At 48.3% G+C, this 105,607-nt stretch overlaps 4 protein-coding genes across 5 annotated transcripts; 3 read left to right on the top strand and 1 right to left on the bottom strand.

Annotated features, from left to right (window-relative positions):
• The first annotated feature begins 4,661 nt into the window (after positions 1-4,661).
• Positions 4,662-40,109, top strand: MFSD6 (major facilitator superfamily domain containing 6). The gene is made up of 7 exons (XM_066577091.1): positions 4,662-4,773; positions 11,746-13,299; positions 22,603-22,700; positions 29,116-29,277; positions 31,744-31,842; positions 33,097-33,377; positions 38,173-40,109. Exons 2-7 carry the CDS (start codon positions 11,801-11,803, stop codon positions 38,359-38,361), a joined length of 2,328 nt encoding a protein of 775 aa, XP_066433188.1. The 5' UTR covers positions 4,662-4,773; positions 11,746-11,800; the 3' UTR covers positions 38,362-40,109.
• Positions 40,110-44,337: 4,228 nt separating this feature from the next.
• Positions 44,338-66,607, bottom strand: NEMP2 (nuclear envelope integral membrane protein 2). Of its 2 annotated transcripts, XM_066577089.1 has the most exons (9): positions 66,065-66,607; positions 63,642-63,751; positions 63,073-63,283; positions 59,803-59,872; positions 57,687-57,780; positions 56,018-56,132; positions 52,510-52,735; positions 50,218-50,382; positions 44,338-46,066 (listed from the first exon to the last, which is right to left on the bottom strand). In XM_066577089.1, exons 1-9 carry the CDS (start codon positions 66,153-66,155, stop codon positions 45,865-45,867), a joined length of 1,284 nt encoding a protein of 427 aa, XP_066433186.1. In that variant the 5' UTR covers positions 66,156-66,607; the 3' UTR covers positions 44,338-45,864. The 2 variants fall into 2 exon arrangements, with proteins under 2 accessions (XP_066433186.1, XP_066433187.1); XM_066577090.1 differs by lacking the exon at positions 59,803-59,872 and having other exon boundaries at positions 66,065-66,165.
• A 12,330-nt stretch (positions 66,608-78,937) lies between these two features.
• Positions 78,938-82,040, top strand: LOC136578068 (uncharacterized PE-PGRS family protein PE_PGRS44-like). Its single transcript, XM_066577977.1, has 4 exons — positions 78,938-79,826; positions 79,936-80,472; positions 80,958-81,668; positions 81,778-82,040. The coding sequence occupies exons 1-4, from the start codon at positions 78,938-78,940 to the stop codon at positions 82,038-82,040; spliced, it is 2,400 nt and encodes a 799-aa protein (XP_066434074.1).
• Positions 82,041-82,070: 30 nt separating this feature from the next.
• On the top strand, positions 82,071-86,060 carry LOC136578067 (WAG22 antigen-like). The gene is made up of 5 exons (XM_066577976.1): positions 82,071-82,314; positions 82,800-83,558; positions 83,668-84,012; positions 84,114-85,688; positions 85,798-86,060. The coding sequence occupies exons 1-5, from the start codon at positions 82,071-82,073 to the stop codon at positions 86,058-86,060; spliced, it is 3,186 nt and encodes a 1,061-aa protein (XP_066434073.1).
• The last annotated feature ends 19,547 nt before the right edge of the window (positions 86,061-105,607 follow it).

The following is a 105,607-nucleotide window of genomic DNA, read 5'->3' as shown; positions in this document are numbered from 1 at the left end:
TCTATGTGTGTGTACTGAGGAGAATCTACCTCACCAAAATTGTGTATATACTGAGGAGAATCTACCTCACCTCTATGTATATATACTGAGGAGAATCTACCTCACCTCTATGTGTATATAGTGAGGAGAATCAACCTCACCTCTATGTGTATATAGTGAGGAGAATCTAGCTCACCTCTATGTGTATATACTGAGGAGAATCTACCTCACCAATATGTGTATATACTGAGGAGAATCTACCTCACCCCTATATGTATATACTGCGGAGAATCTACCTCACCTCTATGTGTATATAGTGAGGAGAATCTACCTCACCTCTCTGTGTATATACTGAGGAGAATCTACCTCACCTCTCTGTGTATATACTGAGGAGAATCTACCTCACCTCTATGTGTATATACTGAGGAGAATCTATCTCACCAATATGTGTATATACTGAGAAGAATCTACCTCACCTCTATGTGTATATACTGAGGAGAATCTACCTCAACTCTATGTGTATATACTGGGCAGAATCTACCTCAACTCTACGTGTATATACTGGGGGGAATCTACCTCACCTCTATGTGTATATACTGAGGAGAATCTACCTCACCTCTATGTGTATATACTGAGGAGAATCTACCTCACTTCTATGTGAATATACTGAGGAGAATCTACCTCACCTCTATGTGTATATACTGGGGAGAATCTACCTCACCTCTATGCGTATATACTGAGGAGAATCTACTTCACCTCTATGCATATATACTGAGGAGAATGTACCTCACCTCTATGTATATACTGAGGAGAATTTACCTCACCAATATGTGTATATACTGAGGGAGAATCTACCTCTCCTCTATGCATATATACTGAGGAGAATGTACCTCACCTCTATGTATATACTGAGGAGAATTTTCCTCACCAATATGTGTATATACTGCGGAGAATCTACCTCACCTCTATGTGTATATAATGAGGAGAATCTACCTCACCTCTCTGTGTATATACTGAGAAGAATCTACCTCACATCTATGTGTATATACTGAGAAGAATCTACCTCACCTCTATGTGTATATATTGGGGAGAATCTACCTCCCCTATATATGTATATACTGAGGAGAATCTACCTCACCTCTATGTATATACTGAGAATCTACCTCACCTCTATGTATATACTGAGGAGAATCTACCTCACCTCTATGTATATACTGAGGAGAATCTCCCTCTCCTCTATGTGTATATACTGAGGAGTATCTACCTCACCTCTATGTGTATATAGTGCGGAGAATCTACCTCACCAATATGTGTATATACTGAGGAGAATCTACCTCACCAATATGTGTATATACTGAGGAGAATCTACCTCACCCCTATGTGTATATACTGAGGAGAATTTACCTCACCAATATGTGTATATACTGAGGAGAATCTACCTCACCTCTATGTATATATACTGAGGAGAATCTCCCTCACCTCTATGTGTATATACTGAGGAGAATCTACCTCACCTCTATGTGTGTGTACTGAGGAGAATCTACCTCACCAATATGTGTATATACTGAGGAGAATCTACCTCACCTCTATGTATATATACTGAGGAGAATCTACCTCACCTCTATGTGTATATAGTGAGGAGAATCAACCTCACCTCTATGTGTATATAGTGAGGAGAATCTATCTCACCTCTATGTGTATATACTGAGGAGAATCTACCTCACCTCTATGCATATATACTGAGGAGAATCTACCTCACCAATATGTGTACATACTGAGGAGAATCTACCTCACCAATATGTGTATATACTGAGGAGAATCTACCTCACCCCTATATGTATATACTGAGGAGAATCTACCTCACCTCTATGTGTATATACTGAGGAGTATCTACCTCACCTTTATGTGTATATACTGAGGAGAATCTACCTCACCAATATGTGTATATACTGAGGAGAATCTACCTCACCAATATGTGTATATACTGAGGAGAATCTACCTCACCTCTATGTATATATACTGAGGAGAATCTACCTCACCTCTATGTGTATATAGTGAGGAGAATCAACCTCACCTCTGTGTGTATATAGTGAGGAGAATCTATCTCACCTCTATGTGTATATACTGAGGAGAATCTACCTCACCTCTATGCATATATACTGAGGAGAATCTACCTCACCAATATGTGTATATACTGAGGAGAATCTACCTCACCAATATGTGTATATACTGAGGAGAATCTACCTCACCCCTATATGTATATACTGAGGAGAATCTACCTCACCTCTATGTGTATATACTGAGAAGTATCTACCTCACCTCTATGTGTATATACTGCGGAGAATCTACCTCACCAATATGTGTATATACTGAGGAGAGTCTACCTCACCTCTATGTGTATATACTGAGGAGAATCTACCTCACCAATATGTGTATATACTGAGGAGAATCTACCTCACCTCTATGTATATATACTGAGGAGAATCTACCTCACCTCTATGTGTATATAGTGAGAAGAATCAACCTCACCTCTATGTGTATATAGTGAGGAGAATCTATCTCACCTCTATGTGTATCTACTGAGGAGAATCTACCTCACCTCTATGTATATAATGAGGAGAATCTACCTCACCTCTCTGTGTATATACTGAGGAGAATCTACCTCACCTCTCTGTGTATATACTGAGGAGAATCTACCTCACCTCTCTGTGTATATACTGAGGAGAATCTACCTCACCTCTATGTGTATATACTGAGGAGAATCTACCTCACCTCTATGTGTATATACTGAGGAGAATCTACCTCACATCTGTGTGTATATACAGAGGAGAATCTACCTCACCTCTATGTGTATATACTGAGGAGAATCTACCTCACCTCTAGGTGTATATACTGAGGAGAATCTTCCTCACCTCTGTGTATATACTGAGGAGAATCTACCTCACCTCTCTGTGTATATACTGAGGAGAATCTACCTCACCTCTATGTGTATATACTGAGGAGAATCTACCTCACCTCTATGTGTATATACTGAGGAGAATCTATCTCACCAATATGTGTATATACTGAGAGGAATCTACCTCACCTCTAAGTGTATATACTGAGAAGAATCTACATCACCTCTATGTGTATATATTGGGGAGAATCTACCTCCCCCATATATATATGCTGAGAATCTACCTCACCTCTATGTATATACTGAGGAGAATCTACCTCACTTCTAAGTGTATATACTGAGAAGAATCTACCTCACCTCTATTTGTATATACTGAGAAGAATCTACCTCACCTCTGTGTATATATTGGGAAGAATCTAGCTCCCCTATATATGTATATACTGAGGAGAATCTACCTCACCTCTATGTATATACTGAGGAGAATTTCCCTCACCTCTATGTGTATATACTGAGGAGAATCTCCCTCACCTCTATGTATATACTGAGGAGAATCTACCTCACCTCTATGTATATACTGAGGAGAATCTACCTCACCTCTATGTATATACTGAGGAGAATCTACCTCACCTCTATGTATATACTGAGGAGAATCTACCTCACCAATATGTGTATATACTGAGGAGAATCTACCTCACTTCTATATATATGAGAAAGCCCTCACTCACTGACTAACTTGCCACTAATTCTCTAACTTCCAGGCGTTGTACAAACGTGACATTTGGGATGACCATTCTGTAGGTTTTTAATATGAAAAGTAAAAAGCGTCACAATTTGATTATTCAATTTGAAGCGTGAGAACCTCCTGGTCGCCTCCACGTGGCGTTTCCTGGGTGACGTGAAGAACTGTGCAAAATGTTGACCATATATTATTCTTTGGTTCCTCTGAACTAACAACCACTTCATAACATTTTCCGTGTGAACAACTCGTAAACACCTGCACCGTTACCTCGAGCGAAGCCGGGTGTACCAGCTAGTAGATGTACAAAAAACTGGTGCCAATATGATGGGTGACATCACGGGTGATAGCAGTGCCATGGGTGACATCACGGGTGATAGCAGCGACAAGGTGACATGGGTGATAGCAGCGACAAGGTGACATGGGTGATAGCAGTGCCATGGGTGACATCACGGGTGATAGCAGCGACAAGGTGACATCACGGGTGACATGGGTGATAGCAGCGACATGGTGACATCACGGGTGATAGCAGCGACAAGGTGACATGGGTGATAGCAGCGACATGGTGACATCACGGGTGACAACATGGGTGATAGCAGCGACATGGTGACATCACGGGTGATAGCAGCGACAAGGTGACATGGGTGATAGCAGCGACAAGGTGACATGGGTGATAGCAGCGACATGGTGACATCACGGGTGACAACATGGGTGATAGCAGCGACATGGTGACATGATGGGTGATAGCAATGACATGACGGGTGATAGCAGTGACATGGGCGACATCACGGGGGACAACATGGGTGATAGCAGCGACATGGTGACATCACGGGTGACATGGGTGATAGCAGCGACATGGTGACATGACGGGTGATAGCAGTGACATGGGTGACATCACGGGTGATAGCAGGGACATGACGGGTGATAGCAGTGACATGGGTGACATCACGGGTGATAGCAGGGACATGGGTGACAGCAGTGCCACGGGTGACACAGAGCTCCTCCGGCTGGCAGGCTGCGGGGCGGTGTCACCAGCAGGGGGCGGTGAGGAGGAGGCGGCCACAGCCGGGTTGGGCTTCACCTGCTGGGCTGCCGTGTCTGCAGGGTGGTGACTGCTGCCATGAAACACGTCCGACCGGTAGAGCAGAGCGCCGCAGTACAGGTGAGACCGGAGCGGGGGCTGGGAGGAGGGGAGCGCGGCGGCCGGTGATGCCCGCCGGGTTATGTGGTGATGCCCGCCCTGCCCGCCGCTCAGGTGCTCTCGGCTTGTGTAACATTCGGCGGCTGCAGTCAGTAGCGCCCCCCGCCCGCTGGGACTTCCGCACGGCGGAACAGGGTCAGGGAGCCCCGGGAGGAGCCACCATGTTGTCCCCGCTGTCTCCAGCTGTACGCGGTGGTTGTGGCTCAGTGACCGCGAACAAGTCCGGCCGGCAGGCGGCGCCACAAACGGCAGTCCTTCCGGGCAGCGGCAGGCGGCGCACTGTGTATACTGGCGGCAGCGGGCTGATGGATCCGGGGTGCGGCAGGACTTGTGTGTATAGCTGGAGTCCAGTGGGCGGAGCTTGCAGTGACTGACAGCTGTGGCCAGAGCTGGTGACTGGGTGCCCTCCTTGTGCTCTACCCAACCTATGCCTGTAGGGGGCAGCACCCGGCCCATCCAGCATGGCCCTCTCTACCTGCCCCCTGCCGTGATCTCTGACCCCTCCTCCCGCCACCTGCCTTGCGCACAGGACATAGACAGTAGAGAGAGTGCCCTGCTGGATGGGCGGGGTGCTGCCCCCTACAGGTGCTGTCAGCTGGTGCAGCGTGAACTGTCGGTTAGGGCGGCTGTCGTACAACTAGTCAGCGGCTGTCAGTGCGCCCGGCTTCGGGGTGACGGGGAGGAGCCACTTGTTTCTAGTCGCTTCACGTCTTCAGCTCACCTGAAAATAGTCCCTGGTTACCCAACTGTCGCCCGCTGTAAGCATGTGATGGGCTTCCCGTGACGATCCGGTGACCCAGCGGGGGGCGAGCTGCAGTCACCGATACGGCAACAACCGCTGCAGCGACGTTCACAAGCAACTAGTCACATGATGGTCGGCCCGCCCCTGCAGAGCGCAGGACGGAGCCTGCAGTGACATCTGGGGGCCCGGGGCCCCCGTGGGATAAAACAAGCTCCGGGCCCCAACTCACATAACAAGTGAAGGTGTCCTCAGCTGACAGGCGGGCGGGTGGAAGCATGTGACCGCTGTGGCCAATCAGGTGCCTCAGTGTTACCATCAGCGCTCATATCCTGGCCGCCATGTGATACTGTGGCCTCTGATTGCCCAGCCCGCCTACCTGGAAGTCACTGCTGATGGCTGTCAGCTGCGCCCCGGGGCCCCTGGACAGGTGAGCACACCCCCATCTGCTATGTGGGGCGGGGCCCAGCTGGGGGCGGAGTTTTGGCGCCTACCTGCACCACATAGACCAAGTTATGGTGCTGTCAGGGGGTGCTGGGCAGCCGGGCGATGTAACTCCTATAGCCACCCGCTCCCTGGTTCCAGCGCTGTCCCCTGGGGAGCATCGCGCGGTGCGCGGCCGGCTGACTGTCACCCACTCTTCCACAGACTTGTGCAGATATAGTAATACGTTTTTGGGATCGTACCACCCACAGAATGAAGTCATTGCGCCCGTTTACGGAACCGCGCCCGCCGTGTAAACCAAGCAGCGGCACAATAGCATTTTTTTTGTCTTTCAGCCTATTTAAACATTTATTAGTTATCCAATATCCGGTACGTTAACTCTTAGTGCTCCAGGAGGGACAGGTAAATGTCTGATCAAAGATTGATGGTCCTGGAGCCGGTGGAATGTGGGTACCATGGCAACCGGGGACCTTGTGAAAGCCCCCAGGGCTGGCATTGCTGGTTGCCTATTAAAGGAGATGTCCCGAGGCAGCAAGTGGGGTTATACACTTCTGTATGGCCATAATAATGCACTTTGTAATATACATTGTGCATTAATTATGAGCCATACAGAAGTTATAAAAAGTTTTTTACTTACCTGCTCCGTTGCTGGCGTCCTGGTCTCCATGGTGCCGACTAATTTTTGGCCTCCGATGGCCAAATTAGCCGCGCTTGCGCAGTCCGGGTCTTCTGCTGTTCTCTATGGGGCTCCGTGTAGCTCCGTGTAGCTCCGCCCCGTCACGTGCCGATTCCAGCCAATCAGGAGGCTGGAATCGGCAGTGGACCGCACAGAAGAGCTGCGGTCCACGGAGGAAGAGGCCATCTTCAGCGGTGAGTAGAGAAGTCACCGGAGCGCCGGGATTCAGGTAAGCGCTGTGCGGGTGGTTTTTTTAACCCCTGCATCGGGGTTGTCTCGCGCCGAACGGGGGGGGGGTTTAAAAAAAAAAAAACCCGTTTCGGCGCGGGACATCTCCTTTAAGCCATGCCTGTGGTGTGGCTTCATAGACTGCTGGTAAGATCACGGTATAATGTAAGCCTATACTATTACATTACACCATCACAAGTTCAAATCCCCTGTGGGGACTAAAAATAACGTAAAAATCAGTTTAAAAAAAGTTTTATTAATTATTTAAAAAAACTGTAATAGAAGTTTAAAAAAAACCTTTTTAAAGAAAAAATGTAATAAAATGCGATAAAAAAAGTCATATATGATCCAAAATAGAGGTGATCTGTTCTGATAATTTACAGCATACATTAACCCCTTAATGACATGGCCTATTTTGGCGTTGAGGACCAAGCGATTTTTTTTTTTGGGGGTATTTTTCCATCTCCATTTTTCAAAAGCCATAACTTTTTTATTTTTCCGTAGATGCGGCCCTATAAGGGCTTGTTTTTTGCGTGGTGAACTGTAGTTTTTATCGGTGCCACTTTCGGGTACATAGACAATATCGTAAAACTTTTTTTTTTTTATGATAACAGGGAGAGAAAACGCATCAATTCTGCCATAGATTTCTTTTTTCTTTTTTTTACAGCGTTAATCATGCAGCATAAACGACACACTAAATTTTTTCTGCGGGTCTGTACGGTAACAACGATACCAAAATTGTTATATTTTTTTTAGGTTTTTACACTTTTTTGCAATTAAACCCCCTTTTTTGGAAATCTTTTTTTTTTTCTCTGTAGCTGCATTCAAAGTCCTATAACTTTTTTTTATTTTTCTATGTACGGAGCTCTGTGAGGGCTTTTTTTTTTGCGAGACGAGCTGTAGTTTTTATTGGTACCATTTTGGGGAATGTGCGGCTTTTTTGATCACTTTTATTGCATTTTTTGGGAGGCAAAATGCTAAAAATTAGCATTTTGCCTCTGTTTTTTAGCGTTTTTTTAAACACTTTTTGTCGTACAAAATAAAAAGCGTGTTCAACTTTTTGTATACGTCGTTATGGATGCGTCAATACCCAATATGTGGGGTTTTAAATTTTTTTCCCATTTTTTATGCTAATATTAGAAAAAGCATAAAAAAAGGTTTTTTTTTACATTTTTCTTTTTTTTACACTTTTCTTTCCTTTTTTTTATACTATTTGAGTCCCTCTGAGGGACTTACATCACTGTACCGATGATCGCTGTTATAAGGCATGGCAGAGCTACTGCTCTGCCATGCCTTATCGCTTGTACAGCGATTATAGGCACAGGCAATACAGGACGCCAGTGTCTGGCGTCCTGTTGCCATGGTGACAGGCCGAGCTCTCGCGATGACATCGCGAGAGCCGGCCGGAGACACAGAGGGAGCGCGATCCCTCTGTGAACTCTTTCCCTGCCGCAAACTACTTAGATCGCGGCAGGGAAGGGGTTAACAGCGGGGGGGGGGGGGGGGCGCATCTCCGATGCCCCCCCGCTGTTGCAGCGGGACGCCGGCTGTGACTGACAGCCGGCTCCCGCTGCGGGATAGCGCGGGATCTTATGTGATCTCGCGCTATCCCCAGGACGTACCGGTACGTCCTGTTGCGGGAAGTACCAGGCTCCCAGGACGTACTGGTACGTCCTGGAGCGGGAAGGGGTTAAAGAACCAACGGGTTTACGATCCGCGCCACAGACAAATCTACGCTGCGCATTTTTTCCAGAGCTGGTGGATAAGAGTTTTTGAAATCCTCTGCAGAAAATTGTTGAAAATCGTCCGAGTGTCCTCTGTGTAGACAGGGCCTCATGGCATGAGCCCCAATTTATGAGGAACCTCTATGGCTACTCACTTTTCAAACAACTCGTGCCTAAATGATATCCAGCGTGATAACGAGTAGAATTGTTATTTACTGGAGTGATTTCTGCTCACTGCAGTCTATGAGTGCAGAGGGGAGGGGGGTGGACAGACATCCAGAATGTTCTGCTGGAGCAACTGACAAGTTATCTGGTGTTATTTGGTCACATCTCCACTGCTCAGTACTGCTGTGCACTGTCCTACATGATGTTGTTTCTCTGTGTGTGTTACAGACTGTTAGAGACCAGAATCTGCAGTCCTGCGCACAGTATATAGCACACAGCACTGCAGCAGCTCCTCCCAGAGGGGAAGATACAGATACAAGTCATCTAATGACCGCAGAGTGTTATTCTTCTTGTACGGCCACGGCAGCTTGTGCTAAACAGTTAGTGATGCTTTACGTATGCCGTGGTTTACTCATACGCAACACTCCATGGTCCGCAGCTGTCTCTTCATATATGGCTAGCTTCCCTATAGCTAGAGCAGTCAGTACTGGCCCGCTGGTCTCTCCCTGTCTAGTGATATAGTGCAGTTAATCATTAGCTCTCTGGGGCAGAGTTCTGTGTGATGGCGAGGTGTGGTGGCTGATGACATCACACGCCTTTTCATGTAGACTTTTCGAAGCACTGAGTCATAAAGCCAAACTTTCCTGGCATAAAAATGTCAATTTAACCACTTTAGGAACATCTCTGTCATTATAGGTCCATGCTTGTGTGACATTTTACAGAACTGGTGATTGTGTCCCCCCTCCGGCAGCACCAAATGCTGATCTTACTGATCTCTGCTCCTGGTGACATCATCCGGACCTTATTGGTGTGGGTCTCAATTCTGATATTAAAGGGCTTTTCTGAGCGCGAACTATTGATAACCTGTCCTCAGGATAGCTCACCAATAGTCAATCTCAGGATTGCTGGCAATCAGATGATCAGACGGCCCGCTGTCAGTGCCACAGGTCAGATGTGTGTCATAGGAGATGGGAGCAGAAGTGCCCAATGGGCGTTGACGCCAACTACTGTATTAAACTTTTGGCACTTCTTCCAGATGGTGGCTGAAGTTTGATATTTGACTAAGCTGTAATAGCGGACAGCTGAGGATAGCCTGTGAGTGGTGGGGTCACCCTTGTCAGGGCGGTAGCTCTACTGGTAGGTAGAAAGGAATAGGAAGGCGATAGGGATAGACTAACTGACTCTGCGTTTAACCTCTAATTTCTGTGGAAGACGTGGCTGCCCCTTAGAGGTACTGAGTGATTCATCAAGTGAGTTAAACATATCTGAGAGCTTGTATATTGGTTGAGGGGCCGCTGAGCTGCATGTGGGGTTGGTCGGCTTTATGGGTTTTTATGTCTCATGTTCATAAGGGATTCTAATAAATGTTCATTTTTAAACCCTTTTTTTTCGTTCTGGCTGTGATTAAAGACATTGATAGACTAAAAGTATGGCGGCTATGACACAGTAAAGCTGCGCTGATTGGGTCCGGTGCCAGGATCGGTCATGTTGTTGGAGTTGAGGAGTCCAGGTTCCGGCTGCCATCAGCATTTCTCCGCCTGAATTTTGCAGACGTTAGACCCGCCATGTAATAAGATCTGAAGACACCGAGGCAGTGGTTGTTTGTAGGAGACGGCGCTGAGTGACGTTCACTTACTAAATGCCACGTGAGGTGTGATATTTACCTAGAAGCGGTCGGCATACATCCCAGTGTCCTCAGGTACTCCTCATCAGTTTATCATCCGAGTCACGGGTTGTGGCGACACCCTGCAGGATCCACCGCTCGTCCATGGGAGTCCAGACGCTCATATGGTTGCATTAAAAAGTACAATTTTCGTAACACATTTTGCTTTGTTATAGTACATTTTGGGTGATCTGTATTGTTTATTTAAAAAAAAATCCCAAATTTACCAAAAATTTTGCAGTTCAAAATGTGATCTCTTCTGCTTGTAGACAGATGCTCATCCCACACAGAATAGTTAACAAATAACCTTTACCATATGTCTACTTTGGTGGCATCATTTTTTTAAGCGTCCTTTTTGTTTTCTATGGCAGGCTTATAAGTCTACAGACAATTTTTGAAATTTTGAACAAAAAATGGCCAAATCACATGTTTAACCTCTTCCTGACTGCATAGAATAAATATGTCATGCAGTCGCACACGGTGTATGAAGCAACCATTAAGGGGGTTGTCCAGTTGTATACTATTGATGGCCTATCCTCATGAGAGGTCACCAATAGTAGATTGGCAGAGGTCCATTGCCTGGGACCCCTGACGATCAGCTGTTCTCCAGGCCAGGAAAGCAGACAGCTCTGTTCTTACTGTAGTGGCCAGGTTTAGTAATGCAGGCAAAGTTTCCATTCATTTGAATGAGAACTTGGCCTGCAATTCCAAGTCTGGCCACTGCAGTGGGAATAGAGCTGTTTGCTTCCTGCAGAAATCGCCTCAGTACATGAGTGCAGCAGCCCAGCAAACTGCTGATTGTTGGGGGTCTGTCACATTGGACTCCGGACGATTTACTATTGATGGTCTATCCGGAGGACAGGCTATCAAAAGTTTACAACTGGACAACCCCTTGAACCGCTTAGATATCATCACCAAAGCTGATTACGGTGCCTATCCACCCCCTCTTCCACAACGCTATCGCCAGGGGCTGATGGATTGCCACTGCAGCCTGCGACCCACGGAAAAACAGGCCCTCATACAGCTATTTGAGTGGAAAAGTAAAAAAGTTATGGCGCTCAGAAGGCAACAAAGCAAAAGCATCAATGTTTTTGCTGGCTTGAAGGACAGAAATAGTCCCAGCATGGAAGGGGTTAACTTTTACTTTGGTGACGACCATCATCATCTTCACGAACGCTCCCTTGTGGTTTGTCGCCCAACTATTCGAGGCTCTACTTATTAGATGATGCCCCCTATAATTGATTTGTACAGTATATCCAGGGTGCCTCATTTTTCGCTGTCTTGTTTCTTGTAGGGCTGCTGTATGATTACATTGGAGTCTAGTGGAAATTAACTACTTCTGGGAGGACATGGCTACAGGAGACAAGGTTGCCATATTATCTGAGGATGAGGAGGAAGAAAAGAGAAAATATGTCCTTGCCGATCCTTTCAACGGTGTCGCTACAGAGGAAAATCCTCCGGGTGGAAACTCCAGGGCGGTGGACAATACCTCCACGGAAGAGCAGGACATGGACTGGCTGGAGAAGCACTGCGTCAAGATTAACAACGACCTTCTGATATCTAAAGTCTTCTACTTCTTCTTTTACTCTGCGTACGGCTCGCTCTACCCCTTGTTGGCGGTGTACTACAAACAGTTAGGGATGTCTCCCACCCAGAGCGGTCTACTAGTAGGCGTTCGATACTTCATTGAGTTCTGCAGCGCTCCTTTCTGGGGAGTGATAGCCGACCGATTCAGAAAGGGAAAGATAGTCTTACTGTTTTCGGTACTCTGTTGGGTGTTATTCAATCTAGGGATCGGTTTTGTGAAACCAGCGGCTTTACTCTGTGTGCCTAATACGCCTATACCCGTTAAACCTACAAACTCAAGTCCACTGCTTACCACCCCGTTGCCGCTTACCCAATCTACCGCAAAAAGTAGTACAGTAGCCAAAGAAAGGCGGAAGAGGGGATTTCTGGACAATCCTCTTAAATGGGAAGTCTTAAGTTCTGACAAGATGTTTGACCAAGAATCTTCCATCCTTTCACATCGGATAATTAGGGAAGCTGCAAACGGCACTCACGCACCAACACTGCCTACTGGAAACTTGACAACGACCACCATGACCACCACCACGAAGAGTCCCAATGCCGTGTTGCAGTATAACCAGGAGGACGTGGGAACAGTATTCATGATCATTCTGTTGGTGGTTATCATTGGTGAGTTTTTTAGTGCTCCGGCTGTTACGATTGTTGATACGGTGACCCTCCAATATTTAGGCAAACACCGGGACCGCTACGGGTTGCAGAGAATGTGGGGATCTCTCGGCTGGGGGCTGGCCATGTTGTCTATAGGAATAGGCATCGATCACACTCACATCACGGTGATCATTCAAGGAGATGGCTGTACTGAGCCCGATTATAAGAACTACCGAATTGCCTTTATCGTCTTCGGGGTCCTGATGTCGGTGGCGCTCATTGTCTCAACACAATTTCATTTTCATTACCACCACTTAAAACCGAGTGAAGAACAGCGAGAAGATGTGGAGATCTCTCCGGTGGAAACAAGTACTCAGCCGGAATCTCCGGCACAAAGTCAAAACGAAGAAAGGAGTCAAGAAGAGACCGCCCAACATTTCAGATTTTGGGACCTAATCAAGATCATCTGCACGGTGCAGTACGGATCTGTCCTCTTTGTAGCCTGGTTCATGGGGTTCGGTTATGGATATGTCTTCACCTTCCTCTTCTGGCATCTCGAGGACCTTAAAGGAACCACAACATTGTTCGGAGTCTGCTCTGTCCTCAGCCACATCTCTGAGCTGACGGCTTATTTTTTCAGCCACAAGTTGATTGAACTAGTTGGCCACATCAGGTAAGTGCTCGCGCGAGTACATACCGTAGCCGAGGAATTCGGAATGTTTATTAGTATAAAACATCACAATGATTAAGAGAAAAGCACTTAAGAACCGTCACATGATCATTTTGAAAATTGGAAGTTTAAAAGAAATAATTAAGTTACTTTTTCGATTTACAGTGGTAAAAAAAAACAATAAAAACTTAATTTGCATAAAAGAGGTTGATAATGTTCTGCCTGCATTGACACCATGTCTTAGATTAGAGCTCTTGGCACCCTCCAAAGATGTAATCTTCTCTGCTGTACTACCATGTTTCTCTGAAAATAGGTCCTACTCCGATAGTAAGAGCTATCGGGCTTTCGGGGAAGTCTTAAAATATAAGGCCTCCCCCCCAAAATAGGACCTAGCTCAGGTGCCCGAAGTGTCCTCTCCGTCTGTCTGTTCAGTTGACAGAAAGAAGATGAGCAGGCAGACAGGGAGGACACTTATAAGCCCCCCCCCCCCCCTAAAATAAAGGCACTGTGCCCTTTTGGGGGCAAAAAATAATATAGTTCAGTGTCTTATTTTGGGGGAAACACGGTATAGATAGAAAAGACCAAGTGCTACTAGACCTTTAGTAAAGTCTATGGTATTGTGCTGACTCAGGCCACATCCTGCATTATCTGATCCATCAGGAACTTACAGTTGCTATCAAAATTATTTAACACCCCCCTCCCCCACCACCCACTGCAAATTAGGCTTATTTGCAAAATTTGCAAACTTTCAGCTGTTTAAAGAAAAACAGACACGGACAATTTAAGTAGCTTAACACAACTTATATAAGAAGAGGTTTTTCCAGATCACCACAAACTGCCACTTTTAATGACTCAGGATTATTCACCCCCTGAAGAGAATCCCTAATAATGGCACACATTTACCAATCAGGTGTTGTCTCAAGCACACCTGATGTAACTAATGGCCACTTTTGCACTGGATGACTGTTGGGTGCAAAAGTGTCCAACAGCCAATCTAGCGACTGTTTGCTCTTGTGCATTACACAGGGGTGATAATCGTTCAAGTGAATGGAGGTGGAGTGGGTCAGGATCGTTCCAGGCATTGAGCGACTCCTGTTTACACTGAGAGAGTGACTTCTTGCTCCGGTGCCCTGTCTGCGGCCTTGTGTACGCGGGCCGATAGTTACCTGAAATCGCTCATTTTAGTGATTATTCAGGTGCATATTGGCCCATGTAAAGGTACCCTAATCAAAAGCTTCATTAGTTGCACCAGGTGTGCTTGAGATAAAACACTTAACATACCTCCACTGATGAGGGCTTTGTTGTTTGATGTTTGATTGCATGTAGAAATATGGATCAGTCCAGAGAGAAGGGAAGGGTCCAAAAAGTTACAGAAGAGGTCATTTCCTTCTACAAACAAGGAATAGGATACAAATGGATAGTAAAGGCGCTGAATGTTCCTACAGATACAGCTGGAAGCACTTTAAGTTGGAAGGAACACTGGCTGGGTACTGGGGTATCCTGTTTCCACCAGAGGAATGGGTGGAGACAAAATGCACGCCAACAACCAATGCCCACAACTTGATTGGCTGGGCAGGAGAATGGGTGCCCATCATCTCCCCAGCTGCGACATCCCATCTCCAACGGTGCCAACCCTGTCGCACTCTCCCCGCCGGGGTGCCATGTGCGCTCTCGCTGCTGGCAACCCTGTAAGTGACTTTTCTTGCTGCTCTCCCATTATTCCCTTGCCGGCTTCAGCTCTCCCGTGCACTCTGCCATCTCCCCTCCCGCTTCCGGCACTGTCATTCTCCCCCCACACCACCCTCGCCATTCCATGTCCGCTGCTGTAACAACATTTTCCCTCCTGAAAGTTGTCACCTATCGGCTCTGGTGCAGTGCGTCCCAGTGGAGACTCTCCCCGCCAGCCTTCCATCAGCGCTGCAATGTGTCCGCCGCTTACAGACTTCCATCCCCTCACCTGTCACTGGCCTGGTGCTCTGCTCCAGCGCAGTCGGTCAGCCGCTGTTTCAGTCTCCTCACCGGCCGACCTCGCATAATTGCTGCAATATGTGACGGCAGCGAGGAAACTGACAGTGCAGGAGCCGGGAAGGGGACAAGGGAGAGCGGTGGAGGGGTGAGTGACACGAGGCGGGAGGGGAGATGTTGTGGGCAATCAAGTTGTGGGTATTGTAGGCATTGGTTGTGCGTGTGCATTTTGTCTCCACCCATTCTTCTGGTGGAGACAAGATACCCCAGTACCCACTGGCTGCACTACCTGGAAGTGGCAAAAAGAGGGTGCTATCACCGGCTGCCAGTTCCAGAGGAGCCAGGTGGTTAAATTCCCTCCACTGACTGCAAAAGACCTACAGCGAGATGTGATGGCGGCAGCACTGAGGATAAGCTGTCGATCTACAGACGCTTGTCATGAAGGGGGATAATTCTGAGGCTGCAGGAAGCAGTAAAAGTGACAGTTTGTGGTGAACTTTGAGAAACTTCTCGTATTAGTTGTGTTGAGTGATTTAAATTGTTCTTGTTTGTTTCTGCAAACGGCTGAAAGTTTGTAAATTTGGCAAATAAAGTAATTTATGTGACAAGTCTATTCAGTAAGGCCTCATGTCCACGGGCAAATTCGGATTTTAAATCTGCAGCGTTTTTCCTGCACACGGATCCGCGCCCCATAGGGATGCATTAGACACCTGCAGGTAGTTAAATACCTGCGGATGTCATTTTTCCCTGCAGGCGCGGGTCCCGTGTGCAGGAAAAAATCCGGACATGCTCCATTCAGGCGCGGGTCTCCCGCAGGCTTCTATTGAAGCCTATGGAAGCAGTCCAGATCCGCGGGAGACACGCGCCTGAATTAAACTCACCTGCTCCGGACGATGCAGATCTTCCTTCCTTCGCGGCCGGAAATTTCTTTTTTTTGGCCTGGCGGATGTGCCCGGCGCATGTGCGTGGCACGCAGCCGACCCGCCGAGCACATCCGCCGGGCCGCAGAAAGAAGATCCGGCCTCGACGGAAGGAAGACACACATGGACCACTGCGGGTAAGTTTAATCTGATTTTTTAGCATCATGTCGGCAGGAGGGACCCGCTGTGGATTATCCATGGAGAATCCGTAGTGGGCCTGATTTTCCACGTGGACATGAGGCCTAAATGAGGAGACGTAGAAAGGGGAATCAGAAATTGTGTAGTAATGCAGAGGAGGCGGGGAGTGCTGCCTCTCTCTTTCATCCTCCGTCCTGCACCGCGCTCTAAGGGCACAGTCAGACGATTGCGTATTTTTGCGCGCCATGAAACTTTGTCCGTTCACTGGAGCAGCTGCTCCACGAAGAGAGAGAAGAAGCCCTGCAGGGCTTTGGGATTTCCCCAGAGCAGGGACAGTGAGCGGAGCTATAGAGGGTTTCCCCAGAGCAGGGAGAGACTGAGCAAGGCTATGGAGAAACCCCTTGTAGTGCCGCTCACTGTCCCTGCTCAGGGGAAATCCCCCCCTAGCAGTGCTGTTTCTCTCTGCTATAGAAAAACCCGAAGGGCTTCCCCTGCGAGCATGGGAGGAGTGGGCGGGTCTAGAGGGATCTGCCCCCTAATTGCTCCCAAAGCCACGCCCCCTCCAATGGGGATTCTAGCCTCGCCCCTCCTCCTACGCCTTTGGGGGAAGCCCTGAAACCCTGCTCTTCTGCTATAGGGAATTCCCTTGAGGAGAGAGGTGGGGAGAGTCCCCTACTGCCCTCCACTGCTGGGGAATTGCCCAACAGGGCGGCAGTAGGATACCCTGCTGCTTACAGCAGGACATTTAAAAGGTGCTGCCCAGATGCACCTTTTAAATGTCCGATTGTAAAATCCTGTCAGTCCCCGCAGGGATTAACAGAACCTCCGGGGAGTCCCCTCATCCCCACGAGGACTAACAGGAGTTAATAGCGGGACATTTTAAAAGGTGCTTGTGGCCAGAAGCTCCTTGTAAATACCCTCCTGTAAGCAGGGGGGAAGCTATTCCACCGCAGGAGTCTCCATAAACTCCTGCTCCCATAGGAGTCAACGGAAACTCCAGCCAGCGGCACCGATCATTCTGCATGTTCCATCTTTTGCGCGGTGTTTTGCGCTGCTGATTCCTTCCGTAGGAATCGGTTGGTTCTTTTAGAAGCGTTCATTTCCAGCGCACATAAAACACGCTCGTCTGACCGCGCTATAAGTGTGCACCGCTCTGTGTGTGACTACTGAAGTACCCTGCGGCCTCCAGGATGCTGTTAGTTTACCAGCTGTTGCTGTTACTGGGGGTTTTGTGGTGGTTCGTTGTGTTGGGTGGTCTCGGGGGCGTCGCTGTAATGGTGTATTTACATGGGTGATCGGAGGGATCGCAGCATTTCCTATGTTCGTGCGGGTCTGGCAGGAGAGTAGAACCTGCAGATGTGTCGTCTCCTGATCCCCCACATACAAACAATGAATGCACAGGATGTAAGTGTATGTTGTGTGTCATTAAGGGGTTAAAGATGTCACAAGTATATCATATGTTGATACATGTGCCTCATCCTTAAACATATGTAGGGCTGTGGGGTCGCTTTGCCCGTCACACGACTACTGGAGCAACATTACAACAAAGTCACATGTCATAAAGTTTCTGAAAACCTCGCTGCACTTTAACTCCGCCCACTTTTCTGGACACTTTCGATTGGCGCAAATCAATAGTAACTTTTGTCTTAATTGATTTGTGCCAAAAGAGGGCAGAGCTTGCACCAGGATCCTGGCTCGGTTATAAATGTGCCCGCCGGGTCGGCTATTAAGCAGGTTGCGGTGTGATAATTGGCTCGTTGGGCCGTAGAAGCCTGCCTGACTCGTAGCTGGTGCCGCCGTCTGGTGGTCGCGCCTTCTACACTCAGTACACGCTCTCTCATGGGTGTGTTGTGTTGACTCGGCCACAATGTTTGCAGGAAACTCCTTGAGTCGCACCCAGTCACTAGGAAAGTTTGGTGAGTATTTCAAGCAGGACGGGATTTCCTATGTTTAACCCCGTAGTGACCAGACTCATTATATTCCTTAATGACTGAGTGATTTTCTTTGGGGTTTTTTCCATCATTGTGTTAGAAAAGCAAAAACTTTATTAACTTTTGCCAGCACAGTATATTTTAATTTTGCAGTCACGCTAAACTCCCTCCCACCTCCCCCCTCCGACCACTGGTATTGGCTCTCATAGAAGTCTATGGCAGCAGTTGTAGTCCGGCCAGGAAGATAGTTCCAGGGTGAATATTTGTCTTTTTTTTCTCATGTTTTGGTATTTTTTCAAATTTAAAGTGTTTGCGTGTGAAAAAAAAAAGTTTTTTTTGCTTTTTTTTACTCCCCAACTTTACCTAAAGTTTTATTTTGCCGCTATTTAGTCCTTCAAGGGGATTTTAAGATGCAATTCTTTGATTGCTAGTACAGTGCACTGCGTTAAGTACTGCAGTGTATAATGCCTATCACAGCAGCCTATTGGGACCCTTTTACACTGGCCAATAAATCGATCAGATTCAGGCTGCATGCAGAAAACTGAACCCCCCTATCGGCCCGTGTGAACAGGCAGTTACTCATCTATGAGCAGCGACCTGTCGGGCATCCGTACCTGACGAGTCGTCCCGTGTAAAAGGGCCCTTAGACTCTGCCATTGACACCTCACAATTGAAAAACACATGAAAACGTCTGCCTGCATGTTACCGTACGCATAACGTATATGTTTGTTTTTCTGATCAGGGGAAAAAAATGTTGAGCTACAAAACTTTATTAGCAAAAAACAATTGACAATGAAAAACGTTTACGTTTTTCTAATAAAGCAGATGACAATCTATACGGCGCGTGTGATTTTCAAAACATAAGCGTATACTTACCATGCCCGTGTGTTACATGTTGTTTCCATGTATATTTCTTGTATACATGGAACGTACATGAAGGTGGCAGCCTGGATGGGCAGTAAGTCCAGAGAATCCGGCATCGGTCAGCACGCGGTGAAACGAGTGCCGAGGATCAGAGTTTCAGAGAAGTGACAATGGCGATATTGGGCCGGGTCTCTCAGCCCGCTATCACGCTCGGCGTGTCAAGGGAGCCCAACACAGAAAGTCGCACGCAGGAATGAAGAAAGGAAAACGCACCGCCGCCGTGACTGTCCCCGTAGAGGAGTGCTATCCCGGATGCCGTTCATGGAAGCTGCTGCCGTCTAACAAATGAACGTACTGCCCGTCGTACGTCTGCCCGCCATCGCCTGGATGTCCCACAAGGCTTCTGGGAAATGTTCTATGGAATGTTCTAGCACAAATGCACAACACAATGTATGGAGGAAAAACCATCACCCAGCAGTAGCAGGGCTGAGGGGGCGTCCTGGTTTGGGGAGCCTTTCCTCCTCGCCATCCTTGAGGGAATGAAGAATTCTAAATATTTTACAGGAGGACATGAGTGCAGCCGCCCGGGACCTCCAGAGCTAAGTATTGGCTGATACAAGACAATGACCAAAGTGCACACGTCATTTAACTAAACAAAAAAAAAATAATTGAAATGTTCATCAAAGTCTTGGCTTTTAACCCCATTTTTGTTGTCGTCCTTACCCATAATTGTTTTATTTTCCATCACAGTCGCTGTCTGAGGGCTTGTTGTATCTTTCAGCGGTACTATTTAATGTAACGTATAATGCACTGAGGTCACTGCTGTAGAAATCACGTAACCGTATCCTGGGGGTCGGTGCGATTACAATAATACCAAATTTATATAGGTTTTTTTTAAATAAAAAATTTGTTCTACTTTTTAAAATTTAATTATCTTTTTAAAAAAAATAATTTTCAGTTTCTTCTGACCGCCATAACTTTTTAACATTTTTGCTATTTCTCCATCCATGCAGCAGTGTGAGGGCTTGTTTTTTGCAGGGCGACGTGCTTTTTACTGATGGTATTTCCTTTTTTTTTTTTATGTCTTTATATTCCATTATTTCTTGGAGGCATGGCAACAAAAAGAGCGATTCTGTCTGTGTATCTTTTTCTGCTGGCGCTCGCAGTGCGGGATAAATGTGGTTATTTATTAGACTATTATGGAGGTGCGGATAACTATTTTATTTCATTGGACTTATAAGAATATGATGATTGGAGTCATTCCAGCACGGATCGCCCGCGGGGTCACACCCCACCAGCTCCTATTTTTATGAAACTTGGCTCATTTCTTTGTTAATAGAATTCATTCAAAAATCTCAATTTTCAGACCTATCGGGTCACGGGGTCAAGAAATTCAGGAGGGTCAATCTTCTGAAGGTCGCCGAGAACCATCATTTTGACCATGATGTGCACGGTCTCATGTCCTAATAACACACTCCGTGTAGTAACAAACAAATGGGCAAAGTTTCAAAAATAAATCCGAGCTGGTTGGGTGTTAGCCCCTAGAGTGACTTTGTCCCGGAATGACCCATATGGCTGTCTGTATAAAGATGTCAACCCCAAGGCCATTGATAGGCAACTCATTTCCTTCCTGTATCGTGGAGACCCGCTTCCTCCGTCAGCCTCTTAGATGCTGCGGTTGCTTTCACCGTAGCATCTAAAGGGTTAAGCTAGCTCCAGCCCTGACTGAGGGGAAGGTATGGCAGGAGCCCAGCTGACTTTGACAGCTCTGTTCCTGGCTGCAGCGCATACGGGCCCGTATACACGTGTGACTGCTGTAGCCACGTCCGCTGCAGGCCTCATCCACCACATGACGCCTGGTGACATCTCCGTCACATTGCTTCTACCGTAAGATGCTGGGGATTTCCTACACGCAGAAAACACGCAGCAATTACACAGCATGTGAACAGGTGTAAGGGGGTCACCGGTCAGTGATGGGAAGCAGAGGGGGTTAGAAATGGTACATACTGTGATTGGGTCAACATAACTAGTGGGCTACCACAGGGGGCAGCATTGGAGGGGTTACTAGTGGGGTACCACAGGGGGCAGCATTGGAGGGGTTACTAGTGGGCTACCACAGGGGGCAGCATTGGAGGGGTTACTAGTGGGCTACCACAGGGGGCAGCATTGGAGGGGTTACTAGTGGGCTACCACAGGGGGCAGCATTGGAGGGGTTACTAGTGGGCTACCACAGGGGGCAGCATTGGAGGGGTTACTAGTGGGCTACCACGGGGCAGCATTGGAGGGGTTACTAGTGGGCTACCATAGGGGGCAGCATTGGAGGGGTTACTAGTGGGCTACCATAGGGGGCAGCATTGGAGGGGTTACTAGTGGGCTACCATAGGGGGCAGCATTGGAGGGGTTACTAGTGGGCTACCACAGGGGGCAGCATTGGAGGGGTTACTAGTGGGCTACCACAGGGGGCAGCATTGGAGGGGTTACTAGTGGGCTACCACAGGGGGCAGCATTGGAGGGGTTACTAGTGGGCTACCACAGGGGGCAGCATTGGAGGGGTTACTAGTGGGCTACCACAGGGGGCAGCATTGGAGGGGTTACTAGTGGGCTACCACAGGGGGCAGCATTGGAGGGGTTACTAGTGGGCTACCACAGGGGGCAGCATTGGAGGGGTTACTAGTGGGGTACCACAAGGGGCAGTATTGGATGGGTTACTAGTGGGCTACCATAGGGGGCAGCATTGGAGGGGTTACTAGTGGAGTACCACAAGCGGCAGTATTGGAGAGGTTACTAGTGGGGGGACCACAAGGGGCAGTATCGGACCCTCTTCATTTTAATATATGTATTAAGGACATTGTGGAGGGGTTGTGCAGTTAATTATCAGTTTTCAGGTGATACAAAACGATGTAACTGTGCATTTAAAGCATCGATACACAAGATCCATAACACGTTTGACCCATTGAGACTTGTCTGAAGTGAGAGAGTGATAGTGGCCCCAATAGTAATAGTGGCCCCAATAGTAATAGCAACCTCTGTAGTGGCTCCAGCCGTTATGTGATCCTCTTAGTGTCCCCAGTAGTAGTGACCTCTGGTGGACAGCAGCAGGCATTGACTCAGTCCACAGCTCCGGTCCAGTGGCAGCTGCTGCTGAGTCTGTGACTCCTGACCTCTCCCCTGGCATCAGGGCTGCCTACAGGCCGGTGTCTGCATGCAGGAACACAAACACCAGGGGAGAGGACAGCGGGCACAGACTCGGCAGCGGCTGCCACCGGACTGCAGCCATGGACAAGTGAGTGAAATGCCTTCCGGGTTGCTGCGCATTAATATGTTCTGTAAAAATCATTGCCAGCTGGATGGCAACCCGCCGCCCCTCTAAGATCCTGCAGACTGCCACCTCAGGTCGCCTCGTGGTAGGGTGTGCCCTGGCTTTTAACAAGTAGGGATTGTACAGTATCGGTCACCCCTGTTTACCTGTAATCTGTGTTTTATCATAGGGTGCTATATATCGGCCTAGCGTGTAATACCGCACGGTACCTCTATATTTCCTACATGGAGAATGCCTGGACTGTCCTCCCCATGGAGGTGTTACAAGGTAAGGAGGCTTCTGGATATCAGATTATGTGTCAGTCAGAAATCTGAAAATGTGACGCGCCGTAAATTGTGCTGTCCTCGCATAACAGACTAGCGGCACAACACTGCATTCTGCTTCTTCCAAACAGTTTTTTTTTGTTTGCTGCCTCATCACATTGTTTTTTTAACTCCTTGGCGACATCGTACGTACACAGCGGATGGGCACAGAGTTTGTATGGAGCGGGCTTGGGAGTTGGGCCATAACTCTGAGCACGGCTGTTAACCATTTAAAGGCTGCTGTCAATTCTGATAGCGGCATTTAAATGTTCCAATGGCCCCCCTACCCCATGATGAGATGATGGGGGGCTTGTTCAGATGCCCAGGCAGCCTGGGCCTTGTAGTGCAGTATATTGTAAAAGCGATCAGATGATCACAAGTTCAGGTTCCCTTAGAGCGCAGTCAGATGAGCGTGTTTTAGGTCCGTCTAAAATGAACGCTTCTAAAAGAATCAATGGGTTCCTATGGAAGCGTTCATGTGCACAAAACAGCGCGCACCTAAAAAAGATGGGACCTAGGTGCGCGTACTGCAGGAGCTTCCATTAACTTCTATGGGAGTAGGCATTAAAGGGGTTCTGACACGAATAATGTTTTTATGCTTTAGCAGCCATTGTTCCCTGGTCTGCCTAATGGACCCAGGGAACCCATGGTTTAATGGCTGCTAAAGCATAAAAAGATAATACTTACCTGTTCTTCTGTTGTTGTTGACATCGGGGGGTCATCTCCCGGCAGCATATTAGCACTTTCTGCTTAGGTTAAGCAGCCTGACTAGAGCCACCTGATTGGTGCACGCTGTGCAGTCACGTGGTGCCGAAGAGCCAATCAGGTGGCTCTAATCAGCAGCGCTGCTTAACCTAAGCAGAAAGTGCTAGTATGCCTCCCGGCAGGCAGTCTTCTTCCTCCAGCAGCCGCGCCACTCCGGGATCGCGCGCATGCGCAGTGGAGAGGTGCCCTCTGACAGGAGTCAGGACGGGCCGCGTCTCCACTGCGCATGCTCAGCACTCCGGAGTTCAGCCAAAACGGACGGGCCGCCCACAGCAAGCACTGCTTGTGACGTGCTTGCTGTGGCGGTCCGTCCGTTGACCTCGGAAGTGCCTGACGGACGGACCAGAGCAGGAAGAGGTCTTATTGACCGCTCCTGCTCTGCTTTAAAGGCACAGAAGAAGATGCCGGCTGGAGGGGACATGCCTGGCGATCGGGCCAGGCCAGGCAAGGTGAGTACAAATTTTTTTTTTTCATGTCAGAACCCCTTTAATGGAAACTCTTGCGCTGGGAATAGATTCTCCGCTGCTTACAGGAGGGCATTTAAAAGGGGTTTCTGGCCACAAGCACCTTTAAATGTCCCGCTGTTTACTCCTGTTAGTCCCGACGGGGATGAGGGGACTCCCCGAAGGTTCTGTTAATCCCTGCAGGGACTGACAGGATTTCACAACGGGACATTTAAAAGGTGCTTCTGGGCTATAAAGGCGCAATTTCCAAAGCCGTCTATAGGAACAGTAAAGGACCGCTGGTCCCCGAAATAACGTCACTGTTTCTAGAGGTATTGTCAGACTTGTTAGAGGGCAACAAAACAACCTTTTGTAAAGAACCACTGTAAGCCCTACAACAAAGAATGCAATCGGTAGGCTTCACTATCAGTACGCTATTGGGGCGCTACTAACGATTTCTGGTTTTGTTTTTTTTTTTTTTAGTAATAAGCCGCAGTTATCGGCACATAATGGCGTAATGCGGCTGAACAGTGTTACAATTAAACAACAACATAGTGAAGAGGGGGGTGCCTGACTTTGTGGGTGATCAGGGGGTTCAGATAGTTTTTGAGCTCCCTGATGCTTTAGAGCCCCGGATCAGCAGCTCTTTCTCCTCAGCCGCACCGATCCTGTGCTGTATATACTGATCAATGAGATGGATCCCAGTGACGGGTGTCTCCGCCGTCCCGAACGTTGAACGTTGCTCACAGAGTAAGGACCCTTTTACACGGAATGATTATCGTTCAAAAATCGTTGGATCATACAAATTTGAACGATAATCGGCCGACGATTGAACGATGAACGAGAATTGGTTCACTTCTCATTGGCCGTTCATTTATGCAGGTAGAAAAATAATGGTTTAGTCATGCGCATGTCGTTGCGCAGCGATCAGTTGGTCGTTCACTGGGACAGTGAATGTGAAGGACTGATTTAAGAATTATTTATCTGCCTGTATAAACAGGCCGCATGAGTGAACGAGCAAACTGTGTGTAAAAGTACCACTAGTCCCAGCCAGCAAGTCCTCATCAGGCGTCTGATAGTACCCATAGCCACTGGGCGTCTCACAAACAGTACAGAGGGGAGTTTTCCAAGTTACAAATAAAGGATGGGTAAAGGAGAAGACATGTCATCTGCCAATAAGGATGTTGGTGCCAGTACCAGTACTCTCAGCACCAGCCATGTGCCCAGGACCAGTACTAGTGGCTGCAGCCGTGTGCCTGGTAGTAGCAGCATCAGCAAGCCAGGGTTGTCCATGTCCTGCAGTAGCGTGTGAGCTGGAAGGATACTACAGCCATTGTAGACTGGTTGGCTCGCTCGTCACCATCTCGGCAGGAAGACTCTATAAGTCCATTACTTTGAGCCAGGAGATTCAATGGAATCCTATACTGTAGCTACTTGGCAGACTGATGGACATTAGCCTTTCCCTTCTGTCATCTGTCTTCACTGCCCCCTCCAATTCGGGTGCCACCGTTTCTCTTATGAGACAGCACCCTGGGTATAAGGATATGGCCAAAAATATATTAGTGATGATAAGGCGTTGTGTGAGGACAGTCATGTTTTGAAGTGTGTTGCAGATGTGGAAGCGGTGACTGAGATGCATAGCTGTGGTAGTAGGGTGGCGGTAGTGGCAGTAAAGGTGGATATGGTGATGGGAGGGCAAGGAGCCCACAAGATATCAGAGCAGACTGAGAGACATGGCAGGGATGATGAGGAGTTTGATTATGATGATATGGTTTTGAACAGAATGTGGGACCCAGGTGATGAGGTGAGCTTAGCCTAGGTGGTGGATACCTAATCGCCATTACTTCTCTGAGAAAGCCATCCCTGCCTTGCAGTCACAAAGAGGAGGGGATAGGCCAGTCCTTGTGATTGTCATGTTGGCAAGGTACACGCTACCATCGACACGTGAAACAGCAACTATTGCCAGGGACAGTAGATATTTTTAACGGCCCACTGGATCAATATTTTGCAGTACGATGTGCAGCGCCCGAGGAGTGGGCCCACAGTCGAGGAGACAGTGGGGTAGAGAAAGGCCTTGTCATGGGGCTCTACCATCTACTCCACTGGGGGTAGCTCAGAACTCGACCACATTACTGCTGAGGGAGATCACAGGGGCAGTAGCCAGGGGTTACCTTAAGTACAATTGTCACTCGTGACGCCACCGTTCCGTCCTCTGCGGCGGATCCTTCAGACGTAATAAAGTAGTAGACACACAGGGAACGGTCTGTTCCGCTTGTTAACTGTAAACTCTTGAACTCAAATCCACATATACAATCTTGGTACAGAAACAACAAGCCAGAGTGCTGCAACAAGGGGGATTCTCAGGGTATCCGGATAATCCACAGTCCAAGTTATCTGTGAAATTCGTCTCCCGGCAAACTCTCTCCCTACTGCTCAACACTCACTCTGATTCTTTCTTCTTCTCGCCATGAAGTGGTTTGTCCTTCTCAGCAGCAGCACCAAGGTCTCCTGGGTAGAATGGGCCAGGCTGAGTGTAAAGAAGTCACTCGGCTTCCTCCATACTTCTCCACACACCCGCCGATCTCATGGACTGAACTACTGGACTGACTGGCATTGCATTCTTGCAAACACATATACATAGCTTGATCACATGAACACAAACGATACATTTACCAGACAGGACTAGACATTAACCCTCTCAGTCCTGCAACCATCCAATACGCAGAAATCAAATGCATGCCACAGACAAGACATTGACACGAAACAGACATAAAACATTATGGAGGGGCCCCACTAACTCTGGGCCACTACAGATGCAGCACTGCAACAAGGTAAGGCATTGCTGACACTTCCACGGTTGTGGTGGTCAGGGTCGCCTATTGTCCTTCACGTCCTCCTCAACAGACGCACGTAGCTTGCGCTCCTCTTGCCTCCTTTCATAGGTGCAAGATGAAGTGCTGCCACACTGCATTACACCTGCTGAGCTCTGGGCAAGAAAAGCCAGGTGGGTCTGGCATGAAGGAGGCAATCTCACGCCAACCCCCATGTAGATGGAAAAGTAAAAAAGTTATGTCTTTTGAAAAGTGAAGACGAAAATCCCCCAAAATGGTTGTGTCCTTAGGTCCAAAATAGGCCGCGTCACTAAGGGGTTAAAGCACAAAATCGGCTGGTCACTAAGGGGTTAACAAGAGAACTGAAGATTACTGTTTGCCCAAAGAAGCACTTTCTTTAGACCAGTGAATTAGTTGGTGTGAATGGACATTGCTGCGACTATGGGGTCATTCAAGGTCATTCAACAGCAGCTAGCAGAGTGGGAGCTGCAAGCAGAGGGGCGGCTCAGGTGGGACCTGGAACAGTCTAAGGGGGCTGCAAGGGACGCCTCAGGCTGCTTCCGATTGATGTGCAATCTGTTGAAAGGGCGGGCCGTCATATGACAATCCGACATCTGGGGGCACTGTGTTCTAACTGTAGCAGTTCCTGCCTCCTCATTCGGCAGTTGCCCTGGCGGTCTTTCTTCCCCGCCCCCCCCTCAAAAAGTTTAAAAAAAAATACATGCAATGATGAGCAGCTGACCCCACTGCCATGACATGACTGGTACTCTTTAACTCTTAACGCCTTAATGCCACAGGACGTATGTTTTAGGTCCTGGCAGGGTGGTAGTTAACGAAACGGGACATAAACTTCTGAGCCCGCACCATCCCACATGTAAGGCAGCGTAAATAATTCAGGGCGGTGAGTGCAACAATACACTGGAGACAGAAGAGAGCCGCGTGCCTGAACAGATGTGCTAGAGAACACAATGCCGGTGGGCAGGATGATGGCGGTGAGGCCGAAGCAAGCATGACGCCATCTCTCTACACATACGTGATACAGACACCATCACACAGGACTGTATTAAATAGCAGTCGCTGACATAAATGGTGATGTGGTGCCGTGCGGTGACTGCCCATAGCCATGCCAATACTGGTCATAACGCTTAAACAAAAGTAGCATTGCACTGTCTCTGTCCAGTCAGCAGGGAGGCTGTATGTGAATGCCCATCTCTGCTTCCCAGGATGATCGGGCTTTCAGAGACCTTCTGGCCAAATGGTGAGAAACCCTACTTTAATGTGTGCACTCTCTTACACACCCAGATGCCGTAACAGCAGGTGAGGCAGAGACTGTAGAGAGATTGCAAGCCCTGTGTCTGCAGTCCTGTCAGCCTGTGAAGATAGCGCCCTTCCTACGTCCTAGAGTCTCAGCTACTACAGAAGCTTGCCACCTAACAACGGGCAGTGGATTGCAGAAGGTCTGGAAGGGAGACCCCTTGTGGTAGCCACTTTAAACTTGTGGAAAAACAACAACATGTTTAATGAAAGTATATTACAAGATTACATGAGCGGAAGTTGTCTGAATAGTTAGTGCGCCTTTTAAAGTACATGCCAACATAAGAGAAAACAAATCCCCTCCCCGCCAGTAGCAGGGACTCAGTGTGAGAAACATCTGGATGGATCGCTCTTACTAGATGGGCGCTTATATTTGTACATGTGATCTAGAATCTCTAATGAAATGTTGAGATTTAGGGACAGACGATACGGACAGTGTGGGTACGAAGAACCCACACTGACAAGGAGGAGGGGCTACGGAACCACTGTTCCATCACGTGCCCTTTGTGTAGCTGATAAGTCTATTCTGTAGAGTCCAGGAACCCAACACGCCACGCTGCAGCCTGAGGAACGCTGCAGCCTGATCTTTTATGGGGGCACTAAAAAAAAGGGCAAAGGGCATGGAACAAAATCTGTTGCTGCATGCATGCTATATGCTGCAGGGGGGTAATTATTTTATAGTCACCGTGTCATGCAGACCCCCAGTATTATGACCCCTGCACTCATGGACTCCACACACTCGGTGTTGCTGTAGTTATTACGCCCATAGCGCTAAGCTGACCTGATGGATGGAGTCCAAGGGGCGCTGGGCGCTTGTACCCGGCTGCAGGGGTCTGTGCAGCAGGACACAGACCAATCTCTGATTGTGGTGATCATAATCAGGGTGCCTGTGGTGGTGCAACACTGGGTGGTATTTGCTTGGTTATAACCGTATGGGGCAGCAGGGACTGACGGGGGCTCGGGCTGGACAAACAACTGCGTGGCTGCCGGGCTCCAGTAATGATGACATTGTTGATGCCCCTAACAGGTGTGACCCACGCCGCTATATGGGCAGCTTGCATCTCCTATCTGAGTGCCGCCGTTCCACCGGCATTACGGACCTCCGCCCAGGGCATCCTGCAGGGGCTTCATCTGGGACTTGGCAGAGGATGTGGTGCCATGGTTGGAGGCATACTGGTCAACTTCTTTGGTAAGACTTTACTTTTTCAATTAAGACTTTTCTTACTTCATTCACTGCTGAAGGGTCTAAAATAACACATTTTGAATTCGCTAAGAAATTGGATTTGCAATAAAATTTCAGATTTTTAAATAATTACAATAAATTGCCAAATTGTCTTATGTTTACATTCATTAACCCCCTAACAGTCACATTCAAATTGGAAAAGCCCTCCTGGAAATGGCATGTTGTACACACTGGGACACACCTGTTAAACTGGAGTAATACTGAGAAAATTGACTTTCAATGTGTGAAAGTATTAATTGGGAGGGAAGTTGCAGATTTTAGTGGAGGAGATTTTTTTTGGTGGCCATTTTGAACTCCGACATATTAAATTCTTCTCAGATTTTACAAATGGGAAGGAGATCATGTGATACATCAGTCATGGCTAGAATTTACTCAGAAACACTCTGGAAGGGTCAGTTTTGCCTGATCTTTGCTTGTTTAGGAGTTAAGCGAGGGCAATGTTTCACAAGGTGCTCTACGTGATGTGTTCGATGAGTCCACCATTCTGCCGGCTGCATGCGGGGTGACGTGTAATCCAGGCTTCATGAACGCGCTGAGGAACTGCAGGTGATATTTCTTCACAGCACTATAGGATTTCCCGTTTCAGGTGAACCATGTTGTGTATTTTTCCACATGCACAAGGGGCTTCAAATGGCCCCAGAGATAAAAGCCCAGAGGCGTTAAAGTGACCCTCAGGGCTGGAGCAGCAGCTTCTCTGACTACCTGATGTGCACTGTGCACTAATATCCATCATTAGTCTAAGACCCTACATGCTGCCCACCTGAGCAGCGCTGGCCAGTCGGATCACTATGTAGGGTCCATACTATGTAATATTACTATATAACATTGTGCATCAGGTAGTCAGAGAAGCGGTTCAGCCATCTTTGTTTCTCCAGGCCTGGAGGGTCGCTTTAACTCGGCCACCTTGGTGGACTTTTACCGGCCCTCTATGCCCAAGTAATTATACATCCAGTCATCTGCATACACCCACAGCAAAGTGCGGGAACCAATCACCCGCCTAAACCGCCATAAACCAACTTATGGCGCTGTTTGGATCCAGCTCTGCCATCTGCCCTAATTTCTCCCCCCCCTCCACTCCACGCCCCTCTTCCTGACTCCCCTACCTGTGAAGTCTGTGCGCCAGTGAAAAATCCAGAGACTTGTGTAGGAGAGCGCGCACGGGACTCTGAAAAGCGTCACGTTTTTGGCTGGTGCACAGACTTCACAGGGGAAAAGCGGATGAGTATGAAAAATCCAGCCCCCCGACTCCCTCTCGCTTGCCCTAACAGGACCACAAGTAAGTTTAGGGTGCTTTAGGCCTCATGCCCACGGCCGTGTTGGAAATATCACAGCAGATCAGATCCGGTGCCCCCCAGAGACTCTATACTCACCTGTCCAGATCTGCCTCGAGTGTCTTGGCGAGTGAGCCGGCACGCATGTGCAGTGTTCACATGACGCGCTGTTCTATGCCGCAGATTCCTGCGATACTTCTGCAGTGCTCACTGTGGAGGTATTGCGGGACGGATGGCTTCCATTGACTGCAATAGAAGCCGTCTGTGCGATTTTTTTTTTTTTTTTTCCGCTCAAAATAGACCATGTTACGATTCTTCCCCGCGAGCAGAAAGTCTCAGTTGATTTCCGCTCATGGGCAGGGGAGAATCTTTTTGACATAGCTTGTCTATGGACGGTCATTGCGGCAGAATTCGCGGTGGGCGTCTTCCGCAGCGATAATCCGTCCTTGGGCATTGGGCCTTAGGCACATGACAGGTTCCTTTTAAATGATCTCTTAATGAAAAAAGCCCCGGATGTCAGACACCATTTACCACTTTGCCCTTACTTAGCTCCTAAACAAGGTAAGATAGGGCAACTCTGACACTTTCAGTGTGTTTCTGAGTAAATTCTAGCCAAGACAGATATATCACACGACCCTTTCCCATTTGAAAAACCTGAACTAAATTCAGTATGGCGGAGTTCAAAATGGCTGCCGAAAACATCTCCAGAACCTAAATATGCAGCCTGCTTGCCAATTAATACTTTCACACATTGGAAGTCAATTTTCCCATTATTACGCCCGAGCAATTTATTTTTTCACGCATCGCGAGGAAATATCGCGGCATGTCCTCTCTTTGGGTGTTCCCTCAGAACGCCTCACATCACCCATTGCTTTCAATGGGGCCGGCACAGCATTGCACGGGGCATGAGGCGGACGTGGGTGCGATGCGAAGTTTGCTTATTGAAAACAATGAGAAACACTCTGCAATCTTCTGCTGCGGCCTTTAGTGTTTGTGTGGATTTCCAAAAACATGAAAGGTGAATTTGTAATTTAGGTTGTAAGCCTCAGCGGGGTCAGGAACTCGCGGCCGATGCCGATATCTGTACAGCGCTGCGAGGCATGTTGGCTCCATATAACTGAATCCAATGGTTGCTCTCCAGGTGCTGCAGAAACGTTCCGGGGGATCGGCATGGCCTCCTTGGTCATCCTCCTTCTCTTCGCTCTCATCCAGTGGGTAGCGGTTCCTCAGAAGGAAGAAGGTAAGCTGCCACTTGTGTCTTCGTCCCGATTGTAAGAGTGACCATCTCAGCTTTTCTCCTTTGGGTAGGGTTCCATGCGCAGCACCCGTGCAGAAAACGGCGAATCTGAGATGTGCCAACGTCGCGGCCAACAGCTCTTGCTTGGTGAGGCTCACAAATTATGCAAGTGGCTACTGACTGTTTATTGTCAATGGCCCACGGTTGTAGGCAAGGCGCATAGTGGCAGCAATAAGCAGTCCGTAACCGCAGAAAGAATTTGTGAGCTGCACTGAGCAGGAGCTTTTGGCGCATCTGTAACAGGTGAGACCGTACGTGGACCCTACCTACGGAGCACCAGCTGTGATTAGAGCGCCCCCGCGCTGCTTGGCAGCTGTGCTGTCCGTTTCATAGATTCCACTCTGACCAGAAAAGTAGAGATGGAAGGGACCTCCAGGGTCATCTGGTCCGACCAGCTGGGATGTTGTAGGTTTGTGAGGACTACAGGGCTACCGGGTTACAGGGCTTTCTTATGGCTTCAAGTGGTGGCCTAACACTTGGATATCAGGGCTGGCGAGTCGCTGAGTGAGACTTCTGACTCTTTCAGAAATGGCGCATGTACAACGATTAGTAATAATAGACTTGCTAGTAATAAAGTGGTAACGGCAGGCTTTACTAGATTATAGTTTAACCCTTTCATCACCAGGGGTCATTGATGCTCCTGCGTCCAGGTCACATTCTGCAGTTCCGGTATCCCTATTTTCAAAACCTCATTTATTTTCCGGGTGACATATCTACATGAGAGCTCGTTGTTTTTGGCGAGACGACTTGTATTTTTCATTGCTACCATTTAATGTATTGGGAGACTTTTGCAAATTTCTAAGTGAGCAAAAATGTATACTTCTACTGTATAATGCAGTACTATGGTATTGCATTCTACTCTATTTTAGCAGGCTGCCTATTAAAGACAGGCCACAGGCACGACTTTATTAAAGAAGACTATCATGGCTGCCCCGGAGGCCTTCAGAAGTCCCCAGGCCGCCATGATACGCTGACAGTAGCCCCACGATCTTGCACACAGCTCGGGGCTGTAGAGGTGTTAAGGAGGAGTTACATTTACAGTCTTAAAAGTGCAAACGGCCCATTAAAGGTAACCGTAAAGCTGATGTGGCCCTCGGTGAAATGCCTTAGACACCCCCGATCTAGAGCGATTGACTATATTGCCGTACGCCTATTCCAGAGGTGTTTTTTCTTACCAACGCTGTGCCTTTACTGCAGATGCATCTATGTTGGCGGAAAGGATTCCGGTGCCCTCCAGCCTGGTGCCCATTGCCACCATTGATCTGGTATCGCAGCACCCGGAGAACGTCATGCCAACTGTTCAGGTCAAACTGCCACCCAAGAAGACCAGACACCAAGAGGAACAAGAGGATGTCAACAGACCGGCCTGGGGGATAAGTTCGTCTCCTTGGGTCACCCTCGCTTATGCCTTTTATCAGATAAAGGAAATGCTGGCACTTACCCGAGCTAGCCCCGCCTCCGAGACCCAACCACTCCAGGTACCGTCCATAGACAGACTGAAATAACCTGATTTCTGGGGTCGCCTTTTCTGTTCTTCTTCACCTGTTTCTTATTTTGCAAAGTATTATTTGTTATTGGCTCAATGGCCAAAAGAAGCTCTTGTAACATGGCAGAAAGCAAAGCACTCTGGGAGTTGGCAGATCTACATAGCGCAGCTTGATCTGCAGTGTAGCGGCCCTTCGATCACCTAACCAAAGTTGTTTCTTAGCCTAATTTACTTATATGGAGAGAAGTTGCAATGCCAGATACTGACATGAGAGGCGCTGTTTCTGCCATGTTTTTCTCATCTCCTCACCCTTTGGGGGGTTGTTTTTATTCATCCTCCCCTTTCAGGAGCCCTAACTTTATTTTTCCGTTGACCTAGTTACATGAGGGCTTGCTTTTTGCAGGAAGAGTTATAGTTTTTACCGCTACAATATAATGTATTGGAAAACACTTAAAAAAATTTTAAGTGGTGCGAAATGAAAGAAAAAAAGCAACTGCGTGGTTTTTCAGGTGGGTTTGCTTTGGCGACACTTATTGGGCAGTAAAATTGGCGTTAACTTTTGTTGTAGGAGTCTGGACCTTTTATAGGACTGTTGTTAAAAAACAAACCCTTTTTGTTATTTAAAATAAATAAATGTTGCCTTATTCAGAGCCCCGTACATTTTCTTGGATATTTCCATGGGTGGCGCTGTGAGGCCTCGGTTTTAATGGGGCGAGCTGTAGATTTACTGCTATCATTTTTGAGTACATAGGACTTCTTGATCACTTTTAACTCCATTTTTATGAGGCGACGGGTGACCAAAAAAGTTGCAATCCTGGCATTATTATGTTTTTTTTCCAGCTTTCACAATGTGAAATAAATAATGCAACGCTTTGTTTTTTGGACACGGCAATACCAATTATGCATAGATAGAGGTTTTTTTTGTTTAGATTTTTTCATAATACAAAGTCTTTATTTCTTATATTGTACAACTTTTTTTATTTTTACTAAATTTTATTGGACATTTATATTTTTATTTAGTCTCCTTAGGGGACTTGAACTTGCAATCGTTTGATCAGTTCTACAACATAATGCAATACTTCAGTAATGCCATTTTAAAATGTCATTTTAATGATCACATATTGAGCCCTGCCACAGGCCGCAGACAGGGCTTACTATGGTTAAATACATGGCAGCCTTCACTAGGTCCAGGGCCACCATGGCGACCATCAGCAGCGCATGATTGCATCACTGGGGGCCAATGGTGAGTGAGAGGGGGAATCCCTCTCCAGCTGACAGCTTACATGCCGTGGTCAGAATTGACAGTGTATGCAGGCTGTAAAACAGCCGCTTGCGGTAGGTGACAGCTGTTTCAGACAGCCGACACCAGCAGAGTATGCAGCCCACTTCGGACCCTACTTCATATCTAACTGCGGCTCTGTGACCTATGTATGGGGAAGGGGTAAAATAATCTGTTCAAATGTAAACCCTGATCAGCCATAACATTAACGCCATGACTGAAGTGGCGCCCATCATAGAGTGAGATATAGTTACCAGTATGTGACCATCGAAGCAGATGGGATGAAATCAGGAAAAATAGGCGAGCGTGAGGATCTGAGCGACTTTCATAAGGGCCAAATTTAATGACTAGTGTTATAATGTGCCGCCACTGCTCACCCCGCCCACCCGCTGCTGGGCCTGCCGTCCTGCGTTGCTGTCATTCTCGATCTGCATGCCTTTTTTCTGCTTGTGCACGTTCCTGCTTCTCCTTTTAAAGGACCAGCATGCGCCACCCTAACGTGTCCCTGCTATATTAGGCATCCAACCCTTTGTAGGATGCCTAAGCAATTGGTCTCCTACCATTGTGGCAAAGCCCCGATTCAGTGTATTCCTGGTTCTGACCCTTGCTGGTTCTGACTCTCTCCTGACCTCGGCTCTGGACTCTGCTTTGTCTGCTGCCTGCCCTGACCCCAGCCGGTCTCTCCATTACCGCCCCTGAGCCCAGTGCATTGTCAGCAGCCACATTACCGGGACTATCTGTGGGTGTAATGGCTTGTGGACCCCACAGCAAAGCCTGTGTCCCTCTTGGAGAGGTTAAGTGTGAAAACCAAGGAACCCCAGGTGCTGCCACCTCAGCCTGCAGCGAAACCGGTGTCTGGCAAGGCAGATCCACCTGCCTGGCAGTTAGCCAACTGGGTCAGAACATCTCCTTAACAGCAGATCTTGTGCGATGTCCCTGTATGTAGTGATTAGTAACTAGCAAACATAGTCCAAGAATGGACAGTTGGTGAACCAGTGATGGGCTCTTGGGTGCCCAAGGCTCATTGATGCACAAAGGCTAGCCATGCTAGAAAGGAGTCAGAACACGCAGTGCATCGCTGCAGACTAGTCAGATTGCCAGGCTGACCCCTGTCTACTGCTGAAAGTACCTACAGTCGGCATATGAAGATCAGAACTTTGACCATGGAGCAATGGATGAAGGTGGCCTGTTCTGATGACTCAGTGGTCTTTTACATGAAGTGGACAGCTGGGAGCGTGTGTGTCGCTTACCTGAGGATGCCCTATGGGAAGAAGAGCGTGATGCTCTGAGCAATGTTCTGCTACAAGTCTTGGATCCTGGCATTCATATGGATACTAGTTTTGTACATGCAACTTACCTAAACATTGTTGTAGACCACATCCACCACTTCATGGCAGCTTATTCTATAAATGGTTTGAGGAACATGGCAAATAGATAAAGAGGATGACTTGGCCTCCAAATTCTCTACATCTCAACCAGATCAAGCACGTGTGGGTGCTGGGAAAAAGAAGTCCAATCCCTGGAGGCTCAACCTCACAATTTACAAGGCTGAAAGGATCTGCTGCGAACGTCTTGGTGCCAAATATCACAGGACGCCTTCAGATGTCTTGTGGGATTTCTCCTTGATGAGTCAGAGTTGTTGTGGTAATGTTAGACTGGTGGCTTTGATGATATGGCTGATCAGCGTATTTGTAAGCTGTACCGCTCCTAGACGGCATCAGTAGTCTTGTCTATTATATACTCTACGTTGTGTTGTAACTTGTGTAGCATCTAAAGGGTGTATAAAGTATTGTCTTTCCATTGCTGCTGATGGGATAACAGTTAGGAAAGAAGAACTGAAGGTAAGGCCTTCACACTCTTTTATTTGTCCTATCCATGACTTTGTACCAGTTGGTGATTGTAAATGTCCCGTCGTGTTCTGTATAAAACATCTTCTGATTACAGCAGCCACGTACCTGATACCACTAAACCACTTACCAAAGGGTTTTCCAGGATCAAAACTATTGGTGACCTATCCTCATGGTCCATCACTCTAGACACCCGCCAATCAACTGATGAGAAGTTGCCACGGACAGCTGGAACTATCAAAACATTGTCTGTAGCGCAGTAGTTTAGTTTGGTATTGCAGCCTTCTCCGTCATCTCAGTAGGGTAGAGTCACAATCCAAACCGGGCTACTGCACGACGGACAATGTTTCGACAGTTACGGCTGTCCTCAGCTTCTCATCAGCTTATTGACAGATGTCCCGAGCGGTGAACCCGTCGATCTACTATTGTTGACCAACCCAAGCCGGGCTGTTTTAGAACACTACCAGACATGAGAAACTTCTGGAACCACACCTTCAAGGTAACCCGTCTTGTACTTTACACTGTCCTCCCTGAGGGCAGCATAAAGTAGTGACAGTCATGCTGATTTCAGCGGTCTGTCACTTACGGGATATTGTGCAGTGGCTTTAAGAACTCCCAGCTTCTTCTGAAGCTCCCAAAAGAGTTCAGTCCAGAAGATAGGTGAGAAAAGCCTGATTGATGGGGGTCTCAACACTGATCCTGAGAACAGGGGTCCCGTGTCCCCCTCTGCTCCTCACTGCACCCCCACACTAAGGAGGAGCTTAAATGGAGCTGTGGTCGCACATGTGCAGTGCCACTTCATTCATTCTCAGTGGGGCTGATGGAGTTACAGTAGCTTAGCTCTTGTACTCAGCTATTCCTGTCAGCCCCGTTGAACTGAATGGAGCGGCACCGCATGTGTGAAACCTCCAGTGACAAGAGGGGGACATGGGAGCCCCATTCTTGGGATTGGTTGGGTTTCAGCAGGGAGACTGCCACCGATCAGACTTTACTTTTCTTGCCTCGCCATAGGATAGGTGATTAATTTGTGAGACAACCCCTTTAAATCTCATGTTTGCATGAGTAGCAGCCATGCGCCCTCGCGCCTCTCACGCCGTTTATATACCTGTACAGACTGCGGTAAAGGCCTCATCTGTGTGTCTTATGTTTTCTGCCCGCTGTGTACTGGACTGATATCTTCTGTGAAGGTGCGGACTGAGAGGGGTTTTCCAGGCAGCGCCCGCTGGTGTCCACCATGGTCGGAGTGGAAGTCGCTGCTCTGCCCCTGTGTAGTGGCCGGAGCTTGTAATTGCAGGTGCAGTTCTTAATGAATCAATGGAATCCCAGCCTGCAATTACAATTTCAATGAGCGCTGCTCTTGCAATTTTGAGTGCCGGCCACTACACATGGGGCGGAGCAGCAGCTTCCACTACGAACCCGATGGACCCCAGCGAGCACTGCCTTGAAAACCCCTTTAATTAGCATTCTCTTATCTGTAGAACGTATCTATCCGTCTCTTCGGTCGCCTTCCCGGGAGTCACATTAGTCTTCACTCTTTCATAGTCCCGCTGGCATGAATCAGCATCCACACGTTCCGCTTCCTCACTACTCTTGTGACGTAAAGTGAAATGCAGCTGAGAAATGTCGTATTTTTAAGTTCTACCTTTTTTTTCTTTCTCCAGAGAAATAATGAAAACCACTCGGCTACACCGTCTCCGCAACTGGCGAGGGGCGAAGACGCTACTACTGAAGCAGCCGCCCTGGCCCGTGATATCCCAGAGACTAGCGACCATGCACAGGGAAATGCCGCGGTCCCGTCGCAGGATAATTCTCAGGCTCCGCCCTTTCTGCCAGGCGACAGCGGGAATTAGTAATGTCTGGATGAAAAACTACTGGTTCTACACTGGAGGTTGGCTGTAAGGAGAGGAACGCTGTTGGAGAATCACGCAGCGTTTTATTGAGATGATTAGTAGAAGGAGTTTGAATGGTGCGGTTCTCGCTATTTAAAAAGACGTTTTTAGTCACATTGGCTGGAAGAGACCGCACGGTCGTGTAGTTGTATTCCAGCGTGTGACGCCTGATGTGCTTCATGTAATTTCACCAGCGTTCTTAATGTAGCAACATGCAGTATAGGAGCGCCTGGGCTTTGTCACGTGCAGCGGTTATACATACGCTACATCCTGCACACCCACAAACCCCATAAGGTTATATGCCCACAGTGCTGGGGCGCTGGGTCAACGGATGTCACTTGCCTTCTCGCTCACTCACTGCCTATTTGTAAGGTTGGCGCTCGGCACATTGGGCACACAACGTCACCCCATAACCTTAGTTCATGAGACTCCTAGAGCGCAAAAGGTTCTTTTCAAGAAGCCAAAGAGTTTTTCTGCACTAGCTTCAATTTTTTACATAGGCGTTTAGAGGGTTGTACCACGATAAGACTGATCAGTGGCTCTCACCGCTGAGATCCCCACGATCCCGAGAACAGGGTCTTGAGTCCCCCTCTCCTCCTTACTGCAAGTTTGCTGCACCCTCTGCAGTGACATGGGTCTTGAATTGACTGGCTGTTGTGCCTGCGGGGTGCTGCTACATTCATCTTCAATGGGGCTGATGGAAAGAACCAGGTGTTCTGTTATTTCCGTCAGCCCCATTGAATTGAATGGAGTATCGCCATGCATGTGTTACCACCACTCCATTCATTGCTGGGGCTGCAATGGTGAGAAGAGGGGGACATGAGACTCCAGGACTCATGATCATCGTTGAGACCCCAATAATCAACTTACAATCAACTTACATCACCTCTCCTATGGATAGATAAGTCTATTCTGCTATGACACCTTTAGAGGGGTTTTCTGGGACTTAATGAATAAAAGTTAAAAGAGGACTTAAAATTAAAAAAAAACCTGAATACTCCCCTATGCCGGCTGCCACTAGGTACTCAGAAGGAGCGGAGGGTGGTAACGCGCCATTCATTGTGCACATGACCTCTCATTCACTCACAGGCTTCAGTGGCCATATAAGAATCCCTGCTGAAGTCTGTGATTGGCATAATGAACGGCACATGACTGCCCATCGTTGGTTCCGTGCGTCAGCCATAGGGGCTGCAGTGCTGCATGGGGAGCCGCTGGAGTAGGGGACTAATCCATATTTATTTTTAGTATTTTTTTTTTTTTAAAGGGCTTAAAATTAAGCTTTAGTCCTGGAAAACCCCTTTAATGGAAGCCGCCATGACTACGTTGTTTAGTTTATAGTGGTTGCTGTACGGTATGCGGCACTTATGCTGTATAGCGGCCTTTTATTTGCTTTGACTGGTTTGCTGCTCCTTCTGTCTTTTACTTTCATTGTTTGGATTTTGGAAATGTTTACTTTGTAGATTGAAAACTTTTTGTTTCTTTTCTGTTTTTGTCGGATGTTTGCTAGTAATGCCTTGTACTATTTATGTCCCACCGATATGGCCTCTGTGGACTCTGCGGTCGCTGCTGTTGCCTTGGGCGGATGGAGGCGCTAATAGAGACTTTTATTGATTGTAGTGAATTCTATATATTGTCTCCAAAAAGAAATTGCACATTTTGGCAACCCGGCTTCTAATGTGTCCAGTACTAATATATTTATTACAACATCACTGTGGATCTCCTGTGTTCTTTCTTATCAGCTCCTTTATAATGTCCTGTTGGAGAGCAGCACAAGACTAGAACTGGTCCTCGGGACCTGCTGCTGGAAATAAGGAACCAGGGAACCTGATGGGATTCCAGGCGGGCAGGAAACAAGTCCATCCGCCAGCAGAGAGCATACTGGTTAAGGGCCCTCTTACACGGGACTACTTGTTGGGCACAGATACCCTACAGGTCGTCCCAGCGATGATTGTTCTTGTGATTTTACACAGGAATGAGCATCACTAATGAATGGGCCGGCGATCCGTCCAGCCACCTGCCTTTAATCACAGTAAACAGGCCATCATTCATAACTGAACGACTGCCTGTTTACACAGCTGATCCGTCATTCCATTTTCTGCATGCAGGAATTGAACGACGAACAATAGGTGAATGAATTCTCATTCGTCATTCAGTCGGGGCGTGCCTTTACACTGAGTGATAAGCTTTCAGATTCCACTAGTAGAAATAGACACTGTGCCAGGAACACAATCCAGAACACTTTAAAAGTGGGGCAACTGATTCAGAGTCACCCAGAATCCATGGATCCAATCTAGAATCATAGAAGGAAGACGTGACTGCATTCAAGGTACATTTTAAAACCTCTATCCCTCCGAGGACATAATAGCAGGAAGGTTTTGACCAGAAGATCTTTGTCGAGCAGATGCATACAAATGTCATATATAATATATATATATAGTAACTCGGTCATACAGGCTCCTTCCAGGAAAAAGATCCAACACACTTACTTACATCATCTCTCATCAGCCCTAATCACCGTGTACAAATCTGTCATGGCGCCATCTATATCATTCATCATCAAGGCAATTTAGCTGCGCCGCTGTGGGAACATAGTCACCAAATCCCCCGTGACAACGTTCATAGGATGTCGTATATATGCATCGATCTATCACACAGTATATAAGAGTTAAGATTATATTCGCCCAAGTAACTATTCACACTGCGTGAATCCTCCAAGGTATAATGGAAATAGAACTACCGTATATACTCGAGGATTAGCCGACCCGAGTATAAGCCAAGTCAATAAGTTTTACCACAAAAAACTGGTAAAACTTATTGACTCGAGTATAAGCCGAGCTATACTCAAGTATATACTAGGTAAAGAAAAAATGCAATACTCGCCTCCCAGCCGGCATCTGTGTCACCGGCGCGATGGTTTCCCCGGCAGTGCAGCAAGCTGCTTGAGAATTCTCCCCGCTGTCATCTCCCTGCTCGGCTTTGAATTCCCCCACCGTCAGTGCTGTGTAAGTAAGCGCTGTGATTGGATCGAGCGCCAGCCAATCACAGCCGGCGCTCGATAAAGCAATCACAGCCATTCAGTGATGTCATCCACTGAATGGCTGTGAATGATCGAGCGTCGGTTGTGATTGGCTGGCCCTCGATCCAATCACAGCGCTTACCTACACTGCTCTGACGGTGGGGGAATTCAAAGCGGAGTATGGAGATAATAGCGGGGAGAATTCTCAAGCAGGATACTACGAGGATGACAACTCAGAAAATAGCCTGTTGGTGTATCAATCAGTTGTTTTACAAATAAGTCAGTAATCCAGATCATTGTCTTTTAGTTTCACGTCAACATCCAAAAATTGGATGCTATCAGGAGAACGTGTGAAGGTAAACTATAACTCAGGGTAAATACCATTGATCTCTGTTTGAAATGCTAAGAGATTAGACATAGAACCTTCCCAAATGATAACTAACCTCACACCATTAGGAAGAAATGTACACAAATTTATCCTAGATGTTAGCATAAGTGGGGTCACATTGGACCCCATGGTGGTTCCCTGTTACTGTCTGTAGAAACATCCCCAAAGCCAAAATAATTGCTTGAGGATGAACTCCAGAAGCCTGTGGGTGACTCGTGTAGACCCCAGGAGAGGTCCGAGCCTGCCAACCTTCACTGTACGGTCTCAAGCCCTTCATCATGTGCAATTGAAGTGTATAAAGATACTTCCTCAAAAGAGGCCAAAATAGTCCCTCTGTTACCTTCAACCCACTGATTTTAGTAGGAAAATCACCAGTATCACGTGTATATGATCTCACATTCACCACACAATTGTGAAGCACTCGATCTAAACATCTAGCAACACCCTTGAATAAAGACCCACGTCTTGAAACAATAGGTCGGCCGGGTGGATTCTCCAAGTTTCTATGAATTTTTAGAAGTGTTTATAGCACCGGCACCAAAGGAGAGGACACACTCAAAAAACAAAACCATCTCTGATCTATGACGCCATCAGTGAGGGCCTTGTCTAGTAAAATCTTGCGACTGGTCTGAAAACGTTCCGTAGCGTCACCCCTCAAACGCTCATAGATATTACCATCATGAAGTTTACAGAAAATCCCCTGGTGTTTGACGGAGTCCATCACCACCACTGCACTGCCCTTATCAGCCAGGTTAATGGTGATGGACTCATCCTGAGCGAGTTGTAACGGGGCATCCTATTCTCCTCCCTTCAGCTTGCCACATATAGGATGAAAATGTACATTATTTCAGAATTTTTCACTGTCCTTTTGTACCAGTTTGATATACGATTCCACTAAATGGTTAGGTGGTGGAGGGTGAAAATCAATGTTATGCAGACCAACACCAACCACAGATAAACCCTCATGGGTGCTGGTCTACAACAGCTTCAGATTTGGACATTGGAGACCTTTTTCACTGGACCAATCCGATCAAGGTCCAGCTGGAACCAAGAGGTTTAGCTTTTCTTTTTTATTGTTTTTTTTCCATCCCCACCTCCTAAAAGCCAAAACTTTTTAAATCTCCAATTGGGATAGCTGAATGAGGTCTTGTTTTAGCGAGACAAGTTATCTTTTTTTAACCCCTTAAGGACCAGACGCTTTTTAGGAATTTTACCCACATGGTGATTACTGCCCTATTTTTGTTCTTCAGCTACCAAAATTATTTTTGCTGTTTTTTCTCAGTGACATATAGGGCTATTTATTATTTATTTTTTCAATGCCTTTTTTCAGATTTATTTGGGGTACAATGCTAGAAAAAAATATTTTTGTCTTTTAATTTATAGTTTATTTTTGTGCCGTACTTCTACCAAGCACCAAATATTTATCATGGTTGGTCCTTAAGGGGTTAAAGATACCAATGACAGTACCACATAATGTACAGAGAAACTTTTAAATGTTTTAAAGTGGGGAGAAATTTTAAAAATTGCAATTTGGCTTTTTTTTTGGGGGGGTGGGGGGGGGAGTCTCTCTCTCACTCTCTCCCCCCCGCAACTCACCGCTCTCCCCCGCCAGCACCCGAATCTTTTGAGACGAGCGGGCAGGTACTCTAATACGGCACTACTCGCGTGAGTAGTTTGCCTTAGCAAGTATGCTCGCTCATCTCTAGTGGCCAGTTCACACGGAACTGTTGCTTTAATACGCTCTAGAAAGCGACTATTTGGACGACTGTTGTTCCCGTGTGAAGCCAACCGAAGGGCTCTTTCACACGAGCGTATTTTGGCCGCCATTTTCACAGGCGGCTGATATATGCTATCATCTGAGGCGTAAAAACTCGTGAACAGGAAACAAATTGAACGTTCGTGCGCCCGTTCTGATGGCATGGGCCCCGGCGCATATATGCTGAGGCCACCATGCTGTTGCCCCTTCCCCTCGCCGGCTCACCACCTCTCTGGCTGTTTGCGATGGGAGGGGGCAGGGGCGGAGCTATGCTCCCGCCCCTTGTCCGCAGCCAGCAATGGGAGGAGACGGAACAGGGCGGCGCTTAGCTCTGCCCCCGTCCCGCCCCTTCCCATTGGAATCAGCCAGAGGGGAGGAGAAAAGAGGGAGGGAGTTAAGCAGTCACACTGCTAAACTCCCTCCCACCTCCCTTCTCTGACTGCTGTCATTGGCTCCCGTAGGAGCCCATGCCGCAGCCGACGTATTCTAGCCCAAAAGATAGTCCTGGAAATCTTTTCAGCTCGGCACTATATTGGCCGGCCGGGCACTTTTACGTTGTGGGAATATGGCCATATGATCTAATGCATTGGAATCCAATGCATCAGATCGTAGCGTATATCAGCCAGCCGTGAAAGTGGCAGCCGATATACGCTTGTGTGAAAAAGCCCTAAGACTGTTACTACAGAGAAGTAAAGCCGTGCAGGTATGACCACCTTGAAACAGAAATACTCTTCAACATAAAACAGCAGGGGGCACTATTCTAACATCAGTCCTGGAGTAACATTTTTTTAATAGTATAAATACAAAACTGTTTAATTATGGTCTGGATTTAACAATAAGCAATATTTTTCGATGGACTTCCCTTTCTGGTGTTTAGATTCAACATGTCTGGCAGTAATTGGCCCTGGGTGGGTCTAGTGAAGCTGAACCCAACTGAATTTGGTTAACTCTTTAGTAGGTAAGGGGGAGATTGCTTTTTCACGTAGGGCCGAGTAATGGTCCTTTTATACGGGACGACAGTCGGGTAACGACTGCACAAGTGCTGATGTCATTGCTAAGGTCATTAGCACTCTTGCAGATCGTTTAGACAAACAGACTTCACCGCTGGATTGCGAGCTCCTCACTCCGCTCTCCGCCTTTTATGTGAAGCGCTGAGCATTTACATGCAACGAAAAGCCTGTGATCCAGTGATGGTTTTTATGCTGATGGCAAGTCAGTGATAACAACTTGCGCAAAAATAGTGAGCGATTCCTTTGCATGTACACTGCACCATTATCGCTCAAATTTTGAGCAATAATGGTTGTGTGTAAATGGGCCATAAGGTTGAATTGCATTTTTCCTTAAAGGAGCTGTGCAGTTGCTTATCTTGCTGATAGACTATCAGTAATCTATAATAGCTGATGGGTGGAGGTCCCATGTGACAGCCCCCATCTGTTTGCTGGGTATGTGTATTCATACAAGGAGCTGATTTCTGCAGGAAGTAGACAGTTCTATTGCCACTGCAGTGGCAAAGTTTGGTATTGCAGGCCAAGTTCCCATTCACTCCAATGCGAGTGGAGTGAATATTGATCTGTCTGCTCCTGCAGAAATCAGTTCAGTGCACAAACACACCAGCCCAGAGACCAGCTAACTAGCAGGGGTCCACGGCAATAGAACTACTTGATCTACTATTGATGACCAATCTTGCTGATAGGCCATCAGTCGTTTACAACTGGACAACCCCTTTTAAATAAATGAAATCATCATTTAAATCCAGCCTCGTGTTTACTTGGCTCATCTTTGTCTACTTCTGAAAGTAGTTTGATGATGTGAAACATTCAAAGTGTCACAAGCATGTAAAGAGAAGAAATTGGGAAGAGGGTGAGAACTTCTTCACGGCACTGTAGATGGATGTTGCAGCGTGGAGCGCTCGTGGAGTGAAGGCTGTCAGCTGTGGGTAGAGGAGAGGCGGGCACAGGAGTGCGACGGGGGTTGATTGAGTTTCCATACGGGAAGAGCGCAGCTGCAAACGCCAAGGTTTCATGTTGAGACAAATGTATCAATCAGTGAATAGATCTCCGATCCAGATTCCTCTTCCAGTTACTAGAGACTGAATACACGATTGTCCTGTTTACTTCCAGATGTTTAGCGCTTCAGAATCCCCAAATACTGTCAGAGGGAGTCTCTCATATAATTAATATTTGTTGGTAGTAAAATAGTGATAAAAATTATCCAGCGGTACAATCTGTAGTGGTCAGACGTCATTCACAGGCCCGGGAACAGTGTGGTGGAGCAGGAACATACAGACCCCTCCATGAGGTTACACTACGCAGAGTGCTGGTCCATCTCTAGGTCCTCCGTATAGTCATTCTCGTTCTGCCCCACCGTCACCTGCAGGTTGTGTTCCACCTCCCGGTCTTGGACAATAAGGTCTTCCATAAACAGGCTACCAAGCCCGTACTGCTGCTCGTGGGCCGTCACCTCCTCACAAGACACATGGCTGGATCCCAAGACAAATTCGGCAAACCTGTTAACAACAAACACAAGTAATTATCTTACTATGTATGTAAATGTAACAACTAAATCGTAAAGACTGGTTTATTAAGGGGTAGTCCGGGGCTTTACAACCTCTAAAAAGGATGTCAGGAACAGGAAGAGTAATAGTAGGGCAGCGCTCCAACTGATTTCAATGGGAGTTAGCTGGTGCCCCCACTGTCTGCTGATGCCAACATCTGGCCCGCTGGACTGGAAGGCAGGCCAGGAAATCAGCTGATGGACGGGGATCCCGAGTGGCACACCCCCATCCATCAACTACTGACGGCCAATTAAAAGGATAGGTCATCAGTTGAAAAGACCCCAAACTACCCCTTTAAGGTTTAGGCTAGGACTAGTGTTACAATTTGCAGCCGCAGACACACCCTGCTCACCTGTCCGCATTGAAGGCTGTGGCGCACGTTCTCCTGTCTGTGGCAGATGCCCTACACTAACCTCCTGTCAGTTTGCACTGCTGCCTGAAGGGTGTAACCCCTGAATGTACCTGTGGTCTTAAAGGGCCAGGGTACACCCTGAAATCAGTCCCTCACAATCACTTAGGACCTCTGGTTATACCTGGCACCTTCTCTCTAAGGCCAGGCTCAAACGACCAGATGATAAAACCCTGAGTAAAAAACGCCTCTCGCCATGTTTGTGATCAGGCATGCCTACGCAGGAAGGTGTATCTCACGCACGCCACCATCTACCAGCTTCCTTTATATAACTTTCCTTCTCTTGTCTCTAAGCAATGTTGAATAAATAAGACGCACATATGCAGTGTAATTGCGTATGTACAGCGTTTTCTTACACAACCGACAGAGAACAATAGGGCTTTATCGCATGTAATATACGGTACAATAGAGCATACTGCCATCTTTTTTATTATATGCAATGAATATTCGCAAGTGTGAATGGATCAATGAAAATCAATGTACTTTCATTGACTCCATCACTGTGTATTATGCACATGCAATACGCCCTTTAACCCCTTCCCGCTCCAGGACGTAAGGGTATGTCATGGAGTGTCGGAGTATGTATGAAGAGAGGTCGCAGGGAGACCTCTCTTCATACAGCGCGGGCGTCAGCTGTTTATTACAGCTGACACCCGCGGGCAATAGCCGCAATCGGCCGTTCGCGGCTATTAACCCTTTAAATGCCACGGTGAGATCGGGGAGCCGTGCAGGTGTCATGGCAGCCGGGGGCCTTCTGAAAGGCCCCAGGGCTGCCTTAGCAGACTGCCTATCAAGCCATCCCCGAACACTATTCTGGTGTTTTCTGAAGCCATTTACAATGCAGTATAAATGTCAGGTTACTATCTTCTGTGGGTTGGTAGCCTGCAGTAATACCAAATTTATGCATTAACCCCTTCATGACTGCTTACAGTAAATTTCGGTCGCTGCTGTCTGGGCACTGAGCAGCAGGAACATAAATTTGTCAACCAATTCCGCAAGTGAACACGGCACCCACAGGGGGTAAAACACCCAAAACAGACTGTTAAAACCCCATATTAACCCCTTCTATTACAATCATCTATACTACTTACTTAGTACAAGTGAATGTACAGTGTAGGGTTCATTTACTAGTAATTATCTAGAAATAAATTAAATTCCAAATGGTACGTTCACATGCAGCAGATGTGCACCAAAATCTGTGTCACAATCCATACCATTTGTCACAGATCTACAGCAGATTTCACCAATTCAAGTGTGAGCGTGAAGTTTGCTGATGCTAGCGGACCACAACTTGTGATGCTTTGATCGCTCCTGCAGTGTGATATAATGTCATATCATTACATCATACTTTGATTGGGCAGGCAGTCTATCAAGCCACGCCACGGGCATAGCTCAATAGGCATTCTGCCAAGACAGCCCTGGGGCCTTTCAGAAGGTCCCCGGCTGCCATAATACCTGCACAAGTCCTCGCGATCTCATTGGAAGGGGGGCCATACAAGACCCCCGAACATCATTTGGGGGCTTTAAATGCCTCTGTCAGAATTGACAGCGGCATTTAAAGAGTTAACAGCTCTGATAAGCCATGCAGCTTATTGGAGCTGTTGCCGGCTGTAACAAACAACCATGGCCTGGGTTGTATGGGGGGAGATCTCTATTCATGCATACCCAGTTGCTGCAGGCTGTCAAAAGGAGGATAGGCGATCGTTAAGGGGTTAAAAATTTTCAAATGTGCTTCCAAAATAAACTAAAAAAAGGGAAATATACAAATAAATAATTATTACAGCATGCACCCAGTTTCCCTGAAAATAAGCCCTACCATGATTTTTCAGGATTTTTGAGGATGTTTGAAATATAAGCTCTAGTTACAGTTATTAATAAAAAAAGGCAGTTTAAATATTGTTCTGGCAGCTATACATGTATAAAAGGGAAAGCTTTTGGAGCAAAAATTAACATAAGACCGGGATTTATTTTCAGGAAAACGGGGTCTGTACAGATTTGATATTCTGCAATTGAAAAAAAATGAACACACACAAATTTAAAAAAAAAATGTTCCTCACTTTTGGCGTTTTACCACCTAAATAAAGTAAAAAATGTGACGAAAAAAAACAGTGTTAGGCCGCACACACGCGCACGCTTTTTACCGCAGTGTCCCAAGGGCCTCGCTAACTGTGGTAAAATGCTCCCATTGATTTTAATGGGGCTCCTCAGAACTGCACTCAAGCGCAGCATTTTTCGAGTGCTGGCTGTTCTATATTTTAGTGTTTTTGTGTTTAACGCACCCCATCACCCAGCACTATGATGGGGTGTGCTAAAAAGTGCTATCGAATGTGTTAAAAAATTCTGTTCAAAGTCGCAGTAAAATGCCGCAGTTAACTGAACGGATGTGTGAGAGCGGCCTCAGGACCACCCTTTAGAGCGTTATTGTCTGTTACAGTGGCACTTGCCAGATTTCCCAAATTTAGCCTGGTCATTAAGGCACAAACAGGCGTGGACTTGAAGGGGTTAAATGTTCTTGTGTCACTGCATTTAAAGATCCAAAGCTGTATGAGGTCTTGTTTTTTGTGGGAAAAGCGGATTAAATGACAGACTTTATTGCTCGTATTGTTATGGACGAGGCAAGTTCAATTGTATGCAGTTTATTATTGTTTACTTTTTTAAATAAAATAAAGCAGGAAAGGGGGTTCTGGTTTTTATAACATTTTAGTAAATTTCTTTTTGAAGGCTCACTGAGACAAGCGGGTTTTTTTTGCGAGAAAAAATGCGATGACCATGGATTTGTGCTCATTGCTTTCAATGGGGCCAGCGCTACAGCAGCTGGCCCCATTGAAAGCAATGGGATGCAGGCAACCCCCGCAGTGAATATAAAATATAAGCCCTTCCCGGAAAATTATCCCTAGCTGGTGTAAAAAAATATATACTCACCTCCCCGCCGCTGTCAGGGCTCTGCGTGTCTTGTTGCTTGGTCCCCGGCACTGTTCTGAAGGTCTTTCAGCGGGTGGGGATTTAAAAATCCTCACCTCCTGAAAGGACTGTGCCTGATTAGCTGAGCGCTCAGCCATTCATTGATTGACAGCTGAGCGCTGACTGTGATTGGTCACAGCGCTCAGACAATCAGACGCAGTGCTCAGCGCCGCCCCATTAAAAGCAATGGGTGATCACAATCCTCTGCCACAGCTGAGGTGGGGGATTCCTTCATTCCCGCGGGGAGTCCCCTTGTCACTGAATACTGTGACAGTGCTGTCACAGTGTTCAGTGATGAGGGGACTCCCCGCGGGCATATTTTATGCGCAGCACGGACCTTCCCGGCGCACGCATGTCCTTTCTTTTGCAGGTGCGAGTATTGCGCCTGTAAAAGATGGACATCTGAACACTACATAAGGAACCAATGGTTCTAATAGACGCGCTTTTTTTGCGCTCATAGGCACGTGCAAAGAAACGCTCATCTGACTTCGCCCTTAAGGGGGACTTGAACAGGCAATTGTTTTTATAATACATTGAAATTCTTCAATATTTCAGTGTATAAATGTGCCTGTTACTATGCACCCAATTAGCAAGGGGCAGCGTCTAATAGGTGTACTAAGATGGAAGATTTTTTTGCTTTTTTTAATGGGAAAAAAAAAATTAAGGCACAAAAAATGTCCGTTTCCTTGAGTGGTTAACTTTCCATGTAGTTCACCCTGTTGAAGCTGTATACCTCTTAGGTGAAGACAGCCTGGATACTGTAAGCCAAGAGTTGAAGTCAGGACTGCTGCAGAAGTCACGGAGATCCTTTAATGCTTTAAGCGTCTCCAGTTCACACTGCTCGTTGTACTCTTCTTCTGTAAGGAATCCAAAGATCGGCTTCTTCCGTCTCACTTTACTAAAACAAATATCACAGGGTTCATACAGGTTTTTAAAAATAATTTCCATGACAAAATCTTGGTTTTCCATGAAACTCTCAGGACTCGAAATTCATGCATGAAAGTGTATTAAGTACACAGTATATACACTTTGAGGGCTTATTCCTACCAGCGTATATCAGCCGGCGTTTTTGAGGCAGGCCGAGATATGCTTCCATCTGATCAGTCCCCCTCTTCCCTCCCCCTCACCGGCTCTCTGCTTCTCTCCTCCCCTCCAAGCTGTTTGCAATGGGAGTGGGCGGGGCTAAGTGTCGCACCCTCCCATTGCAAACACAGGAGTGGAGGAGAGGGGCAGAGAGGTGAGGGGGAGGGAAGGCGGACAACTGCTGAGATGGAAGCGTATATCGTCCGGCCGTGAAAACACCCTGCCGATATACGCTCATGGGAATAAGCCCTGAAACAGAGTTTTGCCAAGTTTTACTTCTAACAGACTTTACTCTCAGATAGAAAAATACTTGGAATATTTTGACAAACCAGCTTCTCTGATTCTGCCGATCCCCCAACCGTCCTCCCCTCTTTAGCGTATAAACTGCAGTCAATTACCTTAAATACTAGAAAAAGTAATCTCTCAGCAATACTGGTGGAAAAAACAAAAACTGATTCTACTCTTAGTAAGACTCAGAAATAATCCATGACAAATTAGAAAATTCCATGACATTTCCAGGTTTTCCATGACTTGTATGAATCCTGAATCAGATTTTCTGTGATTTTAGTGTAAATTCAGTTACCCAGCAAACACCGGTAAAGCGCTCTAAAAGTAAGCAATTCAAACAGCAGAAGGAGACGAGGCCCGCGCATCCACATATTACACACCAATGGCTTATAAACACGAGGTTCCTAATTACATTTTGATCACATTGTATGAGTCCACGGTACATTTACAGGTGCTGCTGCCGTGGCCTAGAGACACGGAGTTTAACCTGACAGCAGTGGTTGTGTTACTGCGCCACTCCCCTTGTGGGCGCTGTATTGTGGGGATGGGGCGTCGTACCGCACACCAGTAGTATAAGGAACCACTAATAGGTCACCATGAAGTGACTCGTGGGGTTATACAATATGAACAAAATATTCATAATACTGCTAAGAAGCAACAGATAAGTGGCTGTGCGGTCCCTGTCTTACGTAGTCATATAGGAGAGGGTCCGGCAGCAGATGACGTCAAATCCAAGCTTTATTCCCCCATACACTTGTCAAGTTTGACGAAGGCTCCTGCAAGGAGCTGAAACGTTGCCTTCTCTCTGCTAAATGTATGGAGGAATAAATATTGGATTCTCCCTCATCTGCTGCCGGACCCCCATCTTTATCCTGACTGTTTATACGGACACTAGATCTATCTGTTTCTAGCGTGCAGACTGGAGCTCCAGCTATTTGTGGAGTGCTGCTGACACCCCTTACTTTTTCTTACATAGTCGTATAGGTTGAAAAAAAGACTCTGGTCCATCATGTGCAACTTTTATACCTTAGTTTTAAGGCAATACAATTAGTTATTGGAGAAGCATCTCATCCTTTTGAGCGGTGACTTTTTTTTATTCATTCACCATGTAGCTATCCCCCACCCACTGCTTTCAATAAAGCAGGATTGTTGCTGTTTAGCGGCCTGACCAACAATAGTTCTGTACACCTGAATCTATGGACTGGGCCGTTTCCATATGGTCACAGACAGTAGGCTGACGCACTTGGTTTTTTTTCCTGAAGATTAGGGCTACGTTCACACACCGTAGAAATCCAGTGGATTTTCTGCAGCGAAAAACTGTGCCAATATCTGCGGCATTTCCGCCACATGTCAGCATAGCCCCAAGGAGTAAGGAACAATATAATAAAGCAGCCGTGGCACTGGGACCAGGAATCCAGGAGGCAAGTACTGCTCTATTATGTTATACAGTTTCCCACTATTACCCACATTTTTCGAGATCTCAGACAACTGCTTTAAGTGTTGCCATAGCTGTAGTTATGTAGGTGGTGAACTGTCACTATGGCAATGTTCTAGGACTGCAAAATATGATGTACAGTTGCAATCAATTAGAAAAATGACCAGATATGCAGCATTTCCATTTCTCTTTCCCATCATTACTAGAAATAAAACGTACCTGTAAATGTAACGTATTGCTCTGAAGAAACGGGGAAGCCCCTTAGATGACAGAAGAACAGCAATGACTGCGAAGGCAATTTCATTAACCGGGTGACCAAAGTAAATCAAGAAGCAGGCGATGGTTTGGAGCGTCCAAGTGAAAAGACTAAAACTGAATTCACTGCGCAGTGGGCCGTGACTGTAGCAAGCTGAGAAGCTGATCAACGCCAAAGTTACAAGGTAACCTGAAAAGCAAATAACAGCTTTAATAAAGGGCTCACAAAAGTTCTATAACTTCTATTAGGTGAAGCGAAAACAGGTTTTCTCTAAATATGAGGGTCAGCTGCAATGAAGACAAGCTAAAACATTTTAGTTTCCTCTTATTCTGGCACAACCTTGAGGGATAATGTGGATTTTTACAATATCTGTCATGAGGTACCAATAAAAACTAATAAAAAGCACAGCTGGTAAAATCTGCAGTTATTATTAGAGCCCTCAAATGTAAAAGCTTCCACGCAAACCCATCAACAAGGCCATGATGTTGGTTTGCTACAAGAGGCACATTAGATGCCATTCGGGTCATCGGAGTTGGAGCATGATCTGTTTCTAGTAAGTAAATACCAAGTTAGTGAATTCCCTTTACGTCACACGGGGTGTTTACTGCTAATTACAGCATTATATTTTGTTTATTGCACTGGGCTAATGGCCTGTGAATGGCAACAAATAAGTTCTGTCTACTATTCTACTTAGTGAGTAAAGGCCCATTTACACCTGCCGATGAGCGTTAAAAAAAGAAAAATCACTAATCGGCGATCGTTTTAGCGATAATCGGTGCGTGTAAATGTGTGCCCATCGTCCGCTTTTCGGGCACTGTTGGCTGATCGTTAAATTCAGTCCAACCTAAAAATCGTCATTCAGCCTTATCAGAAGTTCTCCACAGGAAGTGCTGATAGCATTGTTTCTAGTGGAGAACAAAGGATCTGAGCGCAGATAAGAGCCTCTGCCTATTAACTGCATGCAGGAAGGCTTCATTTGCACACTTAATTGGTACTTAAGTAGCTACTTTATAGTTTATGCAAAATGATCACTCAAAGCTGTCAGTCAAACTGTCGTTTAAGCGAACATCTGCTGGTGTAAATGGGCCTTTAGTGATGTGCTCATTAAGAGGGACATTACAGGGGCTGTACCACAACTCAAGTTATTCTCCATCTGCAGAATAGGGAATAACTTGCTGACCGGTGGGGTTCTTGCCGCTAAGACCCCTGCCGATCTTGAGAATGGGGGTCCCGTGTTCTGATCTCCTGTCATTGCGGGGATCAATTTTGCCCAGCAGCGGCAGTAAATGGGGCATGGGCCGAGCATGTACGGTAAGAGCGCCACTAAATTTTATCGGGGTTGACAGAAATAGACGAGCGGCAACAGCTCAAGTATCTCTGCAGTCCCATTGAAGGTGAAGAGAGTGCTAGTGCTATTGTGCAATCAGCATTCTATTCAGTCTGTATCTCACTGCAGGGGGTGCATTAAGGAGGTTCTCCAGACTGGCAGGTTTTCAGCGATAAGACCCCCTCTGATCCCTACATTACAGATAAGGCCGCCTGCAGACGGCTGGGTTGGATCCCGCTAAGAGAATTCTCGCAGTGACCAGTGTGTCTCACCTTCTTCCGCGTCTGCTCTGCTCTTTGATGTGACGGCTGCCTCCCAGCCGGCGCATGCGCAGAGCAGAGGCGGCGCTTCGGGAGGGACATTTCTATGCGGGTCTCGCAGAAATAGAACATGGCGTGATTGGTTTTCCGCGTGTCTTTTCACACAGACAAACCGCGGCTGTCTGCATAGGATTCCGTTTTGTAATGCAGTCCTATACAGGCGGGCGCGGGCAGAAATTCTGCGGGAAACCCCGCCACTGAATTTCCGCCCGTGTGCAGGTGGCCATAGGGGATAACTTGCAATTGTGGTAGGTAAAGGGGAAGTCCCCTGCTGCAAGCACCAAGTCATGACTGACTCCTAGGGTAACGTCACAATGTGACGTTTTCTTGGCAGACTGGTTTTGGCGGGTGGTTTGCCATGCAATTGTGGTACAACCCCTTTAAATCAGTTATGATAAACAGAAACACATGCAACAGCTCTAAAGAGGGCCGTATGGAAGCCAGGGACATGAATGTAGAACTAAGCAACCACTTACATTCCTATCAGGGTTACCTCAACCACATTTACAGCAGTAAGCACTCTGTCACAATTTGTGCGTTGCAAGATGCCCTATTCTTTTGAACGGGGTCATACACATTAGCGAGGTTTTCCTGCATGGCACCGCAATGTGATGCGGGAAACAAATCACAGCATGTCCTATCCAGCTGCGAGTTCTCCCACTGCCTTCATTAAGGCGGTGGCAGCAGCAACGCCGAACCCATTGAAAGCAATGGGAGAACCCTACAATCTTCTGCCGCGGGGATTCCCTTCATCCCCACAGTGATGAAATGCTGTTTCCCTATGAAAACGCCTCGCATCCACGGAGCTTTCACCTGGTAGGGAGTGCGATATTCACAGTCCCATATTGCACTCGCCAGTGTGAAGGAGCCCCAATACAGATTTATAACCTAACCCCAGTTTTCACGCTTAACCTCTCCAAGCGGGAGATAGTCCCGGTTATATGGCTGCTGATGCTGCATTGGCCCGAGGCGCGGTACCTGTAGGTCTGAACAGGGTGTAGTCAGGAAACAGGCAGAGTCCAAGCCAAAACCAAGGGTGGGCAGCAAGCGGTGCAGAAACAAAGAGCCGAGGTCAGGATAGTCAGAACAAGTACGGGTCAGAACCAAGACTACACTGAACTGCGGCTGTCACACTGGTAGGAGACCAATTGCTTGGGCATCGTTCATAGGGGGAGGATGCCTGATATAGCAGGTGATGGCTGAGAATTGGTGGAGGTCATGCACCAACCCTTCAAGAGGAGACATGGGAGTACATGCCAGCCCTTCGGCCAGAATTCCAGGGGTGAGCGGTGACGTAGGAGCACTGCACACCATGTGACCAGCGTTATCGTCCCCCACTAACAGGCGAGTGGTGCAGAGGCACTTTAACAGGCACAGAGTGGTCGGGGTCGGTTTCAGGTCTTGCTTTGGGGCAGACAAGCTTCAACCTTCCTCTGCGTTTCTCCACCATGGAAATGTTTTTTTTAGTGCCACAGCATTGCCCAACATGAGGGGCAGATGATCCACCCTCCTAGACCGAGGGTTCTGGCAGTCTCCCCGGTGACAGGAAGTAAACCGTATAGGAGCACCCTGACTTTATAGAGGAGTGTAGGTCCTATGCTCTTCCTCCGCAGACTCTTCCCTCAGCCAGCCAACACGCTGACATGGAGCTGCTTGCGCCCCTGATGGCAAAGTCTACGAGACACATGTCAGAAATGGGGAGGAACATTCACAGAGGTGCTGGACACAACACAGCAGAGATCTGCCTCCCTTTTGGGGACCGTCCACACATCACGAACAGTCGGCATCGCTGGCACATATATTCACAATGTAAAAGATTCTCACCGATCACGTAAGGCTTCTTCTCGGCCCAGATCCAAGCCATGTGCTGATTCAAGAACTGGCCAACATACGCCGTGAGGAAGCAACACAGGCTTATCAACAGCCAGAGAGTGTTGGGCTGCAATGACATGATGGCAAGTGGTTAGGACAAGTCACTAGCCTTAGTCAAACACTTAACCCCTTCCTGATGCAGCCCTTTATGGTTTTCACTTTCTTTTTTTCCCCCCATTTTCAAAAAAGAATCATAACTTTATTGTTTTGTCTGGTAACACGGCTACACGAGGGCTTGGTTATTGCAGAAGGAGTTATATTTTTGAATGATTTTACATAATATATTGGAAACAATTTCCAAGTGGGGCAAAATGGGAAAAGACCCATAATTGCACCATTCTTGGGGGAGTTCCCACACTTGGAATGCCACGTTATCGTTATGCTCATTCAGTACAATAATAATAATAACAATACAAAATTTCTATAGTTCATACTGCTTGAAAAAAAACCTCTTTAAAATAATTGCGTTCTGCCACCATTTTTTATTTTACCGTTCAAGTTATCGGATTGCAGCTGTTGCGGCCGTGTATGGAGGGAGTTCAGCTCCTGAGCCCGCGCCATATAATAACCAATGAGAGCTGTATTGCGCACGCTGGGAAGGGGTTAATAGTTTGCCAACTGATAAGCATTTTATTTGTATTTTAGCAGCTCCTGTATACATACACCAAAACATGTCACCCACACAAAGTACAACTTACCCCACCAGAACAAGAACCCTCATAGGGTTATGGCAAACGAAATGTTTAAATGTTACTCCCGCATAAAGATAAAGTATACAGAGGGGCCCGGTCGACTGATAGGTGCCCCATGCAAATCCAGCGCCCACAATTCAAAGCTCAGGGGGCTGAGCCGCAACCCAGAAGTAATGCACATTGGCACTGATGCCCTCGGCTTAGCATTTGGGCCGTCTGCATCTATTGGGGGTGGTGGATTTGCCTTCCCATCTGTGTCCTACTAGTACTCTGGTAAGTAAATATGGCCACACCAGTATGAACATAGGTTTAGGCCGATGTGAAGCAGGCATAAGTGCGCGCAAATCCTGTGCATTTTTCATATATAAGACGCTGCGCAAATACACTCATGTGAATCTGGCCATAGTCTGTTGGTGCCACCATGACAGCCACAGTGCGAGCGCGATAGTTAAAGCACCACAGTGGTCAGGAGATCAGAACATTAACCCCCGATGGATGCGGCCTGTTTTTTTCTTACCCATTTTGTGTTTTTCCTGCCCATTTCCAAAAATTCATAACTCTTATTTATTTATTGACATCGCTACATCCCAGGCATGGCTTCATAAGCAATCTGCAATGGAAGCCCTGGGAACCATGGCAATCAAACAGCATCCTGCAATCTCATCGCAGGGGCGACTGTTTGGAACCCCCGAACTGCAATCAGGGCATTTAAAGGGTTAACAGCCACTGCGGGCGGGTGTCTGCCATCAAAGACAGCTGTCACCCGCATTGTATGGACCGAACCTTTGTGATGTAACTGTATGTCATGGAGCGTTAAGGGTTAAATTACGATTAGTAGTAAATGTTCATTCCAAATTTTAAAATTGTTTTGAGCTCCAGTTTTTAGGTGTGAAATCCTTCAGGAATCGGTAGAGACCTGCATGTTGTACCTTAGAGATAAACCGTTTCAGTACGATCACAAGAAATAATACCGAAGCCGCCATGCCAAGCATCGCCCCGGCCGCATAGAAAAATATAGAAGACCTGGGGAAAGAAAGAAAAAGTTCAGTTAAAATACATAGAACTGCATAATTATCGGGTCTTGGCAGAACAGGGTCACATGTATCAATAGCAGAATTATTCCTTTTTTGACAAATGGGAAGAAGGAACCCTGCACCTGAAGCGCCACCTGTTGGAAGGCAGCATTCCTACACATCAATCAAGACCTTTTATCAAGCACTGGGAATATGAACCAATGCCAGAGTCTTCCCCAGCTGTGGGGTGTCTGTATACGGTTATCTTTTACTTCAGGCTTTGGCTTATATTCCCAGTCATTGTTAAAAAGTCTGACATTGTCTTGCAGGAATGCTGCCTTCCAGTAGGAGGTGCTGTAGACCCATATATCCCAGAGGAGCATGGGTGATAAGTGTCTTTTCCTCTTCATTTAGGACCACGTGGCTTCTTTCATAAATGTGTCACATCGTACACCACTGCCGTTACTTCCCGTTTTATGTAGCCCCACGCTCTCCCTTACTAAGACATGTCAGCCTTAAAGGGGTTGTCCCGCGGCAGCAAGTGGGTCTATACACTTCTGTATGGCCATATTAATGCACTTTGTAATGTACATTGTGCATTAATTATGAACCATACAGAAGTTATAAAAAGTTTTTCACTTACCTGCTCCGTTGCTGGCATCCTCGTCTCCATGGTTGCCGTCTAATTTTCGCCGTCTAATGGCCAAATTAGACGCGCTTGCGCAGTCCGGGTCTTCTTATCTTCTCAATGGGGCTCCGTGTAGCTCCGCCCCGTCACGTGCTGATTCCAGCCAATCAGGAGGCTGGAATCGGCAATGGACCGCACAGAAGCCCTGCGGTCCACGGAGGGAGAAGATGCCGGCGGCCATCTTCACCGGGTAAGTAAGAAGTCACCGGAGCGCGGGGATTCAGGTAAGCGCTGTCCGGTGATCTTTTTTAACCCCTGCATCGGGGTTGCCTCGCACCGAACGGGGTGGGGTGGGGGGGGGGGGGGGGGGTTGAAAAAAAAAAAAAACCGTTTCGGCGCGGGACAACCCCTTTAAGTATGTGTGACCCATGCGGGCACACAAGAAGTCTGCTCCCAGTTTGCAGGGCAGGCACCAGGAGGATTTAGGTGATCTCTTCTGGCTGACCGCCTCGATTGATTGCAAACAGGCAGTCGCTCAAGGACTGAGCATCTCCTGTTTACACGGAGTGAGAAGTCGCTCACTGAAAAGGAATAACTAGCGGCTACTGAGTTACTTCTTGTTTTGGAGGCAGAGTGTGCCCGGCCGATGGTCACCCATAATGACTCGTTTGAGTGATTATTTGGGTAACTGTAGGCCCGTGTAAAGTTACCTTAACATCATAAACTAAGGGACTGCTGTATAGAGATTTCTGTAGCACATGATCTTGGTATTAATTATCCACTAACATCATCAATGCTTCTTGCAAAAACAAAGAAATGCAATTAAAAAGGATTCTATCTTCAGATTACTGCTGCCCAAACTGTGGGTGAGTGTTGTATCCTGGAACTCTGCAATGTGTGTCAGAATAAACACACTCTGAAGTGTGACTATGAACTGATCCCCGAGTCACAGGCCCGGGCTGATCTTTGAGTCACAGGCCCGGGCCGCCCGAGCTGATCTTCGAGTCACAGGCCCGCGCGCCCGAGCTGATCTCCGAGTCACAGGCCGGGGCCGCCCCGAGCTGATCTCCGAGTCACAGGCCGGGGCCGCCCCGAGCTGATCTCCGAGTCACAGGCCGGGGCCGCCCTGAGCTGATCTTCGAGTCACAGGCCCGCGCGCCCGAGCTGATCTCCGAGTCACAGGCCCGGGCCGCCCTGAGCTGATCTCCGAGTCACCGGCTGCATGGAGACTGACAGCGCGCTCTCCTTTTGTGTTTCAGCATGAAAGACTCATGGGGCAACATGCATCTCTGTCTCAGTTCATGCTGCCCATCGTTCAAGAAGCATGAATTTGATGACAGAATCCCTTTAAAAGTAGAGGCGTGCAAATTTTTATTGATTTGATCACTATCCATCAGCACATACCTACTTAGTTTATCCGCTAAGCAGAACAGCAAAATGCCAATTAAGATAGTCGTGGTTTGAAGGTTAAACCCTGGTGGGAAAATGTGCATCAAGAACAAGTCAGTGAAACAGCAAATATAAAGCACGGTTCAACAATAAAATTAGTTTCCGGTTGGAAACTATTGATGACCTATCCTTAGGATGGGCCATCAATGGGAGATCGGCAGGTTTGCTTCCTCAGGATCTCTGCTGATCAGCTGTTCTAAGACAGCAAGCTCATGCATGGTACCGATTTCTGCAGGAAGCAGACAGCTCTGGTCTTACTGTAGTGGTTAGACTTGGTATTGCAGGCCAAGTTCCCATTGAAATGAATGAAAACATGTCTTGCAGTACAAAGCTTGTCCACTACAGTAAGAATAGAGCAGTCTGCTTCCTGCAGAATTCGGCTCAGTGTCAGTGTACACTGGTGATCCTGAACAACGGACAATCACCGATCTACTATGAATGACATGTCCGGAGGATAGGCCATCAATAGTTCACAAACCCGTTAAAGGATAAAGACATTTAAAGAGAACACAGCTTGCTGGATGGACATTATTGGATGGAATACTTCTCCAAAAGGCTGTTTCCCAAAAGCATGATCTCAGCATTATAGGGGGAACTAGTCTGAGCCTGTTGACACTGGTAATGTGATGGTAGCCACAGTGGGTGACGACACACTCCTTCATCTGCCAACACTATTCTGAAGTGGCAGGCTGGACAGGTAGACATAGGTATGTGAGTACCGTATATACCGGCGTATAAGACGACTTTTGAACCCCGAAAAATCTGCTCTGCAGTCGGGGGTCGTCTTATGCGCCGGTAATACAAAAAAAAAAAAAGTGTAAAAAAAAAAAATTTTATTACTCACCTCCCACGGCGTTCTGTCGCGCTCCGGCAGGCTGTCGCTCGCTCCGGCAGGCTGTCGCTCGCTCCTCGTCCCCGCCGCAGCATAGCTTTCTGAATGTGGGGCTTGAAATCCCCGCTTCCAGAAAGCTAATACACACGCCGGCAGCCATGACAGCATTGAATGGCTGTGATTGGCTAAAGCACACGTGGCTTCAGCCAATCACACTATTCAATGACATCATTGAATGGCTGTGATTGGCTGAAGGCGCACGTGTTAGCAATCACACCCATTCAATGTTGTCATTGAATAGTGTGATTGGCTGAAGCCACGTGTGCTTTAGCCAATCACAGCCATTCAATGATGTCATGGCTGCCGGCGTGTGTATTAGCTTTCTGGAAGCGGGGATTTCAAGCCCCACATTCAGAAAGCTATGCTGCGGCGGGGACGAGGAGCGGGCGACAGCCTGCCGGACCGAGCGACATCCTGCCGGAGCGCGACAGAACGCCGTGGGAGGTGAGTAATAAAATTTTTTTTTTTTTCTCCACTGAATACCGGCGTATAAGGTGACAGTTGGGGGGTCGTCTTATACGCCCCGTCGCCTTATACGCCGGTATATACGGTATTTTATATTTTACCTCCAAGTCATGGATTATTGTATTGTATTAGGGCCCAAACTATGACTGATTTCCAAATTGAAAAACTCTATAGAATGAGAGGGCTGCGTCCCTTTTGTTTTTTTCTGTCATTTTTCCTCCCCACTTTCAAAAAATCATAATTTTTTCTGTGATATGGCCACATGGGCCTGTTTTTGGCGAGAAAAGTTGTAGTTTTCAACAGTACCAATTTACATAACATTTAATGTATTGGGGCAAAATGGGAAAAAATGCATTGTGCCCTTTTCTTTATTTGGGCGTGCTTGTTTTTATGATACAGTGCAGGGTTTTGGGGAGGAAAGTGTGTTTTTTTTAAACTGGAATTTTTTTAAAATCAAACTATATTGAACTTTTTCGATACTGTTTTTAAGTCTCCAAGAGGACTTGAAGATGCAATCATGTGATTGCTAGGATAGTACACTGCATTACTTAGGTAGTGCATTCTGCTATGCCTATGACATCAGCTAATTACATTTTTTTCCCGCTGCAATGGGAACCCATTGGTACCTTGCAATCACACTGTGGGGTGCCAATGGGTGACAGTTGGCACCCCCCCCCCCTCCATCCTCTGCTTACATGTTGCAGTTGCTCTTGATTGTGGCATGTAAGGGGTTAAACCGCGAGAATCTGGGGTTTCTCCATTCCTGGCAGTTAAAGCAGGAGCCCGGCTGTCAGTAGTTGGCCAAGCCACAGCCTTAAAAGAAATGTATGTGCAGATTTAACCTCTTAAGGACGTGGCACTTTTTTTTTTTAAATTATCAGTTTTTCTTTCTCAATTTCAAAAAAATCATAACTCTTATTTATCCATCAACGTCGTAGTCGGAGGGCTTGTTGTTTTTTGTGGAGAAAAATACATTTTTCAGTGGTAGTATTTAATGTACCATATAATGTACTGAAAAACCTTAAAAATGACTAAGTGAAGTGAAATGGTAGAAACAAAGGCGCAACTCCACCATCTTGCTAGATTTTTTTTTTATGGATGCAGCGATACCAAATGTGTGGCTTTTTTTCATCTTTTTAATGATAAATATGGGAAAAGTGTGTTTTTGTTTTCTTAACTTTTATTACCTTTTTTTTTTACTCATTTTTTATTTAGTTTTTATTTTTGTCCCAACAGGAGACTTGAATTTGCAATTGTTAGATCACTCCTGCAGTATAATGTAATACCATAGCATTACATTATACCGCGATCTGACAAGCCATGCCACAGGCACAACTTACACGATCTGCAATGGTAGCCTGGGAGTGTTCAGAAGGCCTCCAGCTGCCATGGCAACTGAACTGCGCCCCGCGATATCATCATATTTAAAGGCTGCTCTCAGAATTGACAATGGCATTTAAAAGGTTAACAGCTGTGATAAGCATGAGCGCTGATCGCTGCTGTTGTGGGCGGTTGTCAGCTGGCAAAGACATTGACCTCCGATCCCGCTCCATACAAACCCCGAACTCCATGACATAGATTTGCGTCATGGAGCGTGAAACGTTTAAAGCCAATTAAAAAGTTCGGTAAAAGGGTGTACTGCGGTCACTGGGGGGTTAATGCTGGTGTATGCACAAACTGTACTTAAGCTAGTTTTTGCATCTGCACTAATTAACTCCCTTCATCCTTTAAACAGGAGGTCCGAGTTTTGACTTGGAATCTGAGAAGTAAGCCGCTCGGAGACGAATCGCTTGTCGGCGGCTCCTTCTTGAGGTGGATGACCAATGTCAATGTCTGCTCCCACTCGTTCATTTCGGTGCAATACTCACACATCGTCCCGACTGTTACACTGTAAGCTGTTGGTGCGCCGCTGCTGTTTACGTGAAAGCAGAAGCCTTCGTCTAGTTGATTGACATCTGTGGAGTCTTCTGGTTTCCAGACGCGGTGCAGCCAGCAGGAAACATACGTGCGCACATCTTCTGGTTGACTGCAGTTCAGCGGAGTTAAAACGAAAACCTTTCCTATAGTTTGGACATGAACCTAGAAAAACCAGAGAGGTTATTGGGCATCGTTCTTACTACATAGGATGTAAAATAACTGTACAGGGTGAGGCAAAAGTCTGAACACACCCGTTTAACTGTGTGTGAAAGTATAAATTGGGAGAAAGACTGCATTTTTCTAGTGAAGGAGACCTTTTTGGCGGCCATTTTGAACTATAGTAAGAACACCTGTGGTAATGTCCGAGGACTGACAATAATTACATCATCTGTGCAATACTGAGGAAATCCTGAAAACATGACCTGTTGGGGACACTGGAGAAACACTGCTGTAGGGAGACGACAGGTTTCCCCTTAGATAGTTCTAAAGTGTAATGATTATTCCATGTTGTGTAGTTTACCTGCAGCGCCAACCACAGCATGAGCGGACTCCATCGTGGTTTATAGCAGAAGCAGGGGTTCTCTGTTGTATAAACCGCATGACCTTCACTTAAAAAGGTGCATTCAGTATCTACAATGACAAACAAGAAATCCATGAGTAAAACGTTCCACAATGCACGGTATATGTAATGAAAAAGCAGCATGGGCGACTAGCCAGAAATCAGACAGAAATAACAGTCATTCCTTTGAATGCGTCTATGCACACTCTCCGACCGAGAGGAAAAAAATAAATAAAATCTCAGCATGTGTAGATCTTATTGGATTTTCGGATGAGAATGGCCCATGTCAATGTGTCGTGTTCAGCACATCGGAGAGTACGCAGCGGTATGTCCGATGCGGGTTGTACACCTTTTAATACGCCCGTGTGCAAGTAGCCTAATTGTGTATATTTGGTGTCCAAAGGGTTAACGGAAGAAACCAAAATATTCCCAAAGCATAAAAAATGTGTATACATAAAAAATATAAACCATATAATACGCTAATTGCATAATGTATATGTTGACCATATAATAAAATGACATTAATTATGGAATAAAGGTACGTACAGATTAATCATATCTATTTGATATGCAGAAACCTTAGATGTAAAGGATGTGACAAATATGTATATTTAGTAAAACTGTATGTTCAGCAGAGAATCATAAATATGGTAAAAGCAATGCTAGGTGGCTGCGGGTCGCCCAGCCCCGGCGTCCGCGAGCCCATCGGCTGCGGTCGCCCAGCCCCGGCGTCAGCGAGCTCATCGGCTGCGGTCGCCCAGCCTCGGCGACCGCGAGCTCATCGGCTGCGGTCGCCCAGCCTCGGCGACCGCGAGCTCATCGGCTGCGGTCGCCCAGCCCCGGCGTCAGCGAGCTCATCGGCTGCGGTCGCCCAGCCCCGGCGTCAGCGAGCTCATCGGCTGCGGTCGCCCAGCCTTGGCGACCGCGAGCTCATCGGCTGCGGTCGCCCAGCCCCGGCGTCAGCGAGCTCATCGGCTGCGGTCGCCCAGCCTCGGCGTCAGCGAGCTCATCGGCTGCGGTCGCCTAGCCTCGGCGTCAGCGAGCTCATCGGCTGCGGTCGCCCAGCCTCGGCGACCGCGAGCTCATCGGCTGCGGTCGCCCAGCCCCGGCGACCGCGAGCTCATCGGCTGCGGTCGCCCAGCCCCGGCGACCGCGAGCTCATCGGCTGCGGTCGCCCAGCCCCGGCGACCGCGAGCTCATCGGCTGCGGTCGCCCAGCCCCGGTGAGCTCATCGGCTGCGATCGCCCAGCCCCGGCGTCAGCGAGCTCATCGGCTGCGGTCACCCAGCCCCGGCGTCAGCGAGCTCATCGGCTGCGGTCGCCCAGCACCGGAGTCAGCGAGCTCATCGGCTGCGGTCGCCCAGCCTCGGCGACCGCGAGCTCATCGGCTGCGGTCGCCCAGCCCCGGCGTCAGCGAGTTCATCGGCTGCGGTCGCCCAGCCTCGGCGACCGCGAGCTCATCGGCTGCGGTCGCCCAGCCCCGTCGTCCGCAAGCTCATCGGCTGCGGTCGCCCAGCCCCGGCGTCCGCGAGCTCATCGGCTGCGGTCGCCCAGCCCGGCGTCCGCGAGCTCATCGGCTGTGGTCGCCCAGCCCCGGCGTCCGCGAGCTCATCGGCTGCGGCCGCCCAGCCCCGGCGTCCGCGAGCTCATCAGCTGCGGTCAACTCTCCTATATACATGAACTAGCTGATATACCCGGCTTCACCCGGATCCGCGGGAGACCTAAAATAGGAATTTAAAGCATTTACTCACCCGCAGCGGGCCGCGAAGCTCTGCTCTTCCTCACGGCTGCATCTCCCTTGCTTCGGCTCGGCGGATGTGCCCGGCGCATGCGCGCGGCACGTCGACGACGTGCCGGCGATGTGCCGCCGGCGTCAGGAATTCATCCGCCGGCCGAAAATGAAGATCCGGCCGTGAGGAACAGCTGATCTTCGCCGTCCGCTACGGAAAGGTAAATGCTTTTAAATTCCTATTTTCAGCCCTCATGTCCGCGGGGCAGGAGGGACCCGCTGCAGATTCTACATGTAGAATCTGCAGCGGATCTGATTTTCCCCGTGGACATGAGGCCTTAGTGTAGTGTGTAGTGCACGTCTGCTTAACTCTAGTGTGTAGTGCACGGCTGCTGAAGGCAGTCCGCGTGCACGCTGTGTAGTCACGTGGTGCCGAAGAGCCAATCAGGTGGTTCTAATCAGCAGCGCTGCTGAACTGCGGCTGAAATCCTTATGCCTGCGGTCAGCCTGAGGTAAATGTGACGGCGCCTCCCAGGCCCGCCGCTCATTGGGCGACAGCAGTCACGTGACGCCACACAAATAAAAAAAACCAGAACAAAAACGCGTAAACTGTGTAGCGGGAAGCCGCCCGCAGCCCCCCCCCCCGCGGCTCTTACCTCCATCATGAGGTGGCGGCGCGGCGGCCGTCAGCACACCGTACACACCGAGAGAGAGCGCCGCGCGGACACAAGTCTCGGCCGGCTCCATCTTGTAGCTAGCAGTCAAACAGGAGCAGACGAGACGAGCGCCGATCTTGCTGGTTCAGTCAGTCAGACGGGCGGCCTCACATCCCGAGGCGGCTGTGACTTCACGAGCAGTCCGTCCCGCTGCGGCTGGTGATCATTGCGGCTCAGACAGGCTGACGAGAGGCTGCAGATGTGACTGGACGACACCGGCTCGTTCCCGCCATTTTACTGCCTGCCGCAAAGCACGACACTCAGTGACTGAAAGCCGAGTGCAGAGCCGTCAGTAGGGGCAATGCGGGCACAATGTCGCCCTGCTGGGACCCTCCGCTCTGTAGGCACAATGTCACCCTGCAGGGACCCTCCACTTTGCGGAGCTCCTCCACCCTGCAGGGACAATGTCGCCCTGCTGGGATCATCCGCCCTGTAGGGACAATGTCACTGGTGATTCTCCACCCTGTAGGCACAATGTCACCCTGCAAGGACCCTCCACGCTGTGGGGATCCTCCACCCTGCAGGCGCAATGTCACGCTGTGGGGATTCTCCACCCTGCAGGCACAATGTCCCTCTGTGGGGATCCTCCACCCTGCAGGCACAATGTCACTCTGTGGCGATCCTCCACCCTGCAGATACAATGTCACTGTGGGGATCCTCCACCCTGCAGGTACAATGTCACTGTGGGGATCCTCCGCCCTGCAGGGATCCTCCACCCTGCAGGCACAATGTCACTCTGTGGGGATCCTCCGCCCTGCAGGCACAATGTCCCTCTGTGGGGATCCTCCGCCCTGCAGGCACAATGTCCCTCTGTGGGGATCCTCCACCCTGCAGGCACAATGTCACTCTGTGGCGATCCTCCACCCTGCAGATACAATGTCACTGTGGGGATCCTCCACCCTGCAGGTACAATGTCACTGTGGGGATCCTCCGCCCTGCAGGGATCCTCCACCCTGCAGGCACAATGTCACTCTGTGGGGATCCTCCGCCCTGCAGGCACAATGTCACTCTGTGGGGATCCTCTGCCCTGCAGGCACAATGTCACTCTGTGGGGATCCTCTGCCCTGCAGGCACAATGTCACCCTATAGGGACAATGTCACTCTGTGGGGATCCTCCGCCCTGCAGGCACAATGTCGCGCTGTGGGGATCCTCCACCCTGCAGGCACAATGTCACGCTGTGGGGATCCTCCACCCTGCAGGCACAATGTCACTCTGTGGGGATCCTCCACCCTGCAGGCACAATGTCACTCTGTGGCGATCCTCCGCCCTGCAGGCACAATGTCACTCTGTGGGGATCCTCCACCCTGCAGATACAATGTCACTGTGGGGATCCTCCACCCTGCAGGTACAATGTCACTGTGGGGATCCTCCGCCCTGCAGGGATCCTCCACCCTGCAGGCACAATGTCACCCTGTAGGCACAATGTCACTCTGTGGGGATCCTCCGCCCTGCAGGCACAATGTCACTCTGTGGGGATCCTCTGCCCTGCAGGCACAATGTCACCCTATAGGGACAATGTCACTCTGTGGGGATCCTCCGCCCTGCAGGTGATCTGGATCATATTTTCCTCCAGCAGGTTTCAGGGTATTCTATAGCTTCCTAATTGTATAGTGTGCACACATAATGAAAGAATCCAATCGGACACAAGTCATCAGCCTTGAATCTCAACCAGCTCTTCCTCGAGTTACAAGAGCCTCAGGTCTTTATTGAAACACATGATACCTGCCCTTTATGGGCGTGCAACAGATTACATCAGTAACATATACATTTTCTTATTCGCTGGGTCATATAGAATTCTCTGCCCACCTTCTCTCAAGTCTAGTGTATTGTGGACTTTGTCCCCTCAGCATGCAGTCAAGCTGAAGGAATTTCAGTGTTATTTAAGAAGTTTCTGTGTGGGGGCAGGGCTGGGGAAACATCCAAGATGAACACAAGCAATACATATAGCACTGTGATTTACCTCTTTCCCTATGCAGCAGAACTCCACATTAGCCTGAAGTCAGAAAACACACATCTTTCACCATGCCATTGTCCAGCAACTACCATAGAGTCAAATCACTACAGCTGCGTAATACTTCCAGTTCATTACAAATCAATAGACATTTTACGCTAACTAATCATCATGACTACCACACAGGGATCCTCCACCCTGTAGGGACAATGTCACTCTGTGGGGATCCTCCGCCCTGCAGGAACAATGTCAGACTGTGGGGATCCTCCACCCTGCAGGCACAATGTCACTCTGTGGGGATCCTCCACCCTGCAGGCACAATGTCGCCATGCAGGGATCCTCCGCCCTGCAGGCACAATGTCGCCCTGCAGGGATCCTCCACCCTGTGGGGATAATGTCACTCTGTGGGGATCCTCCGCCCTGCAGGCACAATGTCACTCTGTGGGGATCACAGCCCAATATCGCAGCAGCCTAAAAGGGTGTCGCAAGTTTTCGTGGCAGAGATGGGAAAACCCTGCCTTCTGTTTGTCCATCTTTCGGAAACAGCCGAGCCCTTCTGCCCAGCGCTTTTTGCATAGCTCTTATGAAGTGAATGAGAGCTACGCACCCTGCGCAGCATACCCCAAGTTATACATACGGCATAGCACCCCGCTTCCGCAGCTCCCAGTAACATCAGTGTGAGCTGAGAAGAAAAGAGCGCAGGGCTGCAGCACTCGGCTGCTTCTGTAACTTCTGACTGGGTACCCGGTAACTATAGCTGCGGTTTCCCATCTCACCTATTAAAATGGAAATACTGCTTTAATGCTTTAATGAGTACCTGCACTTACAGAATGTTTTTGGCATGTTATAGAAACTTGTCTAGAACATTGATTAGTGGGGGTACCGCTGCTGTGACCCCAGCTGATCGCTGGAATGAGGGGGCTGAGGCCCTCACTCGAGCACTGTGTCCCATTGGCTAAGTTCGCTCTTTTTTGGCTGCTTCTGGACTCAGCTGGATAGAAGCTTCCTGTGCACCTCTAGGAGGCAGTATTAAGCTACTAAAAAAGAGCCAAGGGGGCACAGTGCTCAAGTGAGAGATGCCGAACCGCAGCATAAGTGGTATCTCCACGTCCATAACAAACCTGTAAGAAAATACTACATTTATCCAGAACAGTTCATTCCATAAAAAAGGAAATGTCAAAATAGCCATTTTCGGTTCATCTAGATTTTCCAAAATGGGAATAAAAAGTAATCAAAAAGTCATCTATACCTCAGTGGTACTAATAAAAACTACAAGTCATCTTGCACAAAACAAGCACTCATACGGCTCCGTCGATGGAAATCTGAAAAGGCTCCGGTCTTTGAATGTGTCACAAAAATATATATTGTGCAAAAGTAATAAAAAAAGATAATTTTTTTTTCTGCTAATGTTTTTTCAGTAAAACATTAACAAGTTATCCAATACATTATTTGCACCCCAAACTGGTTCCACTACAAACTAGAGCTCCTCCCACGAAACGTGAGGCCGAATAGGAAACATTCAAGTGCGGCTCGTATTCACGCTGCTCACATGAACATAGTAGATGTATAGCCTGTATCCACAGAGGGAAGATGAAGAGGCGGCACTGCTGGGTATCCAGAATAAGAAACATCAAAAATAGGTGAAAACCAGACGCGGTGCACGCAGGATAGACGACAGCTATCTCACGCTACATGATGCTTTATCAAGCCTACACAAAACCTAGGGAACCGGGGCTGTATTTAAATGCAACGCCCCATTTGTTGCCTAGTAACCAGTAAACAATTGAAACAAACAGTTAAAATCATAGGTAAAACCTGCAACTCATTTCTGTCATTTAGACCCGATCCTCCCAAAGCGTTTGTTCTACTGATACATTACGCTCCTCGCTGCCGCGATAACTGATGCTTATCTCATCCATTTTCTGGACAGTCCATTCCTTCCAGAGCTGTAAATCTCAAAAACTTTCCCATGACCTCCGTGCTCCTCTCACATTTTGGATCAGCCTTGTAGCTCCCACTCCAGTTGTGATTGATCTCATGTGTTTAGCAATACGTTTGTATGAACCTCTTAGGCCTCATGTCCACGGGGTTTAAATCCGCCACGTTTCTCCCGCACACGGATCCGCGCCCCATAGGCATGCATTGGACACCCGCAGGTAGTTAAATACCTGCGGATGTCATTTTTCCTGTCAGGCGCGGATCCGTGTGCGGGAAAAAAATGGCATGCTCCATTTTCGTGAATACATGAATTGTAACTTCTCTATGAGCCCTGCAGTAATATCAGTGCATGCATGGATGAACACTGACTCCCTATGCATCCATGTATCCCATGATGCCTCCTTGGTGACCTTCGCTTTAAAAATATTGAATTACCAAAAAATTTTTTCACAAATTTAACACATGACGTAGTAAACACAAATGACAACCCTTGATTCCACCAACACGTAAAATGAAACACTGCCACGGTTTTGGGCCAAAATAAATTTTAATATATGGACTTTGATCATCCACAACAATTGTGAATGGGGCCTTTGGAGCTGAAGAACCAGGTAACAACTGTGGCTCTGTCAGGGCCAGCTGGATGGCAAGAAGCCTCCGGCGCATTCTGGAAGCCCTGAACCATGCGAGCATCTGCAGTGCTTCCATAGGCCTGAATATCAATCAGTACAAATCAGTAGTCACTGTCGGCTACCGCCAACAGGACTACTGAAAAGTACTGCTTGTAGTCAAAATATTGGGACCCTGAGCGCGGCAGCTTCTTTACACACACATGTGCTTACCATCCAGGGCCCCAACGCAGTTAGGGAACCGCGCCGCTGCTTCAAAACCTGCAGCGATCTGCAACCATTGCTGGACAGAGGGAGGCGACATCACGGACTGCCTCAAACGCACCCAAATGACGTTGCAGGTCCTCCTGATGATCCCACTGATGGCGGTATGGCCCAACAGGAACTCAAAATGCAGGGATGCAAATGAGTTCCCGGAGGCGAGGAATCTGAAACCACAAAACAACAATTTAGACGTGCATACAGAACAAAAGGGGGAAAGCAAGGTACGGGAAAGAGGGTCAAGGTACACGCAGATGAAACTATTTAGACATTCCTTAACAAAGGGAAAACTAAAGAGGAGCGAGGAGCACACTGAGATACCAAAATTTTAAGATATTGTGAAGAAAAACCTTCTAGTTGAAATGGATCAAAACGTCAAACCTCAAAAACTTACCGTAGGGTGACCGGCAGACGCTCTTCTGGTGAGATGCAATGCCTCATATTCGTGTTGGCAAAGGTCAGTCCAGGTCGTAAGTCTTCCAGCAGCTTGCCCAAAGCTTCCAAGACATGCGGGTAAAAGCAGAAAACTCCGGGCGAGTACGCACGTCTGAAGTGCCCCTTTTGTTGTCGCTGAGACACTGTAGGGTGCACCCAGGACCTCTTCTTTTACTTGCGGAGCTCTTCCTTCTCCAGTGCCTTTTGCGACAACCTCGCAAAAAAAGTCAGATCAGCCAGGCCAACAACACAAAGTCTTGACCGTACGGCATCTTTCCTGACAGAGTTCTAGCAGCTCTCACAACAACCGAAGGACAAAGGGAATGAAGACTGTCGGACTAGCTGACTAACCCCAGAGACCTGATGTCTGTGCTCATAGCAATGCTGGGTGGCTAGAGGACCTACTAGGGTAAGGGGCCACATCTGAGGCACAATTACAGAAAGGGCTACATCTGAGGGCATAATTACTGAGGGGGCCACATCTCAGGGCATAATTACTGAGGGCCCCACGTTTGGGGGGCACAATTACTGAGGGGGCCACGTTTGGGGGCATAATTACTGAGGGTCCACATCTGAGGGCAGAATACCTGAGGGGGCCACCTTTGGGGGCACAATTACTGATAGTCCACATCTGAGGGCATAATACTGAGGGGGCGACATCTGAGGGCATAATTACTGAGGGGGCCACGTTTGGGGGCACTGTTATTACTATGAAAGGGATGGTCCGAGATATAATTTCCCCATTTGACGGGATGCTCTTCGCGCCCTCCGATAATAAAATCTGCTACACCGCCCCCAGCTTTGATCCCACCAGTGACGTCATAGTCACAGGCTACTGCAGCCAATCACAGAGCTCATTGATAAAATGCCGAGTTTTGCAATGAAGGGTGGGAAGAAAGAAGAGGGAGCAGATCTTGTACTTGGGGTTGTCAGAATCTATAAACCGATGTCTTGGTCTGGGAATTGTGTTTTCTCCTCCCGTTTTATATATGGGAGTGAGATTGCTTCATTCCTGACAAGTCTGCGCGGTGCAGCTGGTTCACAAAACGTCACACCTTCCCAGGAGGCCGTACAAATACATGAAAAAATGTAGGAAAATAGTAGTTGTAGGCGCCATCCCTTTTCTTAAAGAGGCACGAGACGCATTTCTGAGCTCGACTCCTCTGTTGTTATTAAGAATTAATCCAGCATACAATAGACGTGTTTCGGGCCGTTGCGCCCCTTCCTCAGTATTTAGCTGGGGACTCACAGCCGGCGCTGGTCTGTTCTCTTTACAGAGGAGTGGAGCACTGAAACCTGTAAATACAATGTCATCGGCGAGAGCGGAGCTGCCGGGATGAGACATACGGGGTCGGGGGAGGTCAGCAGAGGAGATTGTATGATTGTCAGACATGGAGAGCAGCAGTCCAAAAAATGAACCCCAACTCTGACAATCCCTTTAATCTAATACTATTATTATTCAGCAACCGTATGGCGATATTTCTTGGTCACAGTACGGTAGTGTTATTTAGTCACTGCTTCATACAAACCCTGCAAAACATCCAACAGACATGCGCCGCTCATGTTACATGTGACCGCTCAGCCAATCGCCACTCTTGGCCCATTTTTCAGTGTGATACCTGACCTCCTCCCTCCCCACCATCTGCGTGCAGGACTGCAGACACTGGGAGAAGTCAGGGTTCACACTGATTACAGCAGCTACTGCTGGACTGCGACTAGAGGTGAGTAAGAGTGCTTTCATATGGGACGACCTATTGGGCGCAGATGCCAGACAGTGGTCCCAGCGATAATCATTGTGCCTTTACACAGGAACGCCCATCGCTCCGTGAATGTTTGGCATTCAGTCTGGTCAGCATTTACACTGAGTGATAATTGTTCAGATTCCCGCTGGATGTCCATGTAAAAGGGCCCTTAGATTAGGGGCGGGGCCTGTTGCCGGGGACCGCGTCCCAAATCCAGAATTGTCCTGCAGAATCCAGAGTGGTTGAGAGGCATGATCACTGTGAGGGGATGCAAGAGGTTTTGCTTAGCACAAAAGGGTGTGCCACTTGCCACGCTACATGTGACACTAAAAGTTTCCTCTTCTTGTTGCTCAGAAGTTGGGAAGTCTGTAGGACGACTCCGTCTTATAGAGTCACTTGGCTTTGTCTGACACTTCATGGTGGAGCGTTCACAAACTGCACCGGATAAGAAGGGGAGGATCATTTCTTTCCCCTTCATTAAAGGGGTGATCCCATGTTGGCCAAACATGAGGAGATGAATGTGTGGTGTCGGGGCATCTGGGCTACACTCTTCCCATAACTCCCATAGAAGTCAGTCTGAGTTCTGCCAACAATGTAGCAGAGTTAGCTGTGTTGTCTCCGCAGTCCCCAAGTTACAGGAACAGCGGAGCTCTCGCTGCTGGGATGTCTGCATACTTCCTACTGACTTATAGGGGGGTTACAGGAGCAGCTGTTTCAGTCCTCTTGACCCCCCAACCCCTCCGACCCCAGAACAGGAAATAGGTGCGGGGCCCCGACGACCTGGGGTAGACATAAAGCATCTGAGATGGGAATACCCCTTTGAGCAATGTGCAGATGGCGACAAGCAAGAAGCCCGGTCCCGTAGTTCCTGTTGCCTTCATGTCTTATGTCCCAGCAGATATAACAGTTTCCAACAACCAATAACTGGAATAGTCGCTGCTGTTAGTGTAGAACTAGTATTTATTAGTATAGCGTCACGTAATACCGCCGGTTGGCAGCAAGAGACAAACAAAAAGTTTATTAAGTCTCCTCTGTCTGCAGTGACCCCAGATGTTGTCCTCCGCAGGCCACCATCCCAGAAGTAGTGCTAGAGGGGTAGAGCGCTCCGGTTCCAGGGGCGCTCCATGTCGCGGTCTTCCTGCTCCATACCGCCGGCCAGGAAGATGAGCAGTCGCGTCTTGTCTGGCTTACTTCAGTCTTATCCAATGTCTTTAAGCTGTGGGACAAAAATGTAAGAAATAAGTTAAAGCACAAATATGTTTCCCACAGGTTCAGCATGGAGGTGTCTACAGTTATGGAGTCCGGTAGCGGTCAGGAAAGCCCAGCGACTAGTCTGTAGTGTGCAGATGTCGGGTCCATTGTGGCCGGGTGTTTAGTCCATCGCTCTAGACATTGTTGGCCTGTGTTGGCTTTATGTCTAATAAAGGCTGTAAAGGTCCGGCTACATAAGTCTAGAGTCCTGCACTCACCCTGCAGCGCCCTGTAACAGCAGCTTGGTGGTCCAGCCGACACATTTAGGCCAGTGATGGGCAACCTTTTGAGCTTGGTGTGTCAAAATTCACCAAAAAACGATGGTGTCAGTTCGAGAAAAAAAAAACATAAATTCGAGATATTTATAGTTTAAATAACAAAAATGTTTAATTGTAACATATAACTGTATTTAATAAACCAAAAACTAATTATTTACCTTACCTGCTTAGTGACTTCTTTGTTCATCCGTCAGTCGGTTTCTTTTGTTGGTCTTGATATTATTTAACTGGTGTGGGGTGCCATGGACTGAGATAAGTGAGGAAGGGGGGGGGGGGGATTCTTTAACTAACCTGCCTATTAGTGACTTTTTGTTGCTCAGTTTCATTGGCTAGATCTTCAATTGAAGGCCGGTATTTTGTACACTTCAAGCCCAAGCAAGCGCTACTAAACTCATCTGTCAGTCTTTTTTTTTTGTTGGATTTGATATTATTTAATTCTGAGAATAAGGTCTCACAAAAGTACGTAGAGGGAACAATTGTGAGTAAAGCCATTGCCATATTCTTCAGGGTGCTAAAAGTGTCTGGTAATCGGTTCCAGACACTCCAAATCTCCTGTTCGTAGTGGCACTCCTCTTGATTCTCCAAGCGACACCTTTCCAGATTCTCAAGCTTTGACCTCAAGTCGACAAACACCTGAGCCCAGATGCTGTCTTGAAATTCTGCAAGTTGCATCTCCAAATCATCAATTTGCATCCATTGGAAACCATTTAATTCCAAACTACTGTAGACGACTACATCAGGATGCTTAATGATTTTCATGGTCTGTTCTAGGCTTCTAAATTGGTTAAATCTATCACTGAACTGGTTAAGTAACGAGCCTAAAACATGCTGGTACTTTGTATGCAAGGGTTCCATTTCATTTGGTACAGCTGCACTGGCCTTCTCAAAATACTTGGTCACTTGAGGAAAATACTTATAAGTTTTAGTTTCTACATCTCGCTTGAAAATTTTAAGTTTACTTTCAAAAGCTTGTATGTATCCAAACATGACGTCAATACTTTTACCAAAACCTTGTAACTTTAGGTTCAGTTCATTAAAATGAACAGAGAGATCTGTAAGAAACATCAGGGTGTTGACCCACTTATCATCATTGAGCTGAGGAAAGTTTCCCAGATCCTTATCCTCAAGAAATACCATAATTTCTTCAAAGCACTCCACAAAGCGCTCAAAAACTTTGCCTCGGCTCAGCCATCTTACATTATTGTACATCAGGAGTCCACTGTAGGTGGAATCAACCTCCAGTAAAAGCGCAGAACATTCTCGCTTGTGAAGGGGGCGAGCAGCCATTAAATTTACTATTTTGGTAACAACTGACATTAAGTCGTTTAAGTTGGTGAATCCTGCCTTGGCACATAAAGCCTCCTGATGGATAATACAGTGAAAAGGCACAATCGGATGTCCAATAGCTTCCGTAAACAATTTGACAAATCCAACTTTTTTCCTCACCATGTTTGGTGCCCCATCTGTCATCACTGACACTACTTTAGAGATATCAATGCTTAGGTCACAGAATGTTTGGATAACAACCTTACAGATTTCACTTCCTGATGTACTTGTAGGCACTGATACTAACTTTATCAACTCTTCTCTCATTGTGAGACCATCAGAATATCGACCAATTATGGCCAACTGAGCATGTGATGTGACATCAGTAGTTTCATCAAGAGAGATCGAAAATTATTTACAATTACTTATGTCTCTCTTTAATTGATGTTGTACGTTTGTGTTCAGTCTCATTATTCGGTCTTTTATGATATTTCTACTGAGCGGTAACTCAGATATCCTCTTAATAATTGCATCTTTATTCTGAATATCGTGACATAGACCTGGTGCACATCGTAGGAGAGTGTCTTTAATAAATTCTCCCTCACTGAGTGCTTCCCCATGCTGAGCTATGGAGTGAGCGATGGTCAGACTTGCAGATGTTACATTTGTAGAGCCTTTTACAAATTTAAGGATGGAATTAGATTGGCTCTTATAAAGGTGTAGCTGTCTGGAAATGTATTCCTTCCTTTCATCCTCACTTCAAGAGCTGAGAATGATTAGTTTCAAAATGTCTATTTCTATTCCATGTTCTGCTTACTACCGTTTCAGTACATAGAACACAAAATGATCTGCCATTTTTTTTCTATAATGCCATACATCTCGGTCCATGTCTCTTGAAAGGGTCGGCTACCGCTACTCCTACCACTCCCTTTACTTAACCTTGTTTTTTTAATTTTTGGGTTCTCCATCAGGGGGCAGTGACAGAAGATAGAATAATAGATAGCCTGTTAGCCCTGCAGGCAATTAGGGGTTAACTAGCCTAACTGACCACAAGATAGCACATCTTTTAGGGAAGGGCAGGGTTAATAAGCAGAAATAGGGCTTAATAAGGATGCACAACAGTAATGGTGGTGAAATGGAGTCTGCACTATGTTGAAAGATGGCGTTCCTTATGTAAATTAAGATGGCTGCCGCTATTTCTAATGGCGGAAACAGCACCCATAGCACAGGCCCTCGCCTCTCCCAGCCTCCCCCTCACTTATCTCAGTAATGCTGCTAGTGACTGCTGGTAATGGTGATCACAGGGTCCCCAGAGATGCATCCCCAGCGGCCGGAAGTGAGGTCAAAGATTCCCCAGTGGCCTAACCGGAAGTCCCAGAACTAGACGTTCTGTGCCAGAGTTCTGTTGTTTTGGCCTACAGACCTCCGGCACAGAGTGTCTACAGCAATGTTTTATCCTCGACTACTGCACCTGGCCGTGCGGGAGGCGAGGATGAAACATCCTCCTCAGCATGCAGCCCCATACTTCTCTGTATGCGGCCGCATGTCAGCGATTATAGCTACGCATGTCAGTGCTGACAATTTAGAGGTGCAATTAATCTGCATTCTGCCTTTATCGCTAGGCACAATCATTGTGGTTTCCAAGATGGCGGTAGTCCCAGGTGTCTCTGATGTTCCCTGGTCTCATTGATGGTCTCCAGGTATAAATGGCAGAGGTCGTAGGTGTCTCTGATGTTACAAGGGGTGCAGACGGTAGCACCGGCCTCATTGATGTTCTGCTGGTACAAATGGCAGAGGTCACAGGTATCTCTGATGTTACAAGGGGCGCAAATGGTAGCACCAGCCTCATTGATGGTCTCCTACGCACAAGGGGTGCAGATGATAGCACCGGTCTCATTGATGTTCTCCTGGTGACTACGGGTACAGATGGTAGAACCGGCCTTATTGATGTTCGCCTGGACACAAGGGGTGCAGATGGTAGAAAAGCCTCATTGATGTTCGCCTAGGCACAAGGGGAACAGATGGTATCACAAGTCTCATTGATGTTTGCCTAGACACAAGGGGTGCAGATGGTAACATTGGCCTCATTAATGGTCTCCTGATCACAAGGGGTTCAGATGGTAGCACCAGCCTCATTGATGTTCTCCTGATCACAAGGGGTGCAGATGGTAGCACCAGCCTCATTAATGGTCTCCTGATCACAAGGGGTGCAGATGGTAGCAGCAGCCTCATTGATGTTCGCCTGGACACAAGGGGTGCAGATGGTAGCAGCGGCCTCATTGATGTTCGCCTGGACACAAGGGGTGCAGATGGTAGCAGCAGCCTCATTGATGGTCTCCTGATCACAAGGGGTGCAGATGGTAGCACCAGCCTCATTGATGTTCTCCTGATTACAAGGGGTGCAGATGGAAGCACCGGCCTTATTAATGTTCGCCTGGGCACAAGGGGTGCAGATGGTTGCACCAGCCTCATTGATGTTCGCCTGGGCACAATGGGTACAGATGGTAGCACCAGCCTCATTGATGTTCTCCAGCTATAAATGGCAGAGGTCCAAGGTGCCTCTGTTGTTACAAGAGGGGCAGATGGTAGCACCAGCCTCATTGATGTTCGCCTGGGCACAATGGGTACAGATGGTAGCACTGACCTTATTGATGTTACCCTGGGCACAAAGAGTACAGATGGTAGCACCGACCTAATTGATGGTTTCCTGGTCACTAGGGGTGTAGATGGTAGCACCAGCCTCATTGATGTTCGCTGATCACAAGGAGTTCAGATGGTAGCACAGGCCTCATTGATTTTCACCTGGGCACTAGAGGTGCAGATGGTAGCAGGAGCCTTATTGATGTTCGCCTGCGCACAAGGGGTACAGATGGTAGCATCAGTCTCAGTGATGCTCTCCTGATCACAAGGGATGCAGATGGTAGCACCAGCCTCATTGATGGTCTCCTGCGCACAAGGGGTGCAGATGGTAGCACCAGCCTCATTGATGTTCGTCTAGGCACAAGGGGTGAAGATGGTAGCACCGGCCTCATTGATGTTCGCCTGATCAAAAGGGGTTCAGATGGTAGCACAGGCCTCATTGATGTTCACCTGGGCACAAGAGGTGCAGATAGTAGCAGGAGCCTCATTGATGTTCTTCAGTTATAAATGGCAGAGGTTCAAGGTGCCTCTGTTGTTACAACGGGGTACAGATGGTAGCACCAGCCTTATTGATGTTAACCTAGGCACAAGGAGTGAAGATGGTCGCACCAGCCTCATTAATGGTTTCCTGATCACAAGGAGTGCAGATGGTAGCACCAGCCTCATTGATGTTCTCCTGATCACAAGGGGTGCAGATGGTAGCACAGGCCTCATTGATGTTCTCCTGATCACAAGGGGTGCAGATGGTAGCAGGAGCCTCATTGATGTTCGCCTGGGCACAAGGGGTACAGATGGTAGCAGCGGCCTCATTGATGTTCTCCTGATCACAAGGGGTGCAGATGGTAGCACCAGCCTCATTGATGGTCTCCTGCGCACAAGGGGTGCAGATGGTAGCACCAGCCTCATTGATGTTCACCTGGGCACAAGAGGTGCAGATGGTAGCAGGAGCCTCATTGATGTTCGCCTGGGCACAAGGGGTTCAGATGGTAGCACAGGCCTCATTGATGTTCACCTGGGCACAAGAGGTGCAGATGGTAGCTGGAGCCTCATTGATGTTCGCCTTGGCACAAGGGGTAGAGATGGTAGCAGCAGTCTCATTGATGCTCTCCTGATCGCAAGGGGTGCAGATGGCAGCAGCCTCATTGATGGTCTCCTGATCACAAGGGGTGCAGATGGTAGCACCAGCCTCATTGATGTTCTCCTGATTACAAGGGGTGCAGATGAAAGCACTGGCCTCATTGATGTTCTCCTGGGCACAAGGGGTGCAGATGGTAGCAGCAGCCTCATTGATGTTCCCCTGATCACGAGGGGTACAGATGGTAGCACTAGTGTCATTGATGTTCTCCAGTTATAAATGGCAGAGGTCCAAGGTGCCCCTGTTGTTACAACGGGATACCAGCCTCATTGATGTTCGCCTAGGCACAAGGGGTGAAGATGGTAGCATCGGCCTCATTAATGGTCTCCTGATCACAAGTGGTTCAGATGGTAGCACCAGCCTCATTGATGGTCTCCTGCGCACAAGGGGTGCAGATGGTAGCACCAGCATCATTGATGTTCTCTTGGCGACTAGGGGTACAGATGGTAGCACTGGCCTCATTGATGTATTCCTGGGCACAATGGGTGCAGATGGTAGCATCAGCCTTATTGATGTTCGCCTGGGCATAAGGGGTGCAGATGGTTCAACCGGCCTCATTGATGTTCGCCTTGGTACAATGGGTGCAGATGGTAGTAGCAGCCTCATTGATGTTCTCCTGATTACAAGGGGTGCAGATGGAAGCAGCAATCTCATTGATGTTCGCCTGGGCACAAGGGATGCAGATGGTAGCACCAGCCTCATTGATGTTCGTCTGGGCACAAAGGGTACAGATGGTAGCACCATCCTCATTGATGTTCTCCTGATCACAAGGGGTGCAGATGGTAACACAGGCCTCATTGATGTTCGCCTGGGCACAAGAGGTGCGAATGGTAGCAGCAGCCTCATTGATGTCGCCTGGGCACAAGGGGTACAGATGGTAGCAGCGGCCTCATTGATGTTCTCCTGATCACAAGGGGTGCAGATGGTAACACCAGCCTCATTGATGGTCTCCTGCGCACAAGGGGTGCAGATAGTAGCACCAGCCTGATTGATGTTCCCCTGGCTACTAGGGGTACAGATGGTAGCACTGGGCTCATTGATGTTCTCTTGGGCACAAGGGGTGCAGATGGTAGCACCAGCCTCATTGATGTTCGCCTGGGCATACTAGGTGCAGATGGTAGCACCGGCCTCATTGATGTTCGCCTTGGCACAAGGGGTGCAGATGGTAGCAGCAGCCTCATTGATGGTCTCCTGATCACAAGGGGTGCAGATGGTAGCACCAGCCTCATTGATGTTCTCCTGATTACAAGGGGTGCAGATGGTAGCAGCAGCCTCATTGATGTTCTCCTGACCACAAGGGGTGCAGATGGTAGGAGCAGCCTCATTGATGTTCTCCTGATCACAAGCGGTGCAGATGGTAGCACCGGCCTCATTGATGTTTGCCTGATCACAAGGGGTTCAGATGGTAGCACAGGCTTCATTGATGTTCACCTGGGCACAAGAGGTGCAGATGGTAGCAGGAGCCTCATTGATGTTTGCCTGGGCACAAGGGGTACAGATGGTAGCAGTAGTCTCATTGATGCTCTCCTGATCGCAAGGGGTGCAGATGGTAGCAGCAGCCTCATTGATGGTCTCCTGCGCACAAGGGGTGCACATGGTAGCACCAGCCTCATTGATGTTCACCTGGGCACAAGAGGTGCAGATGGTAGCAGGAGCCTCATTGATGTTCGCCTGGGCACAAGGGGTTCAGATGGTAGCACAGGCCTCATTGATGTTCACCTGGGCACAAGAGGTGCAGATGGTAGCAGGAGCCTCATTGATGTTCGCCTTGGCACAAGGGGTAGAGATGGTAGCAGCAGTCTCATTGATGCTCTCCTGATCGCAGGGGGTGCAGATGGCAGCAGCCTCATTGATGGTCTCCTGATCACAAGGGGTGCAGATGGTAGCACCAGCCTCATTGATGTTCTCCTGATTAAAAGGGGTGCAGATGAAAGCACTGGCCTCATTGATGTTCTCCTGGGCACAAGGGGTGCAGATGGTAGCAGCAGCCTCATTGATGTTCCCCTGATCACGAGGGGTACAGATGGTAGCACTAGTGTCATTGATGTTCTCCAGTTATAAATGGCAGAGGTCCAAGGTGCCCCTGTTGTTACAACGGGATACCAGCCTCATTGATGTTCACCTAGGCACAAGGGGTGAAGATGGTAGCATCGGCCTCATTAATGGTCTCTTGATCACAAGTGGTTCAGATGGTAGCACCAGCCTCATTGATGGTCTCCTGCGCACAAGGGGTGCAGATGGTAGCACCAGCATCATTGATGTTCTCTTGGCGACTAGGGGTACAGATGGTAGCACTGGCCTCATTGATGTATTCCTGGGCACAATGGGTGCAGATGGTAGCATCAGCCTTATTGATGTTCGCCTGGGCATAAGGGGTGCAGATGGTTGAACCGGCCTCATTGATGTTCGCCTTGGCACAATGGGTGCAGATGGTAGTAGCAGCCTCATTGATGTTCTCCTGATTTCAAGGGGTGCAGATGGAAGCAGCAATCTCATTGATGTTCGCCTGGGCACAAGGGATGCAGATGGTAGCACCAGCCTCATTGATGTTCGTCTGGGCACAAAGGGTACAGATGGTAGCACCAGCCTCATTGATGTTCTCCTGATCACAAGGGGTGCAGATGGTAACACAGGCCTCATTGATGTTCGCCTGGGCACAAGAGGTGCGAATGGTAGCAGCAGCCTCATTGATGTCGCCTGGGCACAAGGGGTACAGATGGTAGCAGCGGCCTCATTGATGTTCTCCTGATCACAAGGGGTGCAGATGGTAACACCAGCCTCATTGATGGTCTCCTGCGCACAAGGGGTGCAGATAGTAGCACCAGCCTGATTGATGTTCCCCTGGCTACTAGGGGTACAGATGGTAGCACTGGGCTCATTGATGTTCTCTTGGGCACAAGGGGTGCAGATGGTAGCACCAGCCTCATTGATGTTCGCCTGGGCATACTAGGTGCAGATGGTAGCACCGGCCTCATTGATGTTCGCCTTGGCACAAGGGGTGCAGATGGTAGCAGCAGCCTCATTGATGGTCTCCTGATCACAAGGGGTGCAGATGGTAGCACCAGCCTCATTGATGTTCTCCTGATTACAAGGGGTGCAGATGGTAGCAGCAGCCTCATTGATGTTCTCCTGACCACAAGGGGTGCAGATGGTAGGAGCAGCCTCATTGATGTTCTCCTGATCACAAGCGGTGCAGATGGTAGCACCGGCCTCATTGATGTTTGCCTGATCACAAGGGGTTCAGATGGTAGCACAGGCCTCATTGATGTTCACCTGGGCACAAGAGGTGCAGATGGTAGCAGGAGCCTCATTGATGTTTGCCTGGGCACAAGAGGTGCAGATGGTAGCAGGAGCCTCATTGATGTTTGCCTGGGCACAAGGGGTACAGATGGTAGCAGTAGTCTCATTGATGCTCTCCTGATCGCAAGGGGTGCAGATGGTAGCAGCAGCCTCATTGATGTTCTCCTGATTATAAGGGGTGCACATGGTAGCACCAGCCTCATTGATGTTCACCTGGGCACAAGAGGTGCAGATGGTAGCAGGAGCCTCATTGATGTTCGCCTGGGCACAAGGGGTTCAGATGGTAGCACAGGCCTCATTGATGTTCACCTGGGCACAAGAGGTGCAGATGGTAGCAGGAGCCTCATTGATGTTCGCCTTGGCACAAGGGGTAAAGATGGTAGCAGCAGTCTCATTGATGCTCTCCTGATCGCAAGGGGTGCAGATGGCAGCAGCCTCATTGATGGTCTCCTGATCACAAGGGGTGCAGATGGTAGCACTGGCCTCATTGATGTTCTCCTGATTACAAGGGGTGCAGATGAAAGCACTGGCCTCATTGATGTTCTCCTGGGCACAAGGGGTGCAGATGGTAGCAGCAGCCTCATTGATGTTCCCCTGATCACGAGGGGTACAGATGGTAGCACTAGTCTCATTGATGTTCTCCAGTTATAAATGGCAGAGGTCCAAGGTGCCCCTGTTGTTACAACGGGATACCAGCCTCATTGATGTTCGCCTAGGCACAAGGGGTGAAGATGGTAGCACCGGCCTCATTAATGGTCTCCTGATCACAAGTGGTTCAGATGGTAGCACCAGCCTCATTGATGGTCTCCTGCGCACAAGGGGTGCAGATGGTAGCACCAGCATCATTGATGTTCTCTTGGCGACTAGGGGTACAGATGGTAGCACTGGCCTCATTGATATATTCCTGGGCACAATGGGTGCAGATGGTAGCATCAGCCTTATTGATGTTCGCCTGGGCATAAGGGGTGCAGATGGTAGCACCAGCCTCATTGATGTTCTCCTGATCACAAGGGGTGCAGATGGTAACACAGGCCTCATTGATGTTCGCCTGGGCACAAGAGGTGCGAATGGTACAAGCAGCCTCATTGATGTCGCCTTGGCACAAGGGGTACAGATGGTGGCAGCGGCCTCATTGATGTTCTCCTGATCACAAGGGGTGCAGATGGTAACACCAGCCTCATTGATAGTCTCCTGCGCACAAGGGGTGCAGATGGTAGCACCAGCCTGATTGATGTTCCCCTGGCTACTAGGGGTACAGATGGTAGCACTGGGCTCATTGATGTTCTCTTGGGCACAAGGGGTGCAGATGGTAGCACCAGCCTCATTGATGTTCGCCTGGGCATACTAGGTGCAGATGGTAGCACCGGCCTCATTGATGTTCGCCTTGGCACAAGGGGTGCAGATGGTAGCAGCAGCCTCATTGATGGTCTCCTGATCACAAGGGGTGCAGATGGTAGCACAGGCCTCATTAATGTTCACCTGGGCAGAAGAGGTGCAGATGGTAGCAGGAGCCTCATTGATGTTTGCCTGGGCACAAGGGGTACAGATGGTAGCAGTAGTCTCATTGATGCTCTCCTGATCGCAAGGCGTGCAGATGGTAGCAGCAGCCTCATTGATGTTCACCTGGGCACAAGAGGTGCAGATGGTAGCAGGAGCCTCATTGATGTTCACCTGGGCACAAGGGGTTCAGATGGTAGCACAGGCCTCATTGATGTTCACCTGGGCACAAGAGGTGCAGATGGTAGCAGGAGCCTCATTGATGTTCGCTCTGGCACAAGGGGTAGAGATGGTAGCAGCAGTCTCATTGATGCTCTCCTGATCGCAAGGGGTGCAGATGGCAGCAGCCTCATTGATGGTCTCCTGATCACAAGGGGTGCAGATGGTAGCACCAGCCTCATTGATGTTCTCCTGATTACAAGGGGAGCAGATGAAAGCACTGGCCTCATTGATGTATTCCTGGGCACAATGGGTGCAGATGGTAGCATCAGCCTTATTGATGTTCGCCTGGGCACAAGGGGTGCAGATGGTAGCACCAGCCTCATTGATGTTCGCCTGGGCACAAGGGGTGCAGATGGTAGCAGCAGCCTCATTGATGGTCTCCTGATCACAAGGGGTGCAGATGGTAGCACCAGCCTCATTGATGATCTCCTGATTACAAGGGGTGCAGATGGTAGCAGCAGCCTCATTGATGTTCTCCTGACCACAAGGGGTGCAGATGGTAGGAGCAGCCTCATTGATGTTCTCCTGATCACAAGCGGTGCAGATGGTAGCACCGGCCTCATTGATGTTTGCCTGATCACAAGGGGTTCAGATGGTAGCACAGGCCTCATTGATGTTCACCTGGGCACAAGAGGTGCAGATGGTAGCAGGAGCCTCATTGATGTTTGCCTAGGCACAAGGGGTACAGATGGTAGCAGTAGTCTCATTGATGCTCTCCTGATCGCAAGGGGTGCAGATGGTAGCACCAGCCTCATTGATGATCTCCTGATTACAAGGGGTGCAGATGGTAGCAGCAGCCTCATTGATGTTCTCCTGACCACAAGGGGTGCAGATGGTAGGAGCAGCCTCATTGATGGTCTCCTGATCACAAGGGGTGCAGATGATAGCACCAGCCTCATTGATGTTCTCCTGATTACAAGGGGTGCAGATGAAAGCACTGGCCTCATTGATGTTCTCCTGGGCACAAGGGGTGCAGATGGTAGCAGCAGCCTCATTGATGTTCCCCTGATCACGAGGGGTACAGATGGTAGCACTAGTCTCATTGATGTTCTCCAGTTATAAATGGCAGAGGTCCAAGGTGCCCCTGTTGTTACAACGGGATGCCAGCCTCATTGATGTTCGCCTAGGCACAAGGGGTGAAGATGGTAGCACCGGCCTCATTAATGGTCTCCTGATCACAAGTGGTTCAGATGGTAGCACCAGCCTCATTGATGGTCTCCTGCGCACAAGGGGTGCAGATGGTAGCACCAGCATCATTGATGTTCTCTTGGCGACTAGGGGTACAGATGGTAGCACTGGCCTCATTGATGTATTCCTGGGCACAATGGGTGCAGATGGTAGCATCAGCCTTATTGATGTTCGCCTGGGCATAAGGGGTGCAGATGGTTGAACCGGCCTCATTGATGTTCGCCTTGGCGCAATGGCTGCAGATGGTAGTAGCAGCCTCATTGATGTTCTCCTGATTACAAGGGGTGCAGATGGAAGCAGCAATCTCATTGATGTTCGCCTGGGCACAAGGGGTGCAGATGGTAGCAGCAGCCTCATTGATGTTCGTCTGGGCACAAAGGGTACAGATGGTAGCACCAGACTCATTGATGTTCTCCTGATCACAAGGGGTTCAGATGGTAACACAGGCCTCATTGATGTTCGCCTGGGCACAAGAGGTGCGAATGGTAGCAGCAGCCTCATTGATGTCGCCTGGGCACAAGGGGTACAGATGGTAGCAGCGGCCTCATTGATGTTCTCCTGATCACAAGGGGTGCAGATGGTAACACCAGCCTCATTGATGGTCTCCTGCGCACAAGGGGTGCAGATGGTAGCACCAGCCTGATTGATGTTCCCCTGGCTACTAGGGGTACAGATGGTAGCACTGGGCTCATTGATGTTCTCTTGGGCACAAGGGGTGCAGATGGTAGCACCAGCCTCATTGATGTTCGCCTGGGCACAAGGGGTGCAGATGGTAGCAGCAGCCTCATTGATGGTCTCCTGATCACAAGGGGTGCAGATGGTAGCACCAGCCTCATTGATGTTCTCCTGATTACAAGGGGTGCAGATGGTAGCAGCAGCCTCATTGATGTTCTCCTGACCTCATGGGGTGCAGATAGTAGGAGCAGCCTCATTGATGTTCTCCTGATCACAAGCGGTGCAGATGGTAGCACCGGCCTCATTGATGTTTGCCTGATCACTAGGGGTTCAGATGGTAGCACAGGCCTCATTGATGTTCACCTGGGCACAAGAGGTGCAGATGGTAGCAGGAGCGTCATTGATGTTTGCCTGGGCACAAGGGGTACAGATGGTAGCAGTAGTCTCATTGATGCTCTCCTAATCGCAAGGGGTGCAGATGGTAGCAGCAGCCTCATTGATGGTCTCCTGATCACAAGGGGTGCAGATGATAGCACCAGCCTCATTGATGTTCTCCTGATTACAAGGGGTGCAGATGATAGCACTGGCCTCATTGATGTTCTCCTGATTACAAGGGGTGCAGATGATAGCACTGGCCTCATTGATGTTCTCCTGGGCACAAGGGGTGCAGATGGCAGCAGCAGCCTCATTGATGTCCCCTGATCACAAGGGGTACAGATGGTAGCACTAGTCTCATTGATGTTCTCCAGTTATAAATGGCAGAGGTCCATGGTGCCCCTGTTGTTACAACGGGATACCAGCCTCATTGATGTTCGCCTAGGCACAAGGGGTGAAGATGGTAGCACCGGCCTCATTAATGGTCTCCTGATCACAAGTGGTTCAGATGGTAGCACCAGCCTCATTGATGGTCTCCTGCGCACAAGGGGTGCAGATGGTAGCACCAGCATCATTGATGTTCTCTTGGCGACTAGGGGTACAGATGGTAGCACTGGCCTCATTGATGTATTCCTGGGCACAATGGGTGCAGATGGTAGCATCAGCCTTATTGATGTTCGCCTGGGCACAAGGGGTGCAGATGGTAGCACCAGCCTCATTGATGTTCGCCTGGGCACAAGGGGTGCAGATGGTAGCAGCAGCCTCATTGATGGTCTCCTGATCACAAGGGGTGCAGATGGTAGCACCAGCCTCATTGATGATCTCCTGATTACAAGGGGTGCAGATGGTAGCAGCAGCCTCATTGATGTTCTCCTGACCACAAGGGGTGCAGATGGTAGGAGCAGCCTCATTGATGTTCTCCTGATCACAAGCGGTGCAGATGGTAGCACCGGCCTCATTGATGTTTGCCTGATCACAAGGGGTTCAGATGGTAGCACAGGCCTCATTGATGTTCACCTGGGCACAAGAGGTGCAGATGGTAGCAGGAGCCTCATTGATGTTTGCCTAGGCACAAGGGGTACAGATGGTAGCAGTAGTCTCATTGATGCTCTCCTGATCGCAAGGGGTGCAGATGGTAGCACCAGCCTCATTGATGATCTCCTGATTACAAGGGGTGCAGATGGTAGCAGCAGCCTCATTGATGTTCTCCTGACCACAAGGGGTGCAGATGGTAGGAGCAGCCTCATTGATGGTCTCCTGATCACAAGGGGTGCAGATGATAGCACCAGCCTCATTGATGTTCTCCTGATTACAAGGGGTGCAGATGAAAGCACTGGCCTCATTGATGTTCTCCTGGGCACAAGGGGTGCAGATGGTAGCAGCAGCCTCATTGATGTTCCCCTGATCACGAGGGGTACAGATGGTAGCACTAGTCTCATTGATGTTCTCCAGTTATAAATGGCAGAGGTCCAAGGTGCCCCTGTTGTTACAACGGGATGCCAGCCTCATTGATGTTCGCCTAGGCACAAGGGGTGAAGATGGTAGCACCGGCCTCATTAATGGTCTCCTGATCACAAGTGGTTCAGATGGTAGCACCAGCCTCATTGATGGTCTCCTGCGCACAAGGGGTGCAGATGGTAGCACCAGCATCATTGATGTTCTCTTGGCGACTAGGGGTACAGATGGTAGCACTGGCCTCATTGATGTATTACTGGGCACAATGGGTGCAGATGGTAGCATCAGCCTTATTGATGTTCGCCTGGGCATAAGGGGTGCAGATGGTTGAACCGGCCTCATTGATGTTCGCCTTGGCGCAATGGCTGCAGATGGTAGTAGCAGCCTCATTGATGTTCTCCTGATTACAAGGGGTGCAGATGGAAGCAGCAATCTCATTGATGTTCGCCTGGGCACAAGGGGTGCAGATGGTAGCACCAGACTCATTGATGTTCGTCTGGGCACAAAGGGTACAGATGGTAGCACCAGACTCATTGATGTTCTCCTGATCACAAGGGGTGCAGATGGTAGCACAGGCCTCATTGATGTTCGCCTGGGCACAAGAGGTGCGAATGGTAGCAGCAGCCTCATTGATGTCGCCTGGGCACAAGGGGTACAGATGGTAGCAGCGGCCTCATTGATGTTCTCCTGATCACAAGGGGTGCAGATGGTAACACCAGCCTCATTGATGGTCTCCTGCGCACAAGGGGTGCAGATGGTAGCACCAGCCTGATTGATGTTCCCCTGGCTACTAGGGGTACAGATGGTAGCACTGGGCTCATTGATGTTCTCTTGGGCACAAGGGGTGCAGATGGTAGCACCAGCCTCATTGATGTTCGCCTGGGCACAAGGGGTGCAGATGGTAGCAGCAGCCTCATTGATGGTCTCCTGATCACAAGGGGTGCAGATGGTAGCACCAGCCTCATTGATGTTCTCCTGATTACAAGGGGTGCAGATGGTAGCAGCAGCCTCATTGATGTTCTCCTGACCTCATGGGGTGCAGATGGTAGGAGCAGCCTCATTGATGTTCTCCTGATCACAAGCGGTGCAGATGGTAGCACCGGCCTCATTGATGTTTGCCTGATCACTAGGGGTTCAGATGGTAGCACAGGCCTCATTGATGTTCACCTGGGCACAAGAGGTGCAGATGGTAGCAGGAGCGTCGTTGATGTTTGCCTGGGCACAAGGGGTACAGATGGTAGCAGTAGTCTCATTGATGCTCTCCTAATCGCAAGGGGTGCAGATGGTAGCAGCAGCCTCATTGATGGTCTCCTGATCACAAGGGGTGCAGATGATAGCACCAGCCTCATTGATGTTCTCCTGATTACAAGGGGTGCAGATGATAGCACTGGCCTCATTGATGTTCTCCTGATTACAAGGGGTGCAGATGATAGCACTGGCCTCATTGATGTTCTCCTGGGCACAAGGGGTGCAGATGGCAGCAGCAGCCTCATTGATGTCCCCTGATCACGAGGGGTACAGATGGTAGCACTAGTCTCATTGATGTTCTCCAGTTATAAATGGCAGAGGTCCATGGTGCCCCTGTTGTTACAACGGGATACCAGCCTCATTGATGTTCGCCTAGGCACAAGGGGTGAAGATGGTAGCACCGGCCTCATTAATGGTCTCCTGATCACAAGTGGTTCAGATGGTAGCACCAGCCTCATTGATGGTCTCCTGCGCACAAGGGGTGCAGATGGTAGCACCAGCATCATTGATGTTCTCTTGGCGACTAGGGGTACAGATGGTAGCACTGGCCTCATTGATGTATTCCTGGGCACAATGGGTGCAGATGGTAGCATCAGCCTTATTGATGTTCGCCTGGGCACAAGGGGTGCAGATGGTAGCACCAGCCTCATTGATGTTCGCCTGGGCACAAGGGGTGCAGATGGTAGCAGCAGCCTCATTGATGGTCTCCTGATCACAAGGGGTGCAGATGGTAGCACCAGCCTCATTGATGATCTCCTGATTACAAGGGGTGCAGATGGTAGCAGCAGCCTCATTGATGTTCTCCTGACCACAAGGGGTGCAGATGGTAGGAGCAGCCTCATTGATGTTCTCCTGATCACAAGCGGTGCAGATGGTAGCACCGGCCTCATTGATGTTTGCCTGATCACAAGGGGTTCAGATGGTAGCACAGGCCTCATTGATGTTCACCTGGGCACAAGAGGTGCAGATGGTAGCAGGAGCCTCATTGATGTTTGCCTAGGCACAAGGGGTACAGATGGTAGCAGTAGTCTCATTGATGCTCTCCTGATCGCAAGGGGTGCAGATGGTAGCACCAGCCTCATTGATGATCTCCTGATTACAAGGGGTGCAGATGGTAGCAGCAGCCTCATTGATGTTCTCCTGACCACAAGGGGTGCAGATGGTAGGAGCAGCCTCATTGATGGTCTCCTGATCACAAGGGGTGCAGATGATAGCACCAGCCTCATTGATGTTCTCCTGATTACAAGGGGTGCAGATGAAAGCACTGGCCTCATTGATGTTCTCCTGGGCACAAGGGGTGCAGATGGTAGCAGCAGCCTCATTGATGTTCCCCTGATCACGAGGGGTACAGATGGTAGCACTAGTCTCATTGATGTTCTCCAGTTATAAATGGCAGAGGTCCAAGGTGCCCCTGTTGTTACAACGGGATGCCAGCCTCATTGATGTTCGCCTAGGCACAAGGGGTGAAGATGGTAGCACCGGCCTCATTAATGGTCTCCTGATCACAAGTGGTTCAGATGGTAGCACCAGCCTCATTGATGGTCTCCTGCGCACAAGGGGTGCAGATGGTAGCACCAGCATCATTGATGTTCTCTTGGCGACTAGGGGTACAGATGGTAGCACTGGCCTCATTGATGTATTCCTGGGCACAATGGGTGCAGATGGTAGCATCAGCCTTATTGATGTTCGCCTGGGCATAAGGGGTGCAGATGGTTGAACCGGCCTCATTGATGTTCGCCTTGGCGCAATGGCTGCAGATGGTAGTAGCAGCCTCATTGATGTTCTCCTGATTACAAGGGGTGCAGATGGAAGCAGCAATCTCATTGATGTTCGCCTGGGCACAAGGGGTGCAGATGGTAGCACCAGACTCATTGATGTTCGTCTGGGCACAAAGGGTACAGATGGTAGCACCAGACTCATTGATGTTCTCCTGATCACAAGGGGTTCAGATGGTAACACAGGCCTCATTGATGTTCGCCTGGGCACAAGAGGTGCGAATGGTAGCAGCAGCCTCATTGATGTCGCCTGGGCACAAGGGGTACAGATGGTAGCAGCGGCCTCATTGATGTTCTCCTGATCACAAGGGGTGCAGATGGTAACACCAGCCTCATTGATGGTCTCCTGCGCACAAGGGGTGCAGATGGTAGCACCAGCCTGATTGATGTTCCCCTGGCTACTAGGGGTACAGATGGTAGCACTGGGCTCATTGATGTTCTCTTGGGCACAAGGGGTGCAGATGGTAGCACCAGCCTCATTGATGTTCGCCTGGGCACAAGGGGTGCAGATGGTAGCAGCAGCCTCATTGATGGTCTCCTGATCACAAGGGGTGCAGATGGTAGCACCAGCCTCATTGATGTTCTCCTGATTACAAGGGGTGCAGATGGTAGCAGCAGCCTCATTGATGTTCTCCTGACCTCATGGGGTGCAGATGGTAGGAGCAGCCTCATTGATGTTCTCCTGATCACAAGCGGTGCAGATGGTAGCACCGGCCTCATTGATGTTTGCCTGATCACTAGGGGTTCAGATGGTAGCACAGGCCTCATTGATGTTCACCTGGGCACAAGAGGTGCAGATGGTAGCACCAGCCTCATTGATTTTCGTCTGGGCAGAAAGGGTACAGATGGTAGCACCAACCTTATTGATTTTAACCTAGGCACAGGGAGTGAAGATGGTCGCACCAGCCTCATTAATGGTCTCCTGATCACAAGGGGTTCAGATGGTAGCACCAGCCTCATTGATGTTCTCCTGATCACAAGGGGTGCAGATGGTAGCACAGGCCTCATTGATGTTCGCCTGGGCACAAGAGGTGCGAATGGTAGCAGCAGCCTCATTGATGTTCGCCTGGGCACAAGGGGTACAGATGGCAGGAGCGGCCTCATTGATGTTCTCCTGATCACAAGGGGTGCAGATGGTAGCACCAGCCTCATTGATGGTCTCCTGCGCACAAGGGGTGCAGATGGTAGCACCAGCCTGATTGATGTTCTCTTGGCGACTAGGGGTACAGATGGTAGCACTGGCCTCATTGATGTATTCCTGGGCACAAGGGGTGCAGGTGGCAGCAGCAGCCTCATTGATGTTCCCCTGATCACGAGGGGTACAGATGGTAGCACTAGTCTCATTGATGTTCTCCAGTTATAAATGGCAGAGGCCCAAGGTGCCCTGTTATTACAACGGGGTACCAGCTTCATTGATGTTCGCCTAGGCACAAGGGGTGAAGATGGTAGCACCGGCCTCATTAATGGTCTCCTGATCACAAGTGGTTCAGATGGTAGCACCAGCCTCATTGATGGTCTCCTACGCACAAGGGGTGCAGATGGTAGCACCAGCCTCATTGATGTTCTCTTGGCGACTAGGGGTACAGATGGTAGCACTGGCCTCATTGATGTATTCCTGGGCACAATGGGTGCAGATGGTAGCATCAGCCTTATTGATGTTCGCCTGGGCATAAGGGGTGCAGATGGTAGCACCGGCCTCATTGATGTTCGCCTTGGCACAATGGGTGCAGATGGTAGCAGCAGCCTCATTGATGTTCTCCTGATTACAAGGGGTGCAGATGGTAGCACGGGCCTCATTGATGTTCTCCTGGGCACAAGGGGTGCAGATGGCAGCAGCAGCCTCATTGATGTTCCCCCGATCACGAGGGGTACAGATGGTAGCACTAGTCTCATTGATGTTCTCCAGTTATAAATGGCAGAGATCCAAGGTGCCCCTGTTGTTACAGTGGGGTACCAGCCTCATTGATGTTCGCCTAGGCACAAGGGGTGAAGAGGGTAGCACCGGCCTCATTAATGGTCTCCTGATCACAAGTGGTTCAAATGGTAGCACCAGTCTCATTGATGGTCTCCTCAGCACAAGGGGTGCAGATGGTAGCACCAGCCTCATTGATGTTCTCTTGGCGACTAGGGGTACAGATGGTAGCACTGGCCTCATTGATGTATTCCTGGGCACAATGGGTGCAGATGGTAGCATCAGCCTTATTGATGTCCGCCTGGGCATAAGGGGTGCAGATGGTAGCACCGGCCTCATTGATGTTCGCCTTGGCACAATGGGTGCAGATGGTAGCAGCAGCCTCATTGATGTTCTCCTGATTACAAGGGGTGCAGATGGAAGCACTGGCCTCAATGATGTTCGCCTGGGCACAAGGGGTGCAGATGGTAGCACCAGCCTCATTGATGTTCGTCTGGGCACAAAGGGTACAGATGGTAGCACCAGCCTTATTGATGTTAACCTAGGCACAGGGAGTGAAGATGGTTGCACCAGCCTCATTAATGGTCTCCTGATCACAAGGGGTTCAGAGGGTAGCACCAGCCTGATTGATGTTCCCCTGGCTACTAGGGGTACAGATGGTAACACTGGCCTCATTGATGTTCTCCTGGGCACAAGGGGTGCAGATGGTAGCACCAGCCTCATTGATGTTCGCCTGGGCATAAGGGGTGCAGATGGTAGCATCAGCCTCATTGATGTTCGCCTTGGCACAATGGGTGCAGATGGTAGCAGCAGCCTCATTGATGGTCTCCTGATCACAAGGGGTGCAAATGGTAGCACCAGCTTCATTGATGTTCTCCTGATTACAAGGGGTGCAGATGGTAGCAGCAGCCTCATTGATGTTCTCCTGACCACAAGGGGTGCAGATGGTAGCTGCAGCCTCATTGATGTTCTCCTGATCACAAGCGGTGCAGATGGTAGCATCAGTCTCATTGATGTTCTCCAGTTATAAATGGCAGAGGTCCAAGGTGTCTCTGCTGTTAAAACGGGGGAAGATGGTAACACCAGCCTCATTGATGGTCTCCTGCGCACATGGGGTACAGATGGTAGCACCAGCCTCATTGATGTTCCCCTGGGCACAAGGGGTGCAGAAGGTAGGACCGGCCTCATTGATGGTCTCCTCGGCACAGGGCTTGCAGATGGTAGCAGCGGCCTCATTAATGTTCTCCTGATCACAAAGGATGCAGATTGTAACACCAGCCTCATTGATGTACTCCTGGTCACTAGGGGTGCAGATGGTAGCACTGGCCTCAGTCTGATGGTATATACGGTGGTGGTATTTTGAGCTCTTCCAATTCTTGCCAATGGTAGCAGCAGCCTCATTGATGTTCTTCTGATGACAAGGGGTACAGATGGTAGCACCAGCCTCATTGATGTTCTCCAGCTATAAATGGCATAGGTCCAAGGTGCCTCTGTTGTTACAAGGGGGGCAGATGGTAGCACCAGCCTCATTGATGGTCTCCTGCGCACATGGGGTACAGATGGTAGCACTGACCTCATTGCTGTTACCCTGGGCACAAAGGGTGCAGATGGTAGCACCGGCCTCATTGATGGTCTCCTGGTCACTTGGGGTGTAGATGGTAGCACCAGCCTCATTGATGTTCTCCTGGTCACTAGGGGTGCAGATTGTAGCACCAGCCTCATTGATGTACTCCTGGTCACTAGGGGTGCAGATGGTAGCACTGGCCTCAGTCTGATGGTATATAGGGTGGTGTTCTTTTGAGCTCTTCAAATTCTTGCCAATCAATAGCTTTTAAAAATGGATGTGATCTTATGGAGCTGGTCGTTCCTAGTCTTTTTCTCGGGTAGTTGCACAGAAGCTCCTTAATTATCCGTTTAGAGTCGCCATTAAGGTGGTATTTTTGCAGAGCTGCGGTCTTACATTTGGAGCTTCGCTGTCCCCTCGTCAACTGAAAAATAATTACCCCAAGTGAGAAATAGTCAGCGGCATATTCGTGCCCCACGATGACCTCTGGGGCCACGTATCCAGGGGTACCGGCATACCGTGTAATGGCCTTGGTCTGATTGAGGGCCAGGCCAAAGCTATCTTTAGATGGCCACACTTGTCCATTAGAATATTTGCCGGTTTCAGATCCCTATGGCACAAATTGGAGGCCGGATGTAATTTCTGCGGCGTAGAAGGTGGCGCTGTCAGCAGGGAGAGTTCAATGCTTCTTCAGATGACGCTGGATGTCTCCAGAACCAAACTCCATGACAAAGTACCACTGCTTGTCAGTCTCCAAGGACAGTTGGCTGTGGATCAGGAAGGGACTTTCTGCCACCAGTTGGAGGATCCAGTTCTCCAAGTGAAGGCTCTCTTATGGGGTTGACGACCCCTTTAGGACAGTTTTTATTGCCATGACTTTATTTGTTGTCTTCTCTATGGCTTTTGTCACTGTGCCGTAACTGCCTTGGCTGATCACCTCCATAAGAGTGAACCTTCTCCTGATGACGGTGGATCTTCTGGCTTGTCGGCTCTGAATGCTCGGTCCTGGCTTGGGCTTCTCAGCTTACTGTGACCCGACCGTCTTAAACCTCTTCTCATCTGCATCTACGGTCATGTGCACTATGAATGGCATGTGACTGCCCGTCGCTTCTTCTGGATTGCTGTGGTTGGCATCGGGGTGGCAGTGCTAAACGGGCGGTGGCCAAGATAGGGGAGTATTCAGTTCTTCTTAAATCCAGATGATTCTAAACCGCTCTGTTTTTTTTATGTCCCAGAAAACCCCTTTAACTATTGACAGACTTTTATGACTCATCATTTATACCCATAATGATCGTTGTGTGCATTTACAGGGCAAGGTGATCGCTCAAACGTTGAGCGATCACTTTACGCTTCAAGCGGAGGATGCAGAAGACAAGTGGGTATTTGTACCATTTTGGGGTACATATGGCTTTTTTGATCACTTTTATTGCACTTCTTGGTAGGTAAAATGAACAAAACCATTTTGCCTCCGTTTTTTTACGATTTTTGCTGCGCAGGCTAAATAGTGTGCTCAAATTATAGTATTTTATTATAGGTTTTCTTTAAACTTTTATTTTTTGCATACATTTAGGGGAAAATGAGCAAAAAAGAGGGTCCTCATGTACCCCCGCTGGGACAACTTCCGCTGCAGGAAGGCGCGGGTTCAGCTTCTGATCTGCGCCATCCACAGGACACAAGTTTACGCCCTATTGCGTTAAGTACTCTGCTGCCAGGACGTAACCTTACGCCCTGTGGAGCCAACGCGTATGTGATTACAGTTAGATAGAAAATGCAACATAAAAGTTCAAGAAACCTACGACAAGCGCTGTTACTGTAAGGACGTATGATCACCAGGTTCGCATAAAACATGGCATAGGGGTCTTAGAATACAACCCAACTTCAAGCAATCGGTTTACAATTGGTCGTGGGATGACTCTGACTCCAACCACCGCTCGGATCTGTGCTGTAGTCACCCTTCAATCAGCAACTGCATCTGCACAATTTGGTGGTCTTCATACGGAGTTGTCCATCTGCGTTGATCTGTGCCAGGTCTGAGAGTACTGGAGCCTTCCTGTGTCCACTGAGTGACCAATCTGTACGGACATTGCACTATGGCTGGTCCTGCGGGAGATTTCACCATTTGGGTTATGAAGTTCAAACTCTACGATTTGGCATACCTGTTCGCCGACAATCTGTGGACAAAAAAAAGGACCTTCTTACATAACAAACTTCACACTTATAAACTAAAACAATGTAGCATTTTGCCTAACAGAGGGCCCCGTACTAATACACTGACAGTATAAGTGTATCTTGACGCCAGGGGTTTGACAGGGGAAACGCCCCTCTCACACCCCCAGCTCCCGATTGGGCCAAAGTACGAAGGTCCTACCAGCACAGTGTGCATAGATTTGTCCCAGGGCTGCAGCCTTTGGCTGAGGGTTACTACCGTTCTTAGCTGTACATTATTACCTGTAAATGCTGCCATGTTACTACTGTAACATGGCAGCATTTACAAGTAATAATGCAAGTCTTAGAACAGTAGTAACCGTCAGCCGAAGGGTGCATCGCAGGGACAAAAGTATGCACAGGCTGAAGCATGTAAGGTCTGTCCCGGCTGCCATGTCTCCCAAGCGTGGTAAGCAGCCAGACGCTCACATCTTCGTCCCTGCCGCCACCGCTGCTGCATCACGCGTGAGTTCCTGGTCGCGGCTGTGAGCTGAGTAGCGGCAGCCGCATATTTTCTCCCTGACGGACGCTCCCGGAATAGCAGTGAGAGGTGGGTTCCGGCTTGTGGCCATCAGCCGACGCCGCTGCGGGCAATAAAACCACTTGCTCCTGGGGCTGCGCCGAGTGGCCGCCGCTAAATGACTTTTGATCCTTACTTTTGTGCCCTTTGCTGGACTGAAGGGTGCTGCATCGCTTTTCTCATTAACTTTACTGAGCTTGCAGGACCTCAAGGGAAACACTGTCTGCAGCCAATCAGCTGCGGGGGCGTGACCCCCTGTCAATCTTCACTCCACCAGGAATTCCTGGTGGCGTCAAGATACACTAATACCTTCACTGACCTGATCCAGTGTTTAATTACTCTACACCCTTCACAGGGGGGAAACTTTCCTCCAAGTTTCATCAGTTTTCTGCAACTGTCTGAGTGTAACACCTTCAATTTCCACCAAGATATGTTTGACTTATTGAGTTTATTAGAAGGAGTTATAGAAGATAAATTGAGTAAAGGCCCATTTACACGGAACCATGATCGCTCAAGAATCGCTAAAAAGCGCCTTGCCATCGTGCACTTTTTGGGCACTGCTAGCTGATCGTTAAATTCAGGCCAACCTAGAAATCGTCGTTCAGCCTTATCAGCAGTTCTTCATGGGTAGTGCTGATAGCATTGTTTCCCATCGGAGAACAAAGGAGCTGAAAGCAGATTAGAGCCCTCAGGCCATTAACTGCATTCAGCTGAAGGCTTCATTTGCACAGTAAATAGCTATTAAAGGGGTTGCCTCGCGGCAGCAAGTAGGGTCATACACTTCTGTATGGCCATATTAATGCACTTTGTAATGTACATCGTGCATTAAATATGAGCCATACAGAAGTTATTCACTTACCTGCTCCGTTGCTAGCATCCCCGTCGCCATGGATCCGTCTAAATTCGCTGTCTTCTGGCGTTTTTAGACGCACTTGCGCAGTCCGTGCTTCTGCCTGGTGAATGGGGCCGCTCGTGCCGGAGAGCTGGTCCCGCGTCGTCATCGTAGCTCCGCCCCGTCACGTGTGCCGATTCCAGCCAATCAGGAGGCTGGAATCGGCAATGGACCGCACAGAGCCCACGGTGCACCATGGGAGAAGACCCGCGGTGCATCGTGGGTGAAGATCCCGGCGGCCATCTTGGAGAAGGAAGAAAGAAGTCGTCGCAGAGCGGGGATTCGGGTAAGTAATATATATATATATTTTTTAACCCATCCCTTCGGTTTGTCTCGCGCCGAATCGGGGGCCTATTGAAAAAAAAACCCCGTTTCGGCGCGAGACAACCCCTTTAAGTAGCTGAGTATCTACTTAATAGTTTATGCAAAATGATCGCTCAAAGCTGTCACTCAAACTGTCGTTTGAGTGATCTTTGACCGATCATCGCTCCTTGTAAATGGGCCTTTAGTGATGTCTTTAGGTTTGTGAATTTACTTTTATCTCTTTTTAGGTTGCACAGAAAAGACCAAGCAACCATTTAACTTTACAACTTCTATATAAAACTATATGTTGCTGCTTGTTGGCACATTTACACAGATCACCTTCATAAAGTCTGAGGGATTTGACGGGAGTTGCTCAGACTTGTAGAGCACACAGCTTTTATTTGCCTTAGGAAATAACATGGAAGTTAAATCATATAATCTGTTCACCACGTCAAACTTTAATGAACTGTAGATGGAGACGGCACATTCACAAACCGTCATGTGGCTGAAGGTAGAAGTTGGCTTTCAGCATGGTTTCCTCCAATACTGACGGACTCCCATTACTGGATTTGTTAGTGTTACTCTGTCAGTGGGGTTTAGTTAAGGTTGTTTTAGTGCAGCTGCTTAAGTTCATGTTTGTCTTGTAACCCTTAGAACAGTTAATCCTATTAGCATTCCCACCCATATATTGGCTAGAAGACAGCATCAGACTGGCCTTCCTTCGGCTCTGGGCCACTGCCATGTGGCCTATGGGTCGGAGAGGACTGGGGCTCACCCTACTCATTGTGCTGCCACTCCCAATACTCCGTCCCAGAGTAGAACTATCATTACTCACGAATGCCTGATGCCATGTGCTCCATGCTACTCCATTTGTTACTCCATCTGCTGTATTTTGGCAACCGTTTTGCATTGCTAATATGAAAGTGCACCCCAGCCTGATCGCGGATCTCCTCACCCGAACTCCAAGCATCATAGGAATGTAGGAGGCCAAACTACAGTAATGTGTCACCTGCCTAAGTAATAGAAATGGGGGATGAGTTGGGTGGCACAGAGCGCACAGCATCAGGCAGTACCGGGTGAGTAATGATAGTACTACTGGCCAGAGATTTTGGGTTGTGGGGGGGTTCTATTACCATATAGGGTCAAAGGCGGGGCTCTATTACCTAGTGGGGTCATAGAGGGGACTCTATTACCAATTGAAGTCACCAAACAGGAATCTTACCAAGTGGGGCCATAAAAGTGGGCACTATAAGTAGGGCCACAAAGGGGGACATTATTAATATGGAGCTGCACTGAGGAGCAGATAGCAGCAGGATGGGATGTTTGTGTGCAGAGACAAGTCATGGCTGGGCACAGATCGAGAAGAAAAGGGAAGGATAATGACTCCAAGCAGATAAGACATCGCCAGTGATCACTGAGAACCTCTGCACTGTAATCACCATCACTGACTACTATTGACTACTGATGACTATGTTTAGGGCTGAGCTGCTGTATCTAGGCATACCTTGTTATAAAATGTATCTAATAGCATATATACACGTTATGTGTACCCCCTGGTCCTGGAGGACGAAGCATGAAGTATCTAACTGGGAGTTAGCTGCACCTGGAAGCAGGAGCATACGTACCATAGAGCAGACCCTATGACTGATGTAGGGTCCTTGCAGAGAAGGGAACCCAGCTCTGATCGCACCATCCCTTTTTCTACAGGGTAGTGAGGACATATACTGGAACTTACTCCAAGATGGTGGAGAATTAGTCAAGCAGGGCCATATCAGAGGGTATGGAAGGGAAATAAACACCAGGCCCTTCTGTCCTGGGTGGCAAAACTAGATGCCTTAATGGGAGACCCATTTATGTTTTTGCTATGGGGCCCCATCAGTTCCATGTATGCCACTGCCTGGGAGATTCTTAATTCTGTATAGATGGAAGATGGGTCCTCTAAATAATAAATTTTTTGTTGCGGGCTCAAGATAACCCATTGTCATACTGGTGAATCACCAGAATACTGAGCAGGATCACCGGATACAACTGAAGTCCTCCACATGGGTGCCATCCGAGGTTCAATGCATGACAATAAAGTATCAATACCACTATGTGAATAAACTGCTGAACGTCCGGCCCATCAGCTACATGTGGCGGTCATGGAATGGCACAGTAGCTCAGTGTTGGTCATTTTGATGCTTAGGACTATTTCGAATGCCGCCATCCAACTGGCAGTGAATTTCTCCAGAAAAACCATAGTTTGATTCATAATGACATAACTATTCATTCTCATGCGAACACAGTGATTTATCTTCATTACAATGTGAATGATGGCGTTATCTCAAGCAGAGCATGCTAAGATCGTCCTTGTCCTTATATCAGGTCAACGAAGCATACGTCATTAAACGCCACCCAACCAGACCCCTATTACCCACAGTGCAGTGACGACTTTCTGAGAAACAGGTTCTGTCACTGATAACCCAAAATCTGCTGAACAAGGCCAGAACTGCGTCTGCTGATGCTTCACCTGTAACAGGATTTGGTGGCCTATATTTTGTTTTATCAGTGATCGAACCTATTTCTATGAATTCAGAAGGAAGTTATGTTAAAATAAAGCACACCATTGTCTTCCTGGTGTAATTCTCTGCCAGTTTGATGTATCACACACCGACCTTCCCATTGGAAAAAAGTTGAATCCAAGATGGCGGTATTCAATATGGCCGTCATGTTGGTGACATGGTCCAATAGGTTCCACCTTCCCCCGCAGCTTGTATACAATATTGGATCACCATCTGCAAACTGTAGTCATTCTATATGGGTGTTTCTGCACTTTTAAGATCCCCTGTGTATTAAACCATTGTAAAGTTTTAGAAAGTAACTGGAAAATAAAGTTACACAGAGTAAACAGCAGATGGCAGCATTGTCACGCAGCTCTTTAATGATTGCTTCTCAACTTTCTTTGGCTTCCTTGCGAAGAGTTTCTATGACCTTTCTCAGTGATATAAACCATCTGGAAATGTGAAGATTGTGTAAGCAGCGCTCCCCGCACCCATCAGACTCTGCCATAGACCTGCATTAAGAACTTACTTTTCTTCTGTTTTCTGCTCAGCCATGTGCTCTGCAAAAAACTGCATGTGTGTAATAAACGTGTCGAGAGTAGGACCACCACTCAGCTTTATGGATATTATATTACTGTACATAGTCTGTAATATCAGAAGGATCTGAATATTTACATTCTTCCCTCATATTTGGCAATCTCCAGGTCTTATCATAGCAGTGGAGATCAGAGCCGGAGCTACAAAATAACCCCTTAATGGCCGCCAACTAGTGCCGGCCTTGGGTTAGATGCTGACCTGTGTGGGATTTCTCCGCGCCCCCCCCCCCCCTTCAATTAGAAGAAATGATGCAGATTGCACTATTAGGCTGTCTGCCTGTATTCTGCATATGCAGAAAAAAGTGTGATAGCAGCATACCCACACCGGAACAGCTCAGGGAATAAATACTTTACCAGAACTAAGCCCATAACATAAATACAGCGTGATGAAATAATTGTGTGTCAATCTGCCACCTTTCTGGTCTGGGGAAAGCTGGGTGGATTTAGGGAGAGGTCTGAGTGTATTTCCTGCCAAGTTGAGCTGATCCATATTCATTCCACTGCCTTTCACACCTGTACCAAAGGGGTCTTTGACCCCATCTGCCCCTTTTGGGACCAGCAAGAAAGCCCTTTATTGTATGACTAGCTTACCCGTCGCGCGTTGCTGCGAAGACAGACAGACATACATTCGTTTTTATATCTAGATTTAGATAACAACCAATCACAGCGCAGCTTTCATGTTACCTCAGTGGTATAATATATAACAACCAATCACAGCGCAGCTTTCATGTTACCTTAGCAGTATAAAATATAACAACCAATCACAGCGCAGCTTTCATGTTACCTCAGCAGTAAGAGAAATAACAACGAATCACAGCACAACTTTTATTCTGCCTCAGCAATATAAAAAATAGCAACCAATCACAGCGCAGTTTTCATGTTACCTCAGCAGTATAATATATAGCAACCAATCACAGCGCAGCTTTCATGTTACCTCTGCGGTATTATATATAGCAACCAATCACAGCGCAGCTTTCATGTTACCTTAGTGGTATAATATATAACAACCAATCACAGCGCAGCTTTCATGTTACCTTAGTGGTATAATATATAACAACGAATCGCAGCACAGCTTTCATGCAACCTCAGTAGTATAAGAAGTAGCCGCCAATCACAGCACAGCTTTCATGTTACCTCAGCAGTATAAGAAATAGCAACCAATCACAGCGCAGCTTTCATTTTACCTCAGCATTCTCAATATCCAGCAATTGTCTTGCGAAACGGTCGGCGGATGCATCATTTTGTGGTTGAACACTCATCCCGTTGCTCGTAATGCCTTTTGCTTTTGTGCTTGAGATGGAAATCAAACGATCTTTGTCTGGGGGGCATAACTGTCAACGACGCTCGTACGTGCGCCACCTATCGTAGGATAGTTGTACTATGCCTATAATCTTCCCAGCAGTGTACTTAACAACTTCCCAAAGTCTCATGGCGATCGGATGAATGGTGTAGTAATGCATAAAGGACAGACAGACAGACAGACAGACATTCATTTATATATATCAGGAAGTGAGAAAATTACATTCCGTACGTAAAATTTGGACGCTAATTGTTTTGCGCTTAGAATTGAATAATGGAGTTGGGACCCATTAGCGTTTCCTATTTATGACATATTCAATGCCCGTGCCAAATTTCATGTTTCTATGTGAGAAAATTACATTCTGTACGTAAAATTTGGACGCTAATTCTTTGGCGCTTGGAATTGAATAATCGAGTTGGGACCCATTACCTTTTCCTATTTATGACATAATCAATGCTCGTGCCAAATTTCATGTTTCTACGACATCGGGAAGTGAGAGAATTAGTGGCAATGATGGAAATCGAACGATCTACATGGGGGGGGCGTAACTGTCGACGACGCACGCATGCGCGCCATTTATCGTAGCATAAATGTACTATGCCTATAATCTTCCCAGGAGTGCACTCAACAACTTCCCAAAGTTTTATGGCGATCGGATGAATGATGTAGTAGCGCATAAAGGACAAACAGACAGACAGACAGACAGACAGACACGCAGACACACAGACAGACATACATTCAATTTTATATATCTAGATAAGAAAATTATCCCTATGTAGTAGATCCCATGGTCTCCCTGCCCCTCCAATACGCATCTTCTAGACTTGCTAACTGCGATCTACACTGAGATGGGGCAAAAACAATTAATAAAAGGATTATTGGTCATTTGAAGGTCCCTGCACAACAGCGGTTATATTTTCGAAAGTGCATTCACTCCCCTCACCTACTAAGCTAATCATTAGAGATGAGCGAACACCAAAATGTTCAGGTGCTCGTTATGCGGAACGAACTTCCCGCGATGCTCGAGGGTTCGTTTCGAACAACGAACCCCATTGAAGTCAATGGGCGACCAGAGCATTTTTGTATTTCGCCGATGCTCGCTAAGGTTTTCATGTGTGAAAATCTGGGCAATTCAAGAAAGTGATGGGAATGACACAGAAACGGATAGGGCAGGCGAGGGGCTACATGTTGGGCTGCATCTCAAGTTCACAGGTCCCACTATTAAGCCACAATACCGGCAAGAGTGGGCCCCCCCCCCCCCCCTCCCAACAACTTTTACTTCTAAAAAGCCCTCATTAGCATGGCATACCTTTGCTAAGCACCACACTAGCTACAACAAAGCACAATCACTGCCTGGATGACACTCCGCTGCCACTTCTCCTGGGTTACATGCTGCCCAACCCCCCCCCCCCCGCAAGACCCAGTGTCCACAGCGCACACCAAAGTGTCCCTGCGCAGCCTTCAGCTGCCCTCATGCCACACCACCCTCATGTCTATTTAGAAGTACGTCTGCCATGAGGAGGAACCGCAGGCACACACTGCAGAGGGTTGGCACGGCTAGGCAGCGACCCTCTTTAAAAGTGGCGGGGCGATAGCCCACAATGCTGTACAGAAGCAATGAGAAATAGAATCCTGTGCCACCGCCATCAGGAGCTGCACACGTAGGCATAGCAATGGGGAACCTATGTGCCACACACTATTCATTCTGTCAAGGTGTCTGCATGCCCCAGTTAGACCGGGCTTTTTAATTCATAGACACAGGCAGGTACAACTCCCTATTGTGAAGTCCCTGTGGACCGACAGCATGGGTGGGTGCCAGGAAGCCACCGGCGGTACATAGAAATATCCCATTGCATTGCCCAACACAGCTGAGGTAGTAATGTCGTGCATAATGCAGGTGGGCTTCGGCCCACACTGCATGCCCCAGTCAGACTGGGGTTCTTTAGAAGTGGACACATGTAGGTTAAACTCCCTGTGGACCCACTGCCTGGGTGGGTGCCAGGAAGCCACCGGCGGTACATAGAAATATCCTATTGCATTGCCCAACACAGCTGAGGTAGTAATGTTGTGCGTAATACAGGTGGGCTTCGGCCCACACTGCATGCCCCAGTCAGACTGGGGTTCTTTACAAGTGTACAGATGTATTAAAAACTCCGTGTGCACCTACAGCATGGGTGGCTCCCTGGAACCCACCGGCGGTACACAAAAATATCCCATTGCATTGCCCAACACAGCTGAGGTAGTAATGTCGTGCGTAATACAGGTGGGCTTCGGCCCACACTGCATGCCCCAGTCTGACTGGGGTTCTTTAGAAGTGGACACATGTAGGTTAAACTCCCTGTGGACCCACTGCCTGGGTGGGTGCCAGGAAGCCACCGGCGGTACATAG

This window comes from Eleutherodactylus coqui, chromosome 8 (assembly GCF_035609145.1).
Source record: "Eleutherodactylus coqui strain aEleCoq1 chromosome 8, aEleCoq1.hap1, whole genome shotgun sequence".
NCBI lineage: Eukaryota > Metazoa > Chordata > Amphibia > Anura > Eleutherodactylidae > Eleutherodactylus > Eleutherodactylus coqui.
The sequence above is the reverse complement of the archived record's forward strand: the minus strand, read 5'-3'. Positions and strand labels throughout refer to the sequence as shown.

Coding starts and splice junctions, on each gene's coding strand:
- MFSD6 (XM_066577091.1), top strand. CDS start 11,801: ATGGCTACAGGAGACAAGGTTGCCATATTATCTGAGGATGAGGAGGAA. Junction 31,843..33,096: donor GGTTCCTCAGAAGGAAGAAG/GTAAGCTGCCAC, acceptor CCTTTACTGCAG/ATGCATCTATGTTGGCGGAA. Junction 33,378..38,172: donor CCGAGACCCAACCACTCCAG/GTACCGTCCATA, acceptor TTCTTTCTCCAG/AGAAATAATGAAAACCACTC.
- NEMP2 (XM_066577089.1), bottom strand. CDS start 66,155: ATGGAGCCGGCCGAGACTTGTGTCCGCGCGGCGCTCTCTCTCGGTGTG. Junction 59,873..63,072: donor TGTAACAGTCGGGACGATGT/GTGAGTATTGCA, acceptor TTTTCCCACCAG/GGTTTAACCTTCAAACCACG. Junction 50,383..52,509: donor GCAATACGTTACATTTACAG/GTACGTTTTATT, acceptor TATTTGTTTTAG/TAAAGTGAGACGGAAGAAGC.
- LOC136578068 (XM_066577977.1), top strand. CDS start 78,938: ATGGTAGCACAGGCCTCATTGATGTTCACCTGGGCACAAGAGGTGCAG. Junction 79,827..79,935: donor TGTTCCCCTGATCACGAGGG/GTACAGATGGTA, acceptor ATGTTCGCCTAG/GCACAAGGGGTGAAGATGGT. Junction 81,669..81,777: donor TGTTCCCCTGATCACGAGGG/GTACAGATGGTA, acceptor ATGTTCACCTAG/GCACAAGGGGTGAAGATGGT.
- LOC136578067 (XM_066577976.1), top strand. CDS start 82,071: ATGGGTGCAGATGGTAGTAGCAGCCTCATTGATGTTCTCCTGATTTCA. Junction 82,315..82,799: donor TGTTCGCCTGGGCACAAGAG/GTGCGAATGGTA, acceptor CAAGGGGTGCAG/ATGGTAGGAGCAGCCTCATT. Junction 83,559..83,667: donor TGTTCCCCTGATCACGAGGG/GTACAGATGGTA, acceptor ATGTTCGCCTAG/GCACAAGGGGTGAAGATGGT.